This window comes from Sprattus sprattus, assembly GCF_963457725.1.
Source record: "Sprattus sprattus genome assembly, chromosome: 6".
NCBI lineage: Eukaryota > Metazoa > Chordata > Actinopteri > Clupeiformes > Clupeidae > Sprattus > Sprattus sprattus.
Genome location: NC_137925.1, coordinates 1,607,493 through 1,739,715, shown reverse-complemented (window position 1 = coordinate 1,739,715; position 132,223 = coordinate 1,607,493). Strand labels below are relative to the sequence as shown.

Genomic DNA, 132,223 nt, shown 5'->3' with positions numbered 1-132,223 from the left:
AACAACATAACACTTTGTACCTGTTCCTTGTCATCCTGCCAGACCTAGTGTATTTAGCTTGTGTGTTCCCGCCTCTCGTTACCAGTTGGTCTTAGTTTCCTCCGTGTTCTAACATTCCAGCGATCTCCGGACGGACTCCGGACTGCTGCTCGTCAACTTTGTCAAAGCATCCAAAGGATCATTACTCTTGCAGGTACATGGCAACCCAAACTTTCTGCTTAATTTTGACATTCTCTGTCTTTTCAAGAAAAGCTCAACACTCGCTTACCTGTTTGTCATTACGTAATGCAATCAATCAATTAAGTGTGCAAAATATGATCAAATTGCTTATAATATGAAACTTTATAGAAAGGTTTACGTATAGAATGTCATGCCTTCTACATTACATATACAGTGCCCTCCACAAATATTGGCACCCCTAGTGAATATGAGCTAAACAGCCTATAAAAAAATATGTCTTTGCTGTTAATCTTCTTTGTTTTTCACTCAAAATATTCACAAAAATCTTACCTTTTCATTGAAGTAAAATTATTTAAAAAAAAAAAAAAAACTGTTGACATTAAATAAATATTTTTCCCAAAAACATGTGTGCCACAATTATTGGCACCCCTAGAAAAAATCTTTAATTAAAATCTAGCTGAAGTATATTTCCAGTCATATTTTACATTTTTAAGGAACTCTTATGAGGTCAACCATGACTTCCAGTTCCACTGGTGTACAAATATGAGGTGACACAGGCCAAATTCCATTAGTCATTCATCACTATGAGAAAGACCCAAATAACACAGTGACAATGTGCGATGAAAAGACAAAAGAAAATCTCTAAACAGTTGAAAATACCCATTTCCACTATCATGGAAATAATTAAGAAGTTTAAAGCGACAGGAGATGTTAAGAATCAGCCTGGACGAGGACGTGTCTGTACATTGACCCCACGCACCGTGAGGAGGATGGTTCTACTAGCAAAATAATCTCCAAGGATCACAGCTGGAGAATTGTAGAGGTTAGTTGAGTCTTGGGGTCAGAAAGTCTCCAAAACTACCATCAGACGCCACCTACATCACCACAAGTTGTTTTGGAGGGTTGCCAGAAAAAAGCCTCTGCTGTCAATCAACAACAAACTAAAGCGCCTACAGTTTGCCAAATGTAAGTCAGACTTTGAATGGGACCGAGTTATATGGTCAGATGAGACCAAAATAAAGCTTTTTGGCAACAAACTTCAAAGGTGGGTTTGGTGTAGACAGAAAGAAAGCCATATAGAAAAGCACCCCATACCCAATATTTGCATGTTGTAAATTACATCACTTTTGGTACTTGTCAGGATATTGTTTTAAGGGATTATATAAAAAGGGGGGGAAAGTCCAAAAAAACTAAAAGCAACAAGCATCTCATCTTTCACAGAGGTTGCTGATGTTGTGTTGTCTTTGATGTTGTGGGGCTGTTTTTCTTCCAAAGGCCCTGGACATCTTGTTAGGATACATGGTATCATGGACTCCATCAAATACCAGCAGATACTAAATGAAAACCTAACAGCCCCCTCCAGTAAGCCTTAAAATGGGCCTTGGTTGGACCTTCCAGCAGGACAATGATCCTAGGCACACCTCAAATTCAACACAAAAATGGTTCACCGACCACAGAATATAGGTTTTGCAATGGCCATCACAGTCCCCTGACCTAAACCCCATAGAAAATCTGTGGGATGAGCTGTAGCCAAGTCTACAAACGTTGACCTCAGATTCTGAAGGATCTGAAGAGATACTGCATGTAGTAATGGTCTAATTTTACTTCAATGAAAAGGTAAGATTTTGTGTAAATTTCGAGTGAAGGACTGAGAGGATAAACAGCAAAGACATATTTTTTTTATAGGGGTTTCACTAGGGGTGCCAATATTTGTGGAGGGCACTGTACATGTAATTTAATATAATTTTAGTCGCTTTAGTTGCTTTTGGTGTGTTACCATAAAACATGCAAGATGAGGACTTTTAATGTAAACTGTTTTAAAAATTTAAATTTAAATTGTATTTTCCTGGCAAATTCTCTCCTTCCCAGGTTCATTTTTTGCTTGTTGAGGAAGGATGAAACTCATCTTTGCTCTTCTGCTGATCCTTCCCTTGGCCTTTCCCTCAGAGGGTATCTGGGTCAGCAATAAATGTACGTGGGGCTGTTGGGGTGAGATGGAGTATTGTCCCGGATCTTATCGTGCTTATGGCTTCCAAGTTAGGGTGAGTGCTTTGTTGCCCTTTTATGGGGGGGACTAAACCAAAACCAAATCAAAAACTAAACAAAAATATTTTGTACTGAACCCAACAATTATAAGCTCATGTAAGTAAGAAAAATATTTATGATTTGAGTTCTTTCCATTACTATACGATTAAGTATAATTGTTTTGTTTGAAGTGTGATACAGTTCATAAATTCCAGCACAAGACTGACAAAGCTTTTGACAAATGAAAGTATGCTCAATGTATGTTATCCGAGGCAGCTGAAAGGACTAGCAGGTGGTTGTGGTTGAGGTGACCACGCACTAACCTCACCTACACAGACTCCCCACGATCCTCTAGTGGTGTGTGTGTGTGTGTGTGTGTGTTCAAAACAACGCTGGTGTTCGTACACAGTCCTATCTCTGTAACAAACAAAGTGGCTTGGAATTCCAGCCAACATATACTGTAGTTTGATGTTTTTTTTTCTTTCGCTTACCAAATGTCGGATGCTGGATGAACTGCACATTCATGATATCATGTTACCTCTCTTGGCTGCTTCCACCATTGTCCTTTCGGTTGTTTGGATGCTCCATAAGGTATCAAGATATCAAGGCACTAGTTATGATGACACTGCACTCAATGCGATCAACCTCATGTGTCAACACACAGAAGACGGTTCAACGTACCCCATAAGTTCTTCTGAAGGAGGGTAAATTCATAATCTGAAGTCAATATCATTTGAGGCTTTCATCTGATGATCAAATATAATTTAATTAAATAATGTCTTTTGAATTTTAAAGATGGGGGACATGGACCTCTATGCAGTATTGTGGCTCTGGATATCTTACGTCCTTCCAGCTCCGTGTGGATGATCCCCATGGATTTGATGACACCGCTGCCAACAACATCCGTTTCAGCTGCAGCAATGGACAGGTTCTGACTGGATATGGCCAATCCTGGGGTGAATGGGGGGAGTGGAGTGGTCATTGCTCTAGGGGAATCTGTGGCATTAGGACCTTGGTGCAGAAACCTCAGGGCAATTATAAAGATGACACTGCCTTGAATGATGTTGTGTTTAGTTGCTGTTAGTGAAGTAACCTGGATGAGGATGATGATGTACAATGAAAAGCTGTACCTCAGCAGTTAACAGTAGCTTTCTGGTTTATAGATCCACCCGTAGGTGCCCTCTCTCCATTGGTTGTCTGACTGGTTCTACAGTAAGATGCTGTTAATTATTGTTTGTACCATCATCTTCAATTCTATCAATAAAGAGTCTGATGCATTACCCACTCTGATGTACACTGTATTGCATTGTAACTGGTGCTTTCACACTGCACACACGTGAGCCATATGACCCCCTCCTTAAACTAAAGCATGCCCAGGACACAGAAGTACCACAACATAGATAAATAGATATAAATACTTTATTTCGTATTTCAAATGTTGAAGATATAAATTATCTTCTAAAAACAGTCTTTCAATAATGAAATGTCCACAATAACTTCCAGTCTCGAGCGGTCACAGCTGGGTTCCACTTGTAGTCACTGCGGCCGAGATCTGTCCAGTGTGGATCATAGACATCATATAGGGTTAATCTATATGATGTCTATGGTGTGGATGGCTTGACGTCGTGGGCGGCGCCCCCCTCAAGAAGATGGGATTCCCCGGGATCCCCCAGTGACGTCAGTCGTGGCTCTCACATGCAGCAAAGTGAAAAACCAAGTGATCAGGACTCAGACAGGTCAAAACGCAACGCATTGGGATTTAGATGTAATGTTACACTCCGACACACTGTGGAGTGGATAAAAAAAGTGTATGTACAAAGAAAGACAAACACCGTGCTGCTTTTTCCAGGTCGGTAGCTGTAATCTATCTTCAAGGACAAATCAAAATCTTGCTTGATAAAAATACATTTTAAATAAAAGCTTGCTTAACAAAAATACATTTCAATATTAAAAACACAGTATGGGAGTCCTTGTATGGAAATATTTAAAATACAGTATGGAATGGCATGCTCATTGACCTTTTTTTAATTATAGCATTCCATCAGAACCGGCATTACTAATGCCATTTAACCCATCACCAACACCTTACCCCTATACAAACCACGCATTCAACATGTCACACCTCTTTGCACCTCAATAGTCCATCTTAAGACAAAGACTTACAAAAAGTACATTAACGTCAGGCAAATCACACAAAGATGAACTATTTTATAAATTAAGCTATGGCTACGGACCATGCTTCCCTCCGTGCTAGCATATCTAATATATAACTTTATCTCCCTCTGGAACGAAATACTGTTTTCTGATTGGCTAATGGGGTGTACATTAAGTTTGTGGATCTGCACACCTTGGACGTAGTCCCAGTAGAAGAGTTAAATCGCCGTTCCATATCAATGCTCTTGAATGGTTACCATTGACAACCAACCATCTTCGAACAAAGATGGCGGCGTGTTGGGAGAACTTAGTGGGAAATGTTTTATATGAATTAAGCTATCTACACGACTTTTTATATGTCTAAATTGACTCGGTTAGTTGTTTATGTGCTACACGAATGTTGCAGAGTATTGTAAGTCTTAACTGAAAGTCTCAAAAACTATTTGTAGGCGGCTGCTAACGCGTAGACCAAAAACCCATTCAAACAGATGGTAGCTCACACGGCTAACTTGCCGGCTCGATTGTGAGTCTTCGACCAAAATCACCAAACTTGACCTCCCTGTTGCTCTGTCCAACTTCACCATCAACGGAAACGTGGAGTTCAACTTTAAATAGTAAAACCTTATGAACAACACCTTTGTCCGTGTGTCCGTTTACAGAGGAGAGCTCATGAGTGTCACTTTGCAGCAATGCCCGGGGAAACTAAAGGTCATATGATAAGACCAGTTCCACGCACTACTTTCTCACTACTTTCTCTAACGGGAGCACTAGGCTTCAAATCAAGAATTCATCAGGTTATTATGCATATTAAGTTTCCTAAAGATAACGGGAATTCTGAATATAATAATAAAAACATTTTTGGATGTTGTAAACGGGAGATAAGTGGGATAACGGCCTTCGAGCTGTGCAGTTCTACAAAGTTAATGGACTTCGCGGACCAACACCACTCCGCTGCCCGTCGTGGAGTTCTTTGCCCCGCAGCGTCCATTAACTTTGTAGAACTGCACAGCTTGTCGGCCGTTATCCCTTACATAACTAGCATTATCTATATATCTATACATTTCTAAATACACATTACAAAAACTGTCAATACAAAAATCAAACACCTCCTTACACTGTAATAACGTAAATGTCCAATTATTTCCAAGAATGCATACCTGTGGAGTGGATAAAAAAAGTGTATGTACAAAGAAAGACAAACACCGTGCTGCTTTTTCCAGGTCGGTAGCTGTAATGATTTAAAAACGCAGCTATCTCCTTCATTTGTATAAGTAGCAGCACATTCCCCACACAGGTAGCTCCCTCTAGTGGTCACCAACTAAACCACACCCGAAACAATGTTGAATGCCTTTATTGTCACTGTAATTTGCAATACAATGAAATTGGGATGTGCAGTGTGCAATTACATTATATTACCATTAACATTAACAATACATTCAAAATGCTTTCCAATTACTACAGTAACAAGTACTTTCCTTTATGATGAGTCTCGTGAGCTTTGGAAGTCTACACCGTTGGTTCTTCGTCCTGTCCATGATTCCTTGTCGGTGTCGTTTATTTGGGTTCCGGTAACGGCAAGCAGCTGACCTCGGAAACCCAGGGCAAGGGATCAGCACTCCGCTTAACCACGTACACAGTAACAGTAAAATCTATGAACAGAAAGAAAAGCTTACGGTCCTTTACTCAGCAAACGTAGCGCATCGATCGTTCCAAAACAGCTCTCCATGCCGGCGTGTTCTGGACTGCTTCCATCCGTTTGCAGTCTTGCCACCCTGTCGTTGTCCCCGCCGTTCCTCCCTAAGCCAAACTGTTTCTCCCCGTTCGTTCATTTCCTTTTGGACGGTCGGCTCGTCACCCTCTTCCCTCCGTCATCCGCCACGAGTCTGCGGGTCCCAGCCGGGCACCTAGTCTGAAGGCATCTCTCCCTTCTTATAGTCATCCTCTCCGCCCCTTGATCACGTTCATAGGTAGGTTAGTAATTATTCCGGTGTATGTCCAGGTGAAGATGCTTTAGTAATGAACAGCCCTCATTAGGAAGTTTGTGCAAGCAAAATAGTCTAAGCAATGCAATGAAAGTTCACACAGTGCACGAAAGTAAAAGATCACAGCAATGCAAAACGTGAAGAGTGGATATAAGGTCACAGCAAATCAAAGTCACAGCACACACACACACACACACACACACACACACACACACACACACACACACACACACACACACACACACACACTCTCACACACACACACACACACACACACACACACACACACACTCACACACACACACACACACACACACACACACACACACACACACACACACACACACACACACACATATATACATATACACACACACACACAGGGGCGGACTGGCCATCGGCAATACCAGGGGAATCCCCGGTGGGCCGATGGCCCAAAACACCGGCTCACCACCAACTCTAACCGGCCCACTCCCTTAGCCTGTCGGTATAATGGAAACCAAGTTAAGCCGTGTTAATCAGGCCAGGCCTTGATTTCTCTAATAACTTTAATCTTGCCATGGCACTGACTGAGTTTTATACTCCTACTCGCGATCTGTCTTCACACTTATGGTGATTATTTTTCGAATTTTTTTTTTTAGTGTCTTCTTGTGTTTTACGGACTTCGGAAGTTCAACGTAAGAAAAGATCTCCACCTTATTAATGTAAACCTGAAAATTGCTTCTTTCACAGCCGAAGTGTTCTCAGCTGTGCGGATTGAGGTAGAGGATTCTTAAATTTGGATTTGCATACATACACGCAACACGCCCCGCCAGGGCACGCAACTGTAGTGACGTATGCAGTCAGCCCTAGCCCTTGGTTCTACGCATGCGCTCAGCCCAGTTTGTGAGGGATTGCACAATCTGAAATGAGGCACAACTTGTCGCTGCCTCTGTCAATCTTTTCCTGAGAGCCAAGATAAGAGCCAGGGTACAACGTATACCGTAAGTTACACTTTAATATACTAAGTACAAAAATAGTGTATTTCAATGGAGCACATGTATTAAAAAAGTGCTGTCAGATAAACGCGTTGTTAACGACGCTAATGCAAACCCATTTTAACGATGTCAATATTTTTCTCGCGAGATTAACGTCCTTTTTGGCCTCTTAGACCCCGTTTACACGGTAAGAAAACGCAGATATTTTCATGCGGTTTGGCTTTTCATTTATACAAAAACTGAGGTTTTATCACGGAAAACGATAATTTCTAAAAACTCCGGCCAAAGTGGAGATTTCTGAAAACTCAGTTTTTGTGTTTGCGTGTGTACTGGGTCAAACGGAGTTTTAGTTTCTGGAACGTCACAGTATGCGACTAAAAATGCATCACATCATGTGATGGTCCTATGTTTACAGTTAGTTTGCTTACTGATCATGGATGCTGTTAAGGTAGTGCTCATTTACATTAAGGCAAACGCAAGATTGCATTCTTTCAACCCTATAGCCTAATCTCAACCGTTTCCCAGTTTGTGACTATTGGCTTTAACAATGGTATCCCCCGCACTTCCACCAGTGGACAACTAGTTTTCCATTCCATTTTGTCTACCTATTGTAGTAGCCCAGATTAAATACACTTAAATATCTAGGACTCATAGCCAATGTAATGGATTAGCCTTCTTATGCAAACCTACAGGTTTGGCATAGTTATGATGGCGCTTGGGGGCGTATATGCGGGTTCATGCAAACAGAAACTTTTTTGAAAACTACCTTGTGTGTACGGCGTTATTTTTGAAAACGGGGGGCAGAAATATTCGTTTCTGAAAATACCCGGCTATGTGTAAATGTGGTCTTAAACTGTGTAGTTGTTTTTTACATGCTTTTGCAACCACTATTAACCTTAGAAAAACTACAGCACCACGCTGGATACAGCGTTTGGGTTTGTTTGTGTTGCGCAAAAGAAGCAAGCTTCACTGTTGTCTGAAAATGTCAACAGGCCTGTCTGTTATAGTGAATGGCTAAAAGCAAAGAAGTAGTAGGCTTACCTTCTATTGGTAACCTAACTGTTACGGTTCATTGTTTCTTAAATAAGAGGCCTGACTGCTATGTTTACAGCAAACTTGAAAAAAAAAAAATTATTAAGCCATGGTTTGACCAGTGGTGGTCCGTCAGGGCCTTCAAGGCCTTCTCTGCTGGCCTAAACATCATCAGACAATAAATGTAATAAAATAAATTTAATTTTAATATTTTCTTTTCATAAATATGTATTAAATTATTCCCCATAGTCCATTATCTTCATTTCATAGCTTCCAGCGTTGTTCATTTATGTTAGAGCTTTCATCCAATCATATTTCAGCTATCATGTGTTTCCACGCTCCGAGAAATCTTCCCCGAGAACAGAAATCTTCCTTGAGGCCTTCAGAATTCACATTGAAGGCCCGTGTACATCTGATTGGTTATCACAACTGGCTGTTTCAGTTCATTTAAGTTGAATGAACTGAAACAGACAGTTGTGACAACCAATCAGATTTCGAGTTGGCGACACTGGGCCTTCTAGAAGGCCCGGAAGATTTATTTCCTCCCTCGCGTTGAACGTGACACGTAAACGTCCTTTGATTGGATACTGAGGCAGACCGGTGCAGTGCTTCAGTGCTCAGTTTAGCTGGCTAACGACGTACATCGGTTTCAATGCTTATTATGCTAGTTGTTTCAATTGGTAAGACTGAATATAATTACATTAACCAACTCAAATAAACTAGTTTACACCAACTTGATCATTCCAGTTTTTGATACAATTACAACGGCATTTTCTAGACGGAACTTTCAAGAAAAACTGGATATCGTGAGGATGGGAAGTTTAATGAAACTGCTTTGCAGGTGGGACAATGCGATGTTTAGTGGACAAACTTGTTAAAGCTCACAAAGGCTACTTTCGGTGGACTTAATACAACTTTGTAGACTAATCCCTTAAAATCGCCTTTTATTTTTAAGTTGTGACAGTTATATTCAAGCGATCATATAACTGAGAGTTTACTACTCGTAATGTATTGTTAATACGTATTGATTTTAAATGCTCCGGAAATATGAATAAAGTCTGTTGTACTCGACTATGTTATGGTGATGCAATGCTCACTTATACTGCCTTTCTGTATAAATATAAGGGTTCGAGAGCCATGGCGTCATAATGATGGTATTAGGAGGTGGATTCACTCAGTTTAACATCGTGTAGGACATGGCTGAAGGCCTAGTCGTGAAATGCACGGACCGCCACTGGGTTTGACTGCACTATAGGCTGAGTCCTTGTTTACCTCAAATGTGCACTTCAGAATTTTATTTTGTACCGCTGTGTTTGGCATAAAAAGAAACATTTACAGAAAAGCAAGCCAATCCACTTTTCCATGTTGACAAGAGCATAACAATGAAATGAAAAAAAACAAATGGATAAAAAATAAATGAAGGGACATTTATAATAGATAAAAAAATTGCGATTAATTGTGTTTACATATTTTAATAGGTTGTGTGGTATCATGAGAGGCTTTACCACTGAGCGGGGTGTAGGGCAGTGCGTAATCACTGGACAGAGCAGGCAAAAAATGCTTTTAAATGAGGAATCCGGTTTATTAACCAACACAAAGTCTTCAAAGGCAAAACATAGGCTGCAAATAATAAGCACTTCTCACAATGTTTATATAAATATAAGTTTAGCATTCTCTGATGCCATAAATATTTGTCAGCAAGGATAACCACGTGGTTGGTCTCTGGCGTCCGAGCCTCCCTGTCTTGCAACGATGTCGAAGTAGGAAGAAGCACCCTTCTTATCACCTCTGGGCCGTATTCGGCGTAGCTCGCTAAGCGGTTTAGCTGCTCCAGGGCAGGTTAACCTAAGTTTAGCTGGGTAAGCTTGCCACACCCCCGGCAAAAGGAGGGATCCCATTGACCAAGGAGTCATATTAGTGTAGGCCTCAGTTTTAGCTAGTGGTAGACTATATGGTATTGTTTGGCTTATAAATTCCATGAGCTCGTGTTTTACTCGTGTAAGGGAGATTCCCCTGGGAGGTTCTGAAGTGTCAGTGGCAGATGGTCTTGGCTTCCTGTAATTTATTGAGTTAAGGTCTGGGGGCTGGGGCCCCCTAACAAAGGCCAGCTGTACAGTATATGGACGTAAGACTTTAAGGCGCCAGACAGCCTGAGCTCTCCCCCATATGAATATAACAAATTGATAATTCTGATTGGATTTGGCTCAGAGCCAGTAAGAATCGAACAGATAGAATTCTAATACAACTGAGGCCTATAAGATGGCTCGCAACACTGGAAATACTCAGAGCTATCCCGGGACGCTATCTTTTATTGTGCTTTTAGTGAACAATAAAATACCAACTTCCAGATTTCTTCAATCTTTTTTGCGAGTGGTGGCCTACATTTTTGTAATGTTGGAGAACAAAGCACTCATTATTATATGACAGTGTTATTAGTAGGGTAGACTGAGTACAGTTGATACACCCGAAACAACTTGCATTCGCAGCAATCCTGAGACGTGATTTTTAGTTTGCACATGCATACTAACGTCTTCTTTGATTCCAGGAAATTTGAGCACATAACCCATCTCCCTTACGGAGATATCGGCGAGCGTTGTTTTACCTACCTAAGATCTTGATTTTATCATGTCCCTTCTACAATGACGATGCTATTAACCATACGTCATCAACAAATGCAATTTACATCATTGCAAACGTCTAGATTTGCAAACGTGTCTAGTTTTTGTGCAGTAGTGAATAAAGCAAAAAGTTTCTCAACTGTACTCAGTCTACTACACCATAGCATATCATTTTTGTAGAAAATGATTAAAGTGGATGCATGATAAGAAGAGAGAAATACACACAATTTATACTCATTGCTTCAATTTATTGAATTTCTTATTAATACATTTACATTTAGCAGATGCTTTTATTCAAAGCGATTAACAAGGAGATGTAAAACTTCAATTAGTACGGAGGTGAGGGGAATTAAACTGGCAATCTTATGAATCCAAACCGCAAGCTCTACCCACTGCACCAAAGTCGCATATTCCAATTACTAAAAGATATCACCCCCTACACAGCCCATAGACAGTTTCTCGTATTGCTCTCACAGCGGCGGCGGTGTTGGATTTTGCCATGATTATGGTCTTGAAATCTTCATAACGCGTTCATGGTCATGTCCTGCCTTAGCGGAGAAAGAAATTAGTCTTTTTCTCTGAGTTTAGACTATTGTAAAAAAAAAAAAAAAAAAATCATGATTTTGGTGATCGATTCCTGCCTTTTGAAGCAGGACGTGCATGCGCAATTAAGCTGTAAGTTGTGGATCAGCCGTCGGTCAGAGCCGGTATATCCTGTTCTCATTTAGCGAGATTAACCTAACGTGCTAAAATGACATTTGAATAACTTAGCTTCAGTTCTACGCCAAACGGACCCCAGGACTGCTGCTCTCATAGGATTGTTTATCTTTTTTCACCCGATAGGCAATCAGAGTTCCTGTTCCACTTACTGTTACTCCTATTGTAAGACCTACTGCTGCACCTACTGCTGCTCCACCTACTGCTAGATCTACTGCTGCACCTACTGGTCCTCCAATGAGAAGTAGCACAGTTGTCACTGTAGCTATTGCCACAACATTTTTTTTCAGAAATATCTTACATTTTTCCCATCCCAGCGTCTCAGCCATCCTGAACAAATCAGAGGTGAAGTGTTCTCCTCCGCTAGCTGCTACCATCTCATCTATTTTATTCAGGAACTGTTTAACCTGATGTCTGTTTCCTCTCTGAGTGTTGTCAAACACACTGTATCTCCCACCACACATGGAGACCAGTTCAGACACACTAGTGTTGGCCTGGATCATCTGATCAATGGAGCGACCTCTCAGCCCGTCTCCACCAGTAAAGAGCACCATGGCGTACTTAGAAGCATCATCGCCAAACAGTGTGGGCAGTATCTCAAACAGTTTCTGGTCCGCTGCAAAGACTCTGTCTAATTTGACCACAAAAACAAAGGCATGAGGTCCTGGATTGGCCTGTACTAAAGTCTTGCTGATCTCCAAGTACAGCTGTTCAGGAGTCAGGACTGCATCAGTGAATCCTGGAGTGTCGACCACTGTGACCTGACGACCCTCCACTGTGGCTGATGCAGAGAAACAGTCAGCACTGACTGCATTAAAGGCACAGTCTGATACAAACTCATCTGATCCCAGGATGGTGTTTCCTGATGAACTTTTACCTTTTCCAGGTAGGCCAAGTAGAACAATCCTCCTCTCTTTCAGTTCGACAGCTGGAAGACAGAGTACAAAGTTAGTTGAATTTCTTTTTAATTACTCTCTTTCACCCAAACTAAAAGATTCTGTTACTGAAATTGAGGTAACAGTACCGGTAAACCAAGACCTAATTTCACCCGGGGCAGAGGTGGAGGTACTGTTTCAGAATGTAGATGTGTCCATTCTATTCCAATAAGGCTATATCCACACGATTGAGTTTAGTGCTTATTTATTATTCACTGCCATTTGCAGTGTTCATATAGTGCTTTTATTTATGTAAGGACATCATGATGGCTCGGTCTCGAGAATCATGACTATAAATGTTTAACATAATTGTTAATGATACAAATGTTCTCCTATTTATTATTCTTATAATTATTTAAATCCGAGGATGTGTGTAGAATCACGCAATCAACAACGATGTATCTTCCTTGGCTGAAGTAGCTAGCATAGCATTGGACATTGAAATGAATGTAATCTGTCATTCTCTCCAGGTCTTGGCGTTATTTGTGAGAATACAGCCTGATTGGTTTATGCTATGCAGGCTTTGGTCAATGACAGCACCAGGTAAAATATGCTTCACAGATTAAAGACTGTAAATCTAGTTATTTAGAGCAGAAGCTGGATGGAATCATAAATGAGGACAACACAATACCTGGAGGATGAGGCAGTTGTTCACTTGTCCTGAGGTACTCAGTCTTCTGCAGCAGTGTTCTAACTTGTTCCCGATCTTTGCTTTCATTGTAGAAGAGGTGATATCCACCTGGAAACTTGTTCACAACATCTGGAAGTATACCATTGTTCTCTTTAAAGATGAAATCATGCAGTGTAAGGTTTTTCAAGCTGTCTCCACATGTGAAAAGCAGGTAACTCTTTTTCAAGCCCTGAGGTCCGAGGACTCTGATCGCTGCCTTCACAGCTTTCTGCTCCTCTGGTGTGAACCGCCCGATCCTGACCACCACCAGGAACAGATGAGGTCTGGAGGACTGCAGAAGCTCATCACAGCAGGTTTTAATTGTATCCTCTGCATCATCTTCTAATATCCCTGGAGTGTCAATCACTCTGATCCGTTTCCCAAACACTTCACCCGTTTCTTCAGAAAGTACTTTGGTCACTGGTTGGAAGGATAGCTTTGACACGAATACTTCTCGTCCTATAAGGGTGTTTGCTGAAGCACTTTTACCAGCTCCTGAGTTTCCGAGGAGGAGGATGGAGAGATCTGGATCCATTTCTGGGAAACTGTAAACCTGCAGGAGTCAACAGAGTAGATGACAGTCAATGTTGAAAAGTTTGATTAGATTTCTGATTGTTGTCTGAGTTTTGCACCAAAGTCAGTTCAGCTTACTCTGGCTTCACAGAGTTCAACATCAGCTGTCCTGATAATAACTGGGATCATGATGCTGGTTATCAGTTGGCTTTATTCACTCTGGTTTACCCCAGACAACCAGCAGCTCCATATGTTACTATGTGTGTGGTTTGGGCAGATGGCAACATGAAACTGCAAATGGCTTGTAATTGCTCTGTCGGTGGAAACATACCAGAAATGCAGTGTAATATTGAGTGAATGTGGCGTCTTTATACATTTTGCTTCATTTTCATGTGAGTCACATTATATGGATGCGGGCTGCTATTGTTTCAAACTTACTTATGGTATGCCACTGTTAATAATGTTATTATGTTATGGTTCAGATTATCATTGATTATTAGGGGGTCCCTCCCTATTGTGTTTGTTCTTATTATTAGGGTTCCAAGCAGCAAAGCCTTCAGAGGATAGGCCTACTGCAGATCTTCTCACTACACACTATTTATAACAGAGATCTCCAAAACCGTTGCACAATGACCAACATGGGCACAATAATTAAGAGACGGTGTAGATTCTTGACGTAGTGCCGCTGTGAGTGGCAGCTGTCTTAGCAGCTCTTTGTTTTTTCTACTGTTTTCTTGACTTTTTCTTGACTTAGTAGTTTTCTACTGTAATGAGTTTGTTTGTATAGGGATAGCGTACTGACCTACCTTCAGGTGAATAGTTTATTTTCATGGTCTCACTTGGCCAGATGAACGTGTTTTTATTTTTTTAGAAACCAGCCGGAGCAGCAGACACTACCGGCATTCATAGGCGGAGATCCCGAGGGGGAGTACCATAAAGTTGTCCCCCCGAACAAACATTGGAAACAAAAAAAATTGATTTTTAAAAAATATAGCTATATGAAATAAACGCACGACGACACAAGCATTGCTTATTATAAATGTAAAATAATGTGCTTTTTAAGTGTTGAAAAATCATGATCCCCCTATTCCTCAAAGTGGTTTGGTTCACATGCGGTTTCCAACGGGCGGGTCTACGGACAGCCCAGTACACGGTCAGGTTGTGAGATTGTTTCCTCCACTCTCCCCTGTCACTCCCGCTCAGGGCCGTGCAGAGACCTTTGGAGGGGCAGGTGCTCAAAGTTAAAAAGGGGGCACATGTAGCACGGATTTGTAACACGGTACAAAAGCATACCTTGAATTGTAGCAACCCATATTCATGAAGAATGTAGCATGGAATCACAACATACCATATCGTTGTACATACTCCTTTTTTTGTTCGAGGTCAGTGCAAAGCAAAATTAGTCTGTTTTACCTCATGGGTGCATAGAACAGCTTCTGTTGAGGGGGTTGGTGAGGAGGCTGCTGCTGCTGATATTGCTGGAGGTGGGCTGTACTCAGGGGCGGATCTAGCCATTTTGGGGCCCTAGGCAAAATATAGACATGGGGCCCTCATTTTTGAAACACGTACACAAAACAAATAACCATCCCAATACTCTTAGAATCGCAATAAACCCATAGTGCACTGCCACTCAACTCTCCACAGTAAAATCAGTTTCAGATTTCTCCAGCCTTTGCCAAAATTACATGTTTATTACTCAGATCAAACGAGAGAGAGAGAGAGAGAAAGTGAGAGAGAGAGAGAGAGAGAGATTACAAAAGCATACCTTGAATTGTAGCAACCCATATTCATGAAGAATGTAGCATGGAATCACAACATACCATATCGTTGTACAAACTCCTTTATTTGTTAGAGGTCAGTGCAAAGCAAAATTAGTCTGTTTTACCTCATGGGTGCATAGAACAGCTTCTGTTGAGGGGGTTGGTGAGGAGGCTGCTGCTGCTGATATTGCTGGAGGTGGGCTGTACTGATGTGATAGTGTAGATACTAAAAAGAGCACAGGAGAGATAGTGGCCGATTAAACAAGTGTTATGTGATCATGACAAGATGCAAAGATAACTAACATTGAAAGTGGCTCACTGTGACTGACCCGCCATACTGCTGACAGTTTGGAGGAGACTACTTGCTGAGAGAGGCTGCAGCCAAGGGTGACTGCTTGAAAACAAGTTGCTCATTCAAAGCCATAATTCAAGCTGTGCATTAATTTAGGACATATGAAGATAATGTATTAGATAAAATGTAGATCACCATTAGACACTGGACTGTTTAACTCGGACTGCTCTTACTGGAGTCCATGCTTTTCAGTTTAAATCAAATTAGAGGACAAAAATGTATAAATAATGACATCTCTTTATTTTCATTTCACAGCTTTATTTTTGTTTTCTAATCTCAGTAAAACCAAATGCAACCAAGTGTTTTTACACAAACATGACTTTAACATTACATTTTTCATCCTGTATTTATTAATAGACATGTATTAATACTGTATAACTGTAACTGAAAGGGGAACATTATTTATTGGAGAAAGAGAATAGAGAAGGGCTGGGTGTGTCTGTCTGTCTGTCTGTCTGTGTCTCTGTCAGTCACTATACCTGTCTGTCTGTGTTTGTCTGTCTGTCTGTGTCTGTGTCTGTATCTGTCTGCCATTGTCTTACACATCACAGTGGCATTTTTCTTTGTTGCAGTTATAACAGCAACTTCCTGTTGCCCATGCTCTTAAAAATGTCAATGACTTCACTGAGGTTGATTGGAATATCCTTTTCAATTGCCAGTAAAAGAAGCTCTGACAACCTTTCCTCTGTGCAAAGGGGGCAAAGTTTTGTCTTCACCAACTTCAGTTTGGAGAACGACCGTTAAACCGTTGCAGTAGACACCGGAAGGGTGCCATATGTCTTCAGCAGCTCAGTCAAATTAGGGAAAACCAGATGTGCATTGTTTTCTTTGACCACTGACAGAATAGATGTCACACTGATGGGTGAGGGGCATGAATATGAAGAATGGAAGACCTTTAGTTCTGTCTGCAATTTGTCTTCTTCTTCAATATTGTCGAACTGGCAGAGTTTCTTCACAGCTTGTAGTGCGTCTGTTGGAATTTGAGCTGTTTTCCAGGTCTCTTGGACTGTCAGGCAGTGGAGGGCATTCAGGATTTCCCATGTGGAATTATCTTCTGCTTTAAAGTGTATCTGAAGCTCTTGTGTCATTGTGTACAGAAAAGTGTAATACACTTTAACACGGTAGTATTCTTGCAAAGTAGGGAATGTGTGGTCAGCTGTAGCTGTTGTGGCAATGACCTTGAACTTTGCTGGCATTTTCCTCATCCTAGCTTGACCAGGAATCTCAGTTGGGGGGTCCAGGCCCAATGATGGAGCCTTCTCTGTAGCCTGTTTAAACATGCTCTCAAACTCCTCCTCTGTTCTGCTGTGGGCCAGCCTCTGAGAAACTCCATCGACTACTTTGTATGCTGCAGCCAGGTCTATGTCTTTCTGCTGCAAAGCATCAGAGGCCATTGCAGTCACCTGGAAGATTGGACAGGTGATCTCCAGACACAGGACGAATTCAAAGTTGATGCTCTTGAGAAGAATCATTGCATCATCTGCTGAAGAGTCTGGTGGGTCTTGTTGTGTCATTTCCTCCAGAAACTGCATGACAGCTGGGAGGACCTTCCTCAGAGTGCGAAGGGCAGTTTCTCTGCAGGCCCACCGTGTGTCTGACAGCTTCTGCAGCTCCAGTGGACGCTGATCAGGGCACATCGTCTTCTGCATTTAAATAAATGCAGCGTGTCGTTTGGATGAGTTGGCCACAAAAGTGTACATTTTTTCAACTAAGTTTTAAAAGCTGACAAAACAGATGTTAGACTTTGCACTTTCAACTAACACCAGATTAAGGCAATGTGCCTGACAGTGTACGTACAAAGCCATTGGATTTCTTTTTAGAATTCGTGACTGAAGTCCCTTAAAGCGTCCGCTCATGTTTGCAGCACCATCATACCCTTGACCCCGGATGTTTTCCAACTTCAGATCATTTTCTTCCAGTAGAGCTATCACTACCTTTTCAAGAGCATCTCCACTAGTGGAATGAACGTTACACACCTGAAGGAAGCGCTCCTTGATTTGCATGTTATGCACATACCTGATAACAAAAGAAACCTGTTCAGTGTGTGCAGCATCTGTGGTTTCATCCATGAGAATTGAAAAGGTTTTGCTCTCTTGGATTTCTTTTTGGATTACTCGTTTGACTGATATGGCCAAAGCTTTAATCATATCATTCTGGCTTCTGTTGGAGAGGAGTGATACGAGAGGTCTTTTACCAGGTCCCTGCTTCTCTTTTATGGCTTCCAGGTGTGATTTAATTACACTATCATATTTGCTAAACAGCTCCACCAACTCTAGGAAATGACCTTGATTTTGGCTTAACAGGATCTCATCATCTCCCCTGAAAGGCATGCCCTGTCTTGCCAGGTAAAGAGTGGTGGCTAGTAAGCGGGACAAGATTTCTCTGTTTTTTTCTCTTTCCCTGTCTTTAGCAGCTTGTGATGCACGGTCACCCATTTCGAAAGCTGCCTCCAGTGATCTCTTTGTTGAGTAGTTCCACCTCACCATACCACACATGTGTGATTCTGAGGCACTGTGCTCTTTAATTCTCTCCAGAGCCTTTTTCCACCCATTAACTCCTTCTGATTTCCATGTTTTGCGGCCTGTGTATTTGTCCTCACTCAAAAAAAGACGGCAGCTGAAACAAAACATGGCGTCAAGACTTGGGGAGTACTCTAGCCATGTGTTGTTCTCATACCATTTCTTTTGAAATGATCGCCCCTCTTCATTTTTTGGAAAGGATGAGAGCACTGGTTGACAGGGTCCAGTACTGTTGCAAAACTGAATGAAGGCCTCATCACATTTGATGTTTAATTGTAGGACATGTGCAGGATCATTTGGGTGGGTAAGTCCAAGTAGGTGTGAGAATGTTTGCCTCCCTTTGGTTCAGTCTCCTCCTGCCTTGATGCTCCCTCTATCTCAACATTTTGTGTAATCTGTAACTCAGGCTCTCCATCTCTCACTCCAACCTCTGTCTCCTGGCTAGCTGCTCCATCTACCTCAACATTCTGTGTGGGCTCCTCAATAACCTCTGACACCTTTCCTCCAGCCTCTGTCTCCTCCTGGCTTTCTGTTCCCAGCAAACACTCATTTCTCTGAGTCACAGTGTCTTCCTCTTTCTCTCCCTCTATCTCCTCCTCTTTATCTCCCTCCATCTCCTCCTCTTTCTCTCCCTCTATCTCCTCCTCTTTCTTTCCTTCCATCTCCTCATCTGACCTATCATCACTCACTCCCTGTCCATCTGGAAACTAGGCACAATTTTCTCTTGGGTTAATCTAATTAACACCTCTTACATTTAATCATTAATTAATAATAATATATCAATCAATCAATAATTAACCTACCATACATAATAATAGATTATGTAACTGAACAACAACATTGAAATTGTGTTTGTTACTGTTGTTTTCTCTAACTGAATACATCTGCAATGTAAATAACTGGTGCATGTGTTATTCTTACCTTTTGTGCTCTTTCTCATCCATCTGGTGAGTAATCCACTGCCTTTCGCAGCCTCATGCAGCTCCTTTTGTTTTTGCTGTAACCGTCTCTCCTTACGAGGCATCTCTGCAGAATGAAATATGATCGTTAAACTACAATCTGATGCACATAGAAGACACACACAAACACACAGAGTGACATTTCATACCTTTTCAAAAGTTTCACTGTATAGCCTCACATTTAATCCATTAATAATCTGCCCCTTATTTTTCCTAGTGCTACTAATAAAGTAAAACCTAATTGAATGATATAGAAATCACGTATTCAAATATTTTTGTGCTTTTATTCAGTTTGTCTATCGACTTTGCTCAAGACAGCAAGGTTCTAAAAGTTATGTCATTTGTATGCATATTATATTTAATTTGTGTGTAAATAGGCTAAATGAGAGGTTGAGAAAATAAAAAATCGAATTCTTCTATTATTGTTATATATTTATTAGTAATAGTCCAAAATTATGTGAATATGCATATTGCATAGCTAGTTTTAGGGAAATAACATAGTCTTTGCCTCATTGCCTCTAGAAACATAGGGGAAAAACAGCTTGACGATAAAATAACACTTGATATCTCTATAATGCACTTTGCCCATGACAAGAGAAACATACAAACACAACAACAACAACAATAACCTGACGTACTTTTTCCCCACAGCAGCTGTGTGTGGTTAAAGCATCCAATGCAGCATTTACCTAAACGCGAATGAGATGCTATTAGCTAAACCTGTTGAAATTAGCTTACTTTGACAATATGACGAACTAGTTAGTGAACAACTTTCGTAACACAGTCAAACATCAAGCAAGTGCAACATAAGACAAAGCAAGATGGCAAATAAGTTAAGTCAAGTCAATAAGTCAATAGCGGCACGTTTTTTAAAAGCTGTTTTTCGCAAAAAAAAAAAATCACTAACCCTATTCCTAAGGGCAAAAGAGTTACATAGTATTCAGTCATCTTGCAAGATACACCGTGCACAAACAAATACCGCTGCTGAACCTACTCACCGGCCCAGTTGATTACTCCCTCGGAGTCGGGTCTTCTTCGGTTTCACAGCCCTGTAGCTAGTGGCCTTCTCCAGCAGCTTAGCGATTAGCAGCAGGGCACGTCAGGGCAGAGTGAGGGCACGTTGTGGATCATGTGACAGACCAAGGTTGATCTGAATTATTATCATTTCGTTAAATAAACGGACTTTTCACACACACATTAAAAAAAATCATAATAAAAAATCACTCTGACAAAAGGGCACTTTGGGCATCAAGGGCAATAGGGGCAGGTGCTCAAGCCCCCTTAGCCCCCCCCTCTGCACGTGCCTGCTCCCGCTATGATAAAAGATATGTAAAGAGATTTACCTCATTCTCGAACGCAGTAAGAACATGTAAAGAATATGTTTTTCTAAACTCCATTTACGAAGTTCCAATCGATATGCACGATTATAAAACAATTGGGTTCTATCACGTTATTTAGCTGTTTCTGATTGGACGAGAGACGTTCCATGCCATGGATTATCCGAGAACAACCCAACGGGGACTTTTCACAGCTAATAGTAAATCACTCCGCGATGAAATATTCTATAGCGCAATGGTTCTCAATCTGTGGTGTATGCACGAGAAGAAAAAAGTACCTCCAAGTAATTTGCGAACGCAAACTGCCCTGAATATTTTTTTTCAAGCTTGTTCGTTGGGCCAACCCAGGTCATCATGACAGGCATGCTTTTTATTTCGAGTCTTCAGGTCTGTTCAAAATGGAAGGTAGCTGCCTTGATGTCGTTATAGACAGGTGTGGTACGCTGCAAGAACGTTATGCTATTGACAGCCTAATGTCAGACAGTTGGCTGACAGACGCCTCGCAAATAACATCAACCATTTTTGCTGGTAACAATTACGGTGTTATCGGATATTACAGTGTCTACTTCTCGGTAACTTTTGAACAATCAAAGCGCAAAACCGCCGAAAAATGCACATTTACATAAAAGACACGGCCGCAAACTGAGTTTCATCTGGAGTTTAGCTGTTTATCACGCCACTGGATTGGAAGTCAATTGTCCAGGCTCTTGCTCGCCCCCTTCATTTAGGCAGAGGCTAGGTTTGCCTCCTCTGTGCTTTTTCACTGTGGTTTTTATGACAGATCAGCAAGATTAAATAGCTTCTACACATACAGTGGGGAAAATAAGTATTTGAACCCCTGCCGACTTCGCAAGTTTGGCCACTTGCAAAGAAATGTGTGATCTAGAATTTTAATGGTAGGTGTATTTTAACAGTGAGAAACAGAATATCAACAAAAAAATCCAGAAAACTGCATTTTATAAGATTTATGACTTTATTTGCATTTGATGCAAAAAATAAGTATTTGAACCCCCAAGCAAACAGCAACAATTCTGGCTCCCAAGGGCCAGTTATGTGCCCAAAAAGCACACAGATTAGTCCTCATTAGGTCTAACAAGGTATACCTGATCTCAACTGGTGACCTGTATAAAAGAAACCTGTCCAAAGAATCATACTTCACACCTTCAACCTCACCACCATGGTCAAGACCAAAGAGCTGTCCAAGGACGTCAGAGATAAGATTGTAGACCTGCACAAGGCTGGAATGGGCTACAAAACCACCGGCAAGCAGCTTGGTGAGAAGCAGATAACTATTGGTGCGATTATTCATAAATGGAAGCAACACCAAACAACTGTCACCCGCTCTAGGTCTGGGGCTCCATGCAAGATATCCCCTCGTGCGGAATCAGTGATCATTCAAAAGGTGCAGAATAACCCCAGAACTACACAGGGGGAGCTTGTGAATGATCTCAAGACAGGTGGGACCAGACTCACCAAGAAAACCATTGGCAACACACCACGCCGTCATTTTTTGAAGTACTGCAGCACTCGCAAGGTCCCCCTGCTCAAGGAAGCGCATGTACAGGGCCATCTGAAGTTTACCATTGCACACTTGAATGATTCTAGGGAGGATTGGGAGACAGAATGTGGTCAGATGATACCAAAATCAAGCTCTTAGGCATCAACTCGACTTGCCATGTTTGACAGGGGGGGGAATGCTGAATATGACCCCAAGAGTACATCATACCCACAATCAAGCATGGAGGTGGAAACATTATACTTTGGGGCTGTTTCTCTGCCAAGGGTACAGGACGACTCCACCGCATCAAGGGGACTATGGATGGGGCCATGTAACGTTGAATATTGGGCTTGAACTTCATTCCCTCATTCCCTCCCATTGAAAACACAACCTTAAAGATTTGGAGAGGATCTGGAAAGAGGAGTGGACTAAAATCCCTCCTGAGATGTTTGTAAACCTGGTGACCAACTACAAGAAACGTCTGACGTCTGTGCTTGCCAATAAGGGTTATTCCACCAAGTACTAAGTCATTTTTGTCAGTCAGTTTTGGGGGTTCAAATACTTATTTTTTGCATCAAATGCAAATAAAGTCATAAATGTTATAAAATGCATTTTTCTGGATTTTTTTGTTGATATTCTGTTTCTCACTGTTAATATCCACCTACCATTACAATTATAGATCACACATTTCTTTGCAAGTGGCCAAACTTGTGAAATCTCAAGGGGTTCAAATACTTATTTTCCCCACTGTATGTGAAATAGATTACCTATTCTATGGATACAAACGACATATGATAAAAGTGTCTACAAATATTTCAGTGAAGTCAAACAATGAGAAAGCAAAAGGCATGCGCTCAACACAGTTAATGAGGGATTGCACAATCTGAGATTATCACCCCTGAATACTTGTTAAACCTCACTAGATTGACTGGTATTTTGTATCCCCATTTGCTGGGTAGGCCTATGTTTTGATGCAGATCAGTTATTAGTATTGTCACGTTGTAAGTTTTTAAAAACAATACATGAGTTTACATACACTTAGTTGCTTCAGTCATGTGAACAATAAATCATTATAAATATTAATGCGTTCTGTGTATTCTCTATGTAGTTACAGGCCTACGCTACTTTATTTTAATTCTGGTGGTACTTGGAGAGCCAAATCATTTCTAAGGTGGTACTCATGGTGAAAAGTTTGAGAACCACTGCTATAGCGCATTGATGATAACTGTTAATTAAAAATTATTATAATTCCAAACCAAGGCTTTGACAATGGAACTGTTTTTTGTTATGGAGAAACAATGGCGAAATAAACCATTTTTAATCAATAACTTCGTGTTGAAATGTTAATTTATTGACTGTAGAATTGTTTTATAAAAGCAATATAGCACTCGTGGGAGTGGGGTAGGTTGTTGCCACTCGGACGCCGTGGCTACAGCCGAACACGACGCGTTGGATTATCCCTTACCTACCCCACATGCTTTGGTACAAGGGGTAGAGCGCTCGTATGGTAAACAAAAAGTCACTAGGTCGAATCCCTGTCGAAACGTTTATGAGCTGTTATAGAACTTATTTTGAGCATCAAGTTCTCTTGAACTTTGGACATTATTTGTCTGTGAGTAGATATTTCGTGTTAGTTTAGATCGCTGTTTAGATCATTCAAAAATCACCTCGAATCTCTGTTTGTAAATGTGATAAGAGAATTTGGAATTTAACAGTTTATGGCCTCGTTTCCCGATAACGACGTATTTTAACGGCCTACGTGGGTTTTTAAGACATAGTAGACTCTAGGGATGTGCATCTCATCACTGAGGACGATGCGATACACATCTCGATGCACTGCCAACGATCCGATACATTCAAGATACATAAAAGCAGCTACTAATGCGATACGATACGATTCACCCCTATTGCGATGCAGTGCGATTCGACACGATGCGATTCAACGAGATGCGATGCAAAATAATATAATTCTATGCAATTTAATATGGTACATAACGATTCATTTATTTGTCGTACAACAAATCATTAACAAGGTCTCTGACAAAGTATAACAATGTACCTATGTGTGTATGTGTGTGTGTTAGTGGTCTCTGAATGTAATTTTTTTTTTAACTATACCTGCCAGTCACAACACAGTTTTCTCCATCCTAAACCAGTGGATCAACTGCCTCACACACTAAATGTAACTAATTTGTCCTATTTTAAGGTTTTTCTTTAGGAATATGAGTTGATCCACATGATCAGGATGAAACAAAGCAAACTGTGCTGTGCTGTAACTATGTCACCAGTTGTGCTGAACACTCTTTCAGAGGGAACACTTGTTGCTGGGATGGACAGGTTGCTCTTTGCCAAGGCTGAAAGCATTGTTTTTTAACTTTTGGCACAGTTCCTATCAGAACAAACCTCTCTCTTCCTTTTTGTGTGGGCTCCTGTCAAATTCTGTTTCATCTGCCTGGCCCTGACAAAAATCAGTATAATGGAGACTAGCTGCTAGATTTCCTTTTCCAATTTAAGGAAGATACAGGTAAATTCAAGTAACAAATAGAGAGTTTAGCTACGGTATATGGAGTATATTCCTACCTCTTCCTCTATCATCACCGCCTCTGCTATTATCTTAATGAATATCTTGTCTTGGTGCCGTGGTCTTCCAAGAAGGTCAGGTTTTTTTAAACGTGGATCAATCGCCAGAGTTGTGTCTGAACTCGTTCATAATGTTGGTGAACGTGAACTGAACGTAGGCTACTGTATTACTGCCTGATGAACGATACTGTGAATGTGTTAATTCTGGTGACTCTGAACAGCACGTTCACTCTTTTTAATTTCGTTCAATAAGGTAACAGATTTCTGGAGACTTCCAGTCAAAAAACACCGTTAACAGTAATTTATCCCACCGTCTTTGCCTGTGAGAGCGCCGAAGTTGCACTTAACCCGCGTTAAGTTGCGTAGAGGCAGAGAGCGGTATTGCAGGCAGAGAGAGATTTTAGAAAATTATAGACTTCACGAGAATCGGCCATTGACAGCAGTGGAGGTGAGAGCGCGCTTAAGAAACAGTTAGAGAGGAAGAATCTATCTAAATATAAAATGATTGGTCTAATATTCGGATTATACCGATGCAAAAATGTTAGGAACGATGCATCGCGATTCATTCCACATTGTATCCGGTGCACACTTTTTTGATCCGGGCCGTCGCATCGTGAGCTTTTATGCCGGTGCATCGATGCGAACCGGTGAATCTTCCCATCCCTAGTAGACTCAGTAACACTTTCTATTGACGAGCGTTTCCCGAACATCATCTTAAAGTCAGGTGCACGAGCGTAACGTGCACGAGTCCTTAAGTACTCTTAGTGGTTGGAGCTGTCCACCACAGTGGTTCTGAAAGTAACGTAGTCGATGTCAGAAGAGTCGATTTTCTCACTTGTGTATAGGCTCATGAATGAAGTTCCAATATAGCAAGCGTCGACATAAGAACAATACCTGAATAAATATAAATAGGCTAGAAAAGATCAAATAAAAAACATCACTCAGGGCATAAGCCGCCATAATATGTGACTGCTTGGAAGGCCAGGAGCTGGACCGTGGGGCTCAGGGCATAGTTACGCCTTGTTGCCCTAGCTATCAGGGGGGAAACGATCTCCAATAGCTGGAGGATTACCCCCCGGGGCAGGCAATAACGTAACATTATCTCCCCATCTGATAATGTGTCGAGGGGGTTGAAGCGTACCCTCAGCTCCGCGTTAATTATTACAAGACGGCTGCGCCGTCGCCGAATCCTGTTGTTCATTTGAATTAGTCTCTGCAGACCCGCCATCTTTACTCCTCGAAGAGTGTAACTCAGCACTTGAACCTTGATATAGGCTAGGTGCCAACCTTTTGATTGATTTCCAGCCAGGCTCAATGACATGTCAATTTCCTAACATTGCAGCCTAACTACACAGTCAGAAAAGCCATCTCCTTAGTTCACTAACATATTATTTTGTATAATCTTTATTTTCAAATACTCAATATTCTTTATTTCTATTTTGATGGGAATAGGCAGGTGAAACAATGACATTCTCATGATGTGCTATACACAGAAACATCGTTTGGATTTCTTCTATAATAGTGTAGGCCTAACCGAGCGTTGGCACTTATATCTTTTATCACAAGAATGACACATGCGTTCTCGTTTACTTCGTATAGACAAGAAGTGAGTCAGTCACAACGTACAACGTGAGAGCTGGAATACTTCTTTCCAAGTACGGAAACCCCGAGGGGATAAAATACATCCGCTCTTCACAAAGCTAGTCTGTTACAATAGGCCGAACGACGCCCCTGGTGGATTGCATCGCTAAGTGTGAAGTTCGCTAAGTGTGAAGTTACTACTGGTCCTGACCACACGTAGAATTCTTCTCAGCGAAAGATCAATTTAAGCTAAGTGCGGCGTCGGGAAACTGCTCTGCAACGTAGGATCCCTCTTACGACCGATTTCAAGTGTTTTTTCGCGTTCGGGAAACGAGGCCTATGCTAGCTCTCCTGAAAGCAATTTTTTCATGCCAAAATCTGGTTGTATCAAATTGCTATGCAAACTATAATTAACGTTGTTTGTGTGATGAGTTGTAACGTTTTTATTCAGTTCATGTAATTCAATATGCCATTTTGCACTGAGCACATTTGGCACTTTCATACTTCCATAAAGCTTCTCCTTGTAACATGCTGCTTTTAAAATGCCTGTTTAAATGAATAATGTGTAGAGATCTCGCCTATTGTGCTGTAAGCATTTGGCATAATAGATAAAGAAAATAATTATAATGAATATTCAATGCAGACCTGTGTCACTGTATGCAAAAATCATTGCAACAACTCTAATGGTTCTTTTAAGTCTCTCCGATGACAATTAAAAAGAGTTGAATTAATGTTTTGATTGATCTTAAAGTCCTTAATTTATTATGGACAGACAGGTCCGTTAAGGCTAGCATGAGGTGATGCAGTGTCATCAGTAACTGACGTCTCTTAAAACTTTAAAGTGATGCATGAGTTAGCCAACACGGCTCATTTCTCATGCATGTCTGTCCTATAGGTTCCTGCATTCCTCGTTGCATTCTTGCATGTTTTTCCTTTTACGTTTTATCAGAGGGACACTAGGATGTAACAAACAAAAAGAAAGAAGGAAGGGGGGATTGACAAATCAATAACTGATATCGAGCCAGAGTGGGTAGATGTGCTCAAGTAAAAGTATTGTTTATCATAAAAGTGACTCAAGTAGAAGTAAAGATAGCCCCCAAGAAGATAGCCTATATAAATAAAAACATTATTATTATCGTTTTATATGTGAGTCTCTTAGCATTATTATTATGTAAACAATGACAAAAACAAATCACAGAAACGCAAACAACTAAACCGAATGAGTATGAGGCCTTTACCTAACATGCTATACAGATATTATCTTCTTTAGGCTATTTAGTCGAAATTGCAAATAACATATTTTGCTCATGTTTAGATTATTTGCTTACTGTGCATCTTTATGGAAAGCCAAAAATGACATAATTAAAAATAAATACATATGTAAAAATGTGAGTCATAAATAAATAAAATGACTAAAAATGCACCAAAGAAAAGCATTAGAAAAAATACATCATGCAGTTATGTGAATGGAAATGGAAAATTAGTCCTTTTTATTTACTGTTACATTTATTTACGCTTACATTAATTCCCAAATTAATTTCTTCCTCCTTTGATTTTTCTATTTATTTATTTATTTTTATTTAATGGTGTATTGTCAATTTAAAATATCTGGTTTAGACTACGTTCTCATATTTTGACTTTTTACCAAGATGATACAAGGGAGGGCTGCGTTGTTGTGTATGGCTGGGACAATATTTGAAGTGATAGGCTACTACAAAAGAATTCCCATGAAATATTGCACTTAAACAAAATGGAGCCGTGTCTTTGTTGAGTTTTGGAGTGCTGCAAATCATACTATACTTTGTGGAATAACAAAGTATAATCTGATAGATAGGCTATGTGTAGGCTAGACTTTCAACTAACGGTAGGCATATGTGTTAAAGGCGCCCGAGGCAACATTAGAGGCTTGAGACTCGAATAATAAACGTTCAATTTCTAGTATTTTTCACACGTAGGCCTAGTTAGTTTCAATAATACCATACCATTACATATCGACATTTAAGGAGCAAAGATGAGACGTCGTTGTGTGTTGAGAACTGATAGAAATTCGCGCTGCCAGCGCCGCCGGTGGGGAGAGGCCATTTTTTCAAATCTTCCGATTTTTTGGTGGCACCAATAGCCTATATAAAGGGCTACGCTCTTGCGGCTAGTTTTAGCGCTCTTTTTAACGCCCAAAGTATCAAATAATGATGCAAATGTGCTAATATGGTGAAGTAAATGTCAATATCATAAAGATTGTCTTATCCAGAATATTTCCATGTTGATGCCCTAATGTTGCTTTGGGCTTCTTTAATCACGTGTTAGTCTTGTGTGAATACCAATAATTTAATAGAGAAGTAGCAAGACGTGTGCAGCATAATCTAACGCAGTATTGGTAAATTATTTAAACGTAAATTGACTCATTTCGATTTATAGGAAAAATACTTGTGCGTTACTTTCCAGCTCTGTATTACCCGTCTGCGCACATACAGAGCTATGTGTCAAGTGAAGAAACAAATCCGCATTATTGACAGAAGTAAGCCCTAATGTGTGGTTTTGGTTTTCTGGTTCACCAGACTCTCCCATTTAAAAAGGCGGAAATAAGAAAATACAGTAATTTATGTTAGGCTATTTGTAGTTTTGACACGGATCCTGCAGCTGCGCTTAGCTGGTTCACTATTCTGTGGAGCCCCACCTTGAACCACCATTAACTCCGCTGCTTTCACTTCCTCTGTCCTACTCACTTTACATGGCTAACACATTTTATTGACCAGATTCACATTAAACATAGTATACTCTAAACTATAACTGCAGAATGCATCAATCATCTTATCCTAAAGAATGCAGTGGAACCAAGAGACATAAACATGGGAGATAATAAAACACAGAGTTCAATCGCGGAACCTCAGAACGAGCAGGAAGTAAAGAGTAAATGTTTTCAATGATATAAAAAAATATACGCTTCATCTGCTCAGGTGCAGTAATAACGGAAACACAGAAACACAACAGAAGACACTCACCAACAAATGTCGATGATGTGAGCAAACGTCTCTCCAGTAACTAAACTCTGTCAGGGCGCGATCACACCGAGACGCGTTGCTACAGGCGCAGACACACTCAAAACGCCTTGGCAAAGCGCGCCAGGCAAAACAGCCTGGTGCGCCTTTGAAGCGAGGCTGCGTGTGCAAACAAATCAAATCACGACGCTGGAACAAAGTTGAATTATATAGGCCTAATCATCCTAATAAATATACTGCTAATGGCAAAATTTCGCCTGCATTCGCCATTGTCCCACCGTTCCCATAGACACATAGGCTACATGTATATACAGCCGCGGAAAAAATTAAGAGACCACTTCAAAATTATCAGTTTCTCTGGTTTTACTATTTATTGGTATGTGTTAAAGTAAAATGTACATTTTTGTTTTATTCTATAACCTACTGGCAACATTCCTACCAAATTTCAAATAAAAATATTGTCATTTAGATCATTTATTTGCAGAAAAATGACAATTGGTCAAAATAGCAAAAAAGATGCAGTGTCTTCAGATCTCGAATAATGCAAAGAAAACAAGCTCATATTCATTTTTAAACTACACAATACTAATGCTTACACTTAGGAAGAGTTCAGAAATCAATATTTGGTGGAAAAACCTTGATTTAAAATCACAACTTTCATGTGTCTTGGCATGCTCTCCACCAGTCTTTCACATTGCCGTTGGGTGACTTTATGCTACTCCTGGCGCAAGAATTCAAGCAGCTCGGCTTCTTTTCATGGCTTGTGACCATCCATCTTCCTCTTGATCACATTTTAGAGGTCTTTGATGGGATTCAGGTCTCGAAATTGGGCTGGCCATGACAGGGTCCTGATCTGGTGGTACTCCATCCACACCTTTACTGGCCTGGCTGTGTGGCATGGAGCATTGCCCTGCTGGAAAAAACATTTCTCAGAGTTGGGGAACATTGTCAGAGCTAAAGGAAGCAAGTTTTTCTTCCGGGACAACGTTGTACTTTGCCTGGCTGAGGTTTGTAAAAGACCATAAGGATTGAAAAAAGCGGACTGGAGGGTCTTCTAGTTCGTCTTCTCTGATGAGTCCAATTTTCAGCTTTGCCCAACACATGGTCGTCTGATGGTTAGACAGAGACCTGGAGAGGCCTAAAAGCCAGAGAGTCTTGCACCTACTGTGAAATCGGACTCATCAGAGAAGACGAACTTAGAAGAACCTCCAGTCCGCTTTTTCAATCCTTATGGTCTTTTACAAACCTCAGCCAGGCAAAGTACAACGTTGTCCCGGAAGAAAAACTTGCTTCCTTTTGCTCTGACAATGTTCCCCAACTCTGAGAAGTGTTTTTTCCAGCAGGGCAATGCTCCATGCCACACAGCCAGGCCAGTAAAGGTGTGGATGGAGTACCACCAGATCAGGACCCTGTCATGGCCAGCCCAATTTCGAGACCTGAATCCCATCAAAAACCTCTGAAATGTGATCAAGAGGAAGATGGATGGTCACAAGCCATGAAAAGAAGCCGAGCTGCTTGAATTCTTGCGCCAGGAGTAGCATAAAGTCACCCAACGGCAATGTGAAAGACTGGTGGAGAGCATGCCAAGACACATGAAAGTTGTGATTTTAAATCAAGGTTATTCCACCAAATATTGATTTCTGAACTCTTCCTAAGTGTAAGCATTAGTATTGTGTAGTTTAAAAATGAATATGAGCTTGTTTTCTTTGCATTATTCGAGATCTGAAGACACTGCATCAATTTTGCTATTTTGACCAATTGTCATTTTTCTGCAAATAAATGATCTAAATGACAATATTTTTATTTGAAATTTGGTAGGAATGTTGCCAGTAGGTTATAGAATAAAACTAAAATGTACATTTTACTTTAACACATACCAATAAATAGTAAAACCAGAGAAACTGATAATTTTGAAGTGGTCTCTTAATTTTTTCCGCGGCTGTATGTCTATGACCGTTCCTACCACATCCCCTACGTCTACGGCATCAAAAAGTTATGTAAAGTAGTAGCCTATAGCCCGCCGGTATGGTACGGCTCGCCTTGCGTCAGCGCCTTTTCTCCGCCACGCGTTTTGTCTTTGTAGCGTTTTTTAGTTGCGCTTAAAAGTTGAAATATTCTCAACTTTCCAGCGCAAGGCAGGGAGACGTATGGCGTTAGATTAGTTTTATAATTCACAAACAGACGAAACGCGATTCACAAATGTATTTTGCTCGTGATCACAGGTAGGACTGAGACGATGTCCGTCTCGGTGGCTGTAGGGCCTAGTCCACATAGACACGATAACGTGATAAACTGAAATTAGAAGAGATCTGATAGGCTGCTGAGAATATAATGTAGAAAAAATGCATTTGTAAAACTAAGCACGATAGGGTTCGAATACACGTTTTTTTTTAAACGGGACGCGAGAAAATGCATTGATTCCTATGGGTTCAAATACACAATACGCGTTTTTTAAAAACGGGACGCTAGCAAATGCATTGATTCCTATGGTACGGCGCGCTTTGCGTGTGAGTCCCTTTTCCACCACGCGTTGCGTCTTTGTAGCGTTTTTTAGGTGCGCTTAAAAGTTGAACTATTCTCAACTTTCCAGCGCAAGGCAGGGAAGCGCACCGCTCATCAATGTCACACTCGGCCCAGGCAGACAATCAGATCAAGCAACAGGCGGGCTACTTTATCATCATTTCCTGTTTTGATGCTGGAAGGTGTGGTATGAATAAGCAATATAGCACGAGTGGGAGTGGGATTATCCCTTACCTACCCCACTCCCACGAGTATTGCTTTTACAAAACAATTCTACAATCAACAAATTAACATTTAAACACGAAAAATAGCTCCATTTTCAACGTCAGAATTTTGAAAGAACGGTTTTCATCAATGCGCTTTCATCGCGGAGGGATTATTATTAGCTGTGAAAAGTCTGTTTTGCCCTCCGCAAACTGCCAAGGCGTTAGGGCTCAGATACACATACGCGTTTTTGTAAAAACGGGACGCGAGCAAATGCATTGATTCCTATGGTAAGGCGCGTTTAAAGCGTGCGCCCCTTCTCCACCACGCGTTGCGTCTTTGAAGCGTTTTTTAGGTGCGCTTAAAAGTTGAACTATTCTCAACTTTCCAGCGCAAGGCAGGGAAGCGCACCGCTCATCAATGTCACACTCGGCCCAGGCAGCCAATCAGATCAAGCAACAGGCGGGCTTAACTACTTTATCACTTATTTCCTGTTTTGATGCTGGAAGATGTGGTATGATTAAGCGATATAGCACGAGTGGGAGTGGGATTATCCCTTATCTACCCCACTCCCACGAGTATTGCTTTTATAAAACAATCCTACAGTCAACAAATTAACATTTTAATACGAAAAATAGTTCCATTTTCAACGTCAGAATTTTGAATGAACGGTTTTCATCAATGCGCTTTCATCGCGGAGTGATTATTATTAGCTGTGAAAAGTCTGTTTTGGTCTCCGCACTTTGCCAAGGCGTTACTGAAGCGTCTTCGCCTGAAAAAAGACGCATGTGTATTTGAACCCTATGGTACGGCGCCCCTTTGCGTGTGCGCCCTTTCTCCACCACGCGTTGCGTCTTATAGCATCCCAGTCCTGCTGTCTCCCAGATAATGATTCGCATTTAGGTAACCACTTACCTTCCTAGAGTTTAAAAGACTGATTTCTGTAGAGACAGCGAGTGAGACTATGTGGAACTCTGGCAGCGAAGTCTTGTCTCTTTCTCTCCTTTGGTGGTCGCCACTGAAAGAATAAAACCTGACATTTGGTTATTCATCACTTTGACTGAGTCTCTGATATTTGGGATAAAATAATTCCCTTTTACATTGCAAGAACGCAAAGAAATAGCCTACACATTACACACCCTAGGCATCTGCTATGCCTAAATAAAACTCAACAATGTATGGGCTTAAGAATACATTAAACGATGTTTTTTCAAAGAAGTGGTGTCCCAAAATATTATTATGTATACACAGTTTAGCCTCAAAAACGATTTAAAGAAACATGTTAGCCTGTCACACTAACTACATTAACCTACACTGATGCATTAGACCAGTGGTCACCAACCTTTTTTGCCCAAAGATCACAACCTCTGCCTTGGTGACAGGCAAGATCTACCTATTGAGGCATTGAGAGAAAAAGACTGTCCAGACTGTACTTACAACTTAACTTTTGGCCTAAATGTAATTGAATAAAGAATTAAACACTTTGGTCCAGCTTTCAAATTGATGTGACCAAGAACACACTAAATGACTTACTTTCAGTGCAACATAAAAAGGAAAAATATTTCCTTATTTAGCTTAACAATCTAATCAGACTAATTATGTGTTGAAATTATTCAGTAATGAGTAGTTACAAGTATTCAAATCATTTAAATAATAAGGGTGCCTAAATATTTGCAGTCTTTCATTTGATTTAATTTCAAACAATTAAATACTGCTACACTAAATATCTTTGTCTGGAAAACACTCCAGTACTCAGTGTTAACTAGAAAAACTTTTTTGTGTGAAGACAGTGAAAATTATCATGCAGCCTAAGAGGGTGCCACCACTTTTAATACGACAGTATGTAAAAGCAGGCTGCGTGCATATTAATATTTCGAAAACCAACGGGGTAATTGGAACGAAGTGGGAGTGGCCGATAACTTACATAAGCGCAAATGTACTGATTTAACGTGTCACTGTACACACACACTGATATTTAGAAACACGTTGCAGTGTTAAACAAGTCGTAGAAGTTAAAATAGACACATATATGTTTCGAAAACCGTTGGTTTGGGTAAGCAAATACATAACGTTAATCTATAAATAGACTAAGGATATCGTTTTTTTTAATAAACTGGCCGATAACCTACATTACTACGACATCCAAGAGCGCTCAAGGATGTTATGCACGCGAGTTGAGCCTAGTTTTCAAGGTAACAAGCTGTAAGAACTAAGAATAGTGAATACAGTGAATACTGGGAGGGCGGGACTTTCCTATCTCTGTGAAGTCATGGGAGTTACAAGAAAGTGAGACAATGTGTTGGACTTTTATCCTGTACAGCTCTACATTTTGGGACTGCACATTGATGGACATCACAACACCCCGCAAACAGGGAACGTCCCCAGGACACAGGACATTCGCAAGGTCCCCAATCGTCCCCAATTGGTCCCCGCCACAACGTTCGCTAGAGGACGTTACCAGTACGTTTTTGACGTTCGTAGCAAGTCTACCTTTGGTCCTTCTGTGACGTTCGCATGAGTCTTAAATCGGACTTTTAGGGAACATTATAATTTGGTCTCTCAGCACACTTCCCCAGGACGTCCTTCAAAAACGTCCCCGTTACCTTTACCTGTGGTCCTCATGCGTGACGTTCGCATGAGCCTTAAAACGGACTTTTAGGGAACCTTATAATTTGGTCTGTCAGCACACGTCCCCAGGACTTCCTTTAAAAACGTCCCCGTAGTTCCAAGTTCCAACCAAAACTACTCCTGGTGAACCCTGTAGCACTGGATTTAGAGAATGTGAAGACCTGTACATGTTATGTAATCGCCTGCATTCGAAGGTGAACACAGTTGACGCGCATTATGTTAGCTTTCAAATGCAAAGTATACAAATGTGTAATGTATGAGAAATATGATGACAAATTAAATGATTGACTTATGATGATATGGAGGGATGCTCAGTAATGATTTCCGTTCCAAAAATCCATGTGATGAAGCTCAGAGTGATGATTTTGAGGTTATCCATTGAAATTGATAATAGACGAATTAAGAATGATAAATTGTGATTATGATTGTAATTATCCCTTTAGATTGATAAAAGGAGTTAATGATGGAGATAATTTCGAAACACTGTTAATGACTTCAGAATATTTTATTCTAATGCCTTGTATTAATAATAACCTTGTATGAATCATATGCTTATGTAGGCAGGAACATGGCTTTTCTGTGTTTCTGCGTGTGTGTAACTTAGACTATTAGGTTCCACTTAGTCTGCATACAGTGTACGAGCATGTTTGGACCAGAGGTGATAAGAAGGATCGAACTGTGCTTCTACCGACCTTGTGCAAAACTGACATCCTTGCAAGACAGGGAGCCTTGGACGCCAGAGACCCACTACGTGGTTATCCTTGCTGACAAATGTTTGGCACCAGAGAACGCTAAACTTCTATCTATATAAACATTGTGCAATGTGTTTATTATTGCTGCAGTCTGTGAGTAAGCCCGGGCTTCCTCTCTCTCTGAGAGAGGGCCCGTGCTTCTCTCTGACCTGCTGGGAAGTGGGTGAGCCCAACAAGCGTGTTGTTGTGGTTTAATAAATATACTTACAGTATATGTAACTCCGAAGTCTTGAGGTAACTTGAGTGAATTCTCACCTAACAATAGCAGTTGTTGAGCAGGCAGCTCTTCACTACCTTGTACAACACAGTTAGACTTCTCTAAATGTATTCTTACTTTATCTCTAACACATGCGCTGGCGCCAAGGCCGTAGGTTTGGTCTCAGCATTGGTAGGGACACTCCCCGGCAATAAGGTAATGAGGCACTGTTATTCTATTTGAATCTGCTTCCTTTTCCTGTTTGCTGAGGCATAGGCCTACCACCTGTTTTTCTACTCATAATCATACATACCTATACCGTTCTTCTTTCAAGTACATGTTCCGAAAACACTTCTGGAGCAAAATGAAACGGACATTCCAACATCCTGGGAAAATAACGCCCTGTGTCATGTGCTCATTAAACATGTTTCTTTCTGTACTCATATAAAAGCTGGCTAAGCCCAGCTCATCTTTTAGAGTTTGTTCATGATATTTGGTTGTGACACTCTACCTCTTTTGCAAAAGATAAAACGCTGGGATTCTGATGGCTGGTCTCTGTCTCATTAATATTAATGTCTTAATATCATTTATTTAACAGATGTCTTTTTTTCTTTTTTGGTGCCATTTTCCTATCTGCAAAGCACAAGGGTCAAAAATATCAATCCTGAGACTGAACAAAATACTATTATGAGGCTTTATTATTTTGCTGGCGACGAACATAGTATAGATAATAATACGAATGAGTTTGCAAATACATTGTGCAAAATATTTTTTCTAACAGGCAATTAAAATTAACAAAATATTGGTGGGGACAATTGTGTCTATCCCAAACTTTGGTCGTGACTACTCCCTATGGACCATATGCAAACCTACGCCCTTGGCTGGCGCTTACACACAATCATTTAGGTCTGCTAATGTCAGATCACCGCCCCGGACTCTCTCTCTCTCTATCTCTTTATAGGTTCTTTTTTTTGAGGACTGCAAAGACCTTCCTCTCTGGGCTATACTCTTTGCCAGCAGGATAACTAGTTTAACAGAAAAATGCTGTCTTTACTTTTAAGTGGCGCCTCTAGTCACCCCCGTCAGCTGACCGGATCCCAGAAAGGATGGGGAGCCTTTGTCCTTTATTCAATCCCACTTAGACACCATTTATGTTGTAGTGAAAACAACCTTTCCAAATCTTAGAGTTGATACTTCAATGAGAGTCAGAAGACCGAATGCGGTGAACTGAAGTGTATTTACTCTTGCAGACTTTCATTCAAATCGGAGTGTTGATCCATGGAGCAGCTCTGCCACATAACCAGTGCACTAACTTTTAAAATGGCATATTTTGTCAGTATACTTTTCCAATCAAAAGCCTAAAACTTATCCAAATCGAACCAATTGAACATCCAAAACTTATCCAAGTTGAACCAATCAGAATATTCTCTCAAACCTATGCATTTTATCCACTCTCAGCCAATCAGAATATTCTCGCTCACTTGTTGCGGAGAAACAGTTCAGGACAATAGTGACTTGTAAGAGCAGGTTGGTGTCCTTGCCAATGTTGCAAAAAGCCTGTTTACAACTTTTTGGGAGGCTTCGCCTGTCTCTTATTCCGAGACCCCTGTATTAATGCTTGGCTGTCAGCATCGTCTGCACCTGTAGGCCTGTTTTTTGAAAACAAGTCTCATCCCTGGGAACAGGCCTTTCTGCCTGACCTAACAAGACAATTGTCTCTGGGCACGGGCCTAATGACACTTGTTGTTGCAAAACTGCCTCATGTTCACCACACCACTGTATTATAACCATGTTTTGCAACAGTCACTTTATTGATTTTTCACCTAACAGGCTATTTCTCAGTTGCGAGTGTGTGGGTGTGGTAATAATTTTGTCTGTGAGACAAAAAATAAAGATCTGATTAAACATTCTTGTCTTTGTGTTATTTATTCAGAAGACAAAACACAGAGTGAAGAATCTTGGCCGAGGCCAGAGCTCATACACCAACAAAAAACATACATTATAACAGATGGAAGATGGAATTATAACACGGGTAGATGGAATCCACCATTCTGAGAGTGAGTTCGGGGGTGTGCTATATTCAACGATATAGTAACTGTACGACCTGTTTTCATCTACCTGAGCGTTCCATATCAGTGCGCACTCAAAAAAATAAATCTAACCAAGATGGCGACGTTTTGTGGGTAATGTAGTGGGGAATGTTTCATGTGAATTAAGCTATCTTCACAACTTTTTACTCGGTTAGTTGTTTCTGTGCTAAACTTTTGTAGGTGACTGCTAACGCGTAGACCGTAAAACCCATTGAAACATACGTAGCTCTCAGTGGCGATATCCAAATCAATATAAACAAATATTAACAAAGTTGAAAGTGTCCCATTGTAGTTTTTGTTATTTTAATGGCAACTTTATAAAATGAGCAATGTGAATGAATTAAATGGTGCGAGATCAATGTCGATCTCCTAGCTAATCATCAACAAACTTTTTGTGCTAGGTTAACAGAAGTTCCCAATGCTATTTGTCTGTTGCATAGCAACAGCCACACAAAGGGGAACTATTTTCTCTTGGCTACTGAAATGCGATACACAATGTTTGGTGGCTAGAACTTTTTTGTGCTGAAAGGCAGCTTACTGTTTATAATTTAATTTTACTTAATATTTATAAAGTCGCTGGCAACCGTGTTATAAAAGCAATAAGGTACTCGAGTCAGTACGGTATCGACTTGTAAGAGCAGGTTGGTGTCCTTGCCAATGTTGCAAAAAGCCTGTTTACAACTTTTTGGGAGGCTTGCCAATGTGTTGCCAATAGTTTTCTCGGTGACTGTGGTCCCAGCTGCCTTGAGATCATTCACAAACTCCCCCTGTGTAGTTCTGGGGTTATTCTGCACTTTTCGGATGATCACTGATACCGCACAAGGGGATATCTTGCATAGAGCCCCAGACCTAGAGCGGTTGACAGTTGTTTTGTGTTGCTTCTGATAGGTGAAAAATCACCCTAGTTAGTTCAGGACTCCGGAGCTGCATGAAAGTATATTTATTAGACAGACAAACAACAACAATTGCAATTGGGCTCCCCTCCCAGCCGAGGCTGACAGTGAAGCCCTGATAAACTCTTCGCACAAAGTTTATATAGTCAGAAGTTTAGATTTGAGCAGGAATGATCACGTGGTGGATTTCTCACGTCCGAGGCTCCCTGTCTTGCAAGGATGGCAGTTTTGCACAAGGTCGGAAGAAGCACAGTTCCTTTCTTATCTCCTCTGGTCTAAACATGCTCTTGTTCATATGCAGACTTAGTGGCACCTAATATTCTAGTTACACACACAGAGAGAAAAGCCATGCTCCTGCTTTCATAAGCACATAATTCACAGGAATATATTCAAACAAGTCACTTGATTATTATATTCTTAAGTCATTAACAGTGTTTGGAAATAATCTCTATCAATCCCTGCTTTTATCCGTTTCAATGGATAATCAAAAATGACAAACACAATCAAAATCACAAATCATCTTTCTTAAGCATTAATTATCAATTTCAATTGATAACTTAAAAATCATCATTCTGAGCTTCATCACATGGATTTTCGGAACAGAGGTCATTAATGAGCATTATTTCATCTACCTTAGTAAATAATTATTAAGCAAACTTTCCATCAGAGGCACAGGCGCTACGTATTTGTAAGGCAAGGTATTCGTTGTCAGCAGTTTTAATCATTCCAGTCACCATCTTCTGTATACAGGGTTCTACACAGCATGCACAGGTTGTCAACACACAAAGAATACCCAAAATCAATCCCACAGAAGACATCAACATTCCTTCCCATGAGGTAAACATTGTCGACAGGGCACTAAACCAATCATGCGTGCCAGAACTCGCTTGCATTTTATTTGTAGGATCAGATCTAAGTCTTTCCCATCTCTGGTGTTGTCAGGGACATGTGTGCAACATTGGTCAGTACCAAGCATGACACAAATGCCTCCATTCTCGGCAGTGAGGATCTCAAGCACAGCCGTGTTTTGCCGTGTTACCCTGGAGGTGGCGTGTAGTTCTTCTCTGATTGTTTGTAGTCCGTCTCTGGTCAGGTTTTGGAATATCATCTCAGCGTAGTAAAGGAAATTAATCCAATCTGTGTGTGCTCCGATGACGCACCAGGGGCAGAGGGTAGATGCCAGGCCACTCGCTGCTGGGTTCAAGGCCTTGTAGTCGTCTGGAATGCCTCGGGGAATGCCCAGGTTGTCGAACCAGATCCCGCTGCTTTTCTCCTCCCTCGTACGGAATGTATTGGAGCGTTCCTCAGGTTCTGGTGTATCTTGGACCTGGGGGTAATCTTAAAAGGTTGTACTAACATTGTTCTAGACCAACCCACAGGCAGTGTAGCTCTTAATTCACAATTCCCACATAACCACCACATATCAGCTATGGCTATATCCTGTACTTCAAGAAGTCTGCCATTCAAACACATCCCCGCAGTTTTACATTCAGATGAAGTATTTAACTGTATTTCTCTTCCATTATCAAGCACATATGTAATGGTTTTACATTGTGTCCAGTGTCCTAGGTGTGCATCGTTCTTTTCCCCAGGTTTTAAATAGCATTCAAACAGAGCATCTTTGCTAATAATGTGTGGAGGTGGTGAAGCATTGTCTGGCATTAAAATGTGAAAAGTGATGCTGTATAGCTATCATTCATAAGCATGTTATTAGACCAACAATGTAAAATCCCACAGTCGTTGCTACGAGTCCCCCACATACTTTGGCCCACTTTGCGTAACCTCCCATGACTTTGCAGAGGAATAGACCTTTTACTCCACAATTTCCACTCGGTTCTAATCCCACAGGACAGTACTATATCTACTGCCAGCGTTTGAGACGAGAAGAATCTATACATCAACCCCCCTTTGTAGACTGGTCTTTCTGTCACTGCGGGCAATACCTGGAAACAGCAAAGAAAGATGGTCCTTATTCCTCTGCCTCGTATGCAGGCTTACCCATTTACAGTTAGTCAGATGTATCCACGTGGCTCTCTCAGCTATTTTGACTGTGGTAGATGTTGACAGTAGCTCTTGGTATGCTCTGTCCCACTTGGGCAAGTGGAAATGTTTTCTTTTGAGACTGTTGATTAGGACCCAGTCTCCTGGCCCAACCTTGGTTTCAGCCTCACAGTGTTTCTGTGTAGGGGAGAGAAGTCTGAGAGCATTTAGTTTCAACATAATCTTTGCCATGTATTTTCAATCTCTTTGTCTGTTTTAGCAAATGGTTTGAGAGTTTAGGCAGTATAGATTCTTCCGTACATAATTTCAAACAGTGATATCAACATGCATGCTTAATATCACTAATTTCACTTTCGGAATTGGCTTTTCAATAGATCGGTTCTTTCTTTTCTACCAGTCCGGCTGACTGGGGGTTGTATGAGCAGTGATTTGTCTATGGCTAGACAATATTTCTTTCTTCCTTGGGATTTAACTCAATAAAATCTATAACTGAATGTTAAAACATCTTTCAAACTACATAATTCAAAAAGAAGTAAAACAATATAAAATCAATGATGAATGATTAACCTTCTTTCTCAAAAAATAAAAACAAGAAGTAAAAATATATGCTAACTATCCCCTCTTATTGAGGCATGTTTTCACCATGGCTCAATATTGCAGCATATCTTTTAGTATTGTCTGTCTTAATTTCTTCAAATGTGTATGTGTCAGATGGTTGTTGCAGTTGAAAGTGTTTTACATAAAATTAGTAAAAGCAAGCAGCAAAAGCTATATATGGAGTAAAATGATGGTCAATCTCTTATCAGAACCTGATGATCCAATAGGCTTCTTGGATTACTAAAATCATAATAAAAGAAATACAAGTAATAAAACTTTCTGCTTGGTTAGTGGCCTTGTCTGCTTTGTGGTTTCTCAATGAAACCCTTTTTCACGTGTGTGCGCAATCAGTTCCGCTGCCTGTGCGGAATAGTGTGGAAGTAGTGGCTATGTGTTCAAGGTTTGTTTGCTTGAACCATCAACAATAGTTAAATCAGCTTTTGGAATAGGCATATCTTGTAGGTCAGCTCTGGCTGCCATAGTTTTTATCTCTCCTCTGCTGTACGTAAAAGTGTAGCTGGCTTAAATGTCACGCAGTGCTCCAAAGTGATATGAGGCTGTGAGAGCAAAAAAAAAATCTAATTAAAAATAAGCATGTGGAACTTTCAGTGTAAGTGTCTGTTTAGTACAATAGGAGCAGAGGCCTGCACCGCCAAGGCTGCAGCTACTCCTGCTTGTAAACATTCAGACATTGCTTGGGCTACCTGATCTAGCCGTGTGGAATAGTATGCCACTGGTCTCAACTTTTAGTCCCCACTTTATGCATTAACACAAATATCATATAACCTTTTTCCTTTTTTTTTATTTATTTTTTTACAGTCTACAGCTTGTACGAATGGCTTTGTCGTGTATATGCTAAGACAGTAGAACTAACCAATAGTTTCTTAATGTGATCAAATGCTTGCCTTCCCGCTTCAGGCTTTTTAATAATATCTCCAGCTGACATGGTCTGAGAATAAAGTAAACTCTGCAACATTTGTGTTTCTAACGCATGGTTAGGATTCCATTATCTACAAAATTAAGTTATTCCCAGAAAATACATAATGTATTTCTTTGTGTCTGGCAAAGGTGTTTTTTTTAAAAGATAGCTTTACTATAGTGGACCACCGCTGCTCATTTTGTGGCCTTGTTTCTGCTAAAATCTTCTTATCTGGAGAACAGCACAAGATGTTCAACAACAATTGACTGTCTCTCGAACTGTAGCTAAGTTTGAGCTCATGGCCTGTGAGAATATAGTCTTTTGAGCCAGCACTCAGCCCCCACCCATCCTGTGTTAGTCCAATGCATCAATCTAGGTTAATGTAGTTAGTGTGACAGGCTTACATTCTCTTTAAATCTTTTTCAGTGGCTAAACAGTGTATATTCTATGCCTAATAACATTTTGGGACACCATTGTTTAATTTATTCTAAAACCCATGTATTGTTGGAACAATTCTAATGTCCAACCCACATCATATCTCTTCCTAAGAAGTTTGTAGGGCATGTTTTTGAAACATTATCTGCATTTTAAATACCTGTCCCGTTTCAGACTCTTCAAAAGTAATGGGTTATGTGTATGACTGCTTTTAGATGTCTCTTTCTTTTTCTGTTCTGTGCATGTTATTCTCTGGTTACTGCTCTGCAGGCATCAAAGTCACACAAAACAAAACAAAACAAAAAATCATTGGCTCTCTTGCCAAAATAAACCAAAACAAAAATCATTGGCTTTCTCGCCACCATTAACGTAAGCTTTTCTCTGTTTGGCGCAACCAATAATGCAAAAACATTTTCAAAGCTGTTTACAATTTTCTTTTTGTTGTAGACATTTTAAATCCATCTCTTATTCTCTTTCTCATGTACGTCTTCTGATTTTGACGCACTTTTACCCATTTCTAAGTCAATTTTTCTTCTTGTTGTAGTCATTTTATGTATTTCTCCTTTAACTGATATTGAAATCTTTTAAATTACCTTTAGTTTATTCTTCACATTAGGGTTAGTTATGTTTCTATTTTCAGACTCTCATAGTTTGTGTTTGAGATCGCAATGCTGAGTCAACCCGAGCCCGACCAGAGGTCCTCCATCTCACTCGTTTTGTGAGGAGGTTGAGGCCAGGGAATTTCCCTGGGGTGATCAGTCCCCTACTGGTTCTGGGTCAAGGCATCTCAGAAATCTTTAATTACATAAATTATTAATATATTTATCTGGTTTTACCCATTGTAAAAAGTTTGTCTCAACCCCACAGAAAAATAACACACAAGTATTAGTATATTAGAGTATCTATGACTCTTTTTCTTTATCTCTTAAGGAGACTCCTTAAAATCCAAAATCTTGTTTCCACATTTGTCTGTGCATTACACAGTCAGCATTTCCTTGTATTGCCATATGTTTCATGTCCCCTTCTAACTGGGATATGTCATCATTTTTAGATCCTTTGTTTCCCATTTTCTCTTATTGTTAAAATCCGGCTAGACAGGTATGTCTATATACGTTTCAGACTATATCCTTCTTTATAGCCCTTTTTTTATTTTTTAACAATGCACTCAGAGTCCTTCCAGGGGACCCCAACAGGAAAACATAAGGTGAAAAGTGTGTTCCCTTCATCAAAGGCGAACAGGAATGTATACAGAAATATCCGGATAAAATAGGCCTAGAAGGTTTTCAAGTTCAGATAAAGCGCTATCCTTTACATGGGTGCCTACACGAGGCAACCGCATGAGGCAACAGGTCTCTTTACTTTACATATAGCCTCAACGTTTTGAAAATGAACGGTTCCCTTCCTTCTTGTCTTTATGGATAGGTGAACAGGGCTTATATAACCTTAGCGCGCGCTAGCCTTTTCTTTGGCAACAGGTGTCTTCACTTTACATATAGCCTTTAGCATTACAAAAACGAATGCTACCCTTCCTTCTTTCCGTTCCTTCTACTCTTGTGGTTGACAGAAAGGTGATGGGAAGGTGAACAGTGCTTATAACCTTAGCGCTCCAAAACATGAAAAACACACACAGGAGTCTCTTTAACTCTAGCAATTAATTCAACACACGAGGCAAACAGGAAAAAGTCCTTGACTCTGTTCCCCTGCCACTCCGTGGCAAACATGCAAAAAGTTATTTTCAACCCCACTTCAAGACAAGTGTACGCAAAACCGAAACAACCAAGAACCATATTAATGGAATAATAATAGCACGCTAAAGTTGAAGAATGGACAGGAGGCAGAGTCGGTTTCAGTTGGCTTGTATTGCAGCATGGAGACCCCTCTCGCTGTTGGTTCAAGAACGGTCTAACCTGATGCAGTATGCTATCAGGTTTTATACAAAGAGAAGGGGGGGTGGGATACATTTGAGAGGGTCACCTATGGGGGGATGGGGATGCCAGGACACAAGGCCTCTAGCAGGAAGAGGGGGGGGGGAGGGTCACATGTCATTTGCATTGGATCTCAGTGAGAGACAGACGTAGTATACGTTCAGAGTGAGTTGTAGATACAGAGAAGTACATCTTTACCTATAATAATAACAATAATTCCAGTTCCATCAGTCCCCCAATTGAGCATATATATGCTCACACAATAATAACCAGGCAACAGCCAATCAGGGCAGGACACATCGAAATATGTTACAGATAGGGATGATACAATTTAACAGTGGAATATCTATTTTGCAGTTCCATCAGTAGTTATCTTGTGAGCACACAGAGCCCACATGCAGAGTCCTTCTGCCATGTTTTCTGGGTGGGTAGTCTCTATCATGGCAAGACGTGCTGAATCAGGTGCTGAAACACCAAGCACGTGGATGGCCAGTTGATGAGTTCAGGTTTCCTTTGTGGTCACAGGGTTGTCAAGAGTCCTTTTGTTTAGGCTGAGTGTGTATCTCTGAGGAGAGCTGGACAGTCCATGACCTCAGCCGGAGCCAAAACACCCGGGACACAGGGAGGTGTTAGATAGGGTGTGTTGATGGCTGCAGATGGGCAGGGGAGGGGTAGTCTTCTCCTAAAGTGTTGTGTGTGATCTCAGGGTCCGCATGAGAAACCACAACAGTATGAGGGGTTTTAGAGCCATTCAAACATTTGCATTTGACTGTGATATGGGGGAGGGGGAGGGGTGCTTGGTAAAAGGATTCTGCAAGATTACTTAAGGGGTCAAGGCACATGGCTTGGAGTAAATGAAAATAAAGGTTGAAACAAACAAAGACAAATAGCACATGACTTTGACCAAATAAAAATAAAAAGGAATACAGTTGTGACAAACAAAAGACAACATAAAATAGTGCAGATAAGTCACAACAAGCCTTCAAATCCCCTATATGATAGCTTGGAAGCTATCACCTTTGAAAAGTAAATACAAGTTAAAGCAAGGCATTGTCAGACTTAAATCATACCAGACAATAAACAAAAACAGTCAAAAGTCATATACCAGACAATAAACAAAGCAGTCAAAAGTGGTCAAAAGTATGTCAGTCTATATTCTCACTCAGTCAGTGAGTGGCATTGAAGTCATTCATTGGCTAGGAGTCGTGTAAGTACATTCATTCATCGGCTGGCCAGCCCACACACACACACACACACACACACACGCGCGCGCGCTTGCGCAGTTGTTCGCTCAGAACACGCGTTGTCTGACTCGCGGGGAAACACAGACAAGAGAGCGCTTGCGCAGTTGTTCGCTCAGAACACGCGTTGTCTGACTCGTGGGGAAACAAAGACAAGAGAAGTTAATAATCTGGTTACAACATGTAGGCAACACAGAACACAGAGAGTTAGCAGAAGTCTGCCTCCTCAACATTCACTGGCTTTGTGTGACTACCAGACAGATCACTTGAACAGCGAGCTCATTTGATTTTACTTAAAAGGGGCATTCCAACATATTGTGGGCCCCGCTAATGTGTCTATACATTTACGTATGTTTTTCCGTAAAGGCATCTTATTTCCATGTATCTTAAACATATACACCCAGGATGAAGGCTTTGTTAAAAGTCTTCACTCCTCTCCTTCTAACTGGCTAAGTTAGATCAATTTAGACAATGGGATAGATGGTGCTGTTTGAATCACTGATAGTCAAGCCTGGCCACTTTAAGAACAAAGACAACACAGATGGACGCACACAGGCTTACACAACGAACATGAAACACGGAACAGACAAACATATCACGCTGAAACAAACCAACCGAAACCGACCCGTCCTGGTCCTTATAATGAATAGTAAAGTCAATTATAGCGAACGGGACTTTTTCTATGTGCAGAGTTGTAAATAGAGCTCTCTTGAAAAACACTTCCGAACAGGTCCACCTAGCTACCCCCACGAGAGCACCTTCGATGGTAGACTTACTCCAAGCTTGTACAGCGCTACAAACCTGGACCACCGACGTGTGATTCTCTCAGACCCAACGTTAGTCTACAACGTTGGTATCCCGAGACTTTATATAAATATTATATAATTTAACCAGTCTTTATCCTTTAGGACTAGGCTTCCATCCCTTACACAATTCGCCATAGTGCCGGATATCAGTGCCTAAGAGATACCAATTGATCAACTCAAATTCAGTAACAGACAGCAAGTACAATCTCTACTGTCCCAACTCTTAAACAGTTCTGCACATAGAATGAGCGTAATTCGCTTACCCGTCTCCGTTCAAAGTTTTTGAAGCGTCGGCTTGTATTCTCTGCTGTTTCTGAGAGTTAATAACCCCCGGCTTTGCGAAGGACCATCTAATGGAATAATAATAGCACGCTAAAGTTGAAGAATGGACAGGAGGCAGAGTCGGTTTCAGTTGGCTTGTATTGCAGCATGGAGACCCCTCTCGCTGTTGGTTCAAGAACGGTCTAACCTGATGCAGTATGCTATCAGGTTTTATACAAAGAGAAGGGGGGGTGGGATACATTTGAGAGGGTCACCTATGGGGGGATGGGGATGCCAGGACACAAGGCCTCTAGCAGGAAGAGGGGGGGGGGAGGGTCACATGTCATTTGCATTGGATCTCAGTGAGAGACAGACGTAGTATACGTTCAGAGTGAGTTGTAGATACAGAGAAGTACATCTTTACCTATAATAATAACAATAATTCCAGTTCCATCAATATACTATCGTACACTTACATAAAACAACCAATATACTCACAGACAGCTCGGAGTCCACCCCCTATAGTCAAATTCAATTCCTTCACTCTCGGCTCTCCTTGCTGGCAGGCCCTTCCAATTCGTGTTCGAGGTCTTTAGAAAAACAGAGTCTCGTATTCCTCCGTACGGTTCAGGTCCTGATGATTAGCCCAGCAAGGAGAGTCGAAGAGGTTGTTGGAATCCCGGACGAGCCCCCAATTATGATAGGTGAAAAATCACCCTAGTTAGTTCAGGACTCCGGAGCTGCATGAAAGTATATTTATTAGACAGACAAACAACAACAATTGCAATTGGGCTCCCCTCCCAGCCGAGGCTGACAGTGAAGCCCTGATAAACTCTTCGCACAAAGTTTATATAGTCAGAAGTTTAGCTTTGAGCAGGAATGATCACGTGGTGGATTTCTCACGTCCGAGGCTCCCTGTCTTGCAAGGATGGCAGTTTTGCACAAGGTCGGAAGAAGCACAGTTCCTTTCTTATCTCCTCTGGTCCTAACATGCTCTTGTTCATATGCAGACTTAGTGGCACCTAATATTCTAGTTACACACACAGAGAGAAAAGCCATGCTCCTGCTTTCATAAGCACATAATTCACAGGAATATATTCAAACAAGTCACTTGATTATTATATTCTTAAGTCATTAACAGTGTTTGGAAATAATCTCTATCAGCTTCCATTTACGAATAATTGCACCAATAGTTGTCTGCTTCTCAGCAAACTGCTTGCCAATGGTTTTGTAGCCCATTCCAGCCTTGTGCAGGTCTACAATTTTATCTCTGACGTCCTTGGACAACTCTTTGGTCTTGCCCATGGTGGTGAGGTTGAAGGTGTGAAGTATGATTCTTTGGACAGGTTTATTTTATTAATGTCACCAGTTGAGATCAGGTGTACGTAGTCCCAGTAGAAAAGTTAAGTCGCCGTTCCATATCAATGCTCTTGAATGGTTACCATTGACAACCAACTTAACGTTTTTTTTTCTTCAAAAAACGCACTACTTTCTCTAACGGGAGCACTAGGCTTCAAATTAAGAATTCATCAAAATATAACCAAGGAATTTCAAATATAACCAAGGAATTGCATAGGCCATTCAGATATGTGTAAGCTGACGTTCCTATTAGATGAGCTGGTAAGTGTTAATAAAGATGAATGCTGCTGTGTGTTTCCACATTCTGCAGTTTTTGGATGATTTCTATCTGAACTCACAGACACATTAAAACATGACTGATCATATTTCCTCTGTAATTTACACTCAAGCTCCCAGCAGCTACTCTGTTGCTTTAGCTCTCTATCTTTGTGTCTGGAAGAATCTCATACATATCAGTTTCTGTGACATACAGTGATCACGCCTGCTACTCTCATAGGATTATTCATCTGATGCCAACATGTAGACCAAGGCACTGTACAGCATACCTGACACTGCACCTCCAATCCCACCTACCAGTAAACCTAGCATTCCACCTAGCATTCCACCTCCCACTCCACCTGCCAGCACAATTAACAGAAACTCTAGTAATTTCCATGTTGGTTTTGGTTTTAAGTTTAACGTCTCAGGCACCCTGAACATTTTAGAGGTGCAGTGTTCGCCTCCGCTAGCTGCTACCATCTCATCTATTTTATTCAGGAACTCTCTAACCTGCTGTCTGTTTCCCATCTGGTTGTTGTTAAACACACTGTATCTCCCACCACACATGGTGACCAGTTCAGACACATAACTGTTGGACTGGATCATCTGATCAATGGACTGACCTCTCAGCTCATCTCCACCAGTAAAGAGCACCATGGTGTACTTAGAAGCATCGCCAAACAGAGTGGGCAGTATCTCAAACAGTTTGATGTCTTCTTCTTTGACTTTGCCTAATCTGACCACAATAACAAAGGCATGAGGTCCTGGACTGGCCTGTTCAAAAGTCTTCATGATTTCGATGTACAGCTGTTGAGGAGTCAGGACTGCCTCAGTGAATCCTGGAGTGTCGACCACTGTGAGCTGACGACCCTTTACCTCTGCTGATTTACAGACAATCTCTTTACTTACTGCATTAAAGTCACAGTCTGATTTAAACTTCGTAGATCCCATGATGGTGTTTCCTGATAAACTTCTACCTCCTCCAGCTCGACCAAGAAGAACGATCCTCCTCTCCTCCTGACTGACTGAAGCTAGAAGACAGAACACAATTTGATAAAAAACATTACTTTCCATGATGAGGATCTTCTCCTACAAACAGCTTTTACCCAGACTGACAGCAACCAAGACCAAAAAAAAATCATCAATTCATTGTGCTAACTGTGTGTTAAAATGTGGTTCTTTAAAATGACAGTGCTCACTCCACTCAACTGACTGAGAGGAATTTACCAATCGCGAAACTCCCCCCTAGAACGGCCCTTGTCCAATCAAACCTTAGCAACCACTACTAAGAGAAGAGGGTCCGACAACTTTGAGGTCTGAGCAGCATGGTGAAACAGTATGCCTACGGGCCCCTTAGATCTGACACAAGGTACCCTGAGAGATAGGAGGGACGCATTGGTTTTTTTCTCACATTTCCAAAGCCCAAAACACAGGAGGAAAGGAGCCTGCTGTGGATTAAACAGTGTGGGAGACCCCACTACCAACTCAATATATAAAAAACGTAGTGGAAGACATCATGCGCCCGCGCATTGGCTACGAGAACTTATTGATTGATTGTCATCTCGTGACATGTGACGCCCTAAAGGTATATAGCCTACACCTGCGTCATGATCTTTCTCTTTTTCATTCTCGCCTGGCAAAGAACTTTGTTTGGTTGTATAATAGACTAATTAGTTACTAGTTGGTTTGTTAAAATATTAGCCTAACTTTGCAGTTACTAACTCAATTTAAGACATAACCGACGTGTCAGCTCTGTGTCATTGTTGAGCGCTTTTCGGAACACTGCATCAACAATGGAGCATTCTGCTTTTTGCACGCAATGCTTTGCTGGGATGGATATGTTTGATGGGCATGACCGCTGTCCTTCGTGTTTGGGCATGGAGCATCTCGAAGCAGCACTATCTAACCCCTGCCCTGAATGCAGCATTATTCCGCTTCAGCGGCATCAACACCGCTTGTCCAGTGCCTTTCCAAATACATCGGGAGTTTTGGCAACAGCGACAGGTAAGCAGCGTGGTACAAAACGTGGGCACTCTGAGGACAGGGAGCATTCAAAGTCAAAGCGCAGAGCTTCATCCACTGTAAAAAGTGAAGCACGGAGCTGTTCATTCAAGCCAATAACTACCATTGAATACATTGTAAAATTATTGACTTGGTTGTGAAACTCTATCTTTTTGCATTCTGAGGTGTCAATTTTGATTGACTGAATTAATTACACTTCTGAAGGACATAAAGCAAATATTTTGGTTCCTCTCAAAACATACTGAAAGGAAAGAGATAAGAATGTAATATTTTCAATTTGAGTCAAACATGAATTGCGCGTGCGCACTTTACAGTAGAACGGTTAGACGTTGGGGAGAAGTGCTTATCAGAGCTCCGTCCGTTTCGGCATGGGGAAGAAAAAATGATTAACGTCCTACTTGCATTTCATCGAAGAATAAACCTGCGGTGAGTACTAACCTAACCTAAGCTGATGTAAACGTGTCTTAACAAGCCTACAAGTTTATTAATGCAAAAGACTGAGTTAATGTCACCTGGATAGCAAGCTGATCGGTCTCGGCTAAATTTGGGTATCCCAGTAAACGCTCTCGTTTTTCGCCGTGTTAAATGTGGTGTAATTTCTGAACTTAGACGTATTTCATGAGAAATATAACTAAGTGTACATTGTTGGGGTGTAGCTGGAATTAATCAAGGTAGGCCTAATGCATGGTTAGTTACCAATCCCTTCCAGCATGGTTAGCTAGTGAACTTGACTAGCTTAACACGTTTTAAGCCATATTAGCAATTAGTTCATCATGTGTGGTTATTCACCAGAGCCGTTATCGTAGTTTAATCGTGAAGCTCATTACAGCAGGTTGGTGACATTGAAATAAAATAAAACACAGACTACGCTAGAATAAAGTTGAAGTTCAACTGTTCACTCTTCGCCTTCTCAGTTAGTGACCATAAGTCTGAGGCTAGCATGTCAGAGAATTAGATGCATGTTAGCAAATGCTAACTAACTAATGTCAGTTTATCAAAAGATACCTCATGTTCAAGTTCAGCGATTTATTTAAGATTTCTGTTCATTGGATTCTAAATATTTACTAGTCTGCTTTTCTTTTTTTCAGTTTGGATGTGGAAATGCAAAGACTGCAGCGTGCATTTTTCTAAAAGATCGGAGATACTGAAACACTTGAGAATTGACCATCGGTTTCACGGTAGGCGGCGTCCCTATCCATGCATCCACGCACATTGTCCCTGTTCGTCCAAGACATGGAATGGTCTTCAGAAACATCTCTCTAGAAATCATGCTTCTCTGGAGTCCCAACAAAGACACTGTTCTTTCAAGTGTTACATTTGTGGAAACGATCAGCTTTCTACTGAGCACGTTTTTTCCCAACATATCTATGAACATCTGAGAAATAATGAAGTAGTCCCATGTATGTTTAATGGTTGCTCATACAAAACCAACATATACAGCAGTTTAGAATGGCTTAACGTTTTCACTATGCTTTCAATTAGTCTGCCATGGATTCAATATTGACCAGATGCACACTGTAAAAGCACTGTTTATAGTAGAGCTGGGAATTGAGTAGCTAGACTAGCCTACACATTGCATAGTAACCGTTTTGATTGTCCCTGAAGGGTGCTGATGCCGATGTCAGAAGGGAGTGTATCCTCAAAGCTCTCATCATCCACCTGGGAGAACGTGTTGAGGCCCTAATAAAGGAATACATGGTATGTCCATATATATTCTGTCACAATGATGATTCAACTTTATTAATCATGGGAGACGACCTATGCCATTATATGTAGTGATAAAAGAGGTGTGCCAGACAGTTGTTCAGTTGCATATTTCGTATATTTTGCCTCAGGTCTCCCAGAAAGATCAAGCTGAGCAGGAGCTGGAGAGGACCACCATGGCAGTCTTCGTCTTCAGAGAGAATTTAAGCCTTCTACAACAGCCCCAAAACGTTGGGATTATCATTGATGGTGTGGAAGTCCTCAATGAGTTGTCTTCTGTTGCAGCAGGAGTGGTAATGCTCTTTGGACTTTGCCATGCTCTTAACATGGAATATCCACAGGGTTTCAGGTTCTTCTTTGAGGCCCTTCAGAAGATCCTGATGGAGCTTGGTTGCAACAAGATGACTTCCAAGATTTGTAAACTCAGTGGTGAACTCAAAACTGCACAGTAGTGTACGTATATTTGTGTGCAAGCCTCGTCTCACGAAACACTGATACAGACAAGTCATACTCAAGTTATATTCTTAGCATTACTTTTATGTTGTAAGCTCAAGTTACTTTTCAACAGGTGTGTTCATTATCACTGTGCACTTTACATTGAGGTAGTATGTAGTTGCCACCAGATTCTATTTTAGAGGTAGAACATCTCAGTGTCAATTGGTTGTATGGGGTCATTTTCATGGAGTGATGTTGCCTTTAAGGCTGTTACGTTTTGTTGGGATTTGAGTATTTTCTATATGATGTTTAGAGATGCAAAACTCCTTCGAGAAATTAATAAATATTTAATTTAAAGTTCAGATGTGTATGAACAGTAAAACAATAATTGGTACACCCCTTTTTAGAACAATATTCAATAAGCACACAAGTTTTTGTTTTTTCTCCTTTTTTACTCTTGAGGAATAAATTACTTTTTAAAAAACTCCTGTTGCTCGAGTGTGTTGTCTAGTGTGTTGTAAAGTTTGATATGAGTAATGCAAATGATTTTTGAATCCAGGTTAAATAAAATTAAAAAATTTAAAAAAAATCACTGTGGCAATGAATTAACTGGTGTGAATGCCAGGATATTAGTTTGGTTCAATTTCAATATATTAGTTTGGTTCCAAAACTGAAATGTAAATAATTTAACCTGGATAAAGGTGAAGAATTAAGATTGGGTCAAGTGAAGTAATATGGTTTGAGTCAAAATTAAATAATCATGTTGTAACAAACGACTTAATTTAAATTCTGTGAAGTCAAATATTTTCGATGCAACAAATGGACATCAATTTTTTTAATTTTAGCTAGGCCACACTTTTTACAGTGCACTAAGCTGGCAAAGCGAATGGATGAACTGACTTCGACTGTTCAAAAGCTGCAAGCGCTTCTGGCAGATCCTGCCATAACAGCTGCTGAAGACCACATAAAACAGGCAGGAGCTGTAGCACAGTTTCATGCTCACACTCCCCTTGCCTGATCATTTCCCTGACATGCAGCCACAAGATACTGATGCTCTGTCAGTGGCAGCCACAGATTCTCTGTTTGCTGAACCCCATGGTCAGCCTCCCATGGATGCAATGCTAGCACCATCACAGCGGTCCTTATTGCACTTAACTAGTGGCAGTGAGGCAGGCACTGGGAGCGAAGTCTCTTCTGTGGCTTTTTCACTACGTGGCAACATCAGCATGGCACTCGCATTGAGCTGACCAGATGCCACCGGTCTTGGCTCAATGCCTGCGATGCCTTGTGTAGCTTCTCGCATGGTTTCTCCCGATGAAGCTCTACGGCAAGATGTGCGCTGCCCCAATAAGGAGTGTAGACGTACTGATGATGCTCTGGTCAAGACCTACAACACTGTTGCTAGATTTGGACGCCTTGGCAACACAATGGGTAATTTGCTGTTGGCATTACATTCCACCTCTGACTCAGCCCCTCAAGATGTGGCTATGTCTGGTCCCCTTGATGCCTCCCTCCAAGCACTCGGTGCAATAGCTAGTGACTGTGGGAGGGCACTGGGAGACGACAGGTGTGGCTGGCCTGAAGGGTGTCGTAACAACCTGCGTCAGTTACCTTTGCTACCTGGTCACCTGTTCGCACAGGAGGCTTTGGAAAGGAGGATGCGTGTAACCGAGTCACGCTCACAGCATGTTGATCGTCGCCAAGCCTTCAGAAAGCCGCAGCCAGGCATACATGCACCCCGCCACGCAATGCAGCGTGTACCAATGCAGCCACGTGGTGGTTTTGGTTCTGAGCTCCTGTGAGTGCGCGCTTTCATCCACTGCCTGCGAGGCAGCCACCATTTCAGCGCCCCCCCAGAGCCAACGAATCAGCAGGCAGGCGCCGTTGACAGGCTGGGGCCGACGGCAGCTAATTTTTCAGCGCTCCAGCTTCAACGCTGGAGGACAATAACAACCAACTTTTGGCTCCTCGATACACTCAAGGAAGGCTATAATTTGCAGTTTTGCCACCGACCACCACCCTTCGCTCATGTTCGTCCCACTGTAGTGAAGGACGCATGTCAGGTTCTTGCCCTTACTGCAGAAGTTCAGCAGTTGTTGCAAAAGAGTGCCATAGAGGAGCTGGATCCTCAGGTTTGTGTGGGGGGATTCTACTCCCATAATTTTTTTGTTCCAAAGAAGGATGGCACGTTCAGACCAATCCTGGATTTAAGGCGTTTGAACAGGTTCCTCAAGCGTCTTCCGTTCTGTATGTTGCACACAGCGGATGTGATTCGAGCCATAGAGCCGGGTGCATGGTTCATCACAATAGATTTGAAGGAAGCCTATTTTATTGCAGTGTAGCACAGACAGTTTCTTCGGTTCAGTTTTCTGCAAAAGACCTATCAGTTCAGAGTCCTTCCTTTCGGGGTTTCTCTGGCGCCTCGCGTCTTAACAAAATTCATACAATCGGCTCTGGAACCGTTGCAACAGGAGGGCATCTTAGTTCTGCCTTACCTGGAAGATTGGCATCTGTGTGCAGCGACCCCAGAGCAGGCAACTGCCAACGCCAATCACCTCATACACCATGTCACGGCCCTGGGCCTCAGGGTCAACTGGGAGAAAAGACTGGAAGCGATTCAGCAGCTCTAGCGAGAGTCCACACAGGGCACAGGACCCCGTACATCCAACTATTGAGGCTTGAGGGCTGCTCACGGCAGCAACCACTGTCATTCAGCTGGGGCTTCTGCACTTACAACCTTTTCAGCGGAGGCTAATTGCGCTACACCTGTCAGCAGTCCACCACAGATGGACTATGGTGCGGGTGACCGACAGTTGTAGACACATGTCTACTCCGATGGCGGCAGGAGGACTTCCTACTGTCCGGAGTGAGTATGGGTCCACCTCCTGCACGCAGAGAGGTGGTCAGTGGGACCCTCTCATCAGACCGGCGCCATATCAACATCCTGGAACTGCAGGCAGTCTTCCTGACTCTGAAATACTTCAATCATGCCCTGGTGGGAAAGCACGTGTTAGTCAGGACCGACAACACCTCAGTGTTGTTTCACAGAAATCATCAGGGAGGCACAAGGTCTCTCCCCTCCCTTCAGCTGGCACTGGCACTTCTGACTTGGGCGGAGACACGTCTCCTGTCCCTACGTGCGAGACACATTCCCGGTCACCTCAACATCACAGCGGACTCGCTGTCCCGAGTGGGACCAAAGCCGGCAAATTGGCGGTTGGACAAAGAAATCATGCAGCTAATCTGGAACACGTACAGTGCAGCAGCAGTGTACGTGTTTGCCTCGAAGGAAACCACACACACACCCTGTAGTTTGCAGAACAGGTGGAGTCTCTTGGCAGGGATGCTCTGTCCCACGAAATGCCAGACTTCTTGCTTTATGCCTTCGCACCGATACCACTTATCTGGGCAGTGCTCAGTCGGGTTCGGGAAATGGGCTTTTGATCGTTCCAAGGTGGCCGAGCATGCCATGGTTTCACTTGTTGCTGACTCTAACAGTGGGGCCACCCAGTCCACTTCCCTCGAGGAAGGACTTACTGTCGCAGATGGAGGGCTCCCTGTGGCACCCTTGCCCCGACAGGCTGAAACTTTGGGTTTGGCCACTGGGGGGAACAAAAGTGTCATGGGCTGTTCGGAGGGTGTTACGTTTCCCTCCTATTTGGCTACCTCTGGTGGCTGCTTTCTGTTCCCCGTTCTATTTCCCTATTCTGTGTCCTGATTGGGAGGCGGGGCCTCCACCTTAAAAACCCCTGCAGCATTCCAGCAAGGGGAGACTTCCTTCTCGAGGCCGTTCGGATGCGTCGTGCCTTACGCCCGTGTTCCAGTTCACCCCTGCATCCCTTTGTCTCGTTGCCGCTGCCACGCTACCCCGTTTTGTTTGGCATAATTGTTTGCCAGCCATTTGTATAATACATTTCCCCTAGACTTTCGAGCCCTGTGTCCTCTCTTTTATGTTATGGTTCCCAGCCGTAACAGAGGGGGTTAAACACACTGTTCTGAATGCCCGTGCTCAGTCCACAAGAGCAATGTATGCAAACAGATGAAAACTTTTCACTGCTTGGTGTAATACTCACAACCTAGATCCTTCTGGGTGTCCTGTGACAGCAGTACTTGAGTTCCTCCAACATCTCCACGATGAGGGACGCTCTCCAGCTACACTGAAAGTATATGTTGCGGCATTTGCAGCCCATAGGGCACTTGTGGAGGGAGTTTCCTTAGGTGCTCACAAATTAGTGGTGGCTTTCTTGAAAGGCGCACAGCGATTACACCCAGAGCCGAGGGTTGTTTCTGCCCCTTGGGACTTGCACAGTGTCCTTGACGGCTTATGTTTAACACCGCTTGAACCACTGGAACATGCTGACATCGAGTGGCTCTCATTTAAGACCATGTTCTTGCTGGCAATCACATCTGCCAAAAGAGTTGGGGAACTCTACGCCCTCTCAGTGAGTGCTCCATGTATGAGGTAAGGGCCAAATGACAACCAGGTTACTATGTGGCCTAACCCTTGTTTTCTGCCTAAAGTGCAGTCCCCGCAATTTGCTAATCATCACTTTGGCTGCTTTTTGTTTTGATGAGGGTTCATGCTTACAATTGTGCCCAGAACGTGCTTTAGAACGGTACATCTCAGCGACTGCTCAGTGGCGCACGACAGACCAACTATTTGTCCGTTTTGGGGCCTGTCGGAAAGGGGCAGGACTCTCAAAACAGAAAGATCATGACGCAGGTGTAGGCTATATACCTTTAGGGCGTCACGTGTCACAAGATGACAATCAATCAATACGTTCTCGCAGCCAATGCGCCGGCGCATGATGTCTTCCACTATGTTTAAACTGCCTCTGGCGGTCTTCCACTATTCATAGAACTATGGTTACATACGAAACCAACGATATGTCTTCTCTAAAGTAAATTAAGCTGCTCGCAGCTAGCCATCTATCTAGCGAACTACGCTATCGCTAGGTATTCAACATTCAAGGAGCAAAGATGAGACGTCGTTGTGTGGTGAGAACTGATAGAAAATCGTAAACAACAACAATTGCCCGTGGGGAGAGGCCATTTTTCCATTGACTGGAATCCTGCTTTATTTATTGGTGGCACCAATAAATAAAGAAAATGGTGGCGATTGTTGTTGTTATCGATGTTATCGAAATTATTGTGAAATAATTTCAGCAACATGCACACACATCCCTTGAACAATAACGTTACTAGCAGCTATCTTGCTCCACACTGCTAATTTACTGTATTGTTCTCTAGATTGCAGCCATCCTAGCTAGCTAGCTAGATACCTCTCCAGTCTCTCGCCAAAGACAGAATAAATAATACGAATAAAGAATCTTTGTAGGTTATTAGCTAGCTTGAAATATTTTATACAGATCTTACCCAGTGGTGAAAGAACATGACTAGTCTACAAGGTTGTGCTGGTTGCATTGAATGAAGAGTTTGTGGGGTTTCTTATTTTTTATTGAGACCTGTATGCTTTTGCTTCGATTATTGTTGTGTCCCCTTCGTTGTTGCTCTTAATATTTTGGATACACCTTCCACTGCATATGGCAGTCCCTTTAAAACGGCAGTCCCTCGAAAACGAATCGCTCACACTGACAGATATAGCGCTTGTCCTGGTCCTCACCATGGGCCTGATTTACTAACAGGATTGCGCCCATTTCTGGCGTAAAATAGCGTTCGTAAACATAAAACGGTATTTACTAAGGGGGCGCATTTGAGTACACGCAATACTTCAATTACTGAACCAGATCACAGATGACATCGAACCCTCCAACCGGAGATCACATTCCATTCCATCAGTTGTTAAACTCCGGACAACATTGCAAATATTGGCATCGGATCATTTCAAACAGTTATAGCATCAGCAGTTGGTATATCTCAGCCTTCACTCAGCCAAATATTCACCCAGGTACTCAACGCACTGCTACGGCGCACTGGTCAATACATTTCCCCTCTGCCATAGCTGAAATTAGAGACATCAAACAGGACTTTTTTTGAAAGCGCAAACTTTCCGAACGTAATTGGAACCATTGATTGCACCCACGTCCATATACATTGTAGTGATCCCATGTCCCTTGTAGAAATTATTAATCTCGCCATGTACACATCTATATTGTTATAATAGACAGTTTATGCATTAATGCCACCAATAGCATATTCTTTATAATCGTGTTCTTTTAAACATCTCGCTGTAGGTGATGGCAGGCAGAACAACAATATAACAGCGCACACATTGAATCAGGTTCAGTGATTGAGTGAACGTGAACCAATATATTTACCTCCTCTTAGCTGAACCTTAATTTTCTCTTCCTAAATAAATACCACGGAAAATGCGCAAAAACACTGTGCGTTAATGACGAACGACATGGGGCCTGATTTACTAAGATTGCGACCGCAGCTTAATCTGCGGTCGCAATCTTAGTAAATCAGGCCCCATGTCGCTTGGGCTGACAGTTCCGGGAATTGTGTCGGACGTAGCAACAGTAACTAAGGGGGCGGGGCCTTGGCGATCGGTCAATTGATCTAACAGCAGGCTCTCTCAAACAGAGACCTGGGCCTGGATTAATAAAGGATCTTATTTCAGCACTAACAATTCTCCAAAATATCTCTTAAAGGTTTTTTCCGAAGACTGTCCTCAAAGCTGTTGAGAGACACTTTTACTAAAGGTGGTTGAGGCATTAGATGCGGTCAAGACTGGGAGAAAGTAAAGAGCAGCAGAGACTGTGCAGCAAGTGGAGCCACAACAATGTCACAGTGTTGTTGTTTGGTGTTATTACTGACCACAGACAAATATTTTTTGCAAAAATGATATTAGTAGAAACCGTTTTCCTCCTGCGAAGAAAGCATTAGTGGGAGGGTCAACTTGGGTTTAAAATGGGTCGCGCGGGGTTTTATGTTTTAAAACTTTTTCGAATTACTTCTCTGTTGTATTGGTAACTATATAAAACAAAGCTCCACTGAAGTATTCTACAATCTGCTGATTTCACTTTGCCATCATTGGTGTTTTTTATTGTGTCCTTATCATGTGACCTTACCTTTTATCATTTTTACATGATCTGTCAGATATACAACTTAAAAATGCAACGATTCTCGGGCAAGCTCTGTAGAGTATTTCTCTGATTTTAAGTAGGTTTATGGAGTTTTTTTCTGGATGAACTTCATAGATGATTTTACCTGAGAAAGTGGAAGTCACCCTGAAACTAAGCATACAGGGTCCACGTGTATTTGGACAGTGAGACCATTTTTGTAATTTAGCCTCTGTACACCAGCACAATGGATCCAAGATGAATTCATTAAAATGCGATTGGAGTGTAGACTTTCAGCTTTAATTCAAGTAAATATGAATTAGCGTCAACAACTGCTCATCTCAAGGCATTTAACTCCCAACATCTGACTGACTGAATTTAGTTGCAAAGCCCAGCACAGTAACGCTAGGGTATGTGAAGTAATTAACTTTTTTTAGGCTTTTACTAAAAAAGTGACATAATATTAACAAACAGAGACAATTAAATCACTAATCTCAATTATTTCTATGCCAATTCTTCATCAAGTACAATTTCATGATCAAGACAGCCCTAAGGATGGAATTGTACAATAAGACTGATAAGCAGTTTAATTTCCAGGAGTGGCCAGTTCCCTTGTTATTTCATGACAAATGAAGGAGTAGGGGTTGACTGATTATCTGGTCATTAGATTAATGAACTGTTATTGGCACATTTTTTATTATCTGTTAATGGTATACAGTGCTGCTTGAAAGTATGTGAACCCCTTGAGCAGTTTAGAATTTTCTGTTGTTTTACCATTATTTTCCTATTTCATCATCAACAGTTTTCCATACATGAAATGTCAGGTTTATGTTTATCAATTGCATGTACTCGTTTAGAGGGAAATGTGTGAGTATCCAAAAAGGGGTTGTGGGAAATCTTTATATGGGCCTATCTACACCTTGGTTTACCAAACAAAAGTTGACCTGTTCTCTAAAATGTAAAAGGTGTGATGTTCACATGAAATGTAATTTCTGTCTATGAAAATACACATTTTGTCTGTATGAACGCAAGTTGATGGGTAACCTATGGTGATGCCCATGTCCTGTGTCAGTGTGACTTAGCATAAAAGTTTTCATGCACACATGCAGTCTAAGGGCTCAGATACACATACGCGTCTTTTTTCAGGCAGAAACGCTTCAGTAACGCCTTGGCAAAGTGCGGCGGCCAAAACAGAAGCGGTGCGCTTCCCTGCCTTGCGCTGGAAAGTTGAGAATAGTTCAACTTTTAAGCGCACCTTAAAAACACTTCAAAGACGCAACGCGTGGTGGAGAAGGGGCACACGCTTTAAACGCGCCGTACCATAGGAATCAATGCATTTGCTCGCGTCCCGTTTTTACAAAAACGCGTATGTGTATCTGAGCCCTAAGGATGTTTGCTGATTTTGGCCCCTGCTTCTCTTTGTGCAATAATGGCCTCACTGAGAGTCTGAAAATACGGTGTATGTGAACCTGGTACCTGGTGAAGAGAGTTGCTGAAGGGAACTGAGGTGGCCTGACTTCTCCAGCAATTCCTGAACTTGTTCTCGTCCCCCACATTGATTGTTAAACAGGTGATGCCTCCCTTCAAATCCTTTAACAGCATAAGTTGAAAGTGGACCTTCATCATCTTCGAGTATGCAATCATCCAGTGTATGTATGTCTTTTAAGGTATCACCACCTGTGAAAAGCAGGTAACTTTCTCTGCAGCCCTGAGGCCCGAGGACTCTGACCGCTGCCTCCACAGCCTTCTGGTTCTCCTCACTGAACCGACTCATGCTTAACACCACCAGGAACAGATGAGGTGTGGAGAACTGCAGGAGTTCCTGACAGCAGGTTTTGATCAACTCCTCTGATCCTAATATTCCTGGAGTGTCGATCACTGAGATCTGTTTCCCAAACACTTCACCCGTTTTTTCAGAAATGACTTTGGTCACTGGTTGCAAAGAAGACTTTGACTCGAACGCTGCTCGTCCTAAAATGGTGTTTCCTGAAGCACTTTTACCAACTCCAGTTTTCCCCAGAAGGACGATGGTGAGATCTGGATCCATGTTTAAGCAACAGAAAACCTGTAGGATAAAACAAGTCCTCATGTAAATGTCCACATGTTAATTACTGCATGTTTCTTCCCTCAAAAAGGAACTCCCAACTGTTTTACACTAAAATATAATATTACTAAGTATTCTAAATTAAACTGACTGCAGTATGTAAAGCAGCTAAAGTAATTCTTAATCTTCTTCTTTTGTTGGTTAATGGTGGTTAGCAAACAGCTTTTATTCATCAACACCTTCTGCCAGTAGTAACACCTTACTTCAATGCACAGATAAAACAATGGAAAGACAATAGTCGCATAAATCATTAGAAATATTCAAAAATCATGACATCTCTAAGTGAACATAGTCACGACAGAATATCAGTTGGCTATGAAAAGTAAAATTAATCTGTGATGGATTATCACGATACATTATATATAAATATAGATATATTATTATCATGATATATTAATATTTCAAACATATATTTTATTATATTGATTGTTATTAGATTCATAGTATTAGTAGTAGATGTATTTATCATTAAACTATAGATCCTAAGCAGAACAGGATATACTGTACTTTCCTGACTATAAACCACACATTTCAATAAAAACAAACATGAATATTGAACGCAAACATGCATTAAGCCTAGATTATTCAATGTTACATCATTCGGTCATGTACAACTAAATGTCATGTCTACGTTTTTCTGCGAGAGCTAATAGCCATTTAAAAGTTGTACGAAATGGGCATTTCAAGCTAAAATGCTACACCCTCTTGAGCCACGTGCTTAATGGTGTTTTGAGCCCTCACCGTAGACTTCAAGGCAGCAGCTGCCTGGAAGGCGCGTCCCGCCTCCCACCCCCTGAGCCAATCATTTAACAGACTGCTCCAAGCTTGTGAGGGTAGGAGTAGGGATGCGCCTTCCAGGCAGCTGCTGTCTTGAAGTCGACGGTGAGGGCTTAAAACACCATTAAGCAGGAAGAACAGTACAGTGCATTGCTTTAAGGGCTGTCAAAATTGCTCAAAAATGACGTTCGAATAATCCATTAAAAAAACCCCACATATATTCGAACATATTCGAATATTTGGTTGCGCATAAGGCACGTCAATAACAGGACAATAACTAATACAACAAGACATAACTAATTGTGAAGGTTATTTATTTAAGTTTAAAAATATTTAACAACATATTACCAACACAAATAAGTAAACTAACTAATGGCCAAGTCCTCAGACCTTTCGCTTTAGTGCGGCACCTGTGACCTGTCCCTGGCCTCAGGCGCGCGACCATCTGCAAAGCAGACAGTCGCGCCCTGCTGCCGCTGATGTGTTTTTTTTTTACATTCAAATATTAATTTTCACATTCGAAATTCTGTTTTTAAAAACTATTCGAATGTATATTCGAATTTAGAATATTCGTTGACAGCCCTAATTGCTTTGCAATAATAATAAGAGGCCCTAACTCAATATAGGCCTAACTGTATAACTAGGAGATCCTGTGCTCTTTTACTTTCCATCTCTGTAAAGGCGGAATTATGCTCATCCGTACAACGCGTTCTCGAGCACATAGAAACGCCTTCAGGTAGGTGGAACGCCCTCTCCATGCTCTCCAGAGCCCCTGGACAGCTCTCTGTGTGCCCGCAAAAATTTCTGTCGGTCCATTCATGGCTACGGATACCCCTTGGCCATGATTGGTCCGCTACGACATAATTTCCATACGACATTATTTCCGGACACACACATTTCTGGACCTCACGTTTCCTGTTTCATTCCCTAAATATCCATATACAAACAACAGCCACTGTCAAAGGCACAGATCCTTTCCTTGAAAAAACTATTCCCTATATTTCACAATACCGCCATATTTAACCCTTCAGGGACAGAGGCCTGTTTGACTTTTTTAGGAAGTCTAACATGCCTTGATGTTTTTGTATATTTCCCCTAGCTATAAGTATTGATGCACAAGTGGCTTATATGATTATGTTATAGAGGACATCAGCAATAACAACATTAGAGTAAAAGGAATGTAGTACAATCAAATTGTATTTAAATAAAATGTTAAGGCCCAATCTCGATTCTTCCCCTTGCCCCTTATCTTCCCCCTTACCCTTGAAGTTGCGCGTTCATGTGAGAGCTAGTGGTGTCTCAATACCCAATTTGATCAAGATTAAGGGATAAGATTTAGGGCTATATGGCCCTTGGAGTCAAGATAATCCCAGACCTTACTTGCTCCTCCAAGCACTATCCCAGAGCACACAGCGAAACCAGCACGGGAATTTTCAAAAAAACATGGCTGCTTGAAGTGAGGAATATTTTACATGAATAAAGCTATCTACACAACTTTTTATATGTTTATAATGACTCGGTTTGATCTGAAATGTGCTACACGAACGATGCAGAGTATTGTAGGTCTTAACTGAAGCTTTCAACCAGTAGTTTTAGGTTACAGCTAACGCGTATGCCACCACTTCATTGGATTATATGGTAGCTTGCTAGCTAGATGCTACATCTTCAAGGATGGCGGCAGCAGCTCAGAGGGAGTCCCACAAATGTAAGTCTTTTTGGCTTATAATTCATTAAAAAATGACGACAGTCTTGTTTCGTGCTCTATACAGTCGTATACATATATATTTGTAACCATGAGCGTTTCGGCGCTCTGGTGACGTAGCAGCCAGCTGGCAACGATGTATGATGATGTACCCGAAACCAAGTGACGTACCCGAAACCGAGTGGCGTCTCATTTCATAGGGGAAAGTTTTCAGCCCTTGGCCCTTACACTTGCAAGTGCTAGGGTTAAGACAAAGACAAAGGGGCAAGGGGAAGAATCGAGATTGGGCCTTAATGACCCTTACAAATACCTTTATTCAGAGGTGCTCAGAATTTGTACAAAAAAACATTGTTAAGATTTCGAGCTAAGACCTTTGAACTCTGAAACTCTTGTAAACATAGGTGTTGGCTATACATACAGCCGCGGAAAAAATTAAGAGACCACTTCAAAATTATCAGTTTCTCTGGTTTTACTATTTGTTGGTATGTGTTAAAGTAAAATGTACATTTTAGTTTTATTCTATAACCTACTGGCAACATTCCTACCAAATTTCAAATAAAAATATTGTCATTTAGATCATTTATTTGCAGAAAAATGACAATTGGTCAAAATAGCAAAAAAGATGCAGTGTCTTCAGATCTCGAATAATGCAAAGAAAACAAGCTCATATTCATTTTTAAACTACACAATACTAATGCTTTAACTTAGGAAGAGTTCAGAAATCAATATTTGGTGGAATAACCTTGATTTAAAATCACAACTTTCATGTGTCTTGGCATGCGCTCCACCAGTCTTTCACATTGCCGTTGGGTGACTTTATGCTACTCCTGGCGCAAGAATTCAAGCAGCTCGGCTTCTTTTCATGGCTTGTGACCATCCATCTTCCTCTTGATCACATTTCAGAGTTTTTTTTATGGGATTCAGGTCTCGAAATTGGGCTGGCCATGACAGGGTCCTGATCTGGTGATACTCCATCCACACCTTTACTGGCCTGGCTGTGTGGCATGGAGCATTGCCCTGCTGGAAAAAACACTTCTCAGAGTTGGGGAACATTGTCAGAGCAAAAGGAAGCAAGTTTTTCTTGCAGGACAACGTTGTACTTTGCCTGGCTGAGGTTTGTAAAAGACCATAAGGATTGAACCAAAGCGGACTGGAGGGTCTCCTAGTTCTTTTTCTCTGATGAGTCCAATTTTCAGCTTTGCCCAACACATGGTCGTCTGATGGTTAGACGGAGACCTGGAGAGGCCTAAAAGCCACAGAGTCTTGCACCTACTGTGAAATTGATGTACAAGGTTGATGATTATATACTGGTTTATAGTTAAATGAAAAACAGGAGGGAAATGTGAAGGAATTATTCAATTCTATATAGGAATTTATCATTTATGGTTAACTATTAGTATTCTCATTTATTGTAGGAATTTCTTGTTTCTTTGTCTGTGTTCCAGTGGCGACGAAAAGTCTGCTTGCCTTGTACGGGTTGGTATGAGAAAGGGGCCCGGATAACTTACATGTCACAGACTGTTTTAAGTTATCTGAATTATGAGGGGCTGGGTAACTTACATGTCAACAGACTGTTTAGGTTATTTTTAAATACGGTATGGAGAGGAGCTAAGCAAGACTGTTTCTAACTTCAAAGTGAAAAAAGGAATTAGGGAGTGTCTTTATGTTTAAACCTATGTGAATCTTCTTTAATAAAACACCAGACTTGTAGGAGAGGGTTTAGTGTCTGTCTTGGAGCGATCTGGCTACGACACTCCTCTATGGCCAAGAGTAAAAGTCTGTATTAACTTTATTCTGGTTTGTGCTGAGTCTCAATTCTGAGGTAATGAATACAGTCCTAGGTTAAGGGTTATTTCCCTGACAGACCAAGAGTGTGATCTCCAACTCATCAGGCCCATCCCCACACGTTGGAATTCTACATTCCTGGCTGTTCAGAGGTTAGACCGTATTTACAAAGAAAAAGGTGAAGCCGCATTGAGGAATGTCTGCTCAGAATTCAAAGTCAAGATGTAAGATTAATTCACTGAATGTTTTCTCTCTCTTACACACATACACACTCTTTCTCTCTCTCACTCACATTCTCATTTAGATGCACATACACTCTCTTGATCTCACTCACACAAATGTCTTATTCTGTTCACTCATTCTTAGTTGACTCACTCTCATTTTAATTCTTAATATCCTTTACCCTTTCAATTTAAGGTTCAGCCCTCTAGAGATATCGTTCCTGGAGGAGTATGTCAATGTCATGAAGCCTATGGCAGCTGCGATGAACATTCTCCAGTCAGAGACAAATGCCTACATGGGCTGGCTACTACCCACCATCTCCTTTCTGGAAGAGAAGTTGGTCTATATGGAGTCATCTGTTAAAGTCTGCCTCCCACTCCTCCATTGTCTGCAAGATGGTCTGAAAAAGCGGTTTCAGGACATAAAGAAGGACCCAGAACTTATTGCTGCATCGATACTACTTCCAAAATTCAAAAATAAGTGGACAAATAACAAAAACATCCTACAGCTCGGTAAGGTTTGAATAACACTAAATAAATGTATTGAGTTTACATTTTAGAGATAGCAAGGGAAAATATAGGAGTCAGTATATAATAAGTATTCATACTTGATGTCCTTGTCCATTTCTACAGGGCTGGACTACATCAGGCAGCACACTGAGCCCGAGGCAGAAATTGATGAAGACCCAGAAGAGGATGAGGATTTCTTTTTCGGGATGAAGAGCAAGAAAACTAACGAGTTGGAAGGCTACCTGTCCTCTTCTTCTGAAAAACTTGACCTTCTTCACTCATTTTCTACCATCAAGAAGCTGTCCATTAGGTTAAACACTGCACTTCCTGCCTCTGCAGCATGTGAACGGCTGTTCAGCTGTGGAGGGCTGCTCTTCACCAGCAGGAGAGCAAGACTGGGGGGAAAGAACTTTGAAAACCAACTACTGATGAAACTGAACACAAAGTTTCATCAGTAATTCGCTCTCTCTCTTTCTTCACTTCTCTCCCCTTTTCCCAGCCTTTATATCTCTCTCTCTCTCTCTCTCTCTCTCAGCCTGCCTGAGCCTGTTCCATTGGTTGTGTATTCCAAACACTGTTTTTAATTATGGAATTCGTTCTCTGTGTCTCTCTATCTCTTTCATTGATAGTTTTGTGTTCCTACAGTGCTCAGTTTTACATGTAACTTTCTCTCTCACACACACACACTACACACGCTGCTTCGGGTGTACACACACACATACATACACACACACACACGCTGCTCCGGATGTACACACACACAAACACACTCTCACACAGCCTGGTTAGTGTTTCATTGTTAGGCATTTGGAAATTACATTTTACTGCGAATGTTTTTAATAATAATACATAATAATAATTCATTTAATGGCCTACTGTTATTTTCTATGAGATGTGTCATGAAAAAAAAATACATGATACAATGAAGCAACTTGTGAAGAAATGTTTCAAGAGTGCATTTCTTTCTGATTTACTCACGTTATGTTTTTCATTGATCCAAACACTCCAACACAAAAAAGTAACTTGTAATTTGAGTAACTTTTAAACAGAGTACTTTTTTACTCTTACTCGAGTACGTTTTCCAATTGGAATATTTACTTTTACTCAAGTCGATTTTGAACGAGGTACTTGTACTTTTACTTGAGTACCCATTTTCAGTACTCTACCCACCACTGGTTCTAGATGTTAACCATGGGCTACCAGTGAAAGACAGTGATTGAAGAATGAAATTACATTTTGGTGAGAATCAAACTAACATATGAACACTGTCTTCTGATAGGCCTACTTGGCTTGGATTGATGTATTTTCAAGATGCAATGCAACATGTAATCAGGGGCGGCCTTTCCTACAGGCGGGTTAGGCGGTCGCCTAGAGCGCCATCTAGAGGGGGAGCGAGAAATAATGCGCCTGAGAAAAAAAAAATGACAATGATAATTTTTTTTTTTTCCAGGACGCATAAGTTGGCGCTCCTTCTATATCTCCAACCAATATTTTGACAGAAAAAATAAATCTAACATTAGGGTAAAATGAGCCAAAACTCGAAAACGGAGGGCTATGTTCTTCATAAGTGTTGTTAGATCATGCTAGCATAGCGAGGCATTTGGTGCCAATGTGTGTGTATCCTCTGTAGAGACTTAACCCCAACAGCGTGCATGACTAGACGGGCCGGATCACAGAACTCATCGATATACCTCGTTACCATCGTAAAGACAGGTGAAATTAATAGTATTGCAATCTCGCAAGGTGCAGGCAAGTGGACTTATGATGTACAATACACACTACAATATGTTATCATGACAACACTAACACAGTATTTCAGAGATCAAACTGATTTTGGAGAAACAGTGTATAATGAGCAGATAGACAACACGTGGGAAAACATTAATACAACTTCTTCAGGGGGTTATCAAACATTATTGTGAATGACGAACATGTGCATGGATTTATGGGAACAGCCGCTCGACAGGTCCTCGTCTGATGCAACTAATTACAAATCAAACTTCATCCAACAATATCACATAGGCCTATGAGCAAAGTAACGTATTCTTTAAACGACATTGAAGCGAGGAAATACATTTCGCCACAAAGCTAAATTTAACAAACTAGAAAATGCATTTCCTGAAAGAAATACCAGTGCATGAAATGCAAAAGTTAGGAAAGGAAGAAGAAAAGAAAGAAGAGTGAAAGAAGGAAAGAAGAAAGGAAAGAAGAGTGGAAGAAGGAAAGAAGAAAGGAAAGAAGAGTGAAGAAAGGAGAGAAGAGAGGATGAAGGAAAGAAGAGTGAAAGAAGGAAAGAAGAAAAGAAAGAAGAGTGAAGAAAGGAAAGAAGAGTGGAAGAAGAAAAGAAAGAAGAGTGAAGAAAGGAAAGAAGAGTGAAAGAAGGAAATAATAGTTGAAGAAGGAAAGAAGAAAAGGAAAGAAGAGTGAAAGAAGGAAAGAAGAAAGGAGAGTGAAGAAAGGAAAGAAAAGTGAAAGAAGGAAAGAAGAGTGGAAGAAGGAAAGATGAGTGGAAGAAGGAAAGAAGAGTGAAAGAGAAAAAGAGAGTGAAAATATTGAAAAAAGGAGATAAAAATGGAGTGAAGAAGAGAGATTGAGTGTGAGAGAAAGTAGACTGAGAGGGATAGAGAGAAAGATGGAGAGATGGAGAGAAAAAAAGTAGAGAATGGAAGGTGTCTTAATGTTCCTAGTTACAGTTAAATTGAGAGGGACAGAGAAGAGGTTCCTTTGATTTGGCTTAGCTGTCAGTGAAGCACAGGTGCAAGCCAGTTTAAAGACCCTATTATGATGTCATAATGGCCCAATGTAAGTCAATGGGAAAATTTAGATTCGTTTTTATTTAATATCTTAAAAAGTATAAAGTTTAGAAAAGTGAAAAATACATAGCATAAGTGTCCTTTACAATACCTACGCGACAAAGTTTGAATGAAGTTTCTACGTTAAGCGGTTCAGGCTGAATTAATCGCAGAAAAAGGTAACAAGAATAAGAAGAAGAAGAAGCCTAGGAATAACAATACAGGGCATTTCATGCACTGTAATAATAACAACTAGAAAATGCATTTCCTGAAGGAAATACCAGTGCATGAAATGCAAAAGTTAGGAAAGGAAGAAGAAAAGAAAGAAGAGTGAAAGAAGGAAATAAGAAAGGAAAGAAGAGTGGAAGAAGGAAAGAAGAGTGAAGAAAGGAGAGAAGAGAGGATGAGGGAAAGAAGAGTGAAAGAAGGAAAGAAGAAAAGAAAGAAGAGCGAAGAAAGGAAAGAAGAGTGGAAGAAGAAAAGAAAGAAGAGTGAAGAAAGGAAAGAAGAGTGAAAGAAGGAAATAATAGTTGAAGAAGGCAAGAAGAAAGGAAAGAAGAGTGAAAGAAGGAAAGAAGAAAGGAGAGTGAAGAAAGGAAAGAAAAGTGAAAGAAGGAAAGAAGAGTGGAAGAAGGAAAGAAGATAGGAAAGAAGAGTGGAAGAAGGAAAGAAGAGTGGAAGAGAAAAAGAGAGTGAAAATATTGAAAAAAGATGATAAAAATGGAGTGAAGAAGAGAGATTGAGTGTGAGAGAAAGTAGACTGAGAGGGATAGCGAGAAAGATGGAGAGATGGAGAGAAAAAAAAGTAGAGAATGGAAGGTGTCTTAATGTTCCTAGTTACAGTTAAATTGAGAGGGACAGAGAAGAGGTTCCTTTGATTTGGTGCAGCTGTCAGTGAAGCACAGGTGCAAGCCAGTTTAAAGACCCTATTATGATGTCATAATGGCCCAATGTAAGTCAATGGGAAAATTTAGATTCGTTTTTATTTAATATCTTAAAAAGTATAAAGTTTAGAAAAGTGAAAAATACATAGCATAAGTGTCCTTTACAAGACCTACGCGACAAAGTTTGAATGAAGTTTCTACGTTAAGCGGTTCGTGCTGAATTAATCGCAGAAAAAGGTAAGAAGAACTAGAAAATGCATTTCCTGAAGGAAATACCAGTGCATGAAATGCAAAAATTAAGAAAGAACGAATAAAAGAAAAGTGAAAGAAGGAAGGAAGAAAGGAAAGAACAGTAAAAGAAGGCAAGAAGAGTTGAAGAAGGAAAGAAGAAAGGAAAGAAGAGTGAAGAAAGGAAAGAAGAGTGGAAGAAAGAAAGAAGAGTGGAAGAAGGGAAGAAGAAAGGAAAGAAGAGTGAAGAAAGGAAATTAGAGTGGAAGAAGGAAAGAAGAGTGGAAGAAGGAAAGAAAAGTGGAAGAAGGGAAGAAGAGCCGAAGAAGACAAGACGAAAAGAAAGAAGAGTGAAAGAAGGAAAGAAGAAAAGAAAAAGGTAAGAAGAGTGGAAGAAGGGAAGAAGAAAGGAAAGAAGAGTGGATGAAGGAAAGAAGAAAGTAAAGAAGAGTAGAAAGAAGGTAAGAAGAAAGGAAAGAAGAGAGGGAGAAACAAAGTAAGGAAAGAAGAGTGAACAAGAGTGGCTCTGGATAAAGACAGTAAAGAGAGAGTGAAAATATTGAAAGAAGGAGAAAAAAAAGAGTGAAGCAGAGAGATGGAGTGTGAGAGAAAGTAGAGTGAGAGTGATAGAGAGAAAAAAAAGTAGAGTATGGAAGGTGTCTATTAATATTCCTAGTTATACAGTTGAATGGAGAGGTACAGAGAGAAGAGGACCCTTGGAGGCTTGCCGCAGGTGTCAGTGAAGCACAGGTGCAAGCCAGTTTAATTACCCTATTATGATGTCATAATGGCCCAATGTAAGTCAATGGGAAAATTTAGATTCGTTTTTCTTTAATAACTTAAAAAGTATAAAGTTTAGAAAAGTGAAAAATACATAGCATAAGTGTCCGTTACAAGACCTACGCGACAAAGTTTGAATGAAGTTTCTATGTTAAGCGGTTCGGGCTGAATTAATCGCAGAAAAAGGTAACAAGAACTAGAAAATGCATTTCCTGAAGGAAATACCAGTGCATGAAATGCAAAGGTTAAGAAAGGAAGAAGAAAAGAAAGAAGAGTGAAAGAAGGAGAGAAGAAAGGAAAGAAGAGTGGAAGAAGGAAAGACAAAAGGAAAGAAGAGTGAAGAGTGGAAGAAGGAAAGAAGAGTGAAATAATGAAAGAAGAAAAGAAAGAAGAGTGAAGAAAGGAAAGAAGAAAAGAAAGAAGAGTGAAAGAAGGAAAGAAGAGTGAAGAAAGGAAAGAAAAGTGGAAGAAGGAAAGAAGAGTGGATGGAGGAAAAAAGAAAGGCAAGAAGAGTGGAAGAAGGAAAGAAAAATGGAAGTGAAAATATTGAAAAAAGGAGATAAAAATGGAGTGAAGGAGAGATTGAGTGTGAGAGAAAGTTGACAGAGAGAAAGATGGAGAGAAAAAAAATAGAGAATGGATGGTGTCTAAGGGTGGCTTTACACGACAACGCTCCCGGGTGAAAACGACAAAATATTTTATCAGATGTGCCTTTCGTTTAGACGGCGACAGCGTTTTGGGGGCTTGAAAACGCAAAGAAATGAACCCACCCTCCAGAGTGGAAATCTTAAAAACGCTCCACCGTTGCGTTCCCGTCTAAAGGGTTGAAAACGCAAAAGTGTGCTCTGAGCTGCTCACGCTGGCTATCCTCGCATACGCGTTGACATCATATCCATGTGCAGTACAGCCAAACAACAACAAACATGTCGGATTATTTCCATCAGTCGGAGATTCAAGCTGCTTTGATATCTATCCAGGAGTCATTTCAGCAAATAAGCCGAGTAATCACAGATAAAACAGAACAGAGAAGGCGCATTAATGACACTAGGTCTCGTAGCTTGTCTGTTCTATCCCTTGTAGCCTACGTCGCTTTGGCCAAAGGCGTCTGCTAAATGACTAAATGTAAATGTACACGAACACTGCAAATGTAAGTGAATGAATAAATAAATAAGCACCCAATCGCGTTATAGAATGGACACATATACATCCTGCAGTACCTGCACGTCTGCACAGTTAAGTTCAATTTCTCACACTTTTGCGTCACCGTCTGCATGCAGATTTCCACCCAAAGACTCTTGTCTAAACGCGAAATTAAAAGTGGGAACGCAACACCACTTTTGCGGTTTGTGTTCAGATCGTTGTCGTGTAAAGCTAGCCTTAATGTTCCTAGTTACAGTTAAATTGAGAGGGACAGAGAGAGAAGAGATTCCTTTGATTTGGCACAGGTGTCAGTAAAGCACAGGTGCAAGCCAGTTTAAAGACCCTATTATGATGTCATAATGGCCCAATGTAAGTCAATGGGAGAAATGTATATTCGTTTTTCTTTAATATCTTAAAAAGTATAAAGTTTAGAAAAGTGAAAAATACATAGCATAAGTGTCTTTTACAAGACCTACGCGACAAAGTTTGAATGAAGTTTCTACGTTAAGCGGTTCGGGCTGAATTAATCGCAGAAAAAGGTAACAAGAACTAGAAAATGCATTTCCTGAAGGAAATACCAGTGCATGAAATGCAAAAGTTAAGAAAGAACGAATAAAAGAAAAGTGAAAGAAGGAAGGAAGAAAGGAAAGAACAGTAAAAGAAGGAAAGAAGAGTTGAAGAAGGAAAGAAGAAAGGAAAGAAGAGTGAAGAAAGGAAAGAAGAGTTGAAGAAAGAAAGAAGAGTGGAAGAAGGGAAGAAGAAAGGAAAGAAGAGTGAAGAAAGGAAATTAGAGTGGAAGAAGGAAAGAAGAGTGGAAGAAGGAAAGAAGAGCCGAAGAAGATAAGAAGAAAAGAAAGAAGAGTGAAAGAAGGAAAGAAGAAAAGAAAAAGGTAAGAAGAGTGGAAGAAGGGAAGAAGAAAGGAAAGAAGAGTGGAAGAAGGGAAGAAGAAAGGAAAGAAGAGTGGAAGAAGGAAAGGAGAAAGTAGAGTAGAAAGAAGGAAAGAAGAGAGGAAGAAACAAAGTAAGGAAAGAAGAGTGAACAAGAGTGGCTCTGGATAAAGGCAGTAAAGAGAGAGTGAAAATATTGAAAGAAGGAGAAAAAAAGAGTGAAGCAGAGAGATGGAGTATGAGAGAAAGTAGTGAGAGTGATAGAGAGAAAAAAAAGTAGAGTATGGAAGGTGTCTATTAATATTCCTAGTTATACAGTTGAATGGAGAGGTACAGAGAGAAGAGGACCCTTGGAGGCTTGCCGCAGGTGTCAGTGAAGCACAGGTGCAAGCCAGTTTAATTACCCTATTATGATGTCATAATGGCCCAATGTAAGTCAATGGGAAAATTTAGATTCGTTTTTCTTTAATAACTTAAAAAGTATAAAGTTTAGAAAAGTGAAAAATACATAGCATAAGTGTCCTTTACAAGACCTACGCGACAAAGTTTGAATGAAGTTTCTACGTTAAGCGGTTCGGGCTGAATTAATCGCAGAAAAAGGTAACAAGAACTAGAAAATGCATTTCCTGAAGGAAATACCAGTGCATGAAATGCAAAGGTTAAGAAAGGAAGAAGAAAAGAAAGAAGAGTGAAAGAAGGAGAGAAGAAAGGAAAGAAGAGTGGAAGAAGGAAAGAAAAATGGAAGTGAAAATATTGAAAAAAGGAGATAAAAATGGAGTGAAGGAGAGATTGAGTGTGAGAGAAAGTTGACAGAGAGAAAGATGGAGAGAAAAAAAATAGAGAATGGATGGTGTCTTAATGTTCCTAGTTACAGTTAAATTGAGAGGGACAGAGAGAGAAGAGATTCCTTTGATTTGGCACAGGTGTCAGTGAAAAATAACATAGCATAAGTGTCCTTTACAAGACCTACGCGACAAAGTTTGAATGAAGTTTCTACGTTAAGCGGTTCGGGCTGAATTAATCGCAGAAAAAGGTAACAAGAAGAAGAAGAAGAAGAAGCCTAGGAATAACAATACAGGGCATTTCATGCACTGTAATAAGAAGAAGAAGAAGAAGAAGAAGAAGCCTAGGAATAACAATACAGGGCATTTCATGCACTGTAATAAGAAGAAGAAGAAGAAGCCTAGGAATAACAATACAGGGCATTTCATGCACTGTAATAAGAAGAAAATGCCTAGGAACAACAATACAGGGCATTTCATGCACTGTAATAAGAAGAAGCCTAGGAATAACAATACAGGGCATTTCATGCACTGTAATAATAATAATAAGAAGCCTAGGAATAACAATACAGGGCATTTCATGCACTGTAATAATGATAATACATACTGCAACATGCCGGCATAGTCGCCACATAATGCCGTGCGGCGGGCGCATATACTTTTCTATGTGTGATGCACTAACGATGTACCTGTTCCTTACATGTCGTTGTTCTGTGTTGGGACTGAGTTTATACATGTGTGTGACGGTAACACAGTCTATTTGCTGCGATCGTTGTTGTGTTTATGTGAAATAATTGCAGTCTTACAAGGCAAAATAGCGTTTGAAAGTTGCAATGGGGGGGGGGGGGGGGGGGGGGCGCCAGGAGTGAAGCTCGCCTAGAGCGCCAAATGTGCGAGGGCCGCCCCTGCATGTAATACTGTATTTGCAATTGGCAATGCTTCAAGTTATGAGTTACAGCCAAATCGCAATGAGCTTTGTCAAGCCCTGGAAAGTTCGGCAAATTTCTACCCAACCATTCATTGCGTCTTGTTGACAATGCCAGTTTAAACAACGTCTGCTGAGCGGTCATTCCTACAATCTGTGCCTACCTCCAAAAAAAAATCTGCAGGCGCCCCTGACCTCAGTCAATGGAGATAGCTAGCATGATAGCTGGCAAACTGGTCATGGAACCATGTGGGGTACAGTTGAGACGGTACCCGAGTACAGTTGAGACACCCATTGATGACTGACCAATGATTGAAAATACAGGCTATATCACAATCTAGCTGTCTCAACTGTCCCCGATCTACCACCTTACTTATTTAGACCCCAATATAAATGATTCTTATCACTTTCATGTTTGAAAAGACACCCATTAATATAGGACAGGTCTTATATCAAAAATATGGGAATATTGGAAACGGTTTGTGCGAATCACCGTAAATACGCATAGCTGATGCGAACGAGCTGAATGGAAACACACTGTATGTCGCGTTATATGAACACCTGTGTGTAGCCTACACCAGTGTGAATAGCTGGCGATCAGGTGAATCGGTAAACTTAAAAAATACACAGAAAACAAGAAACTCACCAGAACACAGCAGTGCGATCACAGCTTCCACAGCTTCCTGTAGTGAGTGACACAATTCATCAAGTTGAAATTAATAATATTCAACAATGACGGAAAAAGAGGCAAGCTTCAGCACGTCCTTTCATACTTTCTATTTGTTATCTGTATAAAGAATTCGGTGGTTTCTGCGAATAGCCTTTGTGATAGTTCTCTTTAAATGTGCTTCAGTTAATCCGGTTGCATTGTGAAAGCTGGAGCAGGAAGTCACCGTGCTGAGACCCGTTCGGATAGTCTTGCGTTTACCTCGTGACGTTTTCCATCGATGTGTAGGAAAAGTGATTAAAAAAAGACGATAGGTTTTGACAAATTTGAAGTGACTTTAACTCATAAGAGAACAAGTTGAGGCTGAGCGGCGGCGATGGCAGCAACATCCAGTAAGTTGTTTGATGTGTGATGTGATTGACTGCATAAATCTGAACTGTGTTTCACACCTCAGCCTGGTTCCTCTGCTCGCTCTAGAAATGACATGATATCAGCTCCCGCTTTAAGCTCACTGTGTGGACAGCTTTCAATAAAGAACAGTCCGGTGTTCCGGATTTTTCGGGCTTTCGGTTAGTGTCACTGTTAATGCCATCATACACTCTAAAAACAAAAGGTTCTATATTGAACCTTTTAGCGTAGCTGTGTTAAATATCGGCACTTTTGTTAAGAAATCGCTATACAAATTCTATGTATAGATTGACATTAGGTGTAAGTTTACCCAAACAAACGGTTTTCGAGAGAGATTTTTGTCCTTTTTAACTTTTAGGCCTACGACTGGTTTAACACCGCAAGAAACCGTATAATATTTCTGTTTATGTTTACGGTGACACGTTACATGAGTACGTTTTTAAATGCGTCAAATATCGAACACTCACACTTTGTTCCACTTACCGCGTTGGTTTTCGAGATAATATGCTTTCCTCTTGCTTTGACATATACCGGTCTGTACAAATGCCTTAGTCACAATATATTTTGACAAGAAAACGTTAATCTAACTAGTGTTATTTTTGTTTAATTTGGGTATTGTGTGGGCCTTTCTTTGACCTGAATCAGTTGTAGGTGCAGTCTATTAAACATGCACAAAACAAACATCTCTAATGTAAACATGACAACGCCGATTGATTTCCAAGCCTGACGTAAAAGTTTCTCCCCAGAGTCAGAAAGTCCAACTAATTTTTCAAGACGATTGACTTGGATGTCATGGTCAATCGTATCAAATGCTGGGCTTATGTCTAAGACATTTCATCCAAATTTAGTCTAAGATCACTGATTACTTTAGTAAGAGCAGATTGAAATTCCTCTAGAATATTGTTTTCTTTAAGAAAAGAGTTTATTTGTACTGAAACAATCTTAATGAATAGAAGATTTGATATCGGCCTACAGCTGGTCCGTGCATTACCATCTAGGTGGGGTTTCTTCAGTAAGGGTTTTACAACCGCTGTTTTGAAGGCACCTGGGAAGATGCCTGTTTGAAGAGATAAAAGTTGGATACATTTAACATCAGGATGGATATTATATGTGACTCCAGTATGATGAACAACAGCATGTCTCTGTCATACTGTTATTGTACTTGAAGCCACAATGTAACCAGTGTTTCAACCCTGTTCTTTCTCTGTTACAGTTAGACTGGAGGGCAATCTTGTTAAAAATAAAATGAATTATTATTATTATTAATAATTTATGTCAAATAAGTTAACCAGCTAGCTTGTTATGCTAAAATAACCGTGTTACACACAACACTAACATTATAAACAATGTTAATATGTTATCTAGAGTAGATAGTGAGGTAATAATCTCACATGAGTATACTGAGACCTCATTTACACATAGCAGGGTATTTACAGAAACGAATACACACAAGGTTGTTTTCAAAAAAGTTTCTGTTTACATGAACACGCATACAAGCCCCAAAGTGCCATCATAACAATGCCAAACCTGTCGGTTTGCATAAGTAAGCATATCCATTAAATTAGCTATGAGTCCTACATATTTAAGTGGATCCTTTACGTTTATCTGGGCTACTATAACAGGTAGACAAGATGGAATGTAAATCTCGTTGTCCACTGGTGGAAGTGCAGGGGATACCATTGTTAAAGCCAATAGTCACACACTGGGGAAGGGTTGAGATATTCAGTAATAGGGTTGAAAGAATGCAATCCTGCGTTTGCATTAACGTATAAATGAGCACTACCTTAACAGCATCCATGATCAGTAAGCAAACTAACTGTAAACATAGGACACTCACATGACGTGATGCATTTTAAGTCGCATACTGTGAGAACCAAAACCTCCGTTTGACCCAGTGCACACGCAAACACAAAAACGAGTTTTCAGAAATCTCCAGTTTGGCCGGAGTTTTTAGAAATGATCGTTTTCCGTGATAAAACCTCTGTTTTCGTGTAAATGAAAGGCCAAACCGCATGCAAATATATGCGTTTTCCCACCGTGTAAACGGGATCTGATATTGTTTTTTACGTGACTATAATGCACCCGGGCCGGCAGAGTTAGTTTAGGTTCTGTTACTTAACCTATTGTTTTGTTATGCACCTCAACACCCTACACACACACACACACACAATCACACACCCAGAATGCAACACTACTGATACCACTGATGTTCACACCCCATCGTATGTTATATTCTGTTCATTTCTACAATATAGTTCAAACTAATTCTACCCTCTGATTCCAGTTTCTTTATTGTGTGGACATTCATTCCTTAAGGCTCTGTAGTTATATGTATAACCATCTGATACTAGCCCAGAGTTAAGCATATTCATCTAGCAAACTATACCTACCTTGGAGTGTTACAATAGCCAGTATCATTTTACTCATTGTGTCCATCCAGGCAAATTTGTGGATCCAAATGTTATAAAGAAAACCATATGATTGAATTTCTTTTTAATCATTCAAAATATTGTTAAGTGTATTGGTATTTTTCCAAGTAGGCCACTGACTGGTCGATACGTGCGATGCATTGAGTTGGCAGCGCGCCTTGTATTGAGTGGGCCGGTCTGACAATAACACCCGGACTCAACAGCAGACAGGTGTTTCGGATCTAGTGTCACTGTTAATGCCATCATCTTTCTTTTCTCTCTTTCTGAACAGCATGGGAGAGGAGAAGACAAAGCATGGACGTACCACCAACAGGTCTGAAACCTTTTACAGAAGTACACCTTTTACAGGGCTGCATAATATCTGGACATTTGGCTTCCCCAGGTGTTTGTGGTGACTCATGAGTTTATTTAATTGCCTCATTAGTGCAGGTATACAAACTATTCTCACTCACATTGTTGCGTTGGAATGCGTTGATGCGTCAGCGTTAACGCATCCCCATCCACTTTGAATGGGGTGACGTCATCCTTTGCCGAACTGAATTGTGGCTCCGTTTGATTCGCGTGCGTTGCGTTTCATGCTTTGCTCACGACAAGAGTTGAAGAAGGTTCAACTTTTCGACAGGCAATGCATGCGTCAGCCAATCATATTGCCTTTCATGCATAACTGACAGCACAGGCAGGAGTCTTGCCGGAGTCTTCTCAAATGCGATTCCTCAAATACCACAAGATGCTTGTGGTTATTCGAGGAATTGCATTTGAAAAAAACTGTCCGTTGGTGATTGCGTTCACGTCAACTCTAAAGATATATTCGGATTAAAATAATTATAATAATAATAAATAAGATAATATTTGTATCATTAACAATTACGTTTCACATTTATAGTCATGATTCTACAAGGCATCGTGATGTCATTAAATAAATAAAAGGACTACACCAGGATGCTAATCCAGACTATTCTCATTTGGAGATCCACGTTGGTGGAACAAACGGCCTAGCTAGAACTACCAGAGCAGGCGCGTCCCTCTCTACCTTTAAGAAGCTTTTGAAGACCCAACTCTTCAGAGAGCACCTCCCTTCCTAACTGACACTTCGATTAGTGCTTGACTTGCACTTACAGCAGTTGCATTCCTGCACTTCTTTTTTCTTTTCTTTTGCTCGCTTTCCGCTTAGACATGACTCGCCTTACGTGCTTACGAGCGGCGTTCGTGTGGATTCGGGAGATTCCGACGGCACCGTCTCTACGTCCGAGCTGGCGGGGCGTGTATGTATGCAAATCCACTTTCACGAGAACGCGTAACAATATAAGAAACTAATCTGGGGGAACACAGCTGAGAAGACTTTGGCTGCTTATGAACGCATTTTCAAGCGTGCAGGAATGCGGCGGAAGTGTTTCTCTTACGTTGTTTTTACCAAGTCGTGTAAGAAACATTTCAGAAGAATTTCAGAAAATGATCGAGAACGAGGCCCAAAGTTCTTATCGTGATGCCCTTAAATAAATAAAAGCACTACACGAACACTGCTTATGGCAGTAAAGAAATAAATAAGCACTGAACTGATTTAGATCAGTCTCAAGTTGCTTTCCGGTTGCTTGTGGATTCTGTGGTTTCTGCACACGTCTCTATAGTTTCATGCCCTTTTAAGGAGCTGTTGAGGCATTTATGTAAATCCCAATTCAGGTGTACGTGTTCAATTTAAGAATCAGTGCACAGCTAAAAAACATTTTGGTGGTTTAAGAACACATTTCCGGGAGTCGGGATAGATATTATATGTGACTCCAGGATATATGAACAGGATGAACAACAGCATCTCTCTGTCATACTGTTGTTGTACTTGAAGCCACCATTTCACCAGTGTTCTAACCCTGTTCTCTCTCTGTTACAGTTAGACTGGTTCTTGTTGGGAAAACTGGAACAGGGAAGAGTTCCAGTGGAAACACCATACTGGGAAGAGACGCCTTCAGAGCAGACATCAGTCATTTATCAGGTAACAGGTTTTATTCCCAGAAATAAGAATATCTCTTACTACAGTACATGGTTAATCTGTGAGCAAACTGCATGTTTCTCAGTTAGGCTTCATGACATTCACTCATAAAGTGATCACCAGCAGGAGGACAGTTTTGCAGGTCATTGGAGGAGTTGATATCACTGATGACATATAACATACATTCATCCTCATCCAGTGAAGTTTACAAAGCACCATTGTATAAATCATAGTAATAATAAGTAACAATGGCGATACAACAATCAGCCACAACAGTAAATCCACCTGCTTAATGTTGCCAAAACTGACCCATTAAGCCATGGATTCCTGACCCATTAAGCCAAGACCTCTGAAAGTGACCTGTGGTATCAGGCACCAAGACGTTAGCAGCAGATCCTTTAAGTCCTGTAACTTGCAAGGTTGGGGTGCCAAGGATCTCAGCTTGGCTTAGTGATTAAATTACAGACTCAGGCCGGGCAGCACCAACCTGTTTTGTTCTGTGTGATCTGATGATAGTTGATCTGTCCTGAGTGGTAAATCGGATGTGTTTTCTCTCCTCAGTGAGCAAAAACTGCTGTAAGCAGCAAGAACAGCTTTTCAGAAGGGATGTGACCATCGTTGACACTCCTGGCCTTTTCGACACCTCTCAGCCTGATGATGCAGTGAAGAGGGAGATCTCCAAATGCATCAACATGTCAGCCCCGGGGCCCCATGCCATCCTGCTGGTCATCAAGGTGGGGCCCTTCTCAGCAGAAGAAAGAGACGCCGTAAAGAAGGTGGAGGAGATCTTTGGAGAGGATGCCTGGAGGTACACCATGATCCTTTTCACTCATGGAGACAAAGTCAAGGAAGACTTTGATGAGATGCTGAAGAACGCTGGACCTGAGCTGCAGGAGATCCTGAAGAAGGCTGACAACAGATACCACGTCTTCAACAACCTCAAAGTTGATGATCGTAGTCAGGTCCTGAATCTGCTAGAGAAAGTGGAGAAAATGGTGACTGCAAATGGAGGGAAGCATTACTCCAACCCCACCTACCTGAAGGTGGTTAAAATGTTGGATCAGAGAGAAGAGAAGCTCAGAGAGTTTTACGAAAAGAAACAGGAGGAGAAAATAAAAGCTGTGAAGTTGATTTACGAGAGGAAGCTAACGGAGGGTCAGCAGGAACAACAGCAAATGAAGGAACGTCTAGAGTCTGAGCTGGAGGAAATGAAGCGTTACTATCACACTTTAGAGTGCGGAGTCCGTCAGGTTGTAGAGCAGATTGCACTGTCTGACTCCTTTGATAAAATCCTCCAATACCATGAGACCCTAAAATTTAATTGAACCTTCTATCTTATGTACGCAGATGATTTGGTCTTACTCAGCCCATATAGTGCTGGGCTGCAACAGATGCTGAGGGTGTGCTCTCAGTATGGCATAGACTATGATATAAAATAAAATGCAAAGAAAAGCCACATAATGATAGTCAGAAGTAACCTTCCCTACCTTTTATTTATCTGGCAGTCCCCTTGGTGCTTGTGAGGAAATAAGATATCTGGGCCATGTCATTTCTGATGATTGGACCGATGACAACGATATACAGCCGCGGAAAAAATTAAGAGACCACTTCAAAATTATCAGTTTCTCTGGTTTTACTATTTATTGGTATGTGTTAAAGTAAAATGTACATTTTTGTTTTATTCTTTAACCTACTGGCAACATTCCTACCAAATTTCAAATAAAAATATTGTCATTTAGATAATTTATTTGCAGAAAAATGACAATTGGTCAAAATAGCAAAAAAGATTCAGTGTCTTCAGATCTCGAATAATGCAAAGAAAACAAGCTCATATTCATTTTTAAACTACACAATACTAATGCTTTAACTTAGGAAGAGTTCAGAAATCAATATTTGGTGGAATAACCTTGATTTAAAATCACAACTTTCATGTGTCTTGGCATGCTCTCCACCAGTCTTTCACATTGCCGTTGGGTGACTTTATGCTACTCCTGGCGCAAGAATTCAAGCAGCTCGGCTTCTTTTCATGGCTTGTGACCATCCATCTTCCTCTTGATCACATTTCAGAGTTTTTTTTATGGGATTCAGGTCTTGAAATTGGGCTGGCCATGACAGGGTCCTGATCTGGTGATACTCCATCCACACCTTTACTGGCCTGGCTGTGTGGCATGGAGCATTGCCCTGCTGGAAAAAACACTTCTCAGAGTTGGGGAACATTGTCAGAGCAAAAGGAAGCAAGTTTTTCTTCCGGGACAACGTTGTACTTTGCCTGGCTGAGGTTTGTAAAAGACCATAAGGATTGAACCAAAGCCGACTGGAGGGTCTCCTAGTTCGTCTTCTCTGATGAGTCCAATTTTCAGCTTTGCCCAACACATGGTCGTCTGATGGTTAGACGGAGACCTGGAGAGGCCTACAAGCCACAGAGTCTTGCACCTACTCTGAAATTGGACTCATCAGAGAAGACGAACTAGGAGACCCTCCAGTCGGCTTTGGTTCAATCCTTATGGTCTTTTACAAACCTCAGCCAGGCAAAGTACAACGTTGTCCCGGAAGAAAAACTTGCTTCCTTTTGCTCTGACAATGTTCCCCAACTCTGAGAAGTGTTTTTTCCAGCAGGGCAATGCTCCATGCCACACAGCCAGGCCAGTAAAGGAGGCCAGTTTAAGAATCCAGAGAGAACGGTGGTCATGTGACCAACAGTTTGAGATGGTCAGGTTAAGGAGCAACACAGTTTTTCAAATATATAAACCCAATAGAGTATCTTAAATCACCATTCAATTGGCAGCTTGCACATTGATTACTGGTTGTCTTCATATCAGCATTCTTTACACACACATAGGTATGGTACATACAGTTGACAGCGGCTAGCTTGTGATAAACTCATGTTAAAGGCACCCAGTGCAACTTTCGAGGCTTAAAAATAAACATTCAATTTCTAGTCTTTTTTACACTTAGTAAGTTTCAATAACTCCATACCATTACATACCGACATTCAAGCAGCAAAGATAAGACGTCGTTGTGTGGTGAGAACTGATAGAAAATCGATAACAACAACAGTCGCCGCCATTTTCTTTGTTTTTTGTAACCTACAATAAATAAAGCAGGATTCCAGTCAATGGAAAAATGGCCTCTCCCCACCGGCGATTGTTGTTGTTTACGATTTTCTATCAGTTCTCACCACACAACGACGTCTCATCTTTGCTCCTTGAATGTCGATATGTAATGGTATGGAGTTATTGAAACTTACTACGTGTAAAAAAGACTAGAAATTAAATGTTTATTTTTCATTGAATGTTTATATAAAGTTGCACTGGGTGCCTTTAAGCGGTCTAAACCATCTGGAGCACAGGGACGAGAACAAAGAAAGGAAGAAGAGGAAAAGAAAGCCAAGTGTAGGGGTAAGTCTTTCATCCCAGCCATTAAGGTGTCAAACGAAATAAATGTGGGATTGTGCATCACCTAATATTGGACGTTTCATTGCTGTCATTTAGGCTAGCTGTAGCTAGCTAGCAACTGTTACTTTGCAAATCTGCTACGTAGGCTATTACTAGGAAACGTAACTTCACTGATAACCTACATGGATGTAAATGTAAAAAGACCAGTATCTGGATAACGTATACTAGTTATGAAAAGTACAGTTGCTGTACATTCATCATAAATGGCATAAATTCTGTTTAGTGAACTCACAACTAGCAGGTGCATACACACACATTAACCATTTGGGGATAGTGGTGGTGATCACCCTTCTGTACAGTTCCTCCCCAGGAATATACTAAAATGTGTTTTTTGTTTTGTTTTGTTGTTATTTTTGTTTTAAATTGGCCAGATGCACTCAGGCAATTTTTGCAGAGCTTGAACTTTGTTATTAGCCTACACAATAGTCCTATTGTTGCTGTTTTTGTTATTGTTATTATTATGAGCAATTATTACTTTCATAATCACATCATAATAATACTTCTAATTGTAATCAGAAGTCTAGTATTATTAAGCCTTGTAGCAGTGGTGGCAATAACTGTAATTTATCTACTACAAGTTACATGGTCAGATAAAATGTATTTGTACAATGCAACTATGTGGTATAGGATGATAGAAAATACAATTGCATGGATGAACTCTGTGTTTAAATTAGTGCTGTCAGTTAAAAGCGTTATTAACGGCGTTAACGCGAATCCATTTTAACGCCGCCATTTTTTTTTACCGCGAGAGTAACGTTTTCTTTTTTTTTTAAGGCCTCGCAAACTGTGTAGTACGCTAACGTTACGGTTTGAGTGAATGGTGAGCGTGATACGGCGAAATGGATGATAAAAAGCTTCTGAAAGGAACGTTTTTACTTTTAAAAGTTGTGTTGTGCAAAAGAAGCAAGCTTCACTGTTGTCTGAAAATGTCAACAGGCAGCTGGCTGAAAGCAAAGAAGTAGTAGGTGTACCTTTTATTGGCAACCTAACTGTTACATTTCATTTTTTCTGAAATAAGAGGCCTGACTGCTATGTTATGCAAACTTGAAAAGAAGAAAATATTAAGCCATGGTTTACCTGCACTATAGGCTGAGTCCTTGTTTATCTGAAATGCGCACTTTATAATTTTATTTTGTACTGCCCTGTTTGGCAATGTCGTTTTTCAATAAAATAAAACATTTGCATAAAAAACTTTTCCATATTGTTAAGAGAATTGCAATAAAAAAAAAATTATGAAGGGACATTTAGAATAGATAAACTTGCAATTAATTCTGAGTTATCTATGACATAAATGAGATTAATTGCAATTAAATATTTTAATCGTTTGACCGCACTAGTTTAAATGCAGGAGAAGGGACATCCAGTAGTACTCAAGGGGCCAGTAACACACAGGCCAGGAACACAGTTTGCTTGTTTGCTTAACGAAGTTCAACCACATTCATGATAATTTCACTTATTATATTAAATACCACTTGTCTGGCTATACAATATTCTTGAATACAGGTGAAAGGACATCCAGGACCACATCAAGCACTCAGGGCACCAGTGAAACTACACTGCTGCCTGCAGACACCTCACCCTCTGCAATTCCTGATATCCAGGAAGAACCTAAAGATCTTGCTGACTGGCCAGCCCTCTGCGATGCGGTAAGGACAGAGTAAGTTTGCAGAGGACCATACCAGACCAGTCAAGACTTTACATTTCCAAAAAGAGATGATGGGAGAAGCTGCCACCACAACCACTTCTGCAGGAAATTAGTAAATGGGTAGAGAATCAAGATAAGCTGGCTTGTATATTCAAGGAAAAATAATACCCAGAAAGAACTGTTCATCTTCTATTATTTGAGAAGGGGATATAACTACTCAGCACTTTAATCTTTTAATTTTGTAGTGGTACATACAGTATCCATAAAAGCACTTTTGTGTGTAGATGGTATAGAGGGTCATAATTTGCTTAAATGTCCTTACAGGTGGTAAAGAGTGTTTTGCATGTAATCCTAACTTTTGAGTTTGTAATACATTATTTAAAATAATAAAAAATAAGTTTTGAAACTGAAACTGTGTTTGTTGTCCATGCACCATTTATTGTTGAACTGCAATGTAGAATTACAGTATAAGTGGGTGAAAAAACTGCTATGCAAAGTAAAGCAGTTAAGTTAATATATGGCTTTTCAGTGATGTGGGCCGGGGGGGGGGGCAAAACTCAATCTCGCCTAGGGCAACCAAAGGGCTAGAGCCGGCCCAAATAGGTTCTATTCATGCGCGCAACCAGGTTTGTGAAGGATTGCACAATCTGAGCTGAGGCACAGGACATGCAAAACAGGAAAAGTCCCCTGACCGCACATCCCTGCTGAGTGACTGATTGCAGCCCAAACCCTTTTCCTCTCTTTTATCTTGAGCACAATGGAGTTCAGCTCACACGCATGTGTGTGTGTGTGTGTGTGTGTGCATGTGTGTGTGTGTGTCTGTATGTGTACAAATGAGTCATCAAGAGGACATAGCTGACCAGTGGACAGTGACACACACACACACACACACACACACAAGGCACAATCAGCACCACCGCCCTGGTCTGAATGGACTGACATGAATTTTCCTTACAGCTTCAACAGACGGATGTACAGCTGGGATCACATGAAGGTTGACTCATTGTGTGTGCACATGGTCCATCAAAACGGGAGGAACCGTTTCCGATCGTTCTAATTCAGGCTTCCCATAGAACTATGGGAACAGCTGCATCTGTTAGAACCGTTGATAACACACTGTCCATAAAAATGTATTATATGATTATACATATGCTAAGTGTACCTTTTATTTTATGGGTTTCATGATATTGAAAATATATTTCAAGTCCCATTATAACTATAAGTTATATTATAAGTGGATCTTATGATGTTGATTACGAATGTTTTTAAGAACATGTAGATCCCCTACACTAGGTATGGGTGGTTAGCATTACCCCTACACTAGGTATGGGTGGTTAGCATTACCCCTACACTAGGTATGGGTGGTTAGCATTACCCCTACACTAGGTATGGTTGGTTAGGAATAGGATACAAGTCTAGAAATGCACCCACTCATAGAGGGACCTTCAATATTTGAAAGGAAAACATTTACTTTGAAACAGTGATGTGCGGTGAGGTTCGTGGCTGGTTAGGCACTGCCTTTTTCAGGGTCAGATGTACAAATACATAAACCCACTAGAGCAGGGGTACTCAATTAAAAACCCAAAAGGTCCACTGGCCAAATTTCCATTCATTTCAGGGTCTAGAACAGTGACGGTCAAACTCAAACTATGCACAAAAGGTGATGTGGTCTGGCCTTATTTATGTGAAAGGTGACACTTTTTTGTGGTTTAAACTTGGGCATAAAAGGTGTTAAGGCCAGGCGGAGGCACTGATGTAAGTGTTCATTAGTGAGTGTTCTGTATTTGTTTTTCACCATATTCATGGTTGAAAAGGCAGACTCACAATATGTTGAGGTATGCACGCTCTTGTTGTGTGGCTGATATAACTATTAAACTGCATGTTGCTTGGTATGATTGCAGATGGTTAATTTTTCTGCCCCTTACCTCAGAGTTCTGCCTGTATTTCTGTTCGAAGTGTGCATCATATACATATAAATATTCATTCATGTCTATGGTGTGCATGTGTCAGCCTATTGGGCCTGTATAGTTTTAGTGGTTATGCAAATATGGTTTGCTGTGACTTTTTGATTGCTGTGACTTTGATTTGCTGTGATCTCTTATGTTCACTATTCACTGGTTATAGGCTACTGCTGTGATCCTCCGATTATGTTCACTGTGTGAATTGCATGGCATTGCATATAACACTATTGCTCACAGACTCTCCATTGGCATAATTACTCCATTGTTTTCACCTGGACTACCACTTAACCTATGAACGCAAGGCCGAAGGATTGGTCTCAGCATTGGTAGGGACATTCCCCGGCAATAAGGTAATGAGGCATTGTTATTAGTGTGCTTGCCCGAAGGGAAGCACAGTATTGTTATCGTCAAGTTTTCTTTAATTAGTGTGCTTGCCCGAAGGGAAGCACAGTATTGTTATCGTCAAGTTTTCTTTATTTATTTATTCTCCCCGTTTTTCTTGCAGCTAACTCCTCCTCGCCCGTTTGAGCTAGAGACGCCATTCAAACACCAAAATGTCCGGCCCGATCCGGTGCAGGTTGCTATGACTTTTCGTGGCGATACTCTTTGCCACTCCTTTTTTATCCCTCTTTTTCATCCCCTTTTTCTCTCATTGACTAACATGGGGAAGGTTGAGCCATTGTGACGTCACGCACTCTAGCCAACTGACATTAGATCAGTTGACATAGGAGAAGCTCTCTTAAATGCCAGAAGTGGTTAGATAGAGAGTGCAAAATATTAAAACGAATGTAGTGGCAACAGTTTCAGGTACAGTTTATACACCCGCTCTAACAGTGTTAACCAGTATGTGAGTAACGTGGGTTTTATTAAGGCATAGCGTGTGTAATGTGTATAGTAACGCGACCTATTATCCCGCGGGCCACCAAAAAATCCGCTTAACACATATGTTTTTATCAATATAAATACGGTTTAATGAGTCAACCTTACATATTTCAGAAGTGACAGGTGTGTAGACAATGCACGAAGTCTTGTTTGACTCTCAGCAGGAACATTTCTGACCGTATTTTCCAATTTGTTTTGTACAGTCGCGAAATGGCAACAAAGTTGGCGACGACCTATTATCCCGCATTGATGTAAAATGCCGTTGGGAATCAAGCTCAACAAGAAAAAGAATTTACACCGAACGTCGCGAAATCATAATTCTACTATTTGTATCAGGCTGGTTTGTACACGCAGTATTACAACACTTTCTTATACACTTCAATACGCTGTATATGTGCCATTTTTGCTACAAAGCTAATTTAAATACCCTTTTTGGGCAGGGACTTAAGTTTTCCGAAATCCGCGATGCTGGATGACACAAAAATCAATATTAAGTAACGTGTAACAGCGCTTGCGGGATAATAGGTCGTGCGGGATAATAGGTCGGGCTACGATATTCATTCCGTTTGTTAACCTTTCCGGCTGTCTGTATACCAGCAGCAGAGCGGAGCATTTCACTCCCCTGCAATCTCGGAATGAAATAGCTACACAATACACACGCTATGCTTTAATAAAATTCACGTTTTACGAGACACCAACAGAGGCACAACCGACAAGTCTTACCATTGAAGATCTTTGACGTTCGGTCTGAAACTTCATCCAGCCATCCAGGTTAATCCAAGTTGTTATGGAGAACGACAGTTGCATCAATCATATTTCATTAAAACTTCACACTTCTTACATTGGACATATCCACCAGCCTAATTAGAATCTGCATTGTCTACTGAGCAGAAAATTCTCCATACAGTAGATTTCCCTTCGTTTAGTATCATTTTAAACTTTCCAGATGACTGTATTGCCCTCGCTCGTCAAGTGATACGTGTCCAGAAACAAGGCTCCTTTGACTGGATAGCCAGAGCTAGCATAACTGCCATTGAAATCCAATGGTAATGCTACCTAGCTAGGTATGCTAATTGTCGGTATCCATCGTTAACTCGCTAATCGTTAACCATCATGTCACTGGCTTTAATTTAAGAATGGCATGTTAGTAGTACATTTAGTAGTACATTTAATATCAGTACACTTGATTCATTACTGCTGATGTGTTACTTATATATGTTACTTATTAGCAGCTAGCTACCTAGCTAGCCACTGTGTTCCGATGTGTTTTCAGTTAGCGTTAGCGGCAAGCTAGCTGCTGTAAAAGTTGAGTTGAGCTTCAGTTAAGACGCTGCGTACCGTACTTCATCATCACATTCGATTATTTATTACAAACAAATTCGAATTCAGCTGTAGGCATGAGACCTGTATCTTGGAGACTAATTGCATCCACAATGTAAGTACTGCAAGCTAGACTACTATGCAGTTGACACAACACAGGAGGTCCCTGGGCCTGAGAAGGGAAGGGAATGAGTTTAATGTGGCTATAATATGGAATTTTAAATGTGCCTAAAACTAGACTAAATTGTAATGAGTTTTCGAAAACTAGACTGAAACTAAGAAGGATAACTATGACTAAATGTGACTAAAACTAATATGCATTTTTGTCTTAAGACTGAATCTAAAAATAGCTGCCAAAATGAACACTGAGATAGGGGACCCCTTAATCTGCAATTCATGGTTGCTAGCTCTAATCAGATGTACTACCTAGGCTTATAAGAGAAGACTAACTTTGTATGGCAACGAACACCAATAACTAGAACTAATTTGACAGACTATAAACCAATGTGATACACGTGCTCTCTATCTATACAGTAAAAGTGTTGCTTACGTTTGATACTACACCTACAGACTAACTCTAACTGCATTAAGTCTAACATATAGGCCTATCTTACAATAAACTTTAAGTAAAGCTGGCTATGTAACCGCATTCATTCTAATATTGTTGCAGAGATGTTTCCTTTTACCAAGATAGCAATTTCAACAATTCACTTAGCTCAGTAAGTCAGTATAACGAAACTCTGAGATACCCTCATATGTCTAAACGTCAGTGGAGCCAAAATATAATGGTTGAGCTTGGTTGCTTGCTAAAATATATTGGAAGAAGGCCCCACTACACTGATTGAGTAGATGTAAATACATGTTAATTCATAGGCACTTGTTCTCTCTGTCACAGAGCAAGCACACTCTCGCAGTTCGTTCACGAAACGCATTCTAGTTATTTATTCTCCCCGTTTTTCTTGCAGCTAACTACTCCTCGCTCGTTTGAGCTAGAGACGCCATTCAAACACCAAAACGTCCGGCCCGATCCGGTGCAGGTTGCTATGACTTTTCGTGGCGATACTCTTTGCCACTCCTTTTTTATCCCTCTTTTTCATCACCTTTTTCTCTCATTGACTAACATGGGGAAGGTTGAGCCATTGTGACGTCACCCGCTCTATCTGTCGCTCTCCATTTAACTGTAGGAATATTAAGAGACACCTTGGGCTCTACAGTGCGAGTATTTCACTCGCATAAATAGGTACGTGCAAACTTGAAAAATAATTTACAAGCACAGTGTGCGAGTGACAGACAGTTGTCAATACGGCGCCAAAAAGTGAAGCATTCCATTGATTTCACATGGAAACAAGTGACAGGGTCGCGACTCCAGGGTTTTCGACGGGACCAACAGCAGCAGCAGCATAATCATCATCTGGATTTACTGACATTTTCGGTATATATAAACACATAATATCAATTGGTAACTGGTGTGTTGTATCCTGTTTATGTCTGATACTTTATAAACATTTATGTTTTACGTTAACTTATTACACTAGGCAGCAGTATTGTGAAGTAGAGCTAGAAATGGCTTTGCTAGCTCCCATATTGTAGCTTACACCAGCAACTGCTCAATTTAGGACAGAAAGGAGTTTGGTAAATTAGCTTGTAACTGTCAATGATAACTAGTTATTAGAATATATTAGCCAACGTTAAGTTGACTTCAAAGGGGCAGTCGAGTGTTTAGGTTGTGTCAGCTAATAATTTTTGATTGAAGCTTCACGTTAGCCTCGGTAAACGTTTAGCTAGCTAACGTTAGCTAACTATGAGGTAGCATATCCCAAGTTATACTAGCTTGATAGCTAGCTAGTAAACTCATTGCAGTATGGGCTAAAGGACAGGGCTAGCTAATCATTTTCGATTGAAGCTTCACGTTAGCCTCGGTAAACGTTTAGCTAGCTAACGTTAGCTAACAATGAGGTAGCATATCCCAACTTATACTAGCTTTTGATAGCTAGCTAGTAAACTCATTGCAGTATGTTTCCTTTTACCAAGATAACAATTTCGGACAGGCTACGCACAACATTAATCAAGCAAAAAATAAATGAATATGTGACTGGTTTGAATAGCCTTGTTTATTTGGGCAATTGTTATTATAATCATTGACACCACTTTCAACTGTCAAAACTATCCGTCTAGCTAAATCTGTTGGTAATGAGATTTCACAGCATTTCATATGGAGGATATGTGGTTGATTTAATCTAGACGTGATATTCTCATATATTTGAATGACAATTCTGTTAATCAAGTATTGCCTTAAATTATTATTTACATTGATTTAATTGGAATTCAGCTGATCTGTATCTTGGAGACTAATTGCATCCACAATTTAAGTACTGCAAGCTAGACTACTATGCAGTAGACACAACACAGGAGGTCCCTGGGCCTGAGAAGGGAAGGGAAGGAGTTTAATGTGGCTATAATATGGGATTTTAAATGTGCCTAAAACTAGACTAAATTGTAATGAGTTTTCGAAAACTAGACTGAAACTAAAAAGGATAACTATGACTAAATGTGACTTAAACTAATATGCATTTTTGTCTTAAGACTGAATCTAAAAATAGCTGCTAAAATGAACACTGAGATAGGGGACCCCTTAATCTGCAATTCATGGTTGCTAGCTCTAATCAGATGTACTACCTAGGCTTATAAGAGAAGACTAACTTTTTATGCCAACAAACACCAATAACTAGAACTAATTTGACAGACTATAAACCAATGTGATACACGTGCTCTCTATCTATACAGTAAAAGTGTTGCTTACGTTTGATACTAGACCTACAGTCTAACTCTAACTGCATTAAGTCTAACATATAGGCCTATCTTACAATAAACTTTAAGTAAAGCTGGCTATGTAACCGCATTCATTCCAATATTGTTGCAGAGATGTTTCCTTTTACCAAGATAGCAATTTCAACAATTCACTTAGCTCAGTAAGTCAGTATAACGAAACTCTGAGATACCCTCATATGTCTAAACGTCAGTGGAGCCAAAATATAATGGTTGAGCTTGGTTGCTTGCTAAAATATATTGGAAGAAGGCCCCACTACACTGATTGAGCAGATGTAAATACATGTTAATTCATAGGCACTTGTTCTCTCTGTCACAGAGCAAGCACACTCTCGCAGTTCGTTCACGAAACGCATTCTAGTTAGTGTGCTTGCCCGAAGGGAAGCACAGTATTGTTATCGTCAAGTTTTCTTTATTTATTCTCCCCGTTTTTCTTGCAGCTAACTACTCCTCGCCCGATTGAGCTAGAGACGCCATTCAAACACCAAAACGTCCGGCCCGATCCGGTGCAGGTTGCTATGACTTTTCGTGGCGGTACTCCTTGTCACTCCTTTTTTATCCCTCTTTTTTCATCACCTTTTTCCCCCATAGACTTGCATGGCAGAGCGCTCTGCCATGATGACATCATAATAGGGTCATTAAACTGGCTTGCAGCTGTGCTTCACTGACACCTGCGCCAAATTCAAGGAACCTCGTCTCTCAGTCCCTCTCAATTCAACTTTGAAAAAGAATAAGAGTAACTACAGTTTCTAACCTAGCTACCGTATTTCCACTTCGTTAAGGTGAGTTGAATGGCAGCATTTTCAGTGTACTGACTGAAATTTTAATGGAAACTGATGGTGTTAGCCGTAGCAGCTAACGTCTCCCATCCATGGGAGTATCCACTGGCAGTTTCAGCTAGCCGTAACAGGGGATACTTTTCCTTAATTCAAGTTTTGAAGTAAACCTTTGAAGTAATTCATGAATTTAGTTGTGTGGATTGATATAGTGGGTTAAGGCTTGTATTCCTACAACGGTAACGTTAGCTATCCTAGCTGTGTTAAGCAGCTGTAATACCTATACGTTGTAGATATGCAAAAGTAGCTTATACTGAAAGAATGGTTACCTTGTTAGCTCACCAGTTTATTTTGTTGCTAATGTGGTTGGAGAGGACCGATAGCGTGAGTTAACATTAACCCGTGTCCTGGGAGTAATGATTCATGAGAGACCTTGAACCATTAGGGTACCTGAAAAACGTTTGAGGATGTACCTGGACACAGCGTAGCTATTGTAGTGTGCTCAGTTTTCGAAAACTAGACTGAAACTAAGAAGGATAATTATGACTAAATGTGACTAAAACTAATATGCATTTTTGTCTTAAGACTGAATCTAAAATAGCTGCCAAAATGAACACTGATAGGGGACCCCTTAATCTGCAGTTCATGGTTGCTAGCTCTAATCAGATGTACTAACTAGGCTTATAAGAGAAGACTAACTTTTTATGCCAACGAACACACTAAACCATTTCACAATAAACAAGCAAACATGGGAGAAAAACAGAGCAAGCACACTCTCGCAGTTCGTTCACGAAACGCATTCTAGTTTAATCTGCTTTCTTTTCCTGTTTGCTGAGGCATACCACCTGTTTTTGTACTGATAATCATACATACCGATACCGTTCTTCTTTCAAGAACATGTTCTGAGAACACTTCTGTAGCGAAATGACATCCTGGGAAAATAACGCCCTATGTCTGCTCATTAGTGTGCTTGCCCGAAGGGAAGCACACTATTGTTCTTCGTTTTTTACTATTTTTTTTATTCTAGTAGTTTTTCTTGCAGCTAACTACTCCTCGCCCGATTGAGCTAGAGACGCCATTCAAACACCAAAACGTCCGGCCCGATCCGGTGCAGGTTGCTATGACTTTTCGTGGCGGTACTCCTTGCCACTCCTTTTTTATTCCTCTTTTTCCATCACCTTTTTTCTCCATAGACTTGCATGGCAGAACTTTGAGGCATTATGACATCATAATAGGCTCATTAAACTGGCTTGCACCTGTGATTCACTGACAACTCTCACTGACACCAGCGCACGGTTCCTCTTCTCTCTCTGTCCCTCTCCATTCAGCTGTATAACTAGGAATATTAAGAGACACCTTCCATACCAGGGCTCTACTCACTCATGCATACTCACTCATGTTTACTCACTCGTGCATACTCACTCATGCATACTCACTCGTGCATACTCACTCATGCATACTTACTCATGCATACTCACTCATGTTTACTCACTCATGTTTACTCACTCATGCGTATTTACTCATGCGTACTCACTCATGCATACTCACTCATGCATACTCACTCATGTTTACTCACTCGTGCATACTCACTCATGTTTACTCACTCATGCATACTCACTCATGCATACTCACTCATGCATACTCACTCATGCATACTCACTCATGCATACTCACTCGTGCATACTCACTCATGTTTATTCACTCATGCATACTCACTCATGCATACTCATTTGTGCATGCTCATCCAGCAGGGAGAGCTGGAGAGCTGACACCTGCCCCAATTCCAAGGCACTTGTTCTCTCGGTCATGGCCGCAACAGAGCAAGCACACTCTCGCAGTTCGTTCACGAAACGCATTCTAGTTAAACATGTTCTTTCTGTACTCATAAAAGCTGGCTAGGCCCAGTTCATCTTTTGGAGTTTGTTCATGATATTTAGTTCTGACACTCTCCCTCTTTTGCAAAAGATAAAACACTGGAATTCTGATTGCTGGTCTCTGTCTCATTAATATTAACGTCTTAATATAAGTTCTGGTCTCTGTCTCATTAATATTTACGTCTTAAAAGCACTAGAGTCAAAAATATCAATCCTGAGACCAAACTAAATACTACTATGAGGCTTTATTATTTTGCTGGCGAATTTAGAAGCTTACCGTGTCAGACTACTTCCAGCTCTCTTTCTACAAGTCACTATTCAAGTGTTTCTGACTCTGTCACTTCAGCTAATGAAATGACAGTATCTTGTCTCGAAGAGTCGAGGACACATTTTGAAAACTTGGGTAATTTATTGTTTACTATTATTGGCGACGAATATAGTAAAGATAATAATACGAATGAGTTTGCAAATACATTGTGCAAAATATTTTTTTCTAACAGGCAATTAAAATTAACAAAATATTGGTGGGGACAATTGTGTCTATCCCAAACTTTGGTCGTGACTAGTCCCTATGGACCATATGCAAACCTACGCCCTTGGGATAGATAAACTAAATCTCTGCAGTTTTATGTTATGCAATTTATGTATTCTATCTTTGCACTCCATCCCTGTCTTTATCTTTATATTTGTATGTTAACTTTATTTATGTTTATGCACTTTATCCCAGTTTGTATGTTGATGTTTCATGTTTAATGTTCATTCCATGTCTATTTGTATGTGGATCACTGTGTATGTCATTTCTCCACGTAATTTCGTTGCTGTTAAGCAGTTTGAGCTGCAATGTTTTGTATGAAAGGTGTTATACAGATAAAGTTTATTATTATTATTATATAATCATTGAGGCAATAATCATTTGAGAAAACAGATCAATGACTGGACCGTAATCAATCAGAATCAGGAGCAGCTTTATTAGACAAATATGCAATTACATATACATAGACTGAGTGAGACACTACCAGGGACGTGCAGTCAGAGGAGAGCCTCACCTGTCATTTTGAAAAGTAAAAAAAGATATATATAGAGTATATGACATTCCTGTTAGATGAGCTACTATCAATCAAGTGCTGAAATAATGATTTCCATCTGAACTCACAGACACGTTAACAACATGACTGATCATATATCCTCTGTTATTTACACTCATGCTCCCAGCAGTTGCTCTGCTGTTTCAGTTCTTTATCTTTGTGTCTGGAAAAATCTTATAAATGTCAGTTTCTGTGACGAACTGTGATCAGGACTGCTGCTCTCATAGGATTATTTATCTTTTCTGCTGCACCTGCTGCTGCTCCACCTACTGCTAGATCTAATGCTGCACCTATTGGTCCTCCAATGAAAGCTAGCAGTGTTGTCACTACAGCTATTACATTTTTTTTATCAGAAATATCTTAAATTTTTCCCATGCTCCTTTCTTAACAAGTGAAATGTCAGTTGGTGAATCCAACATGTTTATTTCTCTAGTGAATATCGCAGCCATCTTGAACATTTTAGAGGTGCAGTGTTCTCCTCCGTTAGCTGCTACCATCTCATCTATTTTATTCAGGAACTCTCTAACCTGCTGTCTGTTTCCTCTCTGAGTGTTGTCAAACACACTGTATCTCCCACCACACATGGAGACCAGTTCCACATAACTGTTGGACTGGATCATCTGATCAATGGAGCGACCTCTCAGCCCGTCTGCACCAGTAAAAAGCACCATGGAGTACTTAGAAGCATCATCGCCGAACAGTGTGGGCAGTATATCAAAGAGTTTTTCGTCGACTACAGAAACTCTGTCTAATTTGACCACAAAAACAAAGGCATGAGGTCCTGGATTGGCCTCTACTAAAGTCTTCATGATCTCTAAGTACAGCTGTTGAGGAGTCAGGACTGCATCAGTGAATCCAGGAGTGTCGACCACAGTGACCTGACGACCCTCCACTGTGGCTGATGCAGAGACACATTTAGTACGGTGTCCATTAAAGCCACAGCCTGATTCAAACTCATCTGATCCCAGGATGGTGTTTCCTGATGAACTTTTACCTTTTCCAGGTAGGCCAAGAAGAACAATCCTCCTCTCTTTCAGTTCGACAGCTGGAAGACAGAGCACATACAAACAAAAAAATGTATTGAATTTCTATTTAATTACTGTCTTTCACCCAAATTAAAAGATTCTGTTACTGAAATTGAGGCAAATTGAGGCAAATTGAGGCAAACTCATCTGATCCCAGGATGGTGTTTCCTGATGAACTTTTACCTTTTCCAGGTAGGCCAAGAAGAACAATCCTCCTCTCTTTCAGTTCGACAGCTGGAAGACAGAGCACATACAAACAAAAAAATGTATTGAATTTCTATTTAATTACTGTCTTTCACCCAAATTAAAGATTCTGTTACTGAAATTGAGGCAACACTTTAAAAGTTTTTCTACTGAACCACACAAGTTAAAGAACTGCTGATGAAGCGAATGCTTTCTCTTCCCAATAAAAGCATTTGGTAATGTCACCAGTAGAAAGTATGAAGGAGCATCAGCAGCAGTAAGTTATATATGACTGAAAACGATCAGGAAACTATTTCTGAATCTACACAGGACGCAGAGGTGAAACTAAACTCTAAACCACAGCGATTCAGTAGAAGCTACAGGCAGAGAGACTTTACAGTCCGCTTTGGGACATATACTAACCTGTGCTGCTGTGCTCCTGCTCAATATCTGTCCCCAGGTCTAAACTGTGTAATCTCTCCACTGAAGTTGCACATTTCAGTCTCCGGGTGAGGTTTCGGCTCCTACAACCCCCTGATTAACAAATGACAACTATTCATATGATAAGGAGATGGTAATTCAGTGCTCACTATTGGGTTATGATGTGTCAAGAAAACCTGTAGGGGGTAGAGGGCCACAAAGATATTCCAGGCACAGTGGTCTAGGTTAGTGTTTCTCAAACTTTTTAAGACCAAGGACCACTTAGCCGATAAAAAAACAACTTGCGGACCATCTAACTAAATAGTTTATCCATGGAACAACAGGCCTCCTACCCAGACCTGGCGCCAGACAGTCGTTAGCGGCACATGATTTTCGCGAGTGAGCTTTCCTTTTTTACGTACCGGTGGGCTAGTTATAAATATGACAATGATAATCATCATCTGGAACCCTGTGCCATGCGTGACTTGGTTATGTTACAAACTTTAGTTTGCTCACAACCTCATACTTCCATCACACACTCAGACACGCCAATGTATCACACAACAAGACCAATAAACGCATACCGACCACGGACTTCAGTAATTCACTTCCAACAGTAGGCTAGCCGCCTGGCATTAATATATCCATCCTAGAAGTCAACTTTTCATAATTAAGAGTTGTCATTATTGAACCTCAAACAACACAGAATATAGTAATCATTTTGCTGTCTCTGCAGCGGGAGGAAAAAAACGCTGTTTGAATGCATGATGTCCAATGCGGCTGAACCATCTCGCCGTTGCACCTTCTCCTTGTCTATGTCAGAGGCTTTCTCATTTAATTTTCTTTTCATTGTCCCTGTCTTAAGCACCAATCCACGACCTTGTTAATAGATTAGGCAACTCTTTAAAAGATTAGGCTACTACTGACTGTGTTGTCCTCGTTCTGAGTTGTATGTTAGAAATGTCGCAATCATTTTTTTCTTCTTTTACTCTCATTTTATTATTGCTGAGGTGTTCTAGAATATAATAATAAATGCCACTTCTGCCTCATGGTTTTTAGTTAGGTGAAATATACAAAAATATCAGGCATGGCAGACTACCTAACAGAGAAAAAAACTAGGCCTTGGTGTTGGAATTCCTTGATAGATTTTGAACAATGCTTTGGATCGTTGCCCTGCTGAAACAACCAACCCCGGCATAACTTCAGTTTCCTGTCTGAGTCTTGAACATTGTTCCCAAGAATCTGCTGATACTGGGTGAAATCCATGCGACCCTCAACTAACGATACAATTTCCATTACCTATGCTAGCCACACAGCCCCATCGCATGACGGACCCTCCACCAAATTTACAGTTCTTTTTCCATGATGCAAACGCTTATGGTTGTGATCAAATAACTCTCTTAGTTTCATCTGTCCACAGCACTATATTCCAAAATGATTCTGACTTGTTCAGATGAAATTTTGCATACTTCAAGCCAACCTCTGCTTTTTATGCATTACCCTTCCATTGGGCTGTCCTTGGAGCTCTTTAAAGGTGACCTGTATTTTGTCTGTGACATGTCTAACCTTTCTTCATCTTAGCCTTTCAGATTTATATCACACCTTTCCTTCACAAGGACTGTTCCTGTGGCTTTCAATTTTCTTACTAAATTTCTGACAGTGGAGATAGACACCTCAAACCTTTTTGATAACTTTTTCTCTGAATTGACGATATCATCTTAATTTTTAGGGCATTACAGTAATTTTTGAGGTTCCCATGTTGCTACTCTCCAACAGGGAATGAAGGAAAAGCACATCTAGCAATTAGCTATGTTTAATGAGCTTTTTCATGATTTGTTAGCTTATTTGCAGTTTAAGGTTAACCAGCTGATGAAAATAATTTTGTGTTTCAATCAGTCAGCATTAAGAGACATCAGGAATTCAAATCAACACACTAAAAAGGGTGCCCACATTTTTGCACAGCCTATTTTTCACATTCAATATAAATTCAAATTCACTTCTTGACTTATTCTGCAAAACTACATTCATTACTACATCATCAGAATAGTTCACATTCAATATTTTTTCAAACAACGTAATACTGAAACATCCCATCATCGAGCTTTCTCTAGAAAAGGAAGGACATATTGCTATGATGTTTTCTTATATTTGGGTGGTGTTACGGCCACATGTGTGTCCTGTGTTCTCTGTACTACCTTCCCTCTCTTCTGATTGTTGTCTGAGTTTTGCACCAAAGTCAGTTCAGCTCACTCTGGCTTCACTGAGTCCACCATCAGCTGGCCTGATAATAACTGGGATCATGAAACTTGTTATCAGCTGGTTCACAAATATCTCAAACTCTCTTACTCAGAATCTAAATTCTTTGGTCATTTTAAATCACTCAAATCATCTGCATCTGTGCTTCCCTGGTATTTTGCTCTAAAAATGTCTAATCTCTACTACATAACTGTTATGTATTGGTAGTACTGAAGAGGTTTGTAATAATAACTCAATAGTACTGTAACTTGTACATAACCTGTACAGCAGCACATGCACATGCAAATTCACTTCTTGACTTATTCTGCAAAACTACATTCATTACTACATCATCAGAATAGTTCACATTCAATATTATTTCAAACAACGTAATACTGCTACATTAAGAATTTTTGTCTGAAAAACATCCCATCATCGAGCTTTCTCTAGAAAAGGAAGGACATATTGCTATGATGTTTTCTTATATTTGGGTGGTGTTACGGCCACATGTGTGTCCTGTGTTCTCTGTACTACCTTCCCTCTCCCTCTAAGGTTGTGCTACACTTGATTGCCAGGTGATTAATAAACAGCAGTTAAAATCCTCAGGAAAACAGGCTTCTAGCTTGGGGACAGCTTGTCTTGCTGCCTCTCACCATGGGATTTGTTTCTGTTTTCTTTTGACATTGTGTCTTTTGTAGTCTTGATTTAGAGTATTGGGTGCTGGTATGTCTTTATGGTAAAAATCTATTTTATTGAATGATGTTGTAGAGGTGTAGTTGTAGTTCATTTGGATCAGTGGTGGATTGTTGTTTGCCCCATTGGGCTGCCAAAGGGCGGGGCATAACAGAGGTGATTGGGATTAATATATTTACTTACTTACCCAATTTCTTTTGATATTTGAATGTTACAGCATAGTTTTAAGGATGGCCTTTTGGCCTCCAGAGTGGAGCAACACAGTTTTCTGACCGGGTTGTGGGTCATTTTGGAATTAGTGGATTTTTTTTTTTTTATAACTTTGGATTGGAATACCTAAAGCAGCATGAAGTGTTAAAATGTGTTTGTGTACCACTTTTATTTTTGTACTAGGTGAAAGTGTTTTTTTTTTTTTTTTAATTTAATTTACAAGAGGAGTTGGTGTGAACTGTATGGATATAGAGTTAGGAACAAGACTAAAAGCTTGCACTGTGCGCCAGGTATAAGATGCTACACAGTTTAAAGACTGTAAATCTTGTTATTTAGAGCAGTAGCTGGATGGAATCATTCATTAGGACATGAAGTAAGTCTATATGTTAATCTAAAACTATGTAACACAATACCTGGAGGACAAGGCAGGAGGAACCCAGTCTTCTGCAGCAGTGTTCTAACTTGTTCCTGATCTTTGCTTTTATTGTAGAAGAGGTGATATCCAACTGGAAAATGTTTCACAACATCTAGAAATAAACCATCATTAAAGATAAAATCATGCAGTGTACGGTTTTTCAAGCTGTCTCCACATGTGAAAAGCAGGTAACTTTTTTTCAAGCCCTGAGGACCTAGGACTCTGATCGCTGCCTCCACAGCTTTCTGCTCCTCTGGTGTGAACCGCCCGATCCTGACCACCACCAGGAACAGATGAGGTCTGGAGGAGTGCAGAAGCTCATCACAGCAGGTTTTAATTGTATCCTCTGCATCATCTTCTAATATCCCTGGAGTGTCAATCACTCTGATCCGTTTCCCAAACACTTCACCCGTTTCTTCAGTGATGAGTTTCGTCACTGGTTTGAAGGATAACTTTGACACGAATGCGTCTCGTCCTAAAATGGTATTTGCTGAAGCACTTTTACCAGCTCCTGAGTTTCCGAGGAGGAGGATGGAGAGATCTGGATCCATTTCTGGGAAACTGTAAACCTGCAGGAGTCAACAGAGTAGATGACAGTCAATGTTGAAAAGTTTGATTAGATTTCTGATTGTTGTCTGAGTTTTGCACCAAAGTCAGTTCAGCTCACTCTGGCTTCACTGAGTCCACCATCAGCTGGCCTGATAATAACTGGGATCATGAAACTTGTTATCAGCTGGTTCACAAATATCTCAAACTCTCTTACTCAGAATCTAAATTCTTTGGTCATTTTAAATCACTCAAATCATCTGCATCTGTGCTTCCCTGGTATTTTGCTCTAAAAATGTCTAATCTCTACTACATAACTGTTATGTATTGGTAGTACTGAAGAGGTTTGTAATAATAACTCAATAGTACTGTAACTTGTACATAACCTGTACAGCAGCACATGCACATGCAAATTCACTTCTTGACTTATTCTGCAAAACTACATTCATTACTACATCATCAGAATAGTTCACATTCAATATTATTTCAAACAACGTAATACTGCTACATTAAGAATTTTTGTCTGAAAAACATCCCATCATCGAGCTTTCTCTAGAAAAGGAAGGACATATTGCTATGATGTTTTCTTATATTTGGGTGGTGTTACGGCCACATGTGTGTCCTGTGTTCTCTGTACTACCTTCCCTCTCCCTCTAAGGTTGTGCTACACTTGATTGCCAGGTGATTAATAAACAGCAGTTAAAATCCTCAGGAAAACAGGCTTCTAGCTTGGGGACAGCTTGTCTTGCTGCCTCTCACCATGGGATTTGTTTCTGTTTTCTTTTGACATTGTGTCTTTTGTAGTCTTGATTTAGAGTATTGGGTGCTGGTATGTCTTTATGGTAAAAATCTATTTTATTGAATGATGTTGTAGAGGTGTAGTTGTAGTTCATTTGGATCAGTGGTGGATTGTTGTTTGCCCCATTGGGCTGCCAAAGGGCGGGGCATAACAGAGGTGATTGGGATTAATATATTTACTTACTTACCCAATTTCTTTTGATATTTGAATGTTACAGCATAGTTTTAAGGATGGCCTTTTGGCCTCCAGAGTGGAGCAACACAGTTTTCTGACCGGGTTGTGGGTCATTTTGGAATTAGTGGATTTTTTTTTTTTTATAACTTTGGATTGGAATACCTAAAGCAGCATGAAGTGTTAAAATGTGTTTGTGTACCACTTTTATTTTTGTACTAGGTGAAAGTGTTTTTTTTTTTTTTTTAATTTAATTTACAAGAGGAGTTGGTGTGAACTGTATGGATATAGAGTTAGGAACAAGACTAAAAGCTTGCACTGTGCGCCAGGTATAAGATGCTACACAGTTTAAAGACTGTAAATCTTGTTATTTAGAGCAGTAGCTGGATGGAATCATTCATTAGGACATGAAGTAAGTCTATATGTTAATCTAAAACTATGTAACACAATACCTGGAGGACAAGGCAGGAGGAACCCAGTCTTCTGCAGCAGTGTTCTAACTTGTTCCTGATCTTTGCTTTTATTGTAGAAGAGGTGATATCCAACTGGAAAATGTTTCACAACATCTAGAAATAAACCATCATTAAAGATAAAATCATGCAGTGTACGGTTTTTCAAGCTGTCTCCACATGTGAAAAGCAGGTAACTTTTTTTCAAGCCCTGAGGACCTAGGACTCTGATCGCTGCCTCCACAGCTTTCTGCTCCTCTGGTGTGAACCGCCCGATCCTGACCACCACCAGGAACAGATGAGGTCTGGAGGAGTGCAGAAGCTCATCACAGCAGGTTTTAATTGTATCCTCTGCATCATCTTCTAATATCCCTGGAGTGTCAATCACTCTGATCCGTTTCCCAAACACTTCACCCGTTTCTTCAGTGATGAGTTTCGTCACTGGTTTGAAGGATAACTTTGACACGAATGCGTCTCGTCCTAAAATGGTATTTGCTGAAGCACTTTTACCAGCTCCTGAGTTTCCGAGGAGGAGGATGGAGAGATCTGGATCCATTTCTGGGAAACTGTAAACCTGCAGGAGTCAACAGAGTAGATGACAGTCAATGTTGAAAAGTTTGATTAGATTTCTGATTGTTGTCTGAGTTTTGCACCAAAGTCAGTTCAGCTCACTCTGGCTTCACTGAGTCCACCATCAGCTGGCCTGATAATAACTGGGATCATGAAACTTGTTATCAGCTGGTTCACAAATATCTCAAACTCTCTTACTCAGAATCTAAATTCTTTGGTCATTTTAAATCACTCAAATCATCTGCATCTGTGCTTCCCTGGTATTTTGCTCTAAAAATGTCTAATCTCTACTACATAACTGTTATGTATTGGTAGTACTGAAGAGGTTTGTAATAATAACTCAATAGTACTGTAACTTGTACATAACCTGTACAGCAGCACATGCACATGCAAATTCACTTCTTGACTTATTCTGCAAAACTACATTCATTACTACATCATCAGAATAGTTCACATTCAATATTATTTCAAACAACGTAATACTGCTACATTAAGAATTTTTGTCTGAAAAACATCCCATCATCGAGCTTTCTCTAGAAAAGGAAGGACATATTGCTATGATGTTTTCTTATATTTGGGTGGTGTTACGGCCACATGTGTGTCCTGTGTTCTCTGTACTACCTTCCCTCTCCCTCTAAGGTTGTGCTACACTTGATTGCCAGGTGATTAATAAACAGCAGTTAAAATCCTCAGGAAAACAGGCTTCTAGCTTGGGGACAGCTTGTCTTGCTGCCTCTCACCATGGGATTTGTTTCTGTTTTCTTTTGACATTGTGTCTTTTGTAGTCTTGATTTAGAGTATTGGGTGCTGGTATGTCTTTATGGTAAAAATCTATTTTATTGAATGATGTTGTAGAGGTGTAGTTGTAGTTCATTTGGATCAGTGGTGGATTGTTGTTTGCCCCATTGGGCTGCCAAAGGGCGGGGCATAACAGAGGTGATTGGGATTAATATATTTACTTACTTACCCAATTTCTTTTGATATTTGAATGTTACAGCATAGTTTTAAGGATGGCCTTTTGGCCTCCAGAGTGGAGCAACACAGTTTTCTGACCGGGTTGTGGGTCATTTTGGAATTAGTGGATTTTTTTTTTTTTATAACTTTGGATTGGAATACCTAAAGCAGCATGAAGTGTTAAAATGTGTTTGTGTACCACTTTTATTTTTGTACTAGGTGAAAGTGTTTTTTTTTTTTTTTTAATTTAATTTACAAGAGGAGTTGGTGTGAACTGTATGGATATAGAGTTAGGAACAAGACTAAAAGCTTGCACTGTGCGCCAGGTATAAGATGCTACACAGTTTAAAGACTGTAAATCTTGTTATTTAGAGCAGTAGCTGGATGGAATCATTCATTAGGACATGAAGTAAGTCTATATGTTAATCTAAAACTATGTAACACAATACCTGGAGGACAAGGCAGGAGGAACCCAGTCTTCTGCAGCAGTGTTCTAACTTGTTCCTGATCTTTGCTTTTATTGTAGAAGAGGTGATATCCAACTGGAAAATGTTTCACAACATCTAGAAATAAACCATCATTAAAGATAAAATCATGCAGTGTACGGTTTTTCAAGCTGTCTCCACATGTGAAAAGCAGGTAACTTTTTTTCAAGCCCTGAGGACCTAGGACTCTGATCGCTGCCTCCACAGCTTTCTGCTCCTCTGGTGTGAACCGCCCGATCCTGACCACCACCAGGAACAGATGAGGTCTGGAGGAGTGCAGAAGCTCATCACAGCAGGTTTTAATTGTATCCTCTGCATCATCTTCTAATATCCCTGGAGTGTCAATCACTCTGATCCGTTTCCCAAACACTTCACCCGTTTCTTCAGTGATGAGTTTCGTCACTGGTTTGAAGGATAACTTTGACACGAATGCGTCTCGTCCTAAAATGGTATTTGCTGAAGCACTTTTACCAGCTCCTGAGTTTCCGAGGAGGAGGATGGAGAGATCTGGATCCATTTCTGGGAAACTGTAAACCTGCAGGAGTCAACAGAGTAGATGACAGTCAATGTTGAAAAGTTTGATTAGATTTCTGATTGTTGTCTGAGTTTTGCACCAAAGTCAGTTCAGCTCACTCTGGCTTCACTGAGTCCACCATCAGCTGGCCTGATAATAACTGGGATCATGAAACTTGTTATCAGCTGGTTCACAAATATCTCAAACTCTCTTACTCAGAATCTAAATTCTTTGGTCATTTTAAATCACTCAAATCATCTGCATCTGTGCTTCCCTGGTATTTTGCTCTAAAAATGTCTAATCTCTACTACATAACTGTTATGTATTGGTAGTACTGAAGAGGTTTGTAATAATAACTCAATAGTACTGTAACTTGTACATAACCCGTACAGCAGCACATGCACATGCAAATTCACTTCTTGACTTATTCTGCAAAACTACATTCATTACTACATCATCAGAATAGTCTGACACCTAGTGGCAGAGAATACAACAATAACACAATTCAGATGAACTTGTTATCTGGTGTTAATGTGGGAGATGTTGGATTTCAGCTGCCCTTCAGGGCTGTGTGTCATATAGCCTACCTCCTTTCCAACTGTATTTTAAGTAAAAGCAGCATTTCATGTTTTATTCTGGAAATCCATGATGGCACAACCTTACATGCTATACAGATAATCTGTTCTTTATCCCGTTCTGTATTGCTGTGTATTGGCTGGAATATAGATGAAGTGATATGAATAAAATGGATTCGTACATAAGAATTCTCATTAAATATACGAAATTGAGTCGTGTCTTTGTTGAGTTTATGAGTGCTACAAATCATGCTATACTTTGAGGAATGACAGTTCAGATGAGATGTTACAATTACATCTCAAGCAGGCTAGATAGGCTATGTGCAGGCTAGACTTTCAACGAACGGTAGTTTTGTGTTAATCAGTCTTGTGTGAATACAAATAATTCAATATAGAAGTAGCGACACGTGTCAAGCCTAATGTAACGGAGTATAAGTGCATTATTTAATTGTAAATGTAATCCAATAAGTACAATTGATTGGAAAAATATTTAAGTACATGAAACCGAGTAAATATTGTGTACTTCCCACCTTTGTATGTAGCCTACCTAGAAACACGAGTTACCGTTCTGCACACAGACGTAGGCTACTGCGTATAGGCTATGTGCTACGTTAAGAAACAAATCCTCCTATTTCAAAGTGGTAACTAGAAAATACAGTAATTTTATGACACAAATTCTTTCTCTGTCCCACCACTCAACGTTTTATTGATCAGATTCACAGACAGCTGCTTCCTCCACAATAATACAGAATTTAATCTAAACTATAACTGCAGAATGCACCAATAAGCACATCCTGAAGAACGCAGTGTAACGAAGAGACAAAAACATGTGAGATAATTAAACACAGCAGTTCAAAGTCGAGAAACCTCAGACCGAGCAGGAACTAAGGCGTAAATGTCTCCACTAATATAAAACAATAAAGGCTTCATCTGCTCAGGTGCATTCATAGTGGAAACAGAAAAAAAAAAACTCACCTAAAAATTGCAATGTGGATAATTGTCTCTCCAGTAACTAGACTTTGTTACAGTGATCTTTTGGTGTGCCCGTGTGTTTAGGTTTCTGTTTAAGGTGTGAGCCAGCCTGGATGCCAGACCGAATTTAACCCGCCCACACAATTTGAGGTTGGGAAGTTCCATCTGGAAAAGCTCCGTTGGGGAGAAATTATCAGAAGGCTGGATTCTGCCGGACCAATCAAATTGTCAGGGCGGGCTTTATACGATGATGGACAAATGATCAACCGTAACGTTATCAACTACATCACCAACGCTTGGGTTGAGTTCGTATTCAACAAACATGGCTGCCGCTGGAAAGCTAACATTTTTGGATTCAAGTCTGTTTTAGAAGACAGTAGCCCCTTATACATGTGTCAATGTGATCCGTTCACATCGCGTCTGTTCCGATAGAAACTCGCCATACGGTTACAATTGCCTCATGTAGCACTGGCCTAGATGTGATCTGATCGTTTTTCCGCCGATGTCTGAGCCTTTCGAGAGAGGTGGTTTACACCGATCGTTCAGCTTAGAAAAGGGCGTGTCAAATAAGGCCGATGTGCCATGGGGGAGGCGGTGACAGGAGGCTAGAAAGTTAGAGGCTAGAAAGTTCTTGCCTGTTCTTGAAAGGAGACTGATAGTAGGCCTACAATTTTTTGTAATAAAACGCAATTTGGTACACCATTTTAATGTAGTAATATAGCCTACTGTTTTTTGCAAAATGAAAGAAAGCATATTAGGAAACGCCGACTCGAGCCTATCAATTCCGAAATTTCACCACATTGTAGGCTATATAGCCTACTGTAACAACCCCAACACCTGCCTGCTTCCCTTGCAAATCAAAGTTTTCCGACTATTTTTCTTACCTTCTTTCTTAGCTGTTGATGTTACTGAGCTAGAAGTTTAACTTGTTCTGAACATCTCGCGCTGCAAATGCCCAATGTCACTTCTGAGTCAAATCACTCCATCATCTCTTTGAAATTCCTTATTCCACGAGTGGTAGGCTACAATGACTGGCTGTTTTAAAATATAACTAATAGCCTAACGAAACAAAATAACCCAGGCAGTTTCATCTACGAGACGTTAAGGCTTCTTCCAATACTGACAGCTGACTCATTGCAGGTTTGCAGCGCTGCAGGGAGACGCCACATTTGAGGGATCGTCACTTAATTTAAACCTTTTTTGCTTCCGTTAGTGTGTGTGTGTGTGTGTGTGTGTGTTTGTGTGTGTATGTGTGTGTGTGTGTGTGTGTGTGTGTGTGTGTGTGTGTGATAGAGACAGAGAGGACTCAGTGAAACATCGGAAAACACCGTGTCTCGTAAGCCTTAAGCCATCAATCACCCCCACAATGAAATATGCCATTACAGTCGCGACAAACTTCTTGGCATTGTGGTGCGCCCAAAACGCAAGCTATAAACGTAGCCATCCTAATGTAACCAAAATATACCTCTGCTGATATGCCTAACCTTCGTTTTATTTAGAATTTGTCTTAGCACTGTGCAGGAATAAAATAGCATCTACAGTGTCAGGATTCAGGCGAGAGCGCCTGGCTTCTATAACGCGCCCTGCTGCACTGAAGGAGCGCTCACTCGCAGCACTTGTTGCTGGAACGCATAGAATTCGTTTTGCAAGGTGCTTGCATAGTTGCCGTTGGCACGCTCCAACTCGGCATTCTGTGCTCTCTTTTTCAGTGACGTCGCTGTGCTTGTTCTCAATCCTAAATTTGTTAAATGAATCAGTCTACCTACATGAAAAGAATCACGCAAGTTGCTGATGTGCCTGTTATATTTGTGTGATGTCATTAACGTATCTCATCAAATTATACAGCTCTTCAGAATGTTCCAAAAAGTTCCGTTGATTATTTGATTAACACCCGCGTAAAGTGAATTGACTGTCATTTGCAACGGTTTTTGTGCTTCACATCTTTCATAGCAAGTAGTCTGGTCAGCTGACGAACTGTGTTCCTGGTAAGTGTACACTATGTAACCTTTTAGCCTATTTAAATCACATGTATGTACAATTTTCAACAAAGTGTGCGTCAACAATGTATCTATCAGTCAGGTGTCAGCCACAGATAGCCTACTTGCTAACTAACTAACATTAGCAGTGATGCTACTTAAACCGTACTATTCCTGATCAAGTTAGAGAGGAAGAGACCGACCAAGCAGCTGCACCTGCAGCAAGTTGCAAAGTTCGCAATCCTGTTGAGACAACGGGCGGTGCAGAGTGTAACCAAGATTTTCAATGAGTCGCAGCATAACCATTAACTTACGTGACGGCAGCTGCATTAAAATAGGCAAATTCATAAATCGTCCCGACCTACCGAAACTGCACGTAAATAGTGTGCTGACAAAAAATTACCTTCTATACCACACCAAAATACACTATATGCTATTTATTCATACATTCTGATGATGTCTTTTAAGTTCCTTACAGTCAGTACACCACTACCTCTGTACATCAGACATGATCAAAGTTAATCCACACGGCACCCATAAAACAAAACTCCTACCACAGCCCGCATGTAAAATTAAATGAATGACCTATCAGGTAAAAGGAGGTCTGGGGGCACAGAGGTAGAAAAAAGAGCTGGAGAAGAGAGGGGGGGGGGACTAAACACAAAATGATCACAGATGGCGATTGAAAATGGCGAATGCTAGCCAGACAGAGATAAGGTAATATGCAGAGCAACTGCCGTCTTTCAAATCTGCTGTGTGGGATTTAGGACTCTTAATTGGTCTATAAGTTAGACAAAACGGGAGGGCGGCGGGAGATGGATCAGAAAACGGGAGAAACCCGGGAAAAACGGGAGGGTTGGCAGCTCAGTCTATAACCACAGTGTAGTCTGCAAGCATTGCTTTGCCATTGTTGGCTACTCAGTTGGAAACACTTGGAAACACTTCTAACATGACGTCTCATATCCCACAGAGGGAATAAGGAGTAAGGAGTCTCCGAAAACAAGAAAACTACATAGGGATCTTTACCGTCCGTTCATTTGATATTGGAGGTAATCGGGCCTACGTGTCGTTTAGATTCGATGTAGCCAGCGAAAGCGCAGTCGCGCATGAGATGCCTGCCAGTCTTTATTTGGCCCATGACAGAAAGACGCATCTGCAACGTTTCAGTCAAAGTCACACGTTGTGTGATGTTATTTAATTGAATTAAATGTAACTTAAAACATGACAGGAATCTCAAACGTAACAGAACATTATTTTCGCGCTGTTGGGGATTTTAAAAAAGTGACGTGAGTGGGGGCGGGTCTGTGTTTGTGTGAGCCGGAGGCAGAGTGGGAGACAGAAGCAGAGTAGGAGGCGGCAGCCGCGGCTCGAAATGGCTGTTATTCGGAACAAATGTGCTGTACTTTAAACGGAAATGAAATTATATCGATGTTGACGATAGCGTCTCATTCCATATCTCGTTTTAAAAAATATCGATATACCTCAAATATCGATATACCGCCCAGCCCTAGTTAATTCCCTTTCCTTTACGTCTGCTGCTGGCTAGTAAATACAGACAGCCGGAAAGGTTAACAAACGGAATGAAATAGCTACACATTACACACGCTATGCTTTAATAAAACCCACGTTACTCTCATACTGGTTAACACTGTTTGTTACAGCACATAAATGTTTGTCGCTACATCCAAACTATGCGTCACGTTGTCCCTTCATGTATGTGCTCCAGCCGCACCATTTTACTTGCAATGTGAATCATTTAATTTAAATATGCTTATTGGCATTTGTTGCACCTTAATCAGTTTCTACAAACATGATATGTTATGTATGGTGTAGTAGACTGAGACTCTCACTACTGCACAAAAACTTTCGCCAATATCTCCTTAAGGGAGATGGGTTATGTGCTCAAATTTCCTGGGATCAAAGAAGACGTAAGTAGTATTCATGTGCAAACTAAAAACCACATCTCAGGATTGCTGCGCATGCAAGCGGGTGTATCAACTGTACCCATGTCTCAACTATACTAATACCACTGTCATATAATTATAAGTTCAGTAAAAGACGGAGCAAACACAGTTTTCTACCGTTGATGAAACACAATCACGTGTAGACTCATTTTCTTTCCGTCTGAGAGTGGTTATTCAAAGATATATTAAGAACTATATGCTGATAGAAAGAAGGGAACTTTAAGCCACTACACTGCCTGTGCACAATACGGATCCATGTTGATGTTGTTAGTAAACAAACCAGGTGGGAGCACATCTCCGTCGTCTTTGCGCATGCCCGAGGCAAGGTAACCGGATCACATTTTGTACATGTAGACACGTAACGACAAGAGCCGATTCCCTTGAAAATGTTCACACCTACACGCAAATACGATACGATAAACTGATCTGATCACACTGACACATGTATATGGGCCTATTGACAGCGCATTCATTTTGCAAGAGGAACAGAGACATGCTATTAAGGTATTTGTCGATCGAAAAGATGTTTTTGCCGTCCTTCCTACGGGATCCGGTAAAAGTTTAATGTATCAGCTGGCCCCGATGGTAATACTACACTCTAAGAAAAGGAATTGCCTTGTTGTTTACTTTATGTAACTTTGTTGGTAAAATTACTTTAATTATTAGGTTTTTATAGAAAAAATAATACAGTTTCGCTGGAATAACGTAAAAGTTTCAAGGCTACAAAACACAGCATATTCAAACTAACGTAACTTTCTTGCTTAAATAATACTGGCACGCATACGCCAGTCTCAGACATGCAAAGTAACCAGATGCTCGGGAAGTCATTTCAACGCCAACGGTTCATTGATGTGGTTGCTATTAGCGCGCCGTGAGTGAAGATTATCAATCAGGCAACGAACACAATCAGTAGACTTCGGACAGACACCATCCTCATCATCCTATCCTAGGAGAAAACTTTGTCTTAAAAGTATTGTGCTTACAATATATATATATTTGTAGATATGAATAGATAAGTAAGTTTAGGAAAGGATGTTTGTAGATTCTGGCCACCTGTGATTTAGCTCCTGTAGCTCTGTCATTAATGGATGCTGATACATTTAAGTTTACATTGGTCAAATGCAATTCCGTTTTGGCCTATGGGGCGAAAAGTATGACCTATACAGAAGGTGATGTTTGTAAGGAAATGAAATTGCGTACATACATAATTAAAGTACAGTATTTTGTCATGTTTCACCTAGCTGACATAGCCACACAGACAACCTGTCGAGCACACGTGTCACGTATAGAGAAGAGTCTGACCATTATGAGTGTTGATACAATTCCTTTTTGATATTAGGTCGGGCAAAAGGGTTCTCTTGAAAATTAGTGACATTTTTGTATTACACGTGCTAATTAAATGTCTATTTTCTTCTGTAATGTATAATAGCTGTCATAAATCTCATTCTTGTGATATTTATTTGATTTGCTGTTTTGTTTGACCATGAAGCACGTTAGCATCGGTCTGATGGAATTTTCGATGTGGAATGTATTTTGTCTAAATGGACCAGATTCATGCCCAATTTGCCCATACTTATTAATTGTATATGTCATGACCCATTGTGCAGGTAACCAATTCGATTTGTTGTTCAGGTTTTATGTCTCCTGCTGTATAACTATAGTTGTAAAATTTCACTGGTGGCGTTACTAGCATTCTTGATGCTTGAGAATGACTAGCGATAGCTAGGTAGCTACTATCCAAAAGTGAAGTTATGCAGAAATGGCAAACTGGCTTTAACGTATGGACAGAGCAAGGTTTATACGCCAAAACTGAAGTTTGATATGGATTGTAGACTCACTTTGCGCTTTTGCTCATTTTGGCATTTTGTCGGATGGCAATTTGGTATTGAGCTGTGACGAGGGTAATACATGGATAGCATGACTATGGGCATAGATTTGTCTCAAAAATAACTGCAAATGCACAGAGGGTAATCTGCAAATATGCCTTGAGTTGTACACGTGTTTTGCAATCCACAAATACAAATTTCCGATTTGTAACTTGTGTATTGGTTTTTACAAATATATGTGTATTTGCAAATATATCATTTTACATTTGTGAAACTGAAAATTATGTTTGTGAATCGTGTCTCAGCATGTCTCAGCATTTGTGGATCAACAATCACATGTTCGTATTTTTGAGACAATCGTTCCGCAATTTTGAGACATTCTTTCCACTAACTCGTAACTCGTAATCTCGTGATTCACGAGCACCATCCAGCAGATGGCGCTGTTGTTCACTGATATATCTTTAGCTCTACTTTAGTGGGCCTTCATTTCTTCATTTCTGCGGGAAAACCTTCGAAATCATGGCCGGACAAGAAGAGCAGCCACCTTCCTGTGTGAGTACAAAGAATTTTCCAATGAATTTTCCTTGTCTTGTATTAAGATACATCTAGTATCATTATTAATCAATCAATCTTACATATTTCAGTAGAGGTGGTGTCTAGATAACGTTAAGTCTTCTATTATGTTGTGCTTCGAGACCAACATTTGAATCGCTAACGCTTGGGTGTAACACATATGAGTGACAGAGTAACTAACCGTTTAAAGTAGCCCACTTCAGCTTCACTAGCTAAATCTATTTTCATGGTTTTCATGGACGCGTACTTACTGTTAATATTTCATGAACGTAGCGGAAACCTGTTAGCTCACGTTAGATGGTATTTGGTTGATATGCTTTGATCATTTGGTGGGAATGCTTTAACTTTCCTAGCTTGCTAGATATCCTAGCTAACATAGCGTTGCTGGTGAACGTTAGGTAACCATCTCCCTTAGTTGAGTCATTAAGCAGAGAAGTAATCTAATGTTCATTAACGTTTTTTTATTCAGTTGTCAGTGAGCCATGGTAAATGAGTAGTGGTTTGTTTTGGAGGATAAGACTCATGTACCATTAAAGTTATCCTTTTATCTAACATTGAAATACTGATAGCAAGGTGGTAGATGTCATTTTTTTAAGTTAATGTTAGCTAATGAGTTACCTTGCCAGATACAATATTATATATATATAAGCCAAGATAAAAGTTTTCAAGAGTACAGCTGTCATTTGGGAGGGCTTCCTGACATTCATTATAACAAAGAAACTGTTTTTAAGTCTGCTGGTTGCACAGACATGTACCAGTTGGCAACCAAGAGAACAGCTGATGTGTGTGTGTGTGTGTGTGTGTGTGTGTGTGTGTGTGTGTGTGTGTGTGTGCCGAACTCACCTGTGCAGATCACTCCACATCACATGCCATTTTCAATAACGCCACCATCAGTGATGAGATACTCATCTTCTGTGTGAAGGCACGCCTACAGGTTCTCCCCACAAAATGCAATCTCTCCCTCTGGTTTCCATCTATTCATTCCCCCTTATGCATGCTACATGACCCACCACAACAACTGGAGTCAGTAGCCCACATCATGAACAGTTGCCCTTCCTACAAAGGACTGTATATTGCCAGACATGACAGACTGGTGGACCTCATCGCTGCCCAGATCCCCTGTGCCCCTCAGGAACAACTATACAAACATACCTCTGTCAAGTCCCACTGGTTTAACTCATCCACAAACTGCTTTTCAGGAATTCCCAACACACCAGACATCATTTGCATATCACAAGAGGAAAAAATAGTCAGACTCTTTGAAGTAGCCTGTGCCTTTGACCTGTTCATGGAGGAATCCTATTGTACAAAAAAATTGAAATACCATCCTCTAACATCTGCCATTGAAAGCTGTGGCTATAAATGTGTCCTCATTGTTCTTGTCTTTGGCAGTCTAGGCCATGTGCATAGGCTGGTGGTCAGTGGACTTAACATCAGTGGACTAAGTAAAAGAAGGGCCAGACAGCTAGCTAAGTACTGCTCAATATCATCTGTTATAGGGAGCATGTTCATCTGGAGAAGGAGATGTTTCCTGTACCCTTAATGATGCATTCCCATAACAAGATGTTTTGTTGGTCAAATAGTTGTTGGATAATTCATCATATTTGGTTCCTAAAAAATTGATATTAACTTGTAATGTGGAATCAAATAAAGTACATAAAATGTGTGTGTGTGTGTGGTGTAGTGTGGTTTGTGATCTTGTGTGCCTTTCTTGGGCATCTTTGCTGTTACATGTGCTGTATGGCAGATAGGTTCTAGCCTGTAATATCTTGTACCACCTCCACCACTCTGCTTTTCATGATACTCCTGTGACTCTTAATTGTCAATGTTTTGTTGTGTTGCAGACAGGATATGTTGAAGAAGAGGCTGACTTTGCAGAGACTGTCTACAGATACACTCGTGGACATGCTACGTTATCCATCAGGAAACCATACAGTCAAGGGAGTTGAGCCAGACAGACAGCGAGACTGAAAAAGGGACAACTAAGTGCCAAACAACACAAGAGAATGCAAGGACACTATATACAGCAGTGTTGTTCTTAAAAAGACATCTTAGTGGCAAACTGTTGTTCCCCTTGCACTAAACAATCTAGTTAGCTGAATTATAGGCGCCAATGAGGAGCCGACCCTGGATCATTATGTCAACATTGCTGATGACTTGCATTTGAAAGTTTTCTGTTTGTCAAGACATTGTGTACCTTGATTCCAAGGACTGTAAGCAGACGAAGTAAGGGCTGAGTGGCCTTAATCGTTTATTCCTTTTTTCTGTTTTGTACACTTTTATGTATCATATTTCATATTTTTCATAAAGATTGTTTTTATGGTTCATCAGTGTTGTTTTCATTTGTGGAAGAATGAATGAATGAACGAACGAGCAAACAAATGGTCATTGGTGTAAGTGCAATAACTGCCTTTTATTGATACAAAGAAGGAGGTTTATTTGTCACATAAATAGAAATACTAACATAAAGCATGTAGTGAAATTTCGTTTGGTGTTAAGCTTTTTCTGTTCGAGTGTGAAGAAAGAAAGATCAATAAATATTTTTCATAAATAGTAAGAGGGAATATAAAGTGAAGTGTGTACAGTCCATGTGCAAGTGTGAAAGAAAGTGTAATTGCAGTTTATGAAGTAATTTGTGTTCAGGATACAGAATGCTTGAGGAAAGTAGCTCGTCCTCATTCTCTGTTCTGATCTTGTAGCAACAGAGACTTTTGTCTGACCTCAGTATTTTGAAAAGTCCCTGGTCAGGATGTTAGGAGTCCTTTACAATACTTTGGGCCCTGGTACATAGTCTTCTCTTGTAGGTCTCCTGCAGAATAGGGAGAGATGCTCTGATGGTGCGGTACTGCAGTTACAGCCTTTACAGTTCCCATACCAAGTGATGATGCTGTCAGGACACTATTCACAGCTTCCTCAGCTGACGTACGAAGTACAGTCTTTGCCTTGATTTATTCAGTGTGTGCTGGGTGTTCAGCTTTCACAGTCCATGTTAGATCGTCAGTAAGGTGTATTCCCAGGATTGTCAAACTTGATCTAAATGACTTAACATAAACATGACATTATCGTATATTTTGCCGCATTGTTCTTCTTGGACGCGGCAATGTATACAGCACTATTTAGAATCAATTTAGTCCACTTTTGAGGATGTTCGGTGGTTTTCCTCTATCAGTAATGTTCAATCTAACCACGGGCGCAGTGTAGATTAGAACGATCACTTGTCGAACCGTGCCACCATTCGCGACCAAGATCCTATTACGCTCTGAAGAAACTAGTTCTGAATAAAATAAAGCAGATGGTAGTATTGACTGAAAATTCAGCGATGAACTTTTTTTTGGTATGTTAGCACGACTCGTTCTTTTTTATTAGCTAAAGATTGTGTAGATGCCAGACATTGGAGCGGGTTTAAACGAAACAGGGTTCACCTTATGGCCTAAAAGGCGAGGTAAAGATACATCAGTGAACAACAGCGCCCTCTGCTGGATGGTGCTTGTGAATCAAGAGCTCACGAGTTTGTGGATGTGTGTGGATTTGCGGAACGAATGTCTCAAAAATACGATCGTGTGATTGTTGATTCACAAATGCTGAGTCACGATTCACAAACAGAATTTTCAGTTTCACAAATGGCTTTTTTTTTCACAAACTGAATTTTCAGTTTCACAAATGGCTTTTTGTTTTACAAATGTAAAATGATATATTTACAAATACACATATATTTGTAAAAACCAATACACAAGTTACACATCGGAAATTTGTATTTGTGGATTGCAAAACACGTGTGCAACTCAAGGCATATTTGTAGATCACCCTCTGTGCATTTGCAGTTATTTTTGAGACAAATCTAACTCCATACATGACTAGCATTAGCCAACTTGAACACTCATACTGTCGTTGCCATTAAGTCAGGGATAACGGCCGACGAGCTGTGCAGTTCTACAAAGTTAATGGACGCTGCGGGGCAAAGAACTCCACGACGTGTAGCGGAGTGGTGTAGCGGAGTGGTGTTTCTCCGCGAAGTCCATTAACTTTGTAGAACTGCACAGCATGGAGGCCGTTATCCCGCTTATCTCCTGTTTACAACATCCATAAATGTTTTTATTATTATATTTAGAATTTTCGTTATCTTTAGGAAACTTAATATGCATAATAACCTGATGAATTCTTGATTTGAAGCCTAGTGCTCCCGTTAGAGAAAGTAGTGAGAAAGTAGTGCGTGGAACGGGTCTTAGTTTCCCCGGGCATTGCTGTAAAGTGACAGTCATGAGCTCTCCTCTGTAAAACGGACACACAGACAAAGGTGTTGTTCATAAGGTTTTACTATTTAAAGTGGAACTCCACGTTTCCGTTGATGGTGAAGTTGGACAGAGCAACAGGGAGGTCAAGTTTGGTGATTTTGGTCGAAGGCTTACAATCGAGCCGGCGAGCTAGCCGTGTGAGCTACTATCTGTTTGAATGGGTTTTTGATCTACGCGTTAGCAGCCGCCTACAAATAATATTCGAGACTTTCAGTTAAGACTTACAATACAATGCAACATTCATGTAGCACATAAACAACTAACCGAGTCAATTTAGACTTATAAAAAGTCGTGTAGATAGCTTAATTCATATAAAACATTTCCCACTAACTTCTCCCAACACGCCGCCATCTTTGTTTAAATTATCTTAGCTGTCAAAAAATAAACGTTACGTTGGTTGTCAATGGTAACCATTCAAGAGCATTGATATGGAACGGCGATTTAACTTTTCTACTGGGACTACGTCCAAGGTGTGCGGTTCCACGAACTTAATGTACACCCCATTAGCCAATCAGAAAACAGTATTTCGTTCCAGAGGGAGATAGCCAGTAGCCAGTAACGTCCTGTAGTACATGCAATACTGTTTTCCACCACAAAAGTGTGGTGTTGCGTTTTTATGAGCGCTGTTGTGCCGTTTCGAATTGTATGCCCTATGACATGAATTGTGTGTATTTCCACGCTGTATGATCCCCATGATAAAATGTTTGCGAGGGAAACTACAGAGCAGGAGGGATCCCAACCTTTCTTAATTGAATTTACAAAACCATTGCTAAACAGTACTAATTTTGACAGCTGAAGACATAACTAATCCCTGTCTCTCTTTTTTTAGGCCCTAAATGAGGAGGTGCAAACAGTGCTCTGAGACTGTATCTACAAGGTACCAGTTGCTGAAACATTACAAATTGAAGCATTTTGGTCAGAGACACTCATATCCATGCACATACTATAAATGCCCGTGCTCATTTAAGACATGGAATGCCCTGAAAACTCACCTGAGTCGTTGTCATGTTGATGCATTACATACTGGAAGTACAGAAGTAGGAGTTTTTACATGGATCTTGTGCCCTGGAAGCGAAATATCATCTAGTAGAGAGTACTTTTTTCACATTAATAATCATCTTAAACGTTATGAAACAGTAAGTTGCGTGTTTCAGAATTGTACTTTTCAAACTAATATATATGCTACTTACAAATCACATAGGAATAGGAGGCATCAGCATTGCACAGTTAACGATTTTAAAGCTGAAGTAGTGAAAGGTGGTAATATAAATAGTGTAACTAGTGACCACGCTGAACAACATACTGAAAACCATCCAGGTGATCTTGGAACTGCTTCTGACTTAGATTGTCAGAGTTTGATTGAAACTGACACACCAAATGAAAACTTGCAATACACAATCATAAAAAAATTGGCATCTGTTCTTTTAAAATTAGAGATATTTTCACATCTAGCATGTTCAGCAATTGATGGCTAGCTTGAGGAGTTACATTTCATTCTTACCTCTGCAGCGCTGCCTCTTTCACACAGTGTAGCTGTTAACATATTCAGTATGCATAACCTCCAGGTTGACCAGTCAATAATTAATGAGCTCAGCATTGCCAAATGTGCTAATAATCCTTTGGCAAAAGCTATAGCTAAGGGAGGCCCATTGGCATCTGTCTTCAAACGCAAACAATACTATAAGGAAACATTTAAGGTTGTGGAACCTGTCGAGTAAGTACTGGAGGCAAGGTCCAACAAGACGTTTCAAATTCAATATGTTCCCCTACTACAGTCTCTCCAGGAGTTAATTACGTGTAAAGATATTGTTGATAAACTTGTTGATCATCATGCAACCTTATCTGCAAATGGAAACCAGTATGTGAGCTTTCAGGGTGGCAAGCATCACAAAAACAATCCTTTCTTTGGTGAGGATTTAAAGCCCCATTATGCAACAATTATGCTTCAGGATTAAGGTTAGGATAAGCAGTTAAACCTTAAAATAACAGCTTAAAAAAAATTGGGGCGCTACAAGGATTTTAATACGGAGAATCGCGTCCGTGCCATTGGCATAGCAGGGTCCATAGGCATATAACTGCGTTCTGTAGTTTTGCCTGCCGCAGACCGCCGACCTGACTTGTTTACTTTCTGCCGATCTAGTAAGTAGCTTATTTGCCGTCTTGCTTAGTCTTGTGTTGCACTTGCTTGATGTTTGACTGTGTAAGGACAGTCGTTGAGTAACTAGTTTGTCATAATGTCAAAGTCAGTACATTTCAAGACATTTCGTTAGTTTTAGCTGCTAGCATACCTTTAGCGAATAGCTATTGATCCGTTGTGCTGCTTTAAAGTGAGAGAGGCTGTTAGTTAAAATGCAAGGCTTTCTTACCCCAAAGCAGCTTGTCCCCATTTCTTGAGCTGTTTTGACGTGAAGCTGATGGACCTCCTTGGTTCTGCCCTCAAACAGTCCTGTTTTTACTTCTTGCGTCTGAATGTCAGAACGCTGAGCTATACAGAATCTACAATAATAGTTTCCTGAAAAACCCTCGACAAATCCAGCTAGCCCATGATTCCCCAGATTATCAGCAACAACACACTGTATGGTGCCCTTGATAAAACTCCCAAGATGTGGAATATATAGCCCTTGTTTTTCCAGAGTCACTACATCATGCAACAGCGGTTCTAATATCTTTTCGTAGCCATACGTTTTAACATAATCACTTTTGCACAGTAGCGCCAAATAGATCGAGGAGAGGGTCGAGCTGCTACCAGGAGGCAAGTTGCCTAAAATTCAGTACACTGCACAGAATTTGTGTTTCTTGCGTGACGTTCCCAATGGATTGCACACCTCGAAGTCATCGATGTAAAAACATAGAGAAAGCCTTAATGTGACAACAGGTTCCCCCCCAGATATCGTCCACAACCTGTTTGAGGGCATAGTTCCTGTTGAGCTGGCACGGTGCATCAAGAGGCTTATATGTAAAAAATTGTTCACTCTTGACCACCTTAATAATCTTATCCATTTTTTCCCATTTAAAGACAGGGATAAAACAAACCGCCCTCATTTGTTGCCAAAAACATTACAGAAGATTCACACGGTAGGTGGCAATGCCCACGAAAATTGGTGTCTTCTTCGTTTACTCCCTTTCATTGTAGGAAAACTTGTTCCCAATGAGGAACCTGCTTGGCAGGTGATTTTAGACCTAAAGGATATCGCTGAATTAGTTGTTGCACCAGTCCATAGTCCAGAATCAATTGCCTACTTGGAGAGCAAAATATCAGAACATCGACAACGCTATCAGGAACTGTTTCCAGATCAAAGGTTGTTGCCCAAACACCATTTTCTGGAACACTATCCTGAGATGATAAAATGTTTTGGTCCCCTTGTGTCATTGTGGACAATGCGATTCGGGGCCAAACACAGTTTTTTTAAGCAGGCTGTTCGGCATATTAATAACTTCAGGAATATATCCCTGTCATTGGCAACAAAGCATCAATTAATGATTGCCCATCATATGCTTTCTCCTGACACAGAAACCTCCTCCTTGGATGTCTCTCAAATATCAACGGTACCCATTGATGTCCTCAACGAGAATATTGTGAACACAATTAATCTGAAGTACCCTGAAATCACTCATGTAAGTCTTGCACAAAGTGTCACTGTTAATGGCATACAATACAAAAAGGATATGATAGTTGTGCATGGATCTAGTGCTGGTCTACCAGAATTTGCAGAAATAACTCAGCTGTGCATCCTAAGAAATTATTTGAGTCTCATTATTAAAAAACTGATCTCATGGTACAGAGACCACAATCGAGCTTTTGATTTGCATCCTGTTAAGAAGATTCTCACCCTCTCACTGTTTTCCCTCACACTCACAGCCCTTCCTTTTCACCCACAGACTTTGAATGTTCTCACATGTGCTCCTTTGTGTTACTGAACCATTTTTGTGTGCTTTGCTGAACCACGTAAGGTGTTTGATTATGTATTGCCTGTGTAGGCCGAGACCTGGTTTATGTTATGATTTATGATGCGGCACATTGTTTGGTTTACTACCTACCTCCTTGTATTTTTCGATTTGAGCACATGTTGTATGCTGTGGCACCCCTTTTGTTCTATGTATTTGTATCTGATTTGTATATCCTTCCCTTTCTCCTAGAAACCACACACCTTCCTACCTACCTGCCTCACACACACCCTCCTACCTTCCCTCCCTGCACACACCTTCCTTCCTGACATACACCTTCCTTCACCTGCCTCCCACACACACACCCACCCATCCTACAGTCCTAAATAAACCTTGAACTGTAACACCTTGACTGGACTGTGTGTCTCATCCACCACCTCCATCGGTCTCAAGCCAGCCACCCTGCACCTCCTCCTTCTCCTCCTTTTCACATCCAACAAGAGAGTTTGCACTGGTTGAGTTGAAGGCGCTTTCTGACCAGTATCCTTTGACTGAGTACAGAGTTGGAGCCTTACGAATGGTGACCTTAAAACGATTTGTACATTTGACAGGTAAGTTCTACATTTGACATAAATATGCTAAAATGTTTTCATTTTTTTATGCAAATGCTGATGAAATTTTATGTAGAAGTTATTAAGTGCTTTGTTTCTGTTTTTCAGAGTGATCACAAGATGGCTGCAACACTGAGAGTTGTACTTGGAGTAGACAACGCATCAAAACTAACTTTGCTCAATGGCATGCCAGATTCCCTAGAGGCTCTCAAAGGAGAAATTAAAAGACAATTCAGATTGACAGGCAATGTCAGACTGCAGTACAAAGACATTGCATTTGATAATGAGTTCATGAATTTGACCGACATCTCGGAAATTAAAGATAAGAGCACAGTCAAAGTAATTTACTCCACAGTCGAGTCAGATAACAGTTCCACAGCATCAGACACAGATATACTTTCCTGGCCTTCATCCACATCTTCAGCTTCTTCATCTTCTTCTTCCCTTAGATCGCAGCCATGGCCCCAATATTTCCAGATACCTCAGTTTAATTATGAGGTACAGATTCAGTTGGAAAGGGCCAACCAAGCCTTCCTGGACAGTGGTGCTATTTTGAATCCAAGTCCCAAACTTAAGTCTGACATACTTGCTGTTGATGGCATCAGAAATTCCCAAATACAAAGTTTATCCTTCAAATTTGATGATGTTGCTCAGGCCCTGATAGCAAAATATCCTTGTTTAAAGGAGCAGGGTTCAGTTACTGGCTTCTATGGATGGAAAATTAGTTTAAAGTACAAAATGGCACAAGACTGAGGAACATTGGCTGTCCAGAGTTGAGCATCAACTCTGTCAAAGAAAAGCGAGGTGCCATGGGTCAAAGTCCAAACCAGGTGAAGAAGCCAAAGAAAGCAGAGGTCAACTTCTGTCCTGATTACTCAGCAGGCGAAACCAAAGAAAGCCTTGAGAAGGAAAGGCAAGCACTGACATCAGAGGTGAAGAAGGAAGAACAACCACCAGCTAATCAACAGTATAATGGAGAAAACCTTTGCCTATAGGAGAAGAGAAGTAATTGAAGATATGCCCTTCATAGCGGAGTTCAAAAACAGATGGCCAGCCCTGTTTTCTGAGTATCAGGTAATGCTCAAGATTTTTGATTTTTTTAATGGTTTAAGTTCTTATTTGTTTTAAAGTGGATTCAAGTACATCAGTGTAGAAGTAATTATTTTGAACCCGGTGAAAGGACAAAATTCTGTGCATGTGGTCAATCTGTCTGTATTACAGTGCACAGTATATTAGCATAAATGCAAACCAGTAACCCAACACCTTAAAAGCAGATAACAGGATTATCTTTACATTCCCACATTATGTGGACAGTTGAAAGTGTGAGATCATTTGTAGTTTCATGTGAGATTCTATTTTAATTTGTTGCAGGTAAATGCAGAGTTTGCCCGCATTACCACAATCCCCCTGCTGTCAACCTTTATGGCCCAACTGGATCATTACTCCGGCCAACTGATGAGGGTTTTCAAAAAGAAGGGAGGGGCAGCAGGACGCAGTATCAGCCTGATTATGGTAGCCATGGATCAGGTGTGTATTTCTCACTTTAACCCTGACCCCTTAGATTGGAACTCTTAGCATAAAAAAGCTTTTTAGTACTATTTAACTCTTTCCCTCATTATTATTATTATTATTATTAGTAGTAGTAGTAGTATTAGGTATTTCACTTTGACTCAAGTTCAAATATGCTTTAGGTTCATATCATAATCAAATAGTATTGTAAAAGCATGAAACCATGAGCGTTTATCATTCACACAATTTTAAATTATTTTTCATTAATCTACCGGTATACCTATTCCTCAGTTTATGTCACTCTATTGGTAAAAATTACAAATCTGTTTTTGGTCTCCCACAGAATCCAAGCATTGAAGTAAGGCGGGAATGCATACTTGAAGCCTTATGCATCTACTTAAATGAAGATCCTGACAACCTTGTAACGAAGTACATAGTAAGTTATGACACTGTTGATCCCATTGCTTTTGATATAGCTAATTTATATAGAAAATGCAATGTTTAACTGTTTTCATGTCACCATTTCATAAATTGTCATTAATAAGATTGCTTGCACTCAAATGTGTAATGATGACAATCAAGCATCACATTTTCCAAAGATAACAGGCATTTGATTGACAACTAAAAAAATACAAGGCAAAACTATTTTATCTCTCCTCCATGTTTTGATTTCTGTCTAAACATATTATATAAATATGTATGGAGCTAAATATTCTTCCTTCACAACAAAAATATGGTCATGAGTGTATAATTTAGAAAACACACTACAAGCTAATAATAAAAATCGGTCCTGTAATTATTCTCTAAAGACACTGGGAAATATTCATATGATATTCATTCACAATGCAGATGTTTGATTAATGCGGTTTCTTTCTGCCATTTTGAGGATTTTGATGCAGCTGCTGCAGTAGGAGAAATGGAGAAAGTGGTTTTGGGCATCTACATTGTGCAACATGAGGGAGCAGAGGCAACAGATACACCTGAGGATGTTGGCATCATTGTTGAAGGATGTACAATGCTGCAAAACCTGAGAGATGTGGCTCATGGCTGCGCAGCCCTGTTTGGCATGATCTATTGCTTGAACTTGAGCTATCCCAAGAACCTCAGATACACTTTTGAGTTTCTCCAGAAAGTTTTGATGGGATTGGATGGGAACAAGCTCTCCAATAAGGTGCAGGTCCTCAAAAACAAACTGCATGAGTATAATCTCCATCAAGACTCGATTGAATTTCCTTACACACTGAGTGCTTTTGCACTGTTGACTGCTTGTTCTTAAACACTGAGTGCTTTTGCACTGCTAACTGTCTGCCTTACACATGGCACACACGGAGTGCTTTTGCACTGTTGGCTATTCTGTTTGTCCTTACAGACTGAGTGCATTTGCACATTATTTTGTTGGTCTATTATTCCGTTATAATAATATTATAACGATTGGGTACGGAAGGGAGGTAATATGTTGACAATGCTAATGAATGATTTTAATTCTTTACAGTTTTTATCCCAGTAAGAATAATAACTAGGGTTTCTGTTTGTACTTAGCTCTCATTATACAGACATTCTCATATTTTTTTTTATCTAAGTGTACATTAATTATAATACCACCGGCACTGTTTGATTCTTGATTTCTAAACACAACTTTGTGAAAAAACTCATTTTTGCTCTCCTGAAAGCAGGTTGAGCTATATGTTATGCACAGAAGGTGCCATCTATCATTGCTTCACTCCTTCCAAAATTCATTTAATTTATCTTGGCTGTTGGGGATAAGGGTACCAAGGAGCTAGTCATGTTCTGCTGACCCCAAACCTCTAAGATCAGGTCTTAACCCCTTCCCCTTGTTTTTAAGTGCACAGCTAATAAGGACACATCACTTCCCTTCATGTTGGCAGAGCTCATGAAAAAAGAAGCCCAGAATGCACAGGTTTCTGAATGTAACTGATGTTCTTTTCTGTGATGTTTTAACAATGTAGGTTATTGTATGTCATTTATTAGTATAGGAGCTCTGGCCTCGGCCGAGACTCTTCACTCTGTGATTCTCTTCTGAATAATAACACAAGATAGATCTTTAGTTTTCATCTCACAGAAGGAATGACTTATTTCCAACACACTCACAACTGAGAAAGAGTCACTCACTTGCCTCAACAAAAGCTCACTGGACCTACGTCACACACAGGCTCGGCTGGTAACAATGTTTTCAGAGGACGACAGACTATTGTGTCAATACACTTACATTATTGTGTCTACATATGGTAAGATTATTGTCCCAGTACAGTCTGATTATTGTGTGTCAGTACAGGCAGATTGTTGTCTCAGGACAGTTAGATTATTTTGTCTGGTCAATAAAACTGGTCTATCTGGTCTGCATTTTACTACTCTGTTATACGAGACAAGGTTAGGAAATACCACTTGGGGGTAGCAGCAGGGGCTTGATGTTGAGATGAGGAAGATTAGTTGGGCTCTTACCGCATTAAATTCATTTAATGCGTTCACATGATGGCAGTACTCCGATTTCACATCAATATGAATGGATTACATGACTAACAAGTGGTGGCAAAGTAATATGAAAATATTTGTTCAGTGAATTAGCACATTCAGTCGCAGTCAACGTTTCAGTTTCGGTTTCAGTATTTCAAAGTGAATGAGAGGGAGCACAAGAACCGTGAGCGTCTAGCAGCGATTATCATATCATGATAGCATGTATAGCCTATGCATCTCAAGCACGTGCAAAAGTTGTTGTTGTCCAGTTGAAATCTAGATTCGAGAGTCACATGCGCGCGTTGTCCGATTTCCAGCGTAATCCGATCACGTATCTGGGGGTGTACATCGGATTTTTCAGTCGGACACAGGAAATCTAGATTTGGGGAATCACATGAATTGGATCCATGAATCTAGGGCAGTCGTTCTCAAAGTGTGGTCTGCGGACCACTGGTGATCCGCCAGTGCCCTCTAGTGGTCCGCAACGGCCACAAGTAAATTATTGCGACATTTTCTAACATACAACTCAGAACGAAGAGAACACAGTCAGAAGTAGCCTAATCTATTAAAAGGTCATGGATCATAATAATAATAATTAATTTAATTTATAGCGCACACTATATTCATCTGAATCTCAGAGTGCTAAAGTTAAAACATAGTTAAAAAGACATAGTTTAAAAAAAAACTCATGTAAGTCTTGCACAAAGTGTCACTGTTAATGGCATACAATACAAAAAGGATATGATAGTTGTGCATGGATCTAGTGCTGGTCTACCAGAATTTGCAGAAATAACTCAGCTGTGCATCCTAAGAAATTATTTGAGTCTCATTATTAAAAAACTGATCTCATGGTACAGAGACCACAATCGAGCTTTTGATTTGCATCCTGTTAAGAAGATTCTCACCCTCTCACTGTTTTCCCTCACACTCACAGCCCTTCCTTTTCACCCACAGACTTTGAATGTTCTCACATGTGCTCCTTTGTGTTACTGAACCATTTTTGTGTGCTTTGCTGAACCACGTAAGGTGTTTGATTATGTATTGCCTGTGTAGGCCGAGACCTGGTTTATGTTATGATTTATGATGCGGCACATTGTTTGGTTTACTACCTACCTCCTTGTATTTTTCGATTTGAGCACATGTTGTATGCTGTGGCACCCCTTTTGTTCTATGTATTTGTATCTGATTTGTATATCCTTCCCTTTCTCCTAGAAACCACACACCTTCCTACCTACCTGCCTCACACACACCCTCCTACCTTCCCTCCCTGCACACACCTTCCTTCCTGACATACACCTTCCTTCACCTGCCTCCCACACACACACCCACCCATCCTACAGTCCTAAATAAACCTTGAACTGTAACACCTTGACTGGACTGTGTGTCTCATCCACCACCTCCATCGGTCTCAAGCCAGCCACCCTGCACCTCCTCCTTCTCCTCCTTTTCACATCCAACAAGAGAGTTTGCACTGGTTGAGTTGAAGGCGCTTTCTGACCAGTATCCTTTGACTGAGTACAGAGTTGGAGCCTTACGAATGGTGACCTTAAAACGATTTGTACATTTGACAGGTAAGTTCTACATTTGACATAAATATGCTAAAATGTTTTCATTTTTTTATGCAAATGCTGATGAAATTTTATGTAGAAGTTATTAAGTGCTTTGTTTCTGTTTTTCAGAGTGATCACAAGATGGCTGCAACACTGAGAGTTGTACTTGGAGTAGACAACGCATCAAAACTAACTTTGCTCAATGGCATGCCAGATTCCCTAGAGGCTCTCAAAGGAGAAATTAAAAGACAATTCAGATTGACAGGCAATGTCAGACTGCAGTACAAAGACATTGCATTTGATAATGAGTTCATGAATTTGACCGACATCTCGGAAATTAAAGATAAGAGCACAGTCAAAGTAATTTACTCCACAGTCGAGTCAGATAACAGTTCCACAGCATCAGACACAGATATACTTTCCTGGCCTTCATCCACATCTTCAGCTTCTTCATCTTCTTCTTCCCTTAGATCGCAGCCATGGCCCCAATATTTCCAGATACCTCAGTTTAATTATGAGGTACAGATTCAGTTGGAAAGGGCCAACCAAGCCTTCCTGGACAGTGGTGCTATTTTGAATCCAAGTCCCAAACTTAAGTCTGACATACTTGCTGTTGATGGCATCAGAAATTCCCAAATACAAAGTTTATCCTTCAAATTTGATGATGTTGCTCAGGCCCTGATAGCAAAATATCCTTGTTTAAAGGAGCAGGGTTCAGTTACTGGCTTCTATGGATGGAAAATTAGTTTAAAGTACAAAATGGCACAAGACTGAGGAACATTGGCTGTCCAGAGTTGAGCATCAACTCTGTCAAAGAAAAGCGAGGTGCCATGGGTCAAAGTCCAAACCAGGTGAAGAAGCCAAAGAAAGCAGAGGTCAACTTCTGTCCTGATTACTCAGCAGGCGAAACCAAAGAAAGCCTTGAGAAGGAAAGGCAAGCACTGACATCAGAGGTGAAGAAGGAAGAACAACCACCAGCTAATCAACAGTATAATGGAGAAAACCTTTGCCTATAGGAGAAGAGAAGTAATTGAAGATATGCCCTTCATAGCGGAGTTCAAAAACAGATGGCCAGCCCTGTTTTCTGAGTATCAGGTAATGCTCAAGATTTTTGATTTTTTTAATGGTTTAAGTTCTTATTTGTTTTAAAGTGGATTCAAGTACATCAGTGTAGAAGTAATTATTTTGAACCCGGTGAAAGGACAAAATTCTGTGCATGTGGTCAATCTGTCTGTATTACAGTGCACAGTATATTAGCATAAATGCAAACCAGTAACCCAACACCTTAAAAGCAGATAACAGGATTATCTTTACATTCCCACATTATGTGGACAGTTGAAAGTGTGAGATCATTTGTAGTTTCATGTGAAATTCTATTTTAATTTGTTGCAGGTAAATGCAGAGTTTGCCCGCATTACCACAATCCCCCTGCTGTCAACCTTTATGGCCCAACTGGATCATTACTCCGGCCAACTGATGAGGGTTTTCAAAAAGAAGGGAGGGGCAGCAGGACGCAGTATCAGCCTGATTATGGTAGCCATGGATCAGGTGTGTATTTCTCACTTTAACCCTGACCCCTTAGATTGGAACTCTTAGCATAAAAAAGCTTTTTAGTACTATTTAACTCTTTCCCTCATTATTATTATTATTATTATTAGTAGTAGTAGTAGTATTAGGTATTTCACTTTGACTCAAGTTCAAATATGCTTTAGGTTCATATCATAATCAAATAGTATTGTAAAAGCATGAAACCATGAGCGTTTATCATTCACACAATTTTAAATTATTTTTCATTAATCTACCGGTATACCTATTCCTCAGTTTATGTCACTCTATTGGTAAAAATTACAAATCTGTTTTTGGTCTCCCACAGAATCCAAGCATTGAAGTAAGGCGGGAATGCATACTTGAAGCCTTATGCATCTACTTAAATGAAGATCCTGACAACCTTGTAACGAAGTACATAGTAAGTTATGACACTGTTGATCCCATTGCTTTTGATATAGCTAATTTATATAGAAAATGCAATGTTTAACTGTTTTCATGTCACCATTTCATAAATTGTCATTAATAAGATTGCTTGCACTCAAATGTGTAATGATGACAATCAAGCATCACATTTTCCAAAGATAACAGGCATTTGATTGACAACTAAAAAAATACAAGGCAAAACTATTTTATCTCTCCTCCATGTTTTGATTTCTGTCTAAACATATTATATAAATATGTATGGAGCTAAATATTCTTCCTTCACAACAAAAATATGGTCATGAGTGTATAATTTAGAAAACACACTACAAGCTAATAATAAAAATCGGTCCTGTAATTATTCTCTAAAGACACTGGGAAATATTCATATGATATTCATTCACAATGCAGATGTTTGATTAATGCGGTTTCTTTCTGCCATTTTGAGGATTTTGATGCAGCTGCTGCAGTAGGAGAAATGGAGAAAGTGGTTTTGGGCATCTACATTGTGCAACATGAGGGAGCAGAGGCAACAGATACACCTGAGGATGTTGGCATCATTGTTGAAGGATGTACAATGCTGCAAAACCTGAGAGATGTGGCTCATGGCTGCGCAGCCCTGTTTGGCATGATCTATTGCTTGAACTTGAGCTATCCCAAGAACCTCAGATACACTTTTGAGTTTCTCCAGAAAGTTTTGATGGGATTGGATGGGAACAAGCTCTCCAATAAGGTGCAGGTCCTCAAAAACAAACTGCATGAGTATAATCTCCATCAAGACTCGATTGAATTTCCTTACACACTGAGTGCTTTTGCACTGTTGACTGCTTGTTCTTAAACACTGAGTGCTTTTGCACTGCTAACTGTCTGCCTTACACATGGCACACACGGAGTGCTTTTGCACTGTTGGCTATTCTGTTTGTCCTTACAGACTGAGTGCATTTGCACATTATTTTGTTGGTCTATTATTCCGTTATAATAATATTATAACGATTGGGTACGGAAGGGAGGTAATATGTTGACAATGCTAATGAATGATTTTAATTCTTTACAGTTTTTATCCCAGTAAGAATAATAACTAGGGTTTCTGTTTGTACTTAGCTCTCATTATACAGACATTCTCATATTTTTTTTTATCTAAGTGTACATTAATTATAATACCACCGGCACTGTTTGATTCTTGATTTCTAAACACAACTTTGTGAAAAAACTCATTTTTGCTCTCCTGAAAGCAGGTTGAGCTATATGTTATGCACAGAAGGTGCCATCTATCATTGCTTCACTCCTTCCAAAATTCATTTAATTTATCTTGGCTGTTGGGGATAAGGGTACCAAGGAGCTAGTCATGTTCTGCTGACCCCAAACCTCTAAGATCAGGTCTTAACCCCTTCCCCTTGTTTTTAAGTGCACAGCTAATAAGGACACATCACTTCCCTTCATGTTGGCAGAGCTCATGAAAAAAGAAGCCCAGAATGCACAGGTTTCTGAATGTAACTGATGTTCTTTTCTGTGATGTTTTAACAATGTAGGTTATTGTATGTCATTTATTAGTATAGGAGCTCTGGCCTCGGCCGAGACTCTTCACTCTGTGATTCTCTTCTGAATAATAACACAAGATAGATCTTTAGTTTTCATCTCACAGAAGGAATGACTTATTTCCAGCACACTCACAACTGAGAAAGAGTCACTCACTTGCCTCAACAAAAGCTCACTGGACCTACGTCACACACAGGCTCGGCTGGTAACAATGTTTTCAGAGGACGACAGACTATTGTGTCAATACACTTACATTATTGTGTCTACATATGGTAAGATTATTGTCCCAGTACAGTCTGATTATTGTGTGTCAGTACAGGCAGATTGTTGTCTCAGGACAGTTAGATTATTTTGTCTGGTCA

At 40.5% G+C, this 132,223-nt stretch overlaps 3 protein-coding genes and 1 long non-coding RNA gene across 8 annotated transcripts; 1 reads left to right on the top strand and 3 right to left on the bottom strand.

The window, feature by feature from the left end:
- Positions 1 to 11,317: 11,317 nt before the first annotated feature.
- Positions 11,318 to 108,719, bottom strand: LOC308366720 (GTPase IMAP family member 8-like). 5 transcript variants are annotated; one of them, XM_080840455.1, is made up of 6 exons: positions 108,584 to 108,719; positions 105,603 to 106,173; positions 103,633 to 104,203; positions 101,663 to 102,233; positions 97,478 to 97,528; positions 11,318 to 12,613 (listed from the first exon to the last, which is right to left on the bottom strand). In XM_080840455.1, exons 4-6 carry the CDS (start codon positions 102,213 to 102,215, stop codon positions 11,748 to 11,750), a joined length of 1,470 nt encoding a protein of 489 aa, XP_080696581.1. In that variant the 5' UTR covers positions 102,216 to 102,233; positions 103,633 to 104,203; positions 105,603 to 106,173; positions 108,584 to 108,719; the 3' UTR covers positions 11,318 to 11,747. The 5 variants fall into 5 exon arrangements, with proteins under 5 accessions (XP_080696581.1, XP_080696580.1, XP_080696582.1 ...); XM_080840454.1 differs by lacking the exon at positions 108,584 to 108,719 and adding an exon at positions 107,703 to 107,824; XM_080840456.1 differs by lacking the exons at positions 105,603 to 106,173; positions 108,584 to 108,719 and having other exon boundaries at positions 103,633 to 104,298.
- LOC308366721 lies at positions 15,036 to 29,444 on the bottom strand. The gene is made up of 5 exons (XR_013968690.1): positions 29,389 to 29,444; positions 20,392 to 20,543; positions 19,356 to 19,460; positions 15,689 to 15,789; positions 15,036 to 15,327 (listed from the first exon to the last, which is right to left on the bottom strand). It is a non-coding gene; the product is annotated as an uncharacterized lncRNA (long non-coding RNA).
- LOC308366487 (GTPase IMAP family member 8-like) lies at positions 48,711 to 75,864 on the bottom strand (the record flags this gene model as incomplete). The annotated part of the gene is made up of 3 exons (XM_080840202.1): positions 75,821 to 75,864; positions 61,133 to 61,721; positions 48,711 to 49,501 (listed from the first exon to the last, which is right to left on the bottom strand). Exons 2-3 carry the CDS (start codon positions 61,701 to 61,703, stop codon positions 48,711 to 48,713), a joined length of 1,362 nt encoding a protein of 453 aa, XP_080696328.1. The 5' UTR covers positions 61,704 to 61,721; positions 75,821 to 75,864.
- Positions 64,209 to 81,984, top strand: LOC308367315 (GTPase IMAP family member 7-like; the record flags this gene model as incomplete). Its single annotated transcript, XM_080841202.1, has 7 exons — positions 64,209 to 64,242; positions 66,104 to 66,248; positions 66,442 to 66,758; positions 66,879 to 67,065; positions 79,850 to 79,944; positions 80,561 to 80,662; positions 81,221 to 81,984. The coding sequence occupies 7 exons, from the start codon at positions 64,209 to 64,211 to the stop codon at positions 81,982 to 81,984; spliced, it is 1,644 nt and encodes a 547-aa protein (XP_080697328.1).
- Positions 108,720 to 132,223: the final 23,504 nt, after the last annotated feature.

Bases quoted from the DNA above. Each gene is read 5' to 3' on its own strand.
- LOC308366720 (XM_080840455.1), bottom strand. From the start codon at position 102,215: ATGGATCCAGATCTCTCCATCCTCCTCCTCGGAAACTCAGGAGCTGGT. The intron at 97,529-101,662 runs GTATTGTGTTAC...TCTGTCTTCCAG, and splicing joins CCTCCTGCCTTGTCCTCCAG to CTGTCGAACTGAAAGAGAGG. The intron at 12,614-97,477 runs GTAAAAGTTCAT...TCTGTCTTCCAG, and splicing joins TCTTGGCCTACCTGGAAAAG to CTGTCGAACTGAAAGAGAGG.